Source organism: Hyperolius riggenbachi, chromosome 6, assembly GCF_040937935.1.
Source record: "Hyperolius riggenbachi isolate aHypRig1 chromosome 6, aHypRig1.pri, whole genome shotgun sequence".
Taxonomy (NCBI): Eukaryota; Metazoa; Chordata; class Amphibia; order Anura; family Hyperoliidae; genus Hyperolius; species Hyperolius riggenbachi.
In genome coordinates this window covers 213,273,809-213,417,987 of record NC_090651.1, presented here as the reverse complement: position 1 = coordinate 213,417,987, position 144,179 = coordinate 213,273,809, and the positions used below count along the sequence as shown (strand labels likewise).

Below are 144,179 nucleotides of genomic sequence, written 5' to 3'. Positions count from 1 at the left end.
TAAGCGAGAGAAAATCTAGGTACTTACCTTGGGAAGCCTCTGGATCCTTTAAAGGCTTACCCCATCCTTCTCTACCTAGGCGTTCGAGAGCAGGGACCCCCGAAGCGTGGCCACACTGTACCTGCACAGTAGCATGGAGCTGCTTGAGATTTGGCAGAGATAGCTTGCACGCAGCAACACATCTGATTGGAATCAACCTTTTCCGCCAAAGCCCAAGCAGGTCCTTGCTACCACGCATGTGTGGGCCATGGGCAAGCCCTTTCTCTGTAGTTTTGTGGCAAGGACAACGCTGGAACCACATGGCGGGGGAAGGACGGGGGAAGCCTCTGGAGGATCCAGGTTTTCTTTAAAAATTTTATTTACAGGAAAGTCTGCATTGTTTCTTACCAGAATGAACAACTAAAAATGATAAATAAAAGTATAAACGAAGTGGAACCACATAAATATGAAAGAGGTTGTATGAAATGAAGGTGTCATGTGAGGCCCAAACTTGGCCTTTGAAGTAAATCAGAGCGGGGTTCTATAGAGGATCATTACACATAAAGAAGATCGCCTAAGAATATTTTTTTTCTGGTACACCCTTGCAGCAAATGAAGCAAAAAAAACAGGTATTGGTGATGTTTTGGTGGAGTGATACATTTCTGATTAATAATAATGCCTACTATAAACATATACATATAAAAATTACATATAAAAAACTTGCTTTAAACTGTAGAAAAAAACAAAACAAAAAAAAACTGTTTTCTTTTTGTTTTTTAAATAGTGTTTTATGTTAAAGGTTTGCTTTATTTTTATTTATTTATTTATTTATTTATTTATTTATTTATTTACTTTACAGAAAAGGAGATTTAATTTAAAGCAAGCTAGAATTGTAGCTGTTGTAATAAATTCCAGAGCATTCAGAGCCTTTTTTGTGCCTTTAACCTGGGAAAGGGCAGATTATGTAGCTGTATGCTGTAAGTTTTGCCTGTGATGTGCAGAGCAGGTTCCCGCGACCTCCACCCTAGCAACATTTTATTTACAGAAATATACATGGTGTAATGTGTCCATCAGGGAGTCTCTCCTCCGGATTTACATTGTTTCCTTTTCTTGCTATAGTGGTGAAAGCCATGAAGGGAAATTTGTAAGGGGCTGACCTCCATCATGTTAGTTTAACTAGCAAAAAGCCTCCATGTGAGCACAGGTATAGCATGCAAAGCAAAAGAAGGTTTGTGATGTTTGTGCAAATGGAAGAGGTCGGGAGAGCTAAAGAAAGCAAAATAAACTGGAAGGAGGGGAGGGATACAAACATTAAGGGCCCATGGGCTCTGTTCACAAAGCATTACCGAATCACCTTCCCAAATTACAATTCACTAAACCTGTTACCACACAGAAAATTAATATCACCGACCAGTGAGGTAAATTATAATTGAGGCAATAATTGCCTCAAGAAATGTCAAGAAATTGCAATTCACAAAGATTTCCGCATTTGGTTTACCGGGCAAAAGTGTTCAGTGTTTCTCCAGCTCATAGCAGTAGATTTCACAGGCAGCCTTTGGGGAGAGCCAGGCAGCCAATAAGGATAGCCACACACCCCTGCTTCTCACTCTGATTTGATGCATGGGGTATTGGGTAGGTCTTTCACTGTATCAAAGCCGAGGAAGGTGCCTTTTTGAGGGCTTTTCTGCATCCCTTTAGATGTGAAAATCTGTATTCTGGCATGCAGACGAGCTCCCCCAGGTGGCTGCAGCTAGTGTTGGGCGAACAGTGTTCGCCACTGTTCGGGTTCTGCAGAACATCACCCTGTTCGGGTGATGTTCGGGTTCGGCCGAACACCTGATGGTGTTCGGCCAAACTGTTCGGCCATATGGCCGAACTAAGAGCGCATGGCCGAACGTTACCCGAACGTTCGGCTAGCGCTGTGATTGGCCGAACGGGTCACGTGTAGTGTTGGGCGAACATCTAGATGTTCGGGTTCGGGCCGAACATGGCCGAACTCCGAACATAATGGAAGTCAATGGGGACCCGAACTTTCGTGCTTTGTAAAGCCTCCTTACATGCTACATACCCCAAATTTACAGGGTATGTGCACCTTGGGAGTGGGTACAAGAGGAAAAAAAATTAGCAAAAAGAGCTTATAGTTTTTGAGAAAATCGATTTTAAAGTTTCAAAGGGAAAACTGTCTTTTAAATGCGGGAAATGTCTGTTTTCTTTGCACAGGTAACATGCTTTTTGTCGGCATGCAGTCATGAATGTAATACATATAAGAGGTTCCAGGAAAAGGGACCGGTAACGCTAACCCAGCAGCAGCACACGTGATGGAACAAGAGGAGGGTGGCGCAGGAGGAGAAGGCCACGCTTTGAGACACAACAACCCAGGCCTTGCATGAGGACAAGAAGCGTGCGGATAGCAATTTGCATTTTGTCGCCATGCAGTCATAAATGTAATACAGATGAGAGGTTCAATAAACAGGGACCGGAAACGCTAACCCATCACAGATGTTCATTGTTCATGTTACTTGGTTGGGGTCCGGGAGTGTTGCGTAGTCGTTTCCAATCCAGGATTGATTCATTTTAATTTGAGTCAGACGGTCTGCATTTTCTGTGGAGAGGCGGATACGCCGCCGATCTGTGACGATGCCTCCGGCAGCACTGAAACAGCGTTCCGACATAACGCTGGCTGCCGGGCAAGCCAGCACCTCTATTGCGTACATTGCCAGTTTGTGCCAGGTGTCTAGCTTCGATACCCAATAGTTGAAGGGTGCAGATGGATTGTTCAACACAGCTACGCCATCTGACATGTAGTCCTTGACCATCTTCTCCAGGCGATCGGTGTTGGAGGTGGATCTGCACGCTTGCTGTTCTGTGTGCTGCTGCATGGGTGTCAGAAAATTTTCCCACTCCAAGGACACTGCCGATACCATTCCCTTTTGGGCACTAGCTGCGGCTTGTGTTGTTTGCTGCCCTCCTGGTCGTCCTGGGTTTGCGGAAGTCAGTCTGTCGGCGTACAACTGGCTAGAGGAGGGGAAGGATGTCAATCTCCTCTCTAAAGTCTCCACAAGGGCCTGCTGGTATTCTTCCATTTTGACGTGTCTGGCTCTTTCTTCAAGCAGTTTTGGAACATTGTGTTTGTACCGTGGATCCAGAAGGGTATAAACCCAGTAATTGGTGTTGTCCAGAATGCGCACAATGCGTGGGTCGCGTTCAATGCAGTCCTAGGCCGAAGAGGTCATAGCCTAGGGTCACAAAACCTGTTTATTGGGCAATTTCAATGGTGGCGAGTCTGACGTACATAAATCGCAGCAATGGCCGTTAGCAACGTCTGAATCTCACGAAATGTCTCATGCAGGTAGAAGACATATTGTTAGACTTGGGCTCCAAAGATGGGTTCCCTACATCTCTGCAAACCAGAGTTACAGGGCTCCAAATTTGGTAAAATCCCCCATAGGCTTTCATTGGGCCTCCTATTTACAGTTCCAAAATCTCACATCTTTTCAAAGGGCAATTACTCAGCAGTGGCAAATTTTCTAGCATTGTAGGGACCCTTAGGGGGAACATGACTGGTGAGTTTCGGGCCCCTAGGCCAAAGAGGTCATAGCCTAGGGTCACAAAAACCTGTTTATTTGGGCTATTTCAATGGTAGTGATGGTGACGTACATAAATCGCAGCAATGGCCGTTAGCAAAGTCTGAATCTCACGAAATGTCTCGTGCAGGTAGAAGACATATTGTTAGACTTGGATTCCAAAGATGGGGTCCCTACATCTCTGCAAACCAGAGTTACAGGGGTCCAAAATTGGTAAAATCCCCCATAGGATTTCATTGGCTCCCTATTTCACTTTCCAAAATCTCACATCTTTTCAAAGGGCAATGGCTCAGCAGTACCAAATTTTCTAGCATTGTAGGGACCCTTAGGGGGATCATGACTGGTGAGTTTTGCCACTGCTGAGCCATTGCCCTTTGAAATGGTGTGAGATTTTGGAACGGTAAATAGGAGGCCCAATGAAAGCCTATGGGGGATTTTGCCAATTTTGGACCCCTGTAACTCTGGTTTGCAGAGATGTAGGGACCCCATCTTTGGAATCTAAGTCTAACAATATGTCTTCTACCTGCATGAGACATTTCGTGAGATTCAGACGTTGCTAACGGCCATGGCTGAGATTTATGTACGCCACCATCACTACCATTGAAATAGCCCAAATAAACAGGTTTTTGTGACCCTAGGCTATGACCTCTTCGGCCTAGGGGCCCGAAACTCACCAGTCATGTTCCCCCTAAGGGTCCCTACAATGCTAGAAAATTTGGTACTGCTGAGCCATTGCCCTTTGAAAAGATGTGAGATTTTGGAAAGTGAAATAGGGAGGCAATGAAATCCTATGGGGGATTTTACCAATTTTGGACCCCTGTAACTCTGGTTTGCAGAGATGTAGGGACCCCATCTTTGGAATCCAAGTCTAACAATATGTCTTCTACCTGCATGAGACATTTCGTGAGATTCAGACTTTGCTAACGGCCATTGCTGCGATTTATGTACGTCACCATCACTACCATTGAAATAGCCCCAATAAACAGGTTTTTGTGACCCTAGGCTATGACCTCTTCGGCCTAGGGGCCCGAAACTCACCAGTCATGTTCCCCCTAAGGGTCCCTACAATGCTAGAAAATTTGGTACTGCTAAGCCATTGCCCTTTGAAAAGATGTGAGATTTTGGAAAGTGAAATAGGGAGCCAATGAAAGCCTATGGGGGATTTTACCAATTTTGGACCCCTGTAACTCTGGTTTGCAGAGATGTAGGGACCCCATCTTTGGAATCCAAGTCTAACAATATGTCTTCTACCTGCATGAGACATTTCGTGAGATTCAGACTTTGCTAACGGCCATTGCTGCGATTTATGTACGTCACCATCACTACCATTGAAATAGCCCCAATAAACAGGTTTTTGTGACCCTAGGCTATGACCTCTTCGGCCTAGGGGCCCGAAACTCACCAGTCATGTTCCCCCTAAGGGTCCCTACAATGCTAGAAAATTTGGTACTGCTGAGCCATTGCCCTTTGAAAAGATGTGAGATTTTGGAAAGTGAAATAGGGAGCCAATGAAATCCTATGGGGGATTTTACCAATTTTGGACCCCTGTAACTCTGGTTTGCAGAAATGTAGGGACCCCATCTTTGGAATCCAAGTCTAACAATATGTCTTCTACCTGCATGAGACATTTCGTGAGATTCAGACTTTGCTAACGGCCATTGCTGCGATTTATGTACGTCACCATCACTACCATTGAAATAGCCCCAATAAACAGGTTTTTGTGACCCTAGGCTATGACCTCTTCGGCCTAGGGGCCCGAAACTCACCAGTCATGTTCCCCCTACGGGTCCCTACAATGCTAGAAAATTTGGTACTGCTGAGCCATTGCCCTTTGAAAAGATGTGAGATTTTTTTAAAGTGAAATAGGGAGCCAATGAAATCCTATGGGGGATTTTACCAATTTTGGACCCCTGTAACTCTGGTTTGCAGAGATGTAGGGACCCCATCTTTGGAATCCAAGTCTAACAATATGTCTTCTACCTGCATGAGACATTTCGTGAGATTCAGACTTTGCTAACGGCCATTGCTGCGATTTATGTACGTCACCATTACTACCATTGAAATAGCCCCAATAAACAGGTTTTTGTGACCCTAGGCTATGACCTCTTCGGCCTAGGGGCCCGAAACTCACCAGTCATGTTCCCCCTAAGGGTCCCTACAATGCTAGAAAATTTGGTACTGCTGAGCCATTGCCCTTTGAAAAGATGTGAGATTTTGGAAAGTGAAATAGGGAGCCAATGAAATCCTATGGGGGATTTTACCAATTTTGGACCCCTGTAACTCTGGTTTGCAGAGATGTAGGGACCCCATCTTTGGAATCCAAGTCTAACAATATGTCTTCTACCTGCATGAGACATTTCGTGAGATTCAGACTTTGCTAACGGCCATTGCTGCGATTTATGTACGTCACCATCACTACCATTGAAATAGCCCCAATAAACAGGTTTTTGTGACCCTAGGCTATGACCTCTTCGGCCTAGGGGCCCGAAACTCACCAGTCATGTTCCCCCTAAGGGTCCCTACAATGCTAGAAAATTTGGTACTGCTGAGCCATTGCCCTTTGAAAAGATGTGAGATTTTGGAAAGTGAAATAGGGAGCCAATGAAATCCTATGGGGGATTTTACCAATTTTGGACCCCTGTAACTCTGGTTTGCAGAGATGTAGGGACCCCATCTTTGGAATCCAAGTCTAACAATATGTCTTCTACCTGCATGAGACATTTCGTGAGATTCAGACTTTGCTAACGGCCATTGCTGCGATTTATGTACGTCACCATCACTACCATTGAAATAGCCCCAATAAACAGGTTTTTGTGACCCTAGGCTATGACCTCTTCGGCCTAGGGGCCCGAAACTCACCAGTCATGTTCCCCCTAAGGGTCCCTACAATGCTAGAAAATTTGGTACTGCTGAGCCATTGCCCTTTGAAAAGATGTGAGATTTTGGAAAGTGAAATAAGGAGCCAATGAAATCCTATGGGGGATTTTACCAATTTTGGACCCCTGTAACTCTGGTTTGCAGAGATGTAGGGACCCCATCTTTGGAATCCAAGTCTAACAATATGTCTTCTACCTGCATGAGACATTTCGTGAGATTCAGACTTTGCTAACGGCCATTGCTGCGATTTATGTACGTCACCATCACTACCATTGAAATAGCCCAAATAAACAGGTTTTTGTGACCCTAGGCTATGACCTCTTTGGCCTAGGGGCCCGAAACTCACCAGTCATGTTCCCCCTAAGGGTCCCTACAATGCTAGAAAATTTGCCACTGCTGAGTAATTGCCCTTTGAAAAGATGTGAGATTTTGGAACTGTAAATAGGAGGCCCAATGAAAGCCTATGGGGGATTTTACCAAATTTGGAGCCCTGTAACTCTGGTTTGCAGAGATGTAGGGAACCCATCTTTGGAGCCCAAGTCTAACAATATGTCTTCTACCTGCATGAGACATTTCGTGAGATTCAGACGTTGCTAACGGCCATTGCTGCGATTTATGTACGTCAGACTCGCCACCATTGAAATTGCCCAATAAACAGGTTTTGTGACCCTAGGCTATGACCTCTTCGGCCTAGGACTGCATTGAACGCGACCCACGCATTGTGCGCATTCTGGACAACACCAATTACTGGGTTTATACCCTTCTGGATCCACGGTACAAACACAATGTTCCAAAACGGCTTGAAGAAAGAGCCAGACAGGTCAAAATGGAAGAATACCAGCAGGCCCTTGTGGAGACTTTAGAGAGGAGATTGACATCCTCCCCCTCCTCTAGCCAGTTGTACGCCGACAGACTGACTTCCGCAAACCCAGGACGACCAGGAGGGCAGCAAACAACACAAGCCGCAGCTAGTGCCCAAAAGGGAATGGTATCGGCAGTGTCCTTGGAGTGGGAAAATTTTCTGACACCCATGCAGCAGCACACAGAACAGCAAGCGTGCAGATCCACCTCCAACACCGATCGCCTGGAGAAGATGGTCAAGGACTACATGTCAGATGGCGTAGCTGTGTTGAACAATCCATCTGCACCCTTCAACTATTGGGTATCGAAGCTAGACACCTGGCACAAACTGGCAATGTACGCAATAGAGGTGCTGGCTTGCCCGGCAGCCAGCGTTATGTCGGAACGCTGTTTCAGTGCTGCCGGAGGCATCGTCACAGATCGGCGGCGTATCCGCCTCTCCACAGAAAATGCAGACCGTCTGACTCAAATTAAAATGAATCAATCCTGGATTGGAAACGACTACGCAACACTCCCGGACCCCAACCAAGTAACATGAACAATGAACATCTGTGATGGGTTAGCGTTTCCGGTCCCTGTTTATTGAACCTCTCATCTGTATTACATTTATGACTGCATGGCGACAAAATGCAAATTGCTATCCGCACGCTTCTTGTCCTCATGCAAGGCCTGGGTTGTTGTGTCTCAAAGCGTGGCCTTCTCCTCCTGCGCCACCCTCCTCTTGTTCCATCACGTGTGCTGCTGCTGGGTTAGCGTTACCGGTCCCTTTTCCTGGAACCTCTTATATGTATTACATTTATGACTGCATGCCGACAAAAAGCATGTTACCTGTGCAAAGAAAACAGACATTTCCCGCATTTAAAAGACAGTTTTCCCTTTGAAACTTTAAAATCGATTTTCTCAAAAACTATAAGCTCTTTTTGCTAAAAAATTTTTTCCTCTTGTACCCACTCCCAAGGTGCACATACCCTGTAAATTTGGGGTATGTAGCATGTAAGGAGGCTTTACAAAGCACAAAAGTTCGGGTCCCCATTGACTTCCATTATGTTCGGAGTTCGGGTCGAACACCCGAACATCGCGGCCATGTTCGGCCTGTTCGGCCCGAACCCGAACATCTAGATGTTCGCCCAACACTAGCTGCAGCACATCTAAAGGGATGACAGATGCACTGCAAAGAAAACCTCAGACTCATACAAACAGCTCCCTGCCTGCCTGCTGACCTGCTCCACGCTGGTAAGTGACACTTACACTGGTCACACCTAAAACCGCATGGTCACACCTAAAACCCGCAAAATGCTGGCGATTACCGCTGGCATTTTGCGGCAGTGATTTTTCCGCGATTAACGCAGAAAAATCACTAGACACTGTAGCGGTTAGGGAGCGATCGCAATTAGTAGGTTCTATACATGCTAATCGTAATCACTCCGAAATTGCCGGCAAACCGCTGCATGTAACATGTTTGCGGTTAACGCTAACCGCAAAAGTGGCAGTGAAAACACTGCCATAGTGTTACATGTGCTAGCGGTTTGCCTTGAGCGGGAATAGCGCGATTCCCGCTCAAGTGTGAATGGACCCTTACCAAGCAGGGCTTAGTGAATTGAGGCATGTTTGTTCTGTAAATTACCGAACTGCTGCCTCATGAAAAACTTTAGTGAATTTGGAAAAAAAAGTATAAAATACTGAATCAGGTATTTTACTGCACAAAATAATTTTATCGAACTGCCCTTTGTCAATAGAGACCCTTTTTCTACTAAAAGCAATTTGATTGAAATTGCAAAACGCATGTGATTTACATGCAGGTCAATGGGGATCTGAATGGTCGCTTGTTCACTGATCCAACATGACAGCCGTGACGCCCCACATTGTTAAAAATTGTTTAAATTTTTGGGGGGCAAACAATTTTACATGATATCATAAAAAATGACTCTTCATCGTGAAAAATAGTCACACATCACAAAAAGTTAGCTAAAAAATGGCATTGTGGGTATAAACCTTAATAGACATTTGTGTTAATTATAGGTAATTGGGCGCCCAATCGGTGAGTTGGGCACCTGATGCGGATAGTAGCTGATTGGCTACTACATAGAAAATTATGGTTGGTCTTTTGGGGGCTAATATTAGGAATAAGGAGAAGGAGGTTAGTTTTAGGCACAAGGAGGCGAGGGTTGAAGTGAGAATGGGTGACGGGCAAGTGCATAGTAAAATATTGGCAATGAAAATTACTGATATTTTTAGCTAGGCAATGCAACACATATCCCCCCAGGTCTCCCCATATAATATATACTCCCCAGACCCATGATAAGTGTAGTTTTGGCTTGCCTGGCTAGGATGCCACCTACTCTACATCTTTCTCCATTGCCACCGTGGAAGGGGGCTGTACCCTGTGACTTCGTCGCATGTACATGAAGGCAGAGTTCTGGGGATATAAGTGCCCATGGCAGCATTGAAGAGAAGACATGGAACATAAGTGTGTAAGGAATGTGCATGCCGCCCCGCCGGCCCTGCCGCTGACTCACATAATACTGCCAGCCCTGCCGTTGACTCACGCTGCGCTGGCCGGCAGGCGGAGGACGCATTCTCAGTAAGCGCTCCGCCGATGTAAATAGTAGCCACGCTGAGCTTTTATTGGTTGTTTTCCATTGTGTTTGTTTCTGGTTGGTTAGTCCTTGTATTTAAGCATGGTGAGCGCCCCCAGACATCGCCCGTTATAGCATTTAGCTTTGGCTTGTTGCTGGATGTGCGCTCACAAACATTTGATTACTGTTGCCGACTCTGCCTTGTATCTTTGACCACATTTAACTCTAGCTTGATTCCCTGTTGCCGACTCTGCTTTGTATCCTGACCATGCTTATTGGATTATCCGTTGCCGACTCTGCTGTGTACCTGGACCTTTCCTGTCTGCTGCCTGGATCAACTTCCGCTTGGATAAGGACTTGTTTGAACGCTGCCTGGATCGACACTGGCTACACTGACCGCGCTACCGCTCCTAATCAAAAAAGAAGACTAACGGGTGGTCTCCACAATGGAGAAGTTAAATCAACAGATACTGCTCCTCACAGGAACTGTGAATCAGCTCATGGAACAAGTATCTGCTCAACAGATACAACTGACTCAATTGGCCGATGCCTTTTTTCGTGCTGGACTTCATTCTGCTGAATGTCCTGTACTTCCTCTAACTCCTCGAACACCTATGGATCCCAAAATGCCTGTTCCAGAGAAAAGAGTAGTTGTGCCAGTGGACAGGTGAGCCAAAACTACACTGCACACTCACCACAGGTCTGGGGGTTCCATGCAGTATTGCATTGGGGGGAGACTGGCCAGCCAGCATTCTGTTAAGTCCATCAGTCATCAGGAAATTGAAGGACTGAGCTCTTTTGAGTGAGATCTTTCCCCTATGTTGAATTGATCAATTCCAGAGGGAAATCAATTGAAACGACAATTGGGCAACGATGCAGCACCTCTCTCTGCTAGATTTGATAATTATGATCAATTCTGCAGGATATTGATGCGCAAATTGAGTAATATATGGGCACCTTACCTTTTCCATCAGCTGTGAACCCTACAGGAGCTTTATGTTACTGATCCCATTGGGAATTCAGAATCTAACCTCGGTGCTCCATATAATCCGATTTCCATTGTGTTTTCTTGTTAGATAATTTAACGCTGGCTGGTAGATGGAGTTTGGGATTGTATTACCTTCTTTATGTCTGAATGTTATGTGTGCAGGGATGTAACTAGAAATCACCACACCTCACTGCAAAACATTGCATGGGTCTCCTTCCCCCCAGCCCAAGTATAAGAAATCAGGGGCCATTTGACCCACAGCATGGTCTTCAGTTGGCAGCCATTTACCTCTGAGCACATGGGCTTGAACGATAGCCTAATCCCGGTCCTACTTTCTGCTTACCAGGCTTTAGAGGAAAGAGTGAAGCAGAACCTGCTGAAAAGAGATTTTTTAATCAATCATAGAAAAAATAGAGCGGTGATGTGTGCAGATGGGTGGAATGGAAACAATACTCTGCGTACAAGGGGGGAAAGTTCTCTAGGTATTTTGTTTCTGATTATGTCTATGTAAGTAAGCAGAATGTAAGTAAATCATAACAATAAAAAAAAAAAATGCAGCAAAAAAAAAAGACAATATCATCTGGACCTTGATTGAAGATCCCCACCCCTTTCTACAATGCAGAGTAGGCATAAGCTTCACAAAGTTCATCCATTCGGAATCAGAATCCTGACTACAACTTGCTGGCCATGGCAGGGGAAAGGGTTTGTGGTAGCTTACCCTTGTAGCCGCCTACAACTGTGGCACTCCACCTTGCATTCTATCGCGGTCCATATCACCCCAACAATTCCTCCTTCCAAGTCCTGGGGGGGGGGGGTACTGTAAGGAATGTGCATGCCGCTTCCGGCCCTGACGCTGACTCACATAATGCTGCCAACCCTGCCGCTGACTCACGCACTGCGCAGGCCGGCAGGCGGAGGACACGTTCTCAGTATGCGCTCCGCCGATGTAAACAGTAGCCACGTGTCTGCCTGCGTGTCAACTGACAAGCTGACACGCTGAGCTTCTATTGGTTGTTTTCCATTGTGTTTTTTTCTGATTGGTTAGTACTTGCATTTAAGCATGGTGGGAAAGGGTGTGTGTTAGCTTACCCTTGTAGCCGCCTACAACTGATGCACTGTCAGGAACTGGCCCCGCGGCACGCCTGCAGAAACAGTTCCCGACTAGGGGTTAGATTAGATTGCGAGGGGAGCAGCCTTATTCAAGCTAACACAAGGCTGTCACCCCTCAAAAACATTTCTCACTGCCTCCACTAGCTGCTGCTAGACACTCCAACAATTCCCACTCTGCTGTCGAGTGGCCTGAACGTTTCCGTATTTGGGTCAGTTTTGCGCTTTAGGCCAACTACGGGAACGCCACATCCACAATACAATCACACAGTAGCAAGGCACAATCAGGCACTGAACTTGTAACGCAAATCACACTGCAGTCTCTTCCCAGACTTTGAGTTTTGGCTAGTACAGCAGAAGTCATACTTATTAAATAAATATTTAATATTCCAGGAAAAGTGGAACAGTGCAGAAAGTAATATATACAAAAAAAAATCTCCATAGACCAGTATTGCATTGTTTGGATGCGGGCGTACATTTCAGTCCAGGGGGGGCGGTGTGCACCACAGAGATTAACCATTCAGTTGTACAGTATTGGGTCAGGGACGCGCAGCCTTCTATTTTTACTTTGTTAATATATACAAAAGGTTTACAAAAACAAGGTCAAAATTACAAAGACACACAAGACAGTTTGCAAAAATAAAAACGGGAATCAAACGTTACCAGTACGAGGTCTAACTTGGTCGTGGGAGGACACGAATTTCTGATTCGATCAGAGTAATCTCTAGCTATGCGCCACCTCCAAGAGAAGAGGCCGGCTTATATAGTCCGATTTGTAGCCCCGGGGGGGGGGGGGGGGGGGGTACAAGTACAGATATAATATAATTTCACAGATTGTTCGCTCAGAATGCTTGTCATATCCTTGCTGGCTGTGATATGCAAACTTCAAAGGTTCCTGTCCCACTTTTGAACTTTGCAGACTTCAGTCAGCCCGATTGTATATTGACTGTTTACATATACACAAATTTCAAAGCAATGCAACACCTTTCAGCAGATTCAGAACAGAATAGATGGTCGTTACCTAATTACCTGTTTCCTTGCTGGAGGCCGCAGTGTTCAGAGGACACTGAATGCTAATGAACTTTACATGGCCATGCAGACAGTCCAATTAGCAGCTTTTTTTCAGCCTGGTGCCCAATTATACCCCAAAGCCAGCTGCCAGACTGGTCTCTTAACATACATACACATCTGAAATAGTACACAGCAGAGAGAAACACATCTGAAATAGTACACAGCAGAGAAAAAATGAACAAAATGGCTTCTGTATTATATGCCATATCACAAACAGCTGCTATATCATGACACACTCCACCTTGCATTCTATCGTGTTCCATGTCACCCCAACACTTCCTCCTTCCAAGGTTGAAGGAGGAAGTAGTGGGATGACATGAACGCGATGGAACGCGGATTGGAGTGCATCAGTTATAGACGGCTTCAAGGGTAAGTTAAGCTCTCCAGGCTCCACCAATGATCTATCAACTCCAGTTGTTCCCGTCTCCATGACTGTAGCACCCTCTGTCATCACATGACTTGCTACATGATGAGAGAGGGCACTCTAGTTATAGAGACAAGGAAGCCTGGAGAAGATAGATCATCAGTGGATCAGTGGATCCTGGAGAGGTGTGTTACGTCTGTCCTATGCTCTGCTCACACTACTTTGCATAGGAGAAAGGGGGGTCCTTCTGGCCACCTAGGCCCTCTTAGCTTCCTAAACAGGGTGGACCATTTGGCTGAAAATACTGAGGGTTATATCTGGTTACCTAAACTGAAGGGGGAGGGGGGGGCTACTTCTGGCTACCTATACTGTGATGCTCCTCTTATTACTTACACTGAAAGGTCTTCCAATACTGGGGGGCTACCACTGGCTACCTAAACTGGGGCATGCTACCTAATACTTGAGGGCCCCACTGGCTTTTGTATAATGGGGGCTACTACTAGCTATCTATATTGGGGCCCCTTTGGCTACCTAAAGTGGGGGTCACATCTGCATACCTATACTGGGGGCAGACAACGTCTGGCTACCTGTACACTTGGGAGATACTTGAGGCTATCTAATACTGGGGGTACATCTGGCTACCAATATTGGAGGACTACTTTATTACTGTGGACACCTCCGGTTACCTATAAACTGATGTGTTGGGTGAGAGGGGGTACAAAGGTATCATATTTTTTCCTGGGTAAATTGTGCTATGGGGCTCCCCTGATTTTTGGCAATGTCCCCAGATTCACACTGCACTTCTGCACACAGACGGCACATGTCGCTCCCCACCGGCACTCACTATACTAATGTATGGGAAGCACTAGCAAAAGCATTTTTTAATGTGCCACTGGTGCTCCCAGTTGGTACCAATGGGAATCCTCCTTAGATAAGATTTTTATTGGTCCAATAAGCAGACCAATAAGGGAGCATTTATAGCTCAGAGTTCAGAGCCCGACATGGTGTGGGCTCCGAATTCAGGCTCTATCAACCTGCATGGGGGAAAAGGGGTTAGAGAGGCTTATGAGGGGGAATCCCACACTGTCCATTTTCTTAAAATGTATATAAAACATTTTTTCTTTGAACGTTTTATAATTGATTTTCTCAAAAACTACAAGGCTTTTGAAAAAAACTATTTTTCACTTGTTGACTTGTTTCCACTATTTTCCCTAAAAATAATAAAAATGAAAACATTTGGTGATGATAGCATGCATGGAGGCTTTAGAATGAACCACTAAAGTCAGTGCTATTGACTTTAAAGGAAACAACTGTTGCAATGATACTTACCTGTGGCTTCTTCCAGCCCCATCCTCCCTTGTCATCCTCCTAGGCTGCTGTGTTGTCCTCCGGTAAGCTCCGGTAAATTGGCCACTTCTGCGCAGGCGCAGAACGCTCCCAGCCAGGATGGGGCGACTGGCCAGTCTATGTAAGCTTACCATAGGAAAATGGAGGAGACCAGGAGGATGGCGGGGAAGCCCACGCCGTGCATGGGCTTCTGAATTCTAATTCCGATGCGAAAATCAAAATTTGGAATTCTGTGTACACATTGTATAAGCTTTGGTCCCCCAGATATCAGTACTAGGTAGCTTTTGTGCTGCCACCTCACAGATATAAATATTAAGTAGCCTCTCTGCCAATCACCCAGATATTAGTATTAGGTAGCCTCTTGGTGTCACATTTACGGCAGCAATGCTGGTTGCATTGGTGGTGCAGGAAAAATGATGGATTTGACAGTTACATGACCCAGCATGAGCGGTTCAAGAGAAGACTTTTAATGAGTGACCGGTGAACAGAGTCTAATATGAAGTGACCTGACAGCAGATTTGTCTCTCATCACACACCATTCTGGAATGTGTAACTTCAGCATGGGGTGGCTCAACCAACCCATCAGGTTCACCCACACTAATATGCCATTTTTAATGAGCTGAATGTGACCAAAGGCTTTTGAAGTAGCATTGAGCAGACAGAGTGGATGGAATACAATGTGACACTGTTTGGTTCTACTTTGTGATGGGTTTAAAGAAGTGCAGAGGTTTAAACGCATGAGCAATGAGCAGAAAAAGAAAATCCTGTTCAATGTCAATGCTACAGAAGAAAGGATCTTCAGCAACATGGCCATATAACATAGCTGTGTTATCATCTCTAAAGAAGAAAAAGTCTACTGTAAAACTTGTGTGCATGCTTATCAGCAGGGAATACTATACAGTATGGCTGTCCTTCTAAAAATGGCATCCAGAATGATCCATAAACATAATTTCAGGCAACAAAGGTTGTGTTTACAGAGCTTAACGCTTTTGCTGATAAATCGTTAAATTGCCCGGAACATGTGTATTTTACATTGTATACTTAGGACTGGATGCACTAAACTTTTTAGTGCACATAACTCAACTTGAATCTAATTTTGTAAGAATTTTGATGGCATAACTGTACTTCATCATTCACTGAAATAAAAAGGCATGAGCAAAATTTTGAGATAATTAGCTAACTAGGTGCATAATTAAGTGCACAAGCGAACTTTGAACATAATTTAACGTAATATGAATTTAACAAGTGATTCATGAAACCGTTCTCCCTGCATGGCTGGCTTTTGTTTCGAAAACAAGCATTCTCTCAGTTTGGAAGTAAGAAAGTAAAAAAAATGAAAAGCATCCTATGCTTGCCAGCAAAGGAGCATTGTCTCTCTGAAAAAGGGGGGCAACAAATTCCCTCCTTCCAGAACTACATTCCTACAGCAGAGGGGATGTGGGCTCTGAAATGAAGGAGTAACATAGTGGCGCCTCCTTCTGCTACTGCTCCTCCATTGGTGGCCCCACGGGCTCTGTGCCTAGTGGGTACCGGACTGTAACCAGGGTTTATGGTTATATCTGATCACTGTGAATTTGGAACAATAAGATAGGCACTACTTCTCCAGCTGTTGTTATATTTTATTCTGAAATCTTTGGGGTTCTCCAGGGCCTTACCTTCATCAGCAGCTTTGATTACATCATGGCTCCTGTCTTCTTGATAGAAGTCTTCTCTCCATGTTGCTTAGAGTCTTTTGTCTTAATCAAAGAAGATTGGGAGGAGGTCCAGCTTCTTTAAATTCTTCTGCTAAACTAAAGCCTTGTACACATGTATGTATGAGGCATGTAGCCTGGCAGGGTTCCGGACTTGTCGCTAGCCTGAAGATCTGTTGCTATGCAAGCAGGGGGGACAGACTGACGTGGGAGTGATGTCACATTGTGGGTGGGGTGAAAGGGGAGGACAATGCTTTTGCCTGACACTCATCCAAATTAATCCGTCAGGCTATTTGCTGGCCCTGGCATCAAAGATTGCTGTACACATGCTAGATTCTTGGGAGATGTGGTTGTTTCCTATAAGTGTATGAGGCTTAAAAGTTGACCTCACAGCAGTCAAATGATCTATTGCACAATTATGGGTCTGGTCTCAGAGTCCCCCAACAAAATATGTTGTTAGATAAGATCTCAGATATAAGGCACATGGTGGAGCAAACAGCATGAGTTAATAATTCTCTTGATAAACACAGAGACTTACGGTCAGTGGTGCTCAGCAGAGCTCGAATATTCGAGTAGCTCGAATATTCTAGCTCTTTTCCAGCTATTCGAGCTCGGTATTCGAGCTCCGAATAGCTGTAGCTATTCGAATGGGCTATTCGCGTACACTCGAATAGCCCATTCACTATTCGAGCAAACGGCGCTATTCGAGCTCGGTACCGAGCTCGAATAGCGTCATAGCCCAGATTGATGTCCTTAGAGCCAATCAGAGGGCTCCCAGGCCCTCTGACGGCAGCCAATCACAGAGGGGGACCCTGGCCAGCCCCTACCCTATAAATAGCGGCCGCCATGTTACGTTTCTCCGTCCTTGCCTAAAACTTGCATAGAGAGAGAGTTGCTCCTTTGTGCTTTGGCTTAGCAAGAGCTTTATTGTGGTCATTTACCTAGCGTTTTTGCTCACATACACCTCCTATACACACCTATATTGTTGTTAGTTAGTTAGACATTGTATTTTAGTTAGTAGCTTTTGTGTTACATAGAGACAGGCCAGCTGCTGCAGGCTTACAGCTTTAGGCCTCAGGGCCTGCCTGTGTGGGCACTGGGCAGCTGTCCTCCTGTCCTCTGTTTATTTCTCTCTATTCTATACCAGTATTTCTGCTGTCCTTTACTACTGATTGTATTAGTATTGTAGTTATATACTGTAACTGTACTAGGACACTCACTGTCACTGTTCATAGGCTACTAGCTGCTCCTGCGTGTGTGCACTCACTGTCTGTGTACACACTACACACACTCTATTTCCAAGTTCTGATAACTGATTGATTATTGTAATTGAATATTGTAATTAGTTAGTTGTACTCACTGTTACTACTTACTGTACTAGGAGTCTAGGACACTCAGTCACTGTTCATAGGCTACTAGCTCCTGCGTGTGTGCACTCACTGTCTGTGTACACACTACACACACTCTATTTCCTTCTGATAACTGATTGATTATTGTAATTAGTTGGTTGTACTTACTGTTACTACTTACTGTACTAGGAGTCTAGGACACTCAGTCACTGTTCATAGGCTACTAGCTCCTGCGTGTGTGCACTCACTGTCTGTGTACACACTACACACACTCTATTTCCTTCTGATAACTGATTGATTATTGTAATTAGTTAGTTGTACTTACTGTTACTACTTATTCTTACTGTACTAGGAGTCTAGGACACTCAGTCACTGTTCATAGGCTACTAGCTCCTGCGTGTGTGCACTCACTGTCTGTGTACACACTACACACACTCTATTTCCTTCTGATAACTGATTGCTTATTGTAATTAGTTAGTTGTACTTACTGTTACTACTTACTCTTACTGTACTAGGAGTCTAGGACACTCAGTCACTGTTCATAGGCTACTAGCTCCTGCGTGTGTGCACTCACTGTCTGTGTACACACACTACACACACTCTATTTCCTTCTGATAACTGATTGCTTATTGTAATTAGTTAGTTGTACTTACTGTTACTACTTACTCTTACTGTACTAGGAGTCTAGGACACTCAGTCACTGTTCATAGGCTACTAGCTCCTGCGTGTGTGCACTCACTGTCTGTGTACACACACTACACACACTCTATTTCCTTCTGATAACTGATTGATTATTGTAATTAGTTAGTTGTACTTACTGTTACTACTTACTCTTACTGTACTAGGAGTCTAGGACACTCAGTCACTGTTCATAGGCTACTAGCTCCTGCGTGTGTGCACTCACTGTCTGTGTACACACTACACACACTCTATTTCCTTCTAATAACTGATTGATTATTGTAATTAGTTAGTTGTACTTACTGACTGTTACTACTTACTTACTTACTGTACTAGGGACACTCACTCAGTCACTGTTCATAGGCTAGCTCCTGCGCGTGTTTGCGCGTGCGTGCACTCACTGTCTGTAGTGTACACACACTAAATTTACTTGTGATTACTACTGATTATTGTAACTGCTAGTTGTACTTCCTGACTGTTACTACTTACTTACTGTACTAGAGACACTCACTCAGTCACCTCACCCACCAACCCACTCCATTAAAGTACCCCACTTTTCACCCGCCCTTTTAAAAAACTTTTGTCTATACGCCCAAAACATCGAAGATGTCTGGAAGTGGCAGCCAGCGCGGTTTGGGCAAGGGGAAGGGCAGCAAGGGAATCAGGAGGAGAGGGAGCAGCATTGTGGCAAGCCGCGGGCGCGGGCGCGCCACCATGCACAGTTCCGCAGCAGCAGCAGCTGCTAACAGCTAACATTCCTCCCATAGCCACTGGCCGTGGACGCCTTGGGCGCCGCCCAGCAGGAGCATCTGCAACTCACGCTGCAGAGACACAGCAGCAGCAGCGTGTAGCACCTGCTCCGATTTTCCTCCAGCCGGGTCGGAAACGTCCCATTGAGGAAAAGCATGCAGACACTGTGGTGCAACTCATGACGGAGGATGAGCAGCCCGCCATCAGCTCTGCATCTGAGGCCTCCACCCTCACCACCACCACCACCACCCCTGTTCGCAGCAGCCGCCCAGCAGGGTCTGGGGAGGAGGCCAGTTCACCGTCACTCGCCGACCTGTCATTCAGCAGTCTTTTGACCCCAGGCATCATGAGTAAATTGTCTGCTGTTGTTGGCGATCTTGAGGAGGAGATGCTGATGGGCACTTTGGGGGATGAGGGATTGGACAGCAAGACTGTGGCGACAGTCAAGCAGACCATCCATGCATCAGGAGAGGAGTTTGGGGGGTCCTCATCCCAGCAGGACATGTTTCAGGAGGGGGAGGATGTTGATGACCCGGTGACAGACAGAGACTGGGTGCCACCACCTCCAGGGGATGTCGTCCTCAGCAGCTCAGAGGAGGAGGAGGAGGATGCTCTTGTGGGCCTTGCAAGGAGGCGCATCATTGCAAGCATTGGCAGCAGCAGTAGGCAGGTCCCACAGCCTGCTGGTGTCTCAGGCTCAGCAGCAGCAGCAGCAGCATCTGCCAGTACCACCACCAGCCGCACCCAAGCCCCCCAAGCCCCCCCCCCCAACCACCACAGGGAGACAGGCAGCAGCGCTTCCATGCCGTAGGGGGATGTTTCTGTCACCAATCTGGCGCTTTTTCACCATGCCCACAGTGTACAGCAAGTACGCCACTTGCAACCACTGTCAGCGGAAGTTGAGCAGAGGTGCAGGCCTCTTAAAGTTCTGCACCAGCTCGCTCATCAACCACCTTGCTGCGAAACATTTCCACCAGCATCAGGAGTTCCAGAGGCTGAAGGCATCTGGTGCTGGCAGTGGCACCACACCCATCACTGCACAGCCTTCAGCAGCAGCAGCAACAGCAGCCACCCGCCCTCCTGCTCCTCCAGCAGCACCAGCAGGAGTGCGGAAACGCACTGCTCCTCCCCCCTCTGCAACTCCTGCCGCCGACACTGAGGCCTGTTCTGGCAGCCAGTCCTCAGTGGCCTCCTCCGCTGTGTCTGCTGATTCCCGTGCCAGCAAAAGGCCACGCCAGAGCCTTTTGAGCGAGTCCTTCCAGGGGGTGGTTAGGGCTCTGCCTCCCAGCAGCCGTCGCGTGCGGCAGCTGAACGGCTTGCTGGCACGGGCCATGTGCTCCCAACTCCTGCCGTACACGCTCGTGCAGGAGGGGAGCGACATTCGTGCGCTGCTTGCTTGCGCAGCCCCAGACTGGCAGCTCCCCAGCAGACACTTTTTCTCCCGCAAGGCCATTCCTGCACTGCACCGCTTTGTGATGGCCAATGTGGAGCGAGGGCTGGAGCACGCGGTTGGTGAAAGGGTCCACGTCACCATGGACTCCTGGAGCAGCCGCTTCGGGACAGGCCGCTACCTGTCCTTCACTGTCCACTGGGTCAGCTTGGTGGAAGGGGGTGAGGATGGGAGAGCAGCAGCGGGCACAGCAGAAGCAGCAACACAGTGGGTGGTGCCACCCCGCAGGGTCAGGGGAACTGCAGCAGGTTCCTCCGATCCTCTGCCATCCTCCGGCACACCTGGCCAAACCCCCCGCCTCAGCAGCAGCGTGAAGGCCCGCCACTGCCAAGCGCTGCTGCACTTGGTCAGCCTTGGGAAGACCAAGCTGACGGCAACCCATGTGTTGGCCAAACTCCAGGAGCAGGAGAGGATTTGGCTGACCCCCAGAGGCCTCAGAGTCGGAGAGGTGGTGGCCGACAATGGGGACAATCTGGTTGCCGCAATAGACAGGGGAAACCTGACCCACATCCCCTGTCTTGCCCACGTGCTGAACCTGGTAGTGCAGAAGTTCTTGCGCACCTACCAGGGGATGGGCGAACTGCTGGAAACGGCAAGGAACGTTGTGCGTCACTTCCGGCGCTCAGCTGCAGCCTGTGCGAGCCTGGAAGACGTGCAAAAGGAGCTGGATCTGCCACGCCATCGGCTGATCCTTGACGTTCCGACTCGCTGGAACTCCACCCTGGCGATGTTGGAGCGTCTGGTTGAACAGAAGCACGCTGTCAACCAGTACCTTGCCCTGGCCACTGTTTCCGCCGCTCAGAGAAGGGACAAGACCAGCAACATCCCGTCCATCGTCCCCGATGATGACTGGAGGCACATGCAGCAGGTGTGCTTAGTGCTGGCTCCCTTTCTGCAGGCCACTAACATGGTGAGCAGGGACCATGCTATGGTCTGCGAGTGGGTGCCCCTGGTTTGTCTGCTGAACAGGGCCCTCGATGCTTTGCTGGAACAGGGAGCGGCAGCCTTGGACGAGCAGGAGCGGCAAGCAGCTGCACAGTCCACCTCTGAGGGGGAGGAGGAGGAGGACTTGGTGGAGGTCCCTGACCTTGCTGCTGATGAGGGGGAGCAGCACAGTGCAGCTGAGTTGGTGCGGGGGTGGAGAGAGGATGAGGCGGCAGAGGAGGAGGATGAGGAGGACAGCACTGCCGTCGATGTGCCAGCACACGTGGCCCGCCTCTTCCCAATGGCAGCGCACATGCTGGCGTGCCTGCGCAAGGACCCCAGGGTGATCCAGATGAAGCAGAGGGAGGACATCTGGATCAGCATGATGTTGGACCCACGCCTCAAGGGGAAGTTGAGCCAGTTCCTGCCGCCTGCAGGAGGAGACCCAGCGCAACAAATAAGGAGCTTGCAGCAGGCCCTTGTTGAGCGCTTGGAGGAAGCCTTCCCCCAGCCTTCCACCCCCACTGTCCAGCAGCCAGCACAGAGGCAGCAGCAGGTGCCTGCATCCAGCAGCAAGCGCCCCACAGACCTGCTGTCTCTCAGCCACGAGCTCTACAGGACTGTAGAGGCTCCGGCAGCAGTGACTAGAGAGGAGGTGCATGCAGCAGCATCCTCCACCGGTCACAGCCAGCGCCTGACCCGCATGGTGGCTGACTACATGGGGTCCTACAGCGGGCTTGACAGCGATGCCCCTGTTGATCCCATGGAGTATTGGGTCAAGCGCCTGGAGATCTGGAGCGAGCTGGCACAGTACGCCCTGGAAGTGCTGTCCTGCCCCCCTTCCAGCGTGCTGTCCGAGCGCTGCTTCAGTGCAGCTGGTGGTGTGGTCACCGAGAAACGCTCACGTCTGTCTCACAAGTCTGTGGACAGACTGACGTTTCTCAAGATGAACCAGGCGTGGGTGGAAGGCGAGTTCCTGGCCCCTGTTGTCGGCGAGAGGGGGACATGAACTGGCTAAGAACCATCGTTAATGTGCCTTACCACCCTTTACCACCTCCTGGCTCCTGCTCACTAAGCCAGCCTGGTTCACTTTGACTATTACGTCGCCTGCAGCCACACATTTTACACCTACAGTGGGCTGCTGTGTACTGCCCTTCTGCTGTCTGTCTGTGTTTCCCACTGCCAGGGTACACAGATTTACCTTCTGCTGCCACTCTGCCACCAGCTATTACGTCAAACAATAGCTATATATCTGTGTAATTTGTTTTACAAACAAAACCAAAAAACCATAAAAAAAAAAAAAGGTTTAATTTTTCTGAGGTGCCCGGGTTGAAAACTGTGTTGTCCCAGTTGTGTATTGGACACGATGTGGGCTGCACGACCGCTGTCTGGGACCTCCTGTTGTGTTCATTTACGGCCTGGTATCACCGCTAGGTACCAGGGCTATTATGTCACGCTGCCTGCCTGCTGCCACACTCACACTACTCCTCCATTCCTCCTGCTGATGCTGCTGTCTGTCTGTGTTTCCCAACGCCAGGGTACACAGATTTACCTTCTGCTGCCACTCTGCCACCAGCTATTACGTCAAACAATAGCTGCTCACATTACTCCTCCATTCCTCCTGCTGCTGCTGTCTGTCTGTCTGTGTTTCCCAACGCCAGGGTACACAGATTTACCTTCTGCTGCCACTCTGCCACCAGCTATTACGTCAAAAAATAGCTATATCTGTGTAATTGGTTGTAAAACCAAAACTACAAAACCATAAAAAAAAAAAAAGGTTTAATTTTTCTGAGGTGCCCGGGTTGAAAACTGTGTTGTCCCAGTTGTGTATTGGACACAATGTGGGCTACACGACCGCTGTCTGGGACCTCCTGCCTGCTGTGTTTATTTACAGCCCTGGTATCACCGCTAGGTACCAGGGCTATTATGTCACGCTGCCTGCCTGCTGCCACACTCACACTACTCCTCCATTCCTCCTGCTGATGCTGCTGTCTGTCTGTGTTTCCCAACGCCAGGGTACACAGATTTACCTTCTGCTGCCACTCTGCCACCAGCTATTACGTCAAACAATAGCTGCTCACATTACTCCTCCATTCCTCCTGCTGCTGCTGCTGCTGTCTGTCTGTCTGTGTTTCCCAACGCCAGGGTACACAGATTTACCTTCTGCTGCCACTCTGCCACCAGCTATTACATCAAAAAATAGCTATATCTGTCTGTGTAATTTGTTGTAAAAACAAAACTACAAAACCATAAAAAAAAAAAAAAGGTTTAATTTTTCTGAGGTGCCCGGGTTGAAAACTGTGTTGTCCCAGTTGTGTATTGGACACAATGTGGGCTACACGACCGCTGTCTGGGACCTCCTGCCTGCTGTGTTTATTTACAGCCCTGGTATCACCGCTAGGTACCAGGGCTATTATGTCACGCTGCCTGCCTCATTGACTGCCTGCTGCCACACACTCATCCTCCTCCTCCTGCTGCTGAATTTACCTCCTGCTGTCTGTGTGTTTCCACTGCCAGGGAGCACATACAATGGCGCTTCCAACATGCGTGCGCCACCAGCTATTTGTTACGCTCAAAAATAGCTGCATTTCTTTAAAAAAAAAAATTTGAAAAGAGAAATAAGTGAAGAAGAAGACGATATAGAAGAAGATGAAGAAGATGAAGAAGAAGAAGATGAAGAAGAAGAAGAAGAAGATGAAGAAGAAGAAGAAGAAGAAGAAGAAGGAGAAGAAGATGAAGAAGAAGAAGAAGAAGATGAAGAAGATGAAGAAGATGAAGATGAAGAAGATGAAGAAGATGAAGATGAAGAAGAAGAAGATGAAGAAGAAGAAGATGAAGATGATGAAGAAGAAGAAGATGAAGAAGAAGATGAAGATGATGAAGAAGAAGAAGATGAAGAAGATGAAGAAGATGAAGATGAAGAAGATGAAGAAGATGAAGAAGATGAAGAAGAAGAAGATGATGAAGAAGAAGAAGAAGATGAAGAAGAAGAAGAAGAAGATGAAGAAGATGAAGAAGATGAAGATGAAGAAGATGAAGAAGAAGAAGATGATGAAGAAGAAGAAGAAGATGAAGAAGAAGATGAAGAAGATGAAGAAGATGAAGAAGAAGAAGAAGATGAAGAAGTTGAAGATGAAGAAGATGAAGAAGAAGAAGAAGAAGAAGAAGATGAAGAAGATGAAGAAGAAGAAGATGAAGAAGTTGAAGATGAAGAAGATGAAGAAGAAGAAGAAGAAGAAGATGAAGAAGATGAAGAAGATGAAGAAGAAGATGAAGAAGAAGATGAAGAAGAAGATGAAGAAGATGAAGAAAAAGAAGATGAAGAAGAAGAAGATGATGATGAAGAAGATGAAGAAGAAGAAGAAGAAGAAGAAGACGACAATATAAAAGAAGAAGAAGATATAGAAGAATATATAGAAGAAGAAGATATAGAAGAAGAAGATATAGAAGAAGAAGAAGAAGATATAGAAGATAAAGAAGAAGAAGAAGAAGTATATACAGTACTGAACAAATTTCTGGACACAACTTCTCTTTTCAACTTTTTTTTTTTAAAGGAACATCCCCACATAATCACTTGCTGTTGTTACTTGGAAAAAAAGAGGTTTCTTGCATCATTCACCCTCAAAACAAGTGTTGGAAGCTATTTAAGGCCATTTCGAATAGTCAGCTCGAATAATGAGCTCGAATACCGACTCGAATAGTGAGCTAGAATTCCGAGGTCGAATCGAATAGTAAAAATTATTCGACTCGAATATTCGACTGATCTTGAATAATTTACTATTCGAATTCGACCTAACTCGAATTTTGAAAAGGGGTATTTGAGCAACACTACTTACGGTATCCATGTGCATTGGATCCTAATGGGATGTCCAATCCACTACTACATCAACTTCATCTGGTATAGAAGTGCAAATAATCTCTTTGTGGCAACAGACTAATCTTTATGTTCTAAATATTTTAATATGGCTTTGTTTATCCTTGATTATAGTTTGTCTTAAGGCTCGTACACACATGCAATATTTCCACCCAACTATCGTCCAAACGTGGTCTGCTGGACAATAGCGTGTGAACATGTGACAACCGACTAGACGAGCAATTGATAACAGGCAGTTTGCCCAATCCAGCAGGCAGTTCAACTCACACGACTGCTGATCTGATATTGTGCAATTGACCACGTGTTTACAAGTCGTCTGAATGCCTTGTGCCTGTTTTGAATGGGCCATATTGTGCAGTCTGTCGTTCACATGCATGTGCGCAATGTGCAAATGAGTTGGTTGTTCAGTTGGTTGTTGTGCAGAAAATACAAGTTGTGCAATTGCTTGGTCTTATGGTTTGTCATGTCGTCCGGTTGGTCGCGCAGAAAAGTTCCACGTGTGTATGAGCCTTTAGGGCCCGTTTCCACTAGCACGAATCCGCACGCAGACAACGCATGCGGATTCGCATAAGCAATACAAGTGGATGGGACTGTTTCCACTTGTCAGTTTTCATTTGCGTTTTTCTGTGCGGGATTTTTCTGCACGGTAGTCCCTGCAGAATTTGCCTGTGTGTGGAATGCAGGCGATTCGCAGGCAATGTATTTAATAGGGAAATCGCATGCGTTTTTGCATGCGTTTTTTCCCGCGATTTCGTGTGCGATTTCACATTGAAAATAATGTAAATTGACACAGGCAGTGACATGGTTAAAATCGCATATACCCTGCCTATGCGAAATCGCATGCGAAATCGCGGCAAAAAACGCATGCAGAATCGCATCCGCATGCGATTTTGTCACCGGTGATATGCGGCGATTCCGCACCGCAATCTTGGAAACGGGCCCTTAGGGTAGTGGAGCCTGCACGCACATCTGAATCCCTTTAAAATTACTTTGTATTGTTTGTTGCAAATAATTCTGTTTTTGGTTGCTTTGATATCCAACTTCATAATGTGAAGATGAAGATTCTGCAGTGGTTTGATATGATGGTTTTGTATGTTTATTGTAAAACTAAGTAAACAGGTAATATTTAAAAGAGGACCACCAGCCCCTCCTCTGTATTGAGACTTAGCTGTATTTAGGCAAATTTTGCACCATATGCACATCTTTGGGTTATATTTTAATATACCGTATTCAGAGTTTAGCTATTAAACAAAACATTATAGAAAGGTTTATGTTGGGTGTTTTCTTTGAATTAGTCAAATCACATTAGTGAAAACCAAAAGCTGTTGTGTGCAGTGTAGAGTTCTTACTAGATGTTTTTTACTGAAAGCTGCAGATCTCTGGACTAAAAGCAATTTTAGAAGGTCAGAACAGCTGTGAGAGTTATAAAAAAGGAAGGGGGGCTTCACACCTTTCATGGCACAGAATTTAGCGCTGGCTACTTTTCAGCTGGTTTATTATGAAAAATTGGAATGCTGCCCAGACAACAACCTGTACCAAAAACTTCTAGGCCACAACAAATGCATTTTTTATAGTTATACATTAACTATTGCAGGTTATGGCTAGGGCCACGTGAAAACTGTTCACAAGTGTGATGATATCATGCTTGCTTTCAGGAACCAGCTGCCCTTCCAAACCATTCCCAGGCATATACCACTGAGCCACTGTCCCCATCCTCTAGTATTGCCATTGCTCCTTACTGTCAGTATGTGTGCAAAAACATTTCTTGGTCATATAATACCAAAAAGGAAATACTCCAGAGTGCTAGCCACATCATGAAGAAGTAAGTATCTGCTTTACCCATTGCACAGGGACTGAACTTGAACTACCAATTCTTCCTGTTCATTTATGGTTCTACAAGACAGAACAATAGTCAGGAATATCCTCGATAATAATTTGCCTGTGTCGCTGCATCCCCTCCTGTCCATGCTTTTGCGGTACTGCGCATCTGCAGCATGGGCGGCCGTGGGGACAGGAGGAGGGTGGGGCCAGGGGGCCGGTGTGTGTGGGGGTGCGGTGCGAGTGCGGGCATGCACAGTCGGAGTATGGGCTGCGGTGTACACGGGCGGGAGGGGAGACAGGATGTGAGGGTGGCCCAGAGCCCGCTTTAAAACGGGCTTAGGTCTGCTAGTTGTACAATAAAAAAAACATATTTTTGCTCTTTATTGCCCATGTAGCTATCCCACTTGCCTTTGTCCAATAGTAGTGCCGTCTGTGGAAAATGACAGCCCCTCCCCAACTTCACAGCTGCCATTAAGCATTGCTACTTCATGGCCAGTTCTGTCAGAGAAAGCTGCACATGAGAGAAAAAACATACAGTTGCTTACACTATCAGATGTTAATAGATTAAACATTCAATTTTACAAGCAAAAACTTATTTAAAAATTGGGTGCTCCTTATTGAATTTCAGTCAATATACCAATCAACCATTGGATGGTAATCCAAGTAAATGATCAATATTTGGAAGAGCTTGTTCTTTACCAGATTGAGCATACATCATTGCAGTGCTGGGCTTGCCTACGGCTCTTCTTTAGATTTTACTTCCTTTTTGCCTGATGCAGGAACCTAGTCCTGAGAAATGTATGAGAGTTGGTTTTTGGACTATTAAAGATACAGTCTCATCTTTGAGTGTTTTTCCCGGAGAGGCGGTAAGACCACATTCACCTCCTCTTTGTGAACTAAAGTATTTTAGTTTATATTAGCGCCTCTAAAACATAAGTGTTAGTTCCACGCCACCTTGTGTGGAGGGATTTTCCCTGTATTTTGCCCTGTCCTGTAGAGAGCAACTTTTTAACTTTTTTATGCAGGTAATCAGCCCTAAATTCAGTCTATAAAATTAAAGTGTAAGGTTACGGTCAAACTGTGCCACTGTACCACTATCACGAAAATCATACCTTTTAAAATACATGTCAACACAGACAAATAATAAGTAAGTTTCTTCCAGAGTAAAATGAGCCGTAAATTACAGTTCTCCTATGTTGCTGTCACTTACAGTAGGTAGTAGAAATCTGACAGAACCAACAGGTTTTGGACTAGCACACTTTCTCATGGGGATTCTCAGGGTTTTGCTTATTTTCAACAGCACTTAGTGAATGGCAGTTGCCCTGTCCAACTTCTAAAAAGGTGTGCATTGAGAAGGGAAGCTGTCCAGCATCTTTGTATAAATCCTTTTCAGGGAATGTCTTTATAAAGGATAAAAGCCTTGCTGAGAATCCCCCATGAAGAGATGGACTAGTCCAAAACCTGTCAATTCTGTACGATTTCTACTGCCTATTGTAAGTGACAGCAACATAGGAGAAAAGTAATGTATGGCTCATTTTACTCAGCTGGAAACATACTTCTTATTTGTATATATTTACATGTATTTTAAATTTTACAATTTTTCGCGATAGCAATCTACTTTTCCAAGACCTTACATTACCTTACATTACTTGTATTTACTTGTACTAAAAGTGCTGGCATATCTCTTGGTGATGTCACATTCCAACCTCTGCACCATGGCAGAGCACAAAATCTGGTCGTGTAAGGCTGGGGTCTGTGATTCAGTATATGTGCCTGTCACGGTTTGGGAAGGATTTTTTTTTTCAATAAAAGCTTGCTAATCAAGGTTTCCCAGAGGGAAGGCATTCACTTAGTTATATGTCTATGGTCTTGGGTGATCTCCCAATCTGCTGATCATAGAGAACGGACACGTTTTTTGGTCTGAATAGATGGCAACAAATAACACAAACTGATCTCTCTTGCGAAACCTGGCAATAAGCCTGGCTGGATTTTTGATATTAAAGTTTTTTCTTCAGCCAATTGCTTTTGCTTTCCCCAGACATGTATGGGTGGACAGATGTGCAGAAATCATCCAGCTGCTATTGGGAGATACCATCTGCTGAGCACTCTTGTTTCTATCATGGGAATTGGAGGGGGAGCTTAGCAGAGAAATGCTAACCTGTCAATGTGTGTGAACAATACCAATGAGACAGGGTTTTCTGGCCTTGCCTAATGGCTTTGCTACTGGCCACAAATACCCACTAGAGCTTGCAGGGGAATTTACGGATATGACATTTTCAACCAATTTTTAGATAGTACAGTTCTTCTATCATAATAGGCAGCCAAAGGTGCTCCCCAAAAAATAGATAGCAGCCTCCTGGTATAGGTAGCAAAAGGTATCCCCCCAGTATAGGTAGCCACCCCAAGTTTAAATAGCCAAGGTATCCCCCCAGTATAGGTAGCCACCCCAAGTTTAAATAGCCATAGGCATCCACCAATATAGGTAGCCACCCCCAGTATAGGTAGCCAAAGGTGTGTCCCCAGTATAGATAGCCACCCTCTGCCCGAATAGATAGCCAAGATGTCCCTTCAGTATAGGCAGCCACCCCCCCATTTGTAGCCAAGGTGTCCCCCCCCCCCATTATAAGTAGCCAGAAGAGAGGCAACCTAAGGAGAGGAGAGTAGCACACAGTAATCATGCTGCACACTTTAAATTCAGGAAGTGAGCAATGACGTCACTTCCACATCTGACATGTACTCTATAATTACTGCACCGGTCTCCCCTCTATTCACATTGCCACTGATCTGAGGTCTGTGTGTGAGTGACAGGGAGTCAGGGGCAGCCATATAGACAGGGCTGTCCTGGCAGCATGAGAGGCTTTTGCTGTGGGTGAGGCCCCAAGTGGCCACTTGGTTCATCTGGGCCAAGCAGCAACCCTGCTGATGCTATCTACTGCTCTGATGGCCCATACTCACGAGTGACATTTGTCGCCGCAACACGCGGCGCGCGCGTGTTGCGGCGACAGGTCGCCCGTGAGTATGGGCCGCCGCACGCGCGCGCACCCCGAATTGTCGCCCGCCGCTCTTGTCACCATGCGATTGAAAGTTTCAATCACATGGCAACAGTCGCCGCCGCACCTCCGCCGCAACTGTCGCTAGTCCGCGTGAGTACGCGGACTAGCGACAGCAACCTCCATAGAGGTGAATGAAGCTTCCGGTGGGGGGAGGAGGAACGTCGGCGACAGCTTCCGTCTCGCCGCTGGTCCCTCTTCCGCGTGTGTACGCGGAGGGACCTGGAGAGAAGCTGTCGCCGGCCTGTCGCTAGCACGCTCACGTGTGCTGGCGACAGGCCACTTCTGCAGCCCGTGAGTACGGGCCATTACATGCATAAAAACCTTCATCCATCACAGCATGCATCTACATAGTACAAGTTTTGGCAATCTTCCTATGGTCAGATCTAACCTCTGTAAAATGTATTTCGTAGGAACGTGTCACACAGGAGGTTAATGCCTGGTACACACCATGCAATTTTCCATCAGATCGACAGGTCAAATCAACATTTTCTGATAGGCCCAATCAGGTTTCCAATCTATTTTGTGCAAAAGTAATTAGAAAATCGATCAGACTTGTCGGAAATTATTAATTAGACCTGTTGATCGGATGGAAAATTGAATGGTGTGTACCAGGCATTTTTAGCAGCTGTAACAACTCTGTAACTACACAATTGCATCTTATCTTATCCAATGTGCCAACAAATACAGAGCATTTACATGACTTGTTGCTACAGCTCTAGTGTGCCATAGTTGTTAGCAGATACATTTCACCACATTAGCAATGACTGCGTATCAACCCGTTACAGCTACAAAGCTTTTTGACATGGCTCTGCAATCAGTCAAATGAGATTAGAGAGAAATAACTCAGAAACAGCAAGCTTGTATAGTACATATACCAAGGGTTGTCCTTGATCTGTACATGTTTATTTCACTTTGTACATGCCTATAGAGAGTATACACAGTATACATACATACATATATACATACAGCCTGTACTTTGGCTTGTCTGTATAAAAAAATAACAAAAAGTACAAACACACATAATACAAAAAAAAAAAAAAAACATACAATCAACCCTCTGCCAGAAATAACATCCAATAGGTGGATCTGATCTTATCTCCGCATATAAACAGTGTTTATTGGCATGTTTTATTTTGTAATGTCTTCAGAGTAGGGCAATCTGACATAACAGTACATATTATTTAATCAGACAGAGTGCTGTACAGCCAAGGGCTCTACAACAAACACAACTCTCCTTCATAACTGATCATTAAAGTGAACCTGTCACTAATGAAACATGACCAGACTAACAATACTGCTACAGTACAGCAACTTGTGATGTCAGGAAATATTTAGGATACTCCTGTACTCCATTTCTATGACCTGAAGTGTCTCTCTGTAAAATCAACTGCAGTCGTGATAAGAGAGCTTTGCCTCTCATGACTTGGATTCCACCCATTAACTGTTATCCCAGAGATTGTACTGGCTACATAAAATCTGAAACTAGACTGGTAAGCGAGTGTGACTAATGGTGGCCATACAGGGTACAATAAAAATGTTCGACTATCCTGTTTTTTCGATCTAAATGATCGAATCGAATGAAAGTTGAAAATATTTTTTTTTTCAATCAAAAAAATTCAAACAATTATCCCGTTTTTTTCGAGAAAAATTAGATCAGACATGCTGGAAAAATCTTTATATTCGATCTAACGGAATAATCAAACTAAATTATCTAATCGAAAAAAATGAAAAATTGTACCATCTATGGCCACCATTAGCTTCACATGGGATACAGTTTGTCTCTAAACTGGGAAACATTGTTTGTCTCTAAACTGGGAAACATTAAGTACTTTTGTTCAAATGCACCAGGAGGAGCTCCTCAAGTACACAGAAAATGATTTGAGCACTATGCAGTTGCTTGCAGGCACCATGGAACGTGTTTTAGGCATGTCCCTTTTTTTTAAATGAATTATTGCAATGTAAAATGTAATCATTTACACAGTCCAGACCAATGAATTACTTAATGTATTATGAAGTGTATGAGGCACTTGGTGTGCATCCCAAACTCACTCGGTATTTTTCACTGCCATTTTTCTGAATAACAAAACAGCATTGAATTCTGGGTGCACAAAATTCTTGGTGCAACATTATGTGTTCGAATTGCCTGTTTAAGATTTAGGGCTCTGAGAGTTGTGATAAATGACAAAAGTTAATTTTGAGGCCTGAGAATTGAGCAGTGCTGAAGTAAGATGACCATTAGAAATCAGGTTCAGAAGTAGGATAAACTTTATGATTAGGTAATGCGTTAAAATGAAGATCCAGGTTAAATACTTGACATTAGTGTTTGGGTTGCTACATAGCTTACATGAGGGTCAGTATCCGACACATATGAATAACAAAAACTCTGTGTTTCTAGTGCAGTACATTTTAGATAAAACACCTGTTGTTAAAATGTATTGCACCATTTGCAGAAGCCACAAATCCACTCTATCACAAACAGGTTACTGCCTGACTTGCATTTATGTAATGAATAGAAAATTGTGCGTCATGTGGTCCTGGTTACTGTACAGTTTGTGCCAAGGACCCTGGAAGAACAGCTCTGCTTTAGCACCTATTTAACTATGTACATCAATGAAAAGACAAAATAATATGACAGACAGAGGGCGCTCGTTTCAGCAGTCACACTCTTGCAGTCACGTTTTAAGCCCCTCCCCTCTCCATCACCCCTTCATGGAGATACACAGAGGTAGATTCACCAGGAGGTTTGTTGAGCCCCATAGTCAGCATAGGGCTCTGCTAGGAAAATATACACATCTCATACATGGACAGGAAATGGCAGACACATGTTACTGGAATCTCAGAGAACATCATGGGACCTTCACCTTCTTGTTTTTTCTTTGGCCTGAATTGTGCAATGTTAAAATTTATGATCTAATAGTCTCACAGTGATTAAAAAGGTATGTTGACTCTTTACAAGCGTCATACATTTCATTAAGACCTGCTGTCAGACTGACAGGCATTTTCTGTGCTGCATCTCACTTAGAGATCTACCTATCAAATATTAACATTTCTATTTCACAATTTCCCTCCCATGGTAGATATTGATTCTGACAATTGTACCTGTTGATAACGTCACTCTGGATATTTTGCCCCTTGCTTCCAAATTATTATTCTAAAGATAAAAATAAGGTTTTGAAAATGATTAACTAAAGAAAAAAGTGTAATCTGGATTTAAATCACCATTTTAGCTAAAGGAACGTAGAGGGGTACCTTCCTGAAAGCTGTGGAAAGGTTTCCCGGATATATTGCGTGATTTTTATATTTATGACATACAAAACTGTCATGTCAATACTGTGTGAACTGTGAAAACGTAAAATTTTAAATCAGTAAGCAAAATGTGGCAAAACAATATCTAGTTATTTTCTGATGCATATGTATAAATCCCAATATATCTGTTCATGTTGCTGTGTCTTCTCTGAACTGTCACAGCCTTGAGCCAGCGTTTGACCATCTTGGCTGCATGTTAGGTGACTCTAGAGATGTTGGTGGTATTAATACCTGCATTGACTTGGCAATGTCCTTCTTTCTAGCTCTATTCCTCTTTGCATCCAACAAAACTGACAGTTGTTGAATCTGAGACCTCCGAAATCCCTGTAGCTCTAATACTGTTTTATAAATGGGATAGCAGAGTGCTCTGAATTACAGACATCTTACTTACTGACTTATAGGCTGACAGGACTGGGATATCTGAAGATAGCGGATTAGAGATTTCCTAAAATTCAACCAACAGAACACAAGGAGGAACTATAACTTCACCAATTCATCTGTGGACTTTACTACAGAGCTGGAGTTTGTAAACCTTGTAGTAGTAGAACATCTGGCGCATCAGTAATGCTACTTACTGGCTATTGCAGTTCACTGAAATAAAAGCGGTTTCCTAATCAGGTAACCCAATATGTTTAGAAAGCTGTATTTCAGAGATCCAATCAATAGTAGCACCCAATCTCCAATACTATTACTCGCAGGTGGCAGACATGGTAGCACACCCTGATAAATGCCTTCAGAAATGCACTTTTTAGCATGCAATCTGCATCTATACTTTATATATATATAGACTTCCAGCTTCAACACACAGAAATTACATTACACGAATAACACATACATTACACACTAAGAGAAAGTGCAAAGCATTAGACTTCAATTGTCCCTTATTTAGTATCGCTGTCATTTGCCTTTGGCTGGAGAATGTGACAGTAGGTTCTTTGGTCAATGGACGTGGCACTCCCTTTAAGGGGATGCTGGATTTTGGCATTTCTTCTTTGTTCCGTGCTGAATGCAGGCCTGGGAGTGGAACACTCTATTGGTCACTAGTAAGTCATTTTCCCTTCCCCTGCATTAACATGGCTGAAGGATACAAAAGTCCAGCTCCTGAGGCTTCCTTTTTAACTTACAGTGCTCTCTAGGTAATGTTACTCCTCCACCTGCACTGCACCTCAGCTGTCTCCTCTTAAAGCCTCTGCCACAGGTCTTTGAACAGCTTGCCCACTCTCCAGCCTCCCACATGGGGCATGGGTCTCCACAGGTCCTTATTTCTGGTGGGCGTAGAGCGGTGCGGCAGTCTGATGCCATCTGTTCCCAGGGGTCACGACATTCCACTGTTCGAGTCTGCTGTCCATCACCACAGGAGACTGAACAATCTCCCCAGTTACCGGTAGTCCACTGAGATTGTGGTTTGGGCCGTGGAGGTGGTGGTGGCAGAGCAGCCAGGCTGTTACTTATAATTAGTCCAGTGTCTCTCTTTTCTTTGGGGATGTAAAAATGATACCTTAGTCGAGGTGGGGTCATTTTACCAACACATAGCACCTCTATGGTCAAGGGCTCTTGTATGGAATTGACTGCCTGCAGTGCCTCCACTGCAGTCCCTGTCCCACTGTATTTCAACATACTGCCACGTACAGGAATGTCACGCTCCACAGTAGACACAATGTAATTGCCATTCAGCAGGTACCGACCCTGGGCATTCTTCACTGCTAAGTAGTTGTCATCACTGATTAAACCTTTATACCCACGTTGTCTCACATCCAGATTACTGGCACCAGCAGGAACGGTCACCACAAAGTTGTAGCCATGTCTGTGTTAAGTGGAAAACACAAGAGAATACTTAATACGTCTCATTTCAAACAGGAAGAAATATTGTTTTGTATTGCCAGCAATCAGCTGCTCTTTTCTGTATTGCTAAGTATGGTGAGAAAAAGATGTATAAAATATAATTGTTATATGAGCCAAGAATTGTTGCATCAGAGAGCACTATTTAACATAGCCATATTACAGATAGCAGACTACAGGCTACATCTGTGCTATATAACAATGGTTTTGGATGTACCGTTGGACAGCACAGTGGTGCAATGAATACCGCTCTTGCAGTGCTGGGTCCCCAGTTTGAAAATCAGCCAGGGCACTATTTGCATGGAGTTTGTCTGTTCTCCCTTTGTATGCGTGGGGTTCCTCTGGGCACTCCGGTTTCCTCTGACATCCCTACAACGGATAAGTTAATTGGCTTCCCCCTAAATTAGCCCTAGACTATGATGTATACAGTATGTGACTATGGTAGGGATTAGATTGTGAGGCCTCTGAAGGACTGTAAGGCAATGTTCACAGTGGGATGTTGCATTGCATTCCGTGTATAACAGGAATGCAATGCAATGGAACAAAAAAGTACTACCACACGTTACAGCCTCGTTGCGTTGTATACAGTGAAACATACAGTCAATTAAAATTATGCTTCACTTCTACTGTTAATGCACATGTTTACCGGTAACACACTGCATGCAGTGCCTTACCGTACTGCAACTCTTCCTCTCAGAAGCTCACCATTTTCTTCTTACAGTGATCCCTTCCAGTTCTGACAATATTTTGTCAGAATTGAAATATACCAGTTGCTGTCAGTTATATATAAGCTGCTGTCAGTTACAACTGAATGTGCAAGGTAATGTCCATGTTTCCCTATGGCTCAAGTGGGCAATATTTCAGTTTAACAGTATGCTGACCAGGAAGCTGTTTTCCGGTAATGGCCATTTTCAAAATGGAGGACAGAGAATTCTATTAATGACAGTGGACAAACAAGGTGCAGGAGAGGAGAAAGTGATTGATGAGTACACTACACAAGAGGTAAGTATGACGTGTGTATGTTTATTTTGACTTTTAATTTTCAGTCCAGGTTCTCTTTAAAGTAAATATAGCTCTTTATTTCATGCAATAATTGACAGCAATGACATGCTGCTGTTTCGGCCTTCCTAGCCCTTTATCAAACTGCGTTAGCCAGTCTGGTGTGTGTGTGTGTGTGTGTGTGTGTGTGCAGGGCCGGTTTAAGCAACAATGGGGCCCCAGGGCAAAATAAACCTGGGGGGCCCCCCCAACATATACCCCGGAACAAAAATCGGCATTAAGGGACCTTTTTTGCAGCTGGTATAGTCAGGGTGTGAAGCCCCAATCAGTCGGAGCTCCACATTCTGGCTATCCCAGCCTGCATGGGGGACAAGGGGTTAAAAAGTTTCAGGAGGGGGGACCCTATAATTTTTTTTTAAATTCCCACACTCTAAACATAAAAAAAAAAAATTGGGAAGATAGGAAAAAATGCCAGGGATCTTCATACAGCCATATTGCGGCTGTATAGCGATCCCTGGCCAAAGCGCTGCGGCTGCGTATAGACCCCCTGGAAACCCCGTCAGGAAATTTATTGCGCTTTCATTTGATGCATGTAAAATTACACTACTGTTAGGTTTGCTACTAAAAGTGACATTTACCGCATTTAAAAGTATACTTTTTATCCTTCGAAACTTTAAAATCGATTTTCTCAAAAACTATAAGGTCTTTTTGAAAAATTGTTTTTTCCTCTTATTCCTAATGATCTCCTTAACATACTCTGCAAATTTAGGGTTTCTAGCATTTAAGGTGGATTTGCTATTAACCATTAAAGTCGGCAGGTTTTAAATGTGTTTTTTTTTCCTTTGAAACTTTAAAATCGATTTTCTCAAAAACTATAAGGCCGATTTTGAAAATTTTTTTTCCTCTTGTAGCCACTGGGGGCCCCTACAAGCTCTGGGGCCCTGGGGCAGCTGCCTACTTTGCCTTAATGGTAGCGCCGGCCCTGTGTGTGTGTGTGTGTGTGTGTGTGTGTGTGTGTGTGTGTGTGTGTGTGTGTGTGTGTGTGTATACACACTGTATATTTGGGCTATATTTAAGAAGTTCAAGATGTACAGCTGAATTATTGGATCTATTTTCAGACTATTGGCCTCTATAGCACCTCTGGTCTTTATAAGTGATGTATTGCAAAACTGTTTTCTTATAAGTGGCAAAGGCTTGCAACTGTTATCTGGATCACATTAGTCCATAGTGGAGGTTCTAGAAAAGTTAATGAATTAGTCATGCAATTGCAATGGTGTGGATGCTCTTCAAGAGCGAACGTTTTCAAATAAATCCAAGCTGTTCTGAATTTATTTAAGAAAAAAAAGGTCCTCATTGTGTTACCACCATAACTGCGAAAGTCTGAATCGGATATAATGCAAACAAGGGCTTGGTAACTTGGAGCTGGGAAAAAAGGGCGCATGCCGCTAGTGGACAAAAAGGGCGCCGCCATTCACTCCCATAATAAATAGCGTTTAATGGGCGCCGAGTAGGAAAAAAGGGCGCCGGAGCTAAATAAAGTTTATAAACGGCGCCAGGAGCTAAATAAAGTTTACAAACGGCGCCCGGCGATGTTTAATGATTTATAACTGAACTTGTGGTGATTTACGTTTATAAAATGCACCCGTGCCGAATAACGTTTATGAAAATAATAAACATATTTATCTTATTTAAATAATTAAAACATTATTTAAAGTTTTATCTCTTACTGTTTGTAAAACATTATTATTCACAAAATAAAGCGATCAGTACGTAACGTAAATTGCAAAATTTTTTTTGAATCCACAATTAGTAAAACATTATTATCCACATAATAAAGGGGGGTCTTAGGTTTAGGCACCAACAGGGGGGTCTTAGGTTTAGGCACCAATAGGGGGGTCTAGGGGTTAGGGGTAGGTACAGGGAGGGGTACTTAGGCAACAACAGGGGGGGGTCTTAGGTTTAGGCACTAACAGGGGGGTCTTAGGTTTAGGCACCAACAGGGGGGTTTTAGGTTTAGGCATTAACAGGGGGGTCTTAGGTTTAGGCACCAACAGGGGGGTCCTAGGTTTAGGCACCAAGAGGGGGGTCTAGGGGTTAGGGGTAGGTACAGGGAGGGTTACTTAGGCACCAACAGGGGGGGTCTTAGGTTTAGGCACCAACAGGGGGGTCTTAGGTTTAGGCACCAACAGGGGGGTCTTAGGTTTAGGCACCAACAGGGGGGTCTTAGGTTTAGGCACCAACAGGGGGGTCTTAGGTTTAGGCACCAACAGGGGGGTCTTAGGTTTAGGCACCAACAGGGGGGTCTTAGGTTTAGGCACCAACAGGGGGGTCTTAGGTTTAGGCACCAACAGGGGAGTCTAGGGGTTAGGGACAGGTACAGGTAGGGTTCTGTGTAAGAGTAGGCTTAGGTATAGTTTTAGTAAAATTTTAGTAATAATTACTAATGTATTACAACATTTATTACGAACGTAGTTATATTTATATCATCTTTATAAACAATATTTTCAAATTTTATTATAACAACAAACCATAAATGACGGTTATTCACAATAATATACAATTATAACAATTAAACATATATTATTGGTTTTTTTATAAACGTAATTATAAGTTTAACTTTTGAAACAGGGAAGATTAACGTTTTCACAATTTCCGATTTCATAAACATTATTTAATGATTTATAATTTTGTTAAACATTATTTGTAAACGAAATATAGCACACTATATTTATAAACCCTATTAATGATTAATTATTATTTAGAGTTTACACCCCGCGCCCTTTTTGTCCAGGCGCCCTTTTTGTACGTACGCTGGTAACTTTGTCATCTAAAAAGCAGACAATTAGAATATATCCAGATCCAGGCCAGTTTCATTGAATGAAAGCATAGTAGGATAATTGGCTCTATATTTAGACAACATCTAGTGTAGATGACTTTCTGAAAGCTCTATAGCAGACAACCCAGTCACAACAATACACACAGGAGGTGTATGAGTATGTGTCACCAGACTTCATATACTGTGTGTGCATGCTCCCTCTGCAGGTATTCCACTCAGTCCCCTTTGTGCCCTTTCTCCCCTGCTGAGCAATGTGCAGAGATGGTAGTCCTGAAACGCCATCTTGCTGTGTAGCAAACCCATAGCCTCACCCCATCTTCAACCCACATCTACCTGCTTGTTTTGTAAGGCTCTACCCAGTATGTGTAGCTGTCCAACCTCCCTCCTTGTGACCTTATTGTACAGAGTATGCAGTCTGTTATAACGGACCACCTGTATCGCAATCCTATAAACAAAGCAGAAAGGATCAGCAACAGCCACCATGTGGTAGATCCACATTGGACGTCTATATCAAAAGCACAATAAATAAAATGTCTGGTACTCAAGTTTGATGCTTAGAAAACATTCCTTACCTTATATAGTGCATTAACAAAAGCAAATTTGCACTTGATAAATGGAAGATGTAGCCCAAAACGTTGTGCAGTTTTGCCATGATTCTCCACAGATTAGTAAGGAATATTTTCCAAGCACCACAGTTGAGTCCCAGACAGTTGTTTTTTTTCTAATGAACTTTAGAGTTATTTCAGAAACTAGCTTGTAGTTGTACAGCAGTGAGGAGGGAGCCAGGAGCAAGGAAGACAAGGGAGGTGGCATTACCAAAGAGGATGGATCCCTACAAAGCAGGCAGGTAGAAGTAGGCTGGAAACAGATTAGGGCTACAGGCTGGACACAGGCAGGACAACTTTTTATTTCTACCAACTCTGCACATTGTTCAGCAGGATCCTAATGCACAAAGTGTGTGTGTGTGTGTGTGGGGGGGGGGGGGGGGGGGGGGAGTCACTGTTAAGTGGTAATGACTCCATAAAGAAGCATTTTCATGTGTGTATGAATTCATAAGTTAAACAGTGCAATAAGAAATATCTGTGGGTCAGAAGCCCTTATTATCAATACAGAGATACATTTTATATGGGGGTATGGAGGTGAAGTACAGTAAAACCTTGGATTAAGAGTAACTTTGTTTAAGAGCACTTTGCAATGCAAGCAAACATTTTTGTGAAATTTTGACGCGATATACAAGCAGAAAAAAAGGGCGCCGGTTAAGGGTGGACGAAAAGATAGATTTTAATGCAATTATCGTTTAAATACGACAAAGAAAGCAGAAAAAAGGGTGCCCGATAAATATCGTTAACAACATTAGAACATTAAAAGTTTTGAAATATGTTATTGTTTTAGAAGCTTGCAACGCGTAGAGTGGAGCGTGGAGAGGCATGAGGAGTGTGATTTGCTTGTGGCAGCGCAGCCAGGCTTACTTGGAATAACGGAGGTGGATACATTGGGAGCGGTGTCCCGGGAACACTACCTGTGATATGCTTGCCTAGCTCCGATGTTTGTAAGTGTAATACCGCTTGCCTTTATGAATGTATTCAACTGTACTTCACTATATGCAACTTGTTTGAGCCTTAGTGTTTTGGATCTGATTGAGGTCTGTAACGGATCCCTTCCAAAGACAAGGCTGCTTGCAGAACCAGGTGTTTACCCCCTTGAGCGCTTATACACCTCTTGTTTGAGAGGTTAACTGGGTGAGTGCGGGCTAAGTGGGGGAGGTGCCTATCACTCACTGGGTACCTGTAAGCGGGGAGTGGAATCTGGTGTATAATTGGTGAAGGGGATTTCCGAGTATCTACAATACTACCCTATGGAATTCTTTTTGTCTTTTTAAGTGTCTGACACAGTGGTCGTGGATGGACTATTCTGGTGATCATCTGGAAGTTTCTACATCCAATGGGGCTATGAGCTTGTAGCACGATTATACTAATAATATTGTTTATTAACGTTATCGTTTTGTTATATTATTTAGTTTGTATTTACAGATTTTACATTATCAAAGATAATATCGTTTCTATGTGTAAAAGGGTTTCTCCAGAGGGAGTGGTTAGGGTTAGGCACCATCAGGGGGAGTGGTTAGGGTTAGCCACCACCCAGGCAGTGTTTAGTTTTAGGCAACACGGGGGGGGGGGGTTAGGGTTAGGCACCACCAGGGGTTGGTTAGAATTAGGCACCATGGGAGGGGGGGGGGTGTTAAGGTTAGACACCAGCCGGGGGGGGGGGGTAGGGTTAGGAGTCACTAGGGGAGTGGTTAGTTTTAGGCACCACCAGGGGAGGGTTCTGTGTGAGAGTAGGTTTGGGTTAAGCTGTATTATTAAATTACGTAACGATTTTTAACATCAATATCTTATTGTTATTATCTCCTGTCTGTTTTTAAGACAGTATTTATCGTTAACCAAGTTCGACAACGATGTTTATTGTTATTAAGATTTCGTTATCCACCGATGCCATTTTATTATACAGCTGGGCCCTTTTTTCCTGGTGCCCTTTTTTTATGCACGCAACGCAACATATGTATATATATATATATATATATATATATATATATATATATATATATATATATGCAAAAAAAAAGTATACAAGCGTCACGTCATCACACCTGAGCCGATAGTTCTTCTCCCTTTGGTGCTGCAGGATTGTACTTAATTGTACTTAATCTGAGTGTAGAGATTATGCAAAGTCACAATTCCATATCATCCTCAAAAGTAGGCAAAAGCAACTGTCAATGGATAAGTTCCTTGTTAAAGCCACACTAAAAAAAAAGGTTGGGTGAGCCAACAGATAGCAATTCTGTCAGTACGGTGTTTAGTTTGATTTGCATTCTAATGCAGAAGGTACTTGCATCTTTGTTTACATTTTTATTTTATACTATTTTACCATAACTGTTTTTGGATTGTGGAACAAAACAACCGGGTTTCCATTAATTCTTATGGGGAAATTTGCTTTGATATAAGAATGCTTTGGATTACAAGCATGGTTCCTGAATGAATTATGCTTGCAAACCAAGGTTCCACTTATACATTCACTATACTGTGTGCCAGTTTAAAAGCTACTTGAAAACTCTACCCACCACCTCTCTGAAAGTTCCCGAATCCCCAATGTTATATCCACCTGCTTGGAACTCCAAGAACAGAACGGGGTCATTGGAAAGACTAGAAGGATCTGCATGTGAGGGAGGTGATGCCTGGGGACAGAAACATTTGAGAAAGGATGATGCATGAAGGACTGCTCTCAGTGAGCACCCTAGACCCAAGAGACATCTCCCAGTAGGAGTCAGGTGCACACAGAGAGGCCTTACACAGAGCATTGCACTGCAATTACCAGTCAAATCTTGTCCATCTAACCTTTGCTGTGTCCAGTGGACACAAGTTTGGTAGACTCCAAATCCCGTAGTCCTGGATATACTAAATAAATAGGTCTGTCAGTTCTATAAGCCAGTAGTTTCTCTATAAAAGTCTGTATATTTAGGTTGTATCTATGAGCAATAAAGCAGTTATTCTACAGGATCTTCTAAAAAAATTAGCATATTGTGATAAAGTTCATTATTTTCTGTAATGTACTGATACACATTAGACTTTCATATATTTTAGATTCATTACACACAACTGAAGTAGTTCAAGCCTTTTATTGTTTTAATATTGATGATTTTGGCATACAGCTCATAAAAACCCAAATTTTCTATCTCAAAAAATTAGCATATTTCATCCGACCAATAAAAGAAAAGTGTTTTTAAAACAAAAAAAAAAGTCAACCTTCAAATAATTATGTTCAGTTATGCACTCAATACTTGGTCGGGAATCCTTTTGCAGAAATGACTGCTTCAATGCGGCGTGGCATGGAGGCAATCAGCCTGTGGCACTGCTCAGGTGTTATGGAGGCCCAGGATGCTTCGATAGCGGCCTTAAGCTCTTCCAGAGTGTTGGGTCTTGCGTCTCAACTTTCTCTTCACAATATCTCACAGATTCTCTATGGGGTTCAGGTCAGGAGAGTTGGCAGGCCAATTGAGCAGAGTAATACCATGGTCAGTAAACCATTTACCAGTGGTTTTGGCACTGTGAGCAGGTGCCAGGTCGTGCTGAAAAATGAAATCTTCATCTCCATAAAGCTTTTCAGCAGATGGAAGCATGAACCCACTTTTGAACCAGAAACAGCGGCAGAAGCGCCTGACCTGGGCTACAGAGAAGCAGCACTGGACTGTTGCTCAGTGGTCCAAAGTACTTTTTTTTCGAATGAAAGCAATTTTTGCATGTCATTCGTAAATCAAGGTGCCAGAGTCTGGAGGAAGACTGGGGAGACGGAAATGCTAAAATGCCTGAAGTCCAGTGTCAAGTACCCACAGTCAGTGATGGTCTGGGGTGCCATGTCAGCTGCTGGTGTTGGTCCACTGTGTTTTATCAAGGGAAGGGTCAATGCAGCTAGCTATCAGGAGATTTTGGAGCACTTCATGCTTTCATCTGCTGAAAAGCTTTATGGAGATGAAGATTTCATTTTTCAGCACGACTTGGCACCTGCTCACAGTGCCAAAACCACTGGTAAATGGTTTACTGACCATGGTATTACTCTGCTCAATTGGCCTGCCAACTCTCCTGACCTGAACCCCATAGAGAATCTGTGGGATATTGTGAAGAGAAAGTTGAGAGACGCAAGACCCAACACTCTGGATGAGCTTAAGGCCACTATCGAAGCATCCTGGGCCTCCATAACACCTGAGCAGTGCCACAGGCTGATTGCCTCCATGCCACGCCGCATTGAAGCAGTAATTTCTGCAAAAGGATTCCCGACCAAGTATTGAGTGCATAACTGAACATAATTATTTGAAGGTTGACTTTTTTTGTTTTAAAAACATTTTTCTTTTATTGGTCGGATGAAATATGCTAATTTTTTTAAATAGGAAATTTGGGTTTTCATGAGCTGTATGCCAAAATCATCAATATTAAAACATTAAAAGGCTTGAACTACTTAAGTTGTGTGTATTTGAATCTAAAATATATGAAAGTCTAATGTTTAACAGTACATTACAGAAAATAATGAACTTTATCACAATATGCTAATTTTTTGAGAAGATCCTGTAGATAGACTGTTGAGTAAATGTCCACAAAATTAGTAGAGATGATCAATGGACTGCTAATGATTCTGGTTTGCATGCACATTTAATGCAAATTGTATGAAGTTTAGAATTAGGCTAATCGAAATCACCAGGAACGGACACATTTCCAGGCTGCATACAATGTACAATAAATATACAAATACAAGCCAGGAAAATATTTGCATCTCGTTAATGACCAACCATCTCTACTAATTAAGCTTTGGCTTTGTTTAAAGGGACCCTGAGTGCTGAATAAACTGAAATTTGGCCTTACCAGGGGCTTCCTCCAGCCCCCCGTAGCCCACAAGGCTACAGGCCCGGGGCGCACACAGGCGACTTTAGCTGAATGTGCTGGATTACTGGAGCTGGGATCAGGACTGCGGTTAGGACCGGGAGGATGCTGGGGACCTACAGGGGGGGCTAGAGGAAGCCCCAGGTGAGTCCAAATTTCATTTTTATTCAGAGCTCAGGGTCCCTTTAAATCCACTGTATCTTGAAGAGCAGTTGGTATCACAGTGAAGTGAACTTGGGCACTATAAACTGAGCATATGATGATAATGCACATAAAGAAAGATGGCCTTTTTTTGGAAACTGTATGACAATTCTGGATCTAGAGTTATACCCAGCACAATTGTTGTTGTGAAGTATCAGGAGAAAGTAATCCAGTGTCAGGGGGAAGTGCTTTTTCTTTACCCTGTTGGTCCTTTAATGTGATGGATAATTTAACTGACCAATAGGAAAGCTCAAGAGCTCAGTTCACCTGACCTTACTCTCTGTTCCACATCTGCTGCAATCTAGGGAAACTGCTGAAAATGTAAACATGCAGCTCTCTCTAAAAATAAACTCTGGTTATGTAATTTATCATCATATGCAGTGTTTACAGTAAGTATACTTTAGGGTCACTTGAAGGGCCATCGGTGTTTCTCAGAAAACAAGCATGTGCCTTGTAGCGCAGTGGTTCCTGTGGTAATGGTAAACTGCCATAAGCACTCACATGGGTTTAGTGAAGAGCCCAGACACCTTCTTGCATCCTTTATTGTCTCCACCACAAACCCGGCATTTGTCAAACTTCTTCTTGGACCCAAGCTGCCCATCACAGCCGGCTCTAATACACTTTCCCTGCACGCAAAGTGATGTAGAGTCTGGAGCACATGGGGTCCCATCTAGTACCTGCATAGACAGAGTGACAGGGTTACAATGTATCACATCCAGAGACACATACAGTTTAGTGTCAGAAATATGTTATGTCTTTTAAATATAAAAAGGCGTGATATAGGTTCCACCTAAAAAATTATAATAATATTAATAATAATAATACATTTAGTAATGGGATCAGGGAATCTCACATTTCTCTTGCTTTTTAACACATGTTTTTGTGGCAAAATCTTCACATTTTATTTAAAATAAAAACAAAAAACAAGTAAATGCCGCAACACAATACAAGTTAGCCTTAAAGAAACATGGCCAGTGCAATGACATACTACTTAAAGGTCCACTATCTCAAATAAATTGTAAAATGTAACATATACAGTGGTGTGAAAAACTATTTGCCCCCTTCCTGATTTCTTATTCTTTTGCATGTTTGTCACACTTAAATGTTTCTGCTCATCAAAACCCGTTAACTATTAGTCAAAGATAACATAATTGAACTTAAAATGCAGTTTTAAATGATGGTTTTTATTATTTAGTGAGGAAAAAAAACTCAAAACCTACATGGCCCTGTGTGAAAAAGTGATTGCCCCCCTTGTTAAAAAATAACTTAACTGTGGTTTATCACACCTGAGTTCAATTTCTGTAGTCACCCCCAGGCCTGATTACTGCCACACCTGTTTCAATCAAGAAATCACTTAAATAGGAGCTATCTGACACAGAGAAGTAGACCAAAAGCACCTCAAAAGCTAGACATCATGCCAAGATTTAAAGAGACTCTGTAACATTAAAAACATCCCCTGGGGGGTACTCACCTCGGGTGGGGGAAGCCTCCGGATCCTAATGAGGCTTCCCACGCCGTCCTCTGTCCCACGGGGGTCTCTCCGCAGCCCTCCGAACAGCCGGCGACTGTGCCGACTGTCATTTCAATATTTACCTTTGCTGGCTCCAGCGGGGGCGCTGTGGCGGCTTTCCATTCCGAACTACACGGAAATACCCGATCTCATTCGGGTCCGCTCTACTGCGCAGGCGCAGGAGACTTGCGCCTGCGCAGTAGAGCGGACCCGACGGCGATCGGGTATTTCCGTGTAGTTCGGAATGGAAAGCCGTCAGAGCGCCTGCGCAGGAGCCAGGAAGGTAAATAATGACGTCACCGCTGCCCGGACTCCACGGAGGGCTGCAGCGAGACCCCTGACGGATGGAGGACGGCGTGGGAAGCCTCATTAGGATCCGGAGGCTTCCCCCACCCGAGGTGAGTACCCCCCAGGGGATATTTTTATGTTACAGTTCCTCTTTAAAGAGATTCAGGAACAAATGAGAACAAAAGTACTGTAATTGAGATCTATCAGCCTGGTAAAGGTTATAACGCCATTTCTAAAGCTTTGGGACTCCAGCGAACCACAGTGAGAGCCATTATCCACAAATGGCAAAAACATGGAACAGTGATGAACCTTCCCAGGAGTGGCTGGCCGACCAAAATTACCCCAAGAGCGCAGAGAAAACTCATCTGAGAGGCCACAAAAGACCCCAGGACAACATCTAAAGAAATGCAGGCCTCACTTGCCTCAATTAAGGTCAGTGTTCACAACTCCACCATAAGAAAGAGACTGGGCAAAAACGGCCTGCATGGCAGATATCCAAGGCGCAAACCACTTTTAAGCAAAAAGAACATTAACCCTCCTGGCGGTTTGCAAAAAAATCGCCAGGGGGCAGCAAATCTTTTTTTTTTTTTTTTTTTTTTTTTTTCATGTAGCGAGACAAAGTCTCGCTACATGATAGCCGCTGCTCAGCGGCATCCCCCCAGCCCCTCCGATCGCCGCCGGCGATCGGAGATCCGGAGATCCCGTTCAAAGAACGGGATCTCCCGGAGGGCTTCCCCCGTCGCCATGGCGACGGGGCGGGGGGATTCCGATCCACCCCATAGAGCTGCCTGGCACTGATTGGCCAGGCAGCGCACGGGGTCTGGGGGGGGGGCGGCTGCGGCGCGACGGATAGCGGCGGATCGGCGGGTAGCGGCGGCGATCGGGCACTGCACGCAGCTAGCAAAGTGCTAGCTGCGTGCAGCAAAAAAAAAATTATGCAAATCGGCCCACCAGGGCCTGAGCGGTGCCTTCCGGCGGCATAGCCCGAACTCAGTTCGGGCTTACCGCCAGGAAGGTTAAGGCTCGTCTCAATTTTGCTAAAAAAACATCTCAATGATTGGCAAGACTTGTGGGAAAATACCTTGTGGACCGCCGAGACAAAAGTTGAACTTTTTGGAAGGTGCGTGTCCTGTTAAATCTGTTGTAGAAGTAACACAGCATTTCAGCAAAAGAACATCATACCAACAGTAAAATATGGTGGTGGTAGTGTGATGGTCTGGCTTTGTTTTGCTGCTTCAGGACCTGGAAGGCTTGCTGTGATAGATGGAACCATGAATTCTACTGTCTACCAAAATATCCTGAAGGAGAATGTTCGGCCATCTGTTCGTCAACTCAAGCTGAAGCGATCTTCGGTGCTGCAGCAGGACAATGACCCAAAAGACACCAGCAAATCCACCTCTGAATGGCTGAAGAAAAACAAAATGAAGACTTTGGAGTGGCCTAGTCAAAGCCCTGACCTGAATCCTATTGGGATGTTGTGGCATGACCTTAAAAAGGCAGTTCATGCTAGAAAACCCTCAAATAAAGCTGAATTACAACAATTCTGCAAAGATGAGTGGGCCAAAATTCCTCCAGAGCGCTGTAAAAGACTTGTTGCAAGTTATCGCAAACGCTTGATTGCAGTTATTGCTGCTAAGGGTGGCCCAACCAGTTATTAGGTTCAGGGGGCAATTTCTTTTTCACACAGGGCCATGTAGGTTTTGAATTTTTTTTCTCACTAAATAATAAAAACCATCATTTAAAACTGCATTTTGTGTTCGATTATGTTATCTTTAACTAATGGTTAATGGTTTTTGATGAGTAGAAACATTTAAGTGTGACAAACATGCAAAAGAATAAGAAATCAGGAAGGGGGCAAATAGTTTTTCACACCACTGTATGTGTATGCATACGCATAAAATGTACATTTGTTCCAGAATAACATGGATTATGAATTTATTTTTTTCCTAAAACTCTGTTGGTTGCAAAAAATCTGACAGATCTGACAGGTTTTGGGCGATTATATCTCCTCATGGGGGATTCTTAGGGTTTTATTTCTTCGCAAATGCACTTACGAGACAGCAGTTGCTCTGTCCAGCTGCCAAAATAAAGTACCAGTTTTATAAAGAATACAGGAGGTACTGAGAATCCCCATGAATAGATTGACTAGTCCAAACCCTGTGAGATGTGTCAGATCTGCCTACTGTAAGTGACAGCAACATAGGACAAAAATAATTTATAGTACATTTTAGAACACTTTAAAAACATTTTTTCTCAATGTGGGAAAAATCATGCTGGATATCAATAAAGATATAAATTGGGTAATGTGTTGCGAACAAAAAGATGCCACATTTTCTGATGGAACTAATAATTATCAATCTACAGATGGCTGAATTCAAAGACACTCAAAAATCAAAGTAAAAAAATGATGTCCATTTTGCCCAGGCATCATTGTAGCAAATCAAAATCATAGCAGATTGTGTGGTTCCCAAGTGCTTGTATGCATATCTGCCGGGAGCCCTGCTCTTTCTTATGATTTCCAAAGCCTGGCCTAACTAAGTGATTAGCACCAGGATTTTTTCTTCTGACAGCTTTGCAATAGCTGTTTTGTATAAAAAAAAACAAAAAAAAACAAGTAAGCAGAAATTGCATTGTATAGAGCTAAACTGAAAGGACTATTTCTGCCTCAACACAATAGCAACCTGCCATGCAGAGACTTGCCGATTAGCCTCATAATTAAAGGGATCAAATGTGTCTTTAAAGGACTTACAAGCTGAAGCAAAAAAAAAAAGTTCATTACCTTAGCTGAATGTCAGACCTCAGGGCAGACGATCAGTGCCTCCCTTGCTATTTTTAGACCCTCTGTTATGTTAATCCAGCTATCATTAGTGGCCCGGACCCGGGCCAGGGTCGCCTTAGCTCATGACGATTAGAATCGCCGCATTAAAACTCCTCTACCTGCGCAGTACTGTGGCTGCGCAGGATTACAGCCCTGGGAGCGCACATCGTCGCTCGGTATACTGTTATACATAATGTGGGCGTCACCACATGACAGCCCACATGACTGACTGCACTTCAAGCCAGCCGCGCCCCCTTAGCACAGAATACCAGCGCTGAGCGAGGGAGGACGTTACCTAGCTACAGGATTTGTTTACTGCAAATTTTAATAAAATAACATACTCTGCAAATCTGCAGTAAACAAATCCTGTAGCTAGGTAACGTCTTCCCTCGCTCAGCGCTGGTATTCTGTGCTGAGGGGACGCGGCCGTCTCGAAGTGCAGTCAGTCATGTGGGCTGCCATGTGGTGACGCCCACATGACGTATAACAGTATACCGAGCGACGATGTGCGCTCCCAGGGCTGTAATCCTGCGCAGCCACAGTACTGCGCAGGCAGAGGAGTTTTAATGCGGCGATTCTAATCGTCATGAGCTAAGGCAATCCTGGCCCGGGTCGGGGCCACTAATGATAGCTGGATTAACATAACAGAGGGTCTAAAAATAGCAAGGGAGGCACTGATCGTCTGCCCTGAGGTCTGACATTCAGCTAAGGTAATTAACTTTTTTTTTTTTTTGCTTCAGCTCGTAAGTCCTTTAAGATGACAAGTTCAAAAAATAAAAAAAACAGCCAGATACTTACCTAAGAAGAGGAAAGGCTCTGGGTCCTATAAAGCCTTCCTTTTCCCCTCTCGGTCCGTTCCAGCGCAGGTCCACAATAGCAGTATTTGACCAATTTGGTAAAATACTGCTGTAATCCCCCACCACGGGGGACTTTGGAAGTCTTCGGGAGCCCGAGTGCTCCCGAAGACAAGTCGTCCACACTGCGCACAGGCAAGCACCCTCTCTCATGTGTGCGCAGTATGGAACCGCCTGTCTTCGGGAGGACTCGGCTCTTGAAGACTTCCAAACTCTCCTGTTTTGGAGGATTCAAGCACGGAAGCCAGTGTTTAACGGAGGGGACCGGGAGAGGAGCGGGAAGGCTCTATAGAACCCAGAGCTTTCCCTCTCCTTAAAGGACTTACGAGCCCAAATAAAAAAAAAAGTTGGTACCTGAAAAGGAGACAGCCTGTAGCGTGGATCGGGGAGGGAGGCCCTAGAGCCTTTCAGCCGCTCTCACGTCTGTGCGGACTGCACTGCCGCGGCAACCTCCGGCACCCATTTTTGAGGAGGCAGAAGAGCCCGACCCGGGCTGTGGGATCGGGATCCAGCCCGGGGGGAGGGGGGGCAGTGGGGACCCGGCGGAACTGCACGGAGGGCGCAGATGGCGTCCTCCGTGCCTTCAAAAATTCAAAAATCATTCAGGTACAAAACTTTTTTTTTTTTTATTTGGGCTCGTAAGTACTTTAAGTAAGTATCGGACTGTTTTTTGTTGTTTTTTTTTTACTTCCCAATGACTTTAAAAAGCAGTTGTCACACCTTCTCGGTCTTCATAAGATGAAGCCGACCAACTGAAGCTGACCAACTCTAGTTCTTAAGGTACGAGGTTCTTACACAATTTGGCACAGCTAAAATAAATTGATAGGATGGAATCAGGAGGAAAGGTGTGGTTCATTGAGTACAACACATTTCTCCATTTCTTAGTCTATACTAAACACTGGCATGAATATGGCACTTGAGGACTGGAGTTAGACAGCCCTGCACTAAAATAAAAGCTATGGACTTTGAATAAGTATGATGTAACTGATGGATCTGGTTCTCACTGGTTCGGTATTAGTTAAGGGTCAAGGAATCACAACAAATATAATGATGACAGCCCCATGGTTTTTATCTTTAAAACAAAGTTAGCAGTTGAAGATCACATATTCTGTCCTGACATGTGTTGTCATCAGTCCCTTCTACGCATGGCTTCTAAAGAGATGTTTCTTTGAAATGGAGATACTCATTCATCCATATATTGTCTATCAGAATGCCAACCTTTGGTGCTAAGACATAGAAGTAGCCGGTACCATTGGCTCTGCAAATCAGCTTGCATTTGTCTCTCGGAGACACACCCGAGTATTTTGGGACCCAGCCCACAGTGGAGGTCAGCCGATTTGTATTCTGGTTGTATCCATTGAAAGATTCACATTGCTCCTCCCGGAAAGTTTTACCTGGAAGACAGAATACCGTGTGAAATGACTGTAAATCAAATAAGGTGTGAACTTTAGCAAGGAATGGCTTTAGAAACTTACTTTTGTCAAGATAATTAAATGTCCTGTTCTGAAAACTTTTCTGTGCCAACAGGGAGGTAGTGGATGGTATTTTATACTCTTTATTGATGCCTTTCCTTACAGGTTCCTGCCTAACCTTCCGATAAAAAGTTAAGCTAAAGACTAGCCCATATGCAAATAACTTTTTATCCTGAGTTTTCTCCTAGAAGATAATTTTTCCTCTTCAACTTAGAGTAAGTTTTCAGCTATTTGTAATGGAAAAAGTAACAAAAAGCAGGACAAAGAGCACCATCAAAATTATTGTGACTATTTTTTGCTTGCTGGTGGTTTAAAGGGCATTTTATTGACAAGTTTGAAAATATCATTTAGGAGAAAACTCAGAAGAAAAAGGTAATAGCATATGGGCCAAGGAATGAAAACTAATGCAGAATAAAGTCTCAGCTTGCCAAAAATACTACCTACTTCAGAACTGTGATGAGCCCTTGCCAAAAATACATGCTACTATCAGAAGCAGATACTGTATGCCGAGATAATAGAGTAATCACTTACCCTAGAGAGATGGATCAGTATGTTATAAGAACTGAAGTTATGTCTGTATGTAATATACACAGCGCTGTTTAAGAATCACTCATCTACAATTGGTTAGAAATGCAGGCGTACGTGTACATACACAGTTCTGTATATTAGCCACTCACCTGTATCAGGGCAGGGGTTTAAGGAACACGATCTGTATTTGACACGAAGGCCCTCACAAAAGCTTCCTCCATGGGACGGTGGTGGATTATTACATTCCCGCTTTGCTAGTTGAACACCCCCACCACACGTCCTGGAACACTGTCCATATGGACTCCACTTCCCCCAGGAGCCATCCACCTACACACAGTATATAGTACACAATTAACTGATGGTCATGATAGTTAAGAAGGCAACATGTCTCCGATTCCAAGCCACAATAAAAATGTCCAGCATACAGCCCTAGAGGGCATGCTGCTGTTTTTGCTCTGTGTACTATGCTACAATACATGATGCTGTGCCACAATACATGCTGCTGTAGTAATAATGCGTAACGTGTAGCTGCATGCATTGTTGTGATAGTATAGACATACATACAGTATGATAAATGTATTCTAACAGAATATATTTTTAAATGAATCCTGTTTGTGACTACATGTGTTAGCAAGTCAATGGGAGGAATAGGAAAGACCACAGGTATTTATTACTAGTGTAATGGCTGGCATCCTTGGCATACACCTAGGCACATATCCTACTATTTGGAGAATCCCATATGCCTTTCATGGCTATAACTAGATGTAAAGACATAACTAAACATTTCTGTCTGCACAACAGAAGAAAAAGCTTGAGGCACTGTAACTTGCAAATAGGGTACCTTTACTCAACGGTGTACAGACAACAGGTGTGCGGTGGAGGTGACAGAGGCCTGACAGCCGTTTCGCTTAACAATAAGCTTGAAAAAATGTTTTTCCCTCTTGTTGTAGTATATACTACTGGCCTCTGAGGAAGCTTATTGTTAAGCGAAACGGCTGCCAGGCCTCTGTCACCCCCACCGCACACCCGTTGTCTGTACACCGTTGAGTAAAGGTACCCTATTTGCAAGTTACAGTGCCTCAAGCTTTTTCTTCTGTTGTGTATAAAAGATGCCTATATAGAAGTGCACGTATCTGTTGGGTAAAACTTCGGTAGCTGAGCCAGTCCACCTCTAATTGACACCTAGTGCCAGTTTCTTTTCTCCTTTTTGCACATTTCTGTCTGCACACAGACTTGCTGAGCCCAGCCTTACATTGTATACCTTTGTCTGAGCACATCTGGAATGCTAATCTGCCATGTAGAGGGGTGAAGACAGTTTCAGGATTAAAGTTGAAAAGTAGACAGAGAGTGCCTTAAAGGACCACTATCCTGAAAAAAGTAGACAGTTAAAATCTGACAGAACTGACAGGTTTTTGGGCCAGTCCTTCTCCTCATGGGGTATTCTCAAGGTTTTCTTTATTTTCAACAGTATTTCCAGTTTAACTGCCAACATTGTAAGATGCCAGCCAGCCTCCCTACTCACTTGCACACTATTTTGTCAGTTAGACTTTACAACTGCTGTTCAGGAAATGCTGTTGAAAACAAAGAAAACCCTGAGAATCCCCCATGAGGAGATGGACTGTCCCAAAACCTGTCGGTTCTGTCTGATTTTAACTGCCTACTTTTTTCGCAGTAGTGGTCCTTTAAATACTAATCATTGTAACCCACCCTGGAAAATTAAAAGCCAGATCTGATTTCTTGCTATGAACAACATACAGTAGATACTGTCAGATTTCACATAAGATGGTTCAATCAAACACATAAAGAACCATAGTAGTCAAAAATTGTTCTGTTATGAATATGGTAATAAAATAATGAACGTTTAAAATACAGTATGTATAATATGTCCCGGGCCTTGGGTGGCTGCAGCACCAGGGAGGGCACCAGGGCATGAAAGAGGGTTGCTACATATGAAAGAGGAGGATGAAAATGTGGAGCAACACATGAAAAAAGGGAAACTGATGCTAAAGGGAGCTGTTCATGAAAGAGAGGAGCTGCTATCCCCATATACCCATATTGCTCATGGAAGAGGGGGCTACACATGAAAGAGAGGAGCTGCTATCCCCATATACCCATATTGCTCATGGAAGAGGGGGCTACACATGAAAGAGAGGAGCTGCTATCCCCATATACCCATGGATAATGCACATGGAAGAGGGGGCTACACATGAAAGAGAGGAGCTGCTATCCCCATATACCCATGGATATTGCACATGGAAGAGGGGGCTACACATGAAAGAGAGGAGCTGCTATCCCCATATACCCATGGATATTGCTCATGGAAGAGGGGGCTATACATGAAAGAGAGGAGCTGCTATCCCCATATACCCATGGATATTGCATATGGAAGAGGGGGCTACACATGAAAGAGAGGAGCTGCTATCCCCATATACCCATGGATATTGCTCATGGAAGAGGGGGCTACACATAAAAGAGAGGAGCTGCTATCCCCATATTGCTCATGGAAGAGGGGGCTATACATGAAAGAGAGGAGCTGCTATCCCCATATACCCATGGATATTGCACATGGAAGAGGGGGCTACACATGAAAGAGAGGAGCTGCTATCCCCATATACCCATGGATATTGCATATGGAAGAGGGGGCTACACATGAAAGAGAGGAGCTGCTATCCCCATATACCCATGGATATTGCTCATGGAAGATGAGGCTACACATGAAAGAGAGGAGCTGCTATCCCCATATACCCATGGATATTGCTCATGGAAGATGAGGCTACACATGAAAGAGAGGAGCTGCTATCCCCATATACCCATGGATATTGCACATTGAAGAGGGGGCTACACATGAAAGAGAGGAGCTGCCATCCCCATATACCCATGGATATTGCACATGGAAGAGGGGGCTACTCATGAAAGAGAGGAGCTGCTATCCCCATATACCCATGGATATTGCACATGGAAGAGGGGGCTACACATGAAAGAGAGGAGCTGCTATCCCCATATACCCATGGATATTGCTCATGGAAGATGAGGCTACACATGAAAGAGAGGAGCTGCTATCCCCATATACCCATGGATATTGCACATGGAAGAGGGGGCTACACATGAAAGAGAGGAGCTGCTATCCCCATATACCCATGGATATTGCACATGGAAGATGAGGCTACACATGAAAGAGAGGAGCTGCTATCCCCATATTGCTCATGGAAGAGGGGGCTGCAACAACATACTTGGCCTAGGGGCACAACAAGTATAAATCTGGCCTTGACTATGTGTGTCTTTTTAAAAGCTTGTTGTATGAATCTTGTAGGCATTTTATTTTGTGACTCTCATTGTATTGATAATGAAATTGATTTCTGGACCAGTATTATACATTATTACAAACAAAAAGAATGCTTATTTCCTACTTCATAACTGTATGGTATATTCTGTTGTCATGTTGGCCTCCTTGCCACCTTAACAATATTCTGAGACTGCTGCTTAAGTGCAGGTACCACAATGCTCTGCAGGTACCTTCCTTGATTATACCTCCCCAGCACATTTTGTTTGTGCTGGGGCGTACCACAACCTCAGGGCCACAAGAAACAGAGGTCTTGATCATTCTTAATACTCAAAGCATGACCAGTTTCTTACTGCTTGCTACAAGTCAAGGTATTAACTATTATTAGCCACTGAAATGCTTTGTATTTTGGTAAATGAGGGAAGGAGATGGGACAAAATGCAGGAAGTCAAGGCCTCTGTTCACTTCCGGGAAGGGGAGGAAAGTAGTATTTGTAATAAAACATAATGAAGAACAGTCACTCTCAGAGGGGCTCTTCTTCTCTTTGGACTCCATAACATTACAGCATGCTAGAAATGAGCTACAGATATACATGGTACTAAAGCATGCTGTGGTCACATATCTGGTGACAGGATTTGTGTGTGCGTGACATGGGGCAAGAATGCTGCAGCAGGTTATTGGCATGTGCAGCAATTTAAATGTCATTTTGATTTAGGTTGCTCCTCTGTCCATAATGATAATTCCAGAAGTGCTATCACAGTATAGCTGCAAGCAAGTCTGTCACTGTGTGGACAAGGGTGAGGACAACAAAGATGGAAGTGAATGCTATTAATAGCCATGCTGTTAACAATGTATCTAGAAGATTCACCCAGATGCTGCTATACATCTCATGTTCCGTGACCTCATCTTCTTATAGCACTATTGGTAGGGAAAGGTAAGAAGCAAGGTGATAAGTGCAGAGAATGTGAGATCAGGAAAGAGTGAGAGGATCAGTGTTCCGGAATTACAACTGACACTTCAGTGGGAAATTGAAGGGGAAGAGGGGCTTGTAATAACCGTGGGCAATGAGTTCCTGAACACTGAATTAGAGCGTGTCTTTCTCCATCACACATGGCCTTTACATGATGGCAGCTGTCTTGGCAAACACACCACTCTGAGGTGCTGCTCATTCTGTTCACTGCCCTATTTAGGGTAAGGGACAGCTTCTTATAATGGGCTTCCAGTCATACCCTCTATCACCTTTGGAATCATTCAGGCTTATTTACCATTTTATCTTTGTATTCCTATTCCATTAGCATCCAGTGTTTATGTCCTCCCACAACAGCCCACCATTATTTAATAATTGACTTAAATAAGGCACTTGTGGTATATTTTCATTTACTTTCTTCAACCCACTGCCAGTGTAGCTACAGAGCCAATTGCCTCAGCACAAATTTCTTCTCTATCCCCCTATCTCCCCCATCTTGGGTCTAAGCAGAGCTGAAACTCAGCCTTTTTAAGCTACCGGTATATAATCAGAAAGAGGAAAAAAAATCACTGCGGTCGGTAGGCTGACTGAGAGTGTGACACTTCTGTTAAGATTTGTTAAAAAGGGAAAGCAGGTAGGTGATTAATACCTAAGCGTGCCATTGCCAAAAGAAATGTAGACACATGACTAGTGTGGATTTGAGGTGTCGGGTACGGGAGAAATCTCAACTGTGCTACATGAATAGATAGCAGTCAAACCTGGACTGTAAGGACAACAGTCTGCAATATGCATAATTAAGTCATTCTTTAAAATGTCACCAACATAATTTCAGGTACTTAGCTAGCATATGAATACACTTTTATCCTTGCTTGTAACATAATTTAAAAGGTTGCCCATGACCCTGCATTGTACCAAACGTTTAACTGCTTCCAGGCATCAATGATTGAAATCTACGACCAGTTTGTGAGCTGTTATTCCTGCCAGGGCATAGATTTCAATCATCCCTGCCGCATCATGCACTCCCTCTCATCGTCCCCGACACTGTCCACGTCACTGCTCTGCTTTCACGCTGACAGAAGAGCTTCCGTGTCTCAGTCAGGAGTCAATTTTGATTGGCTTCTGGCCCCGTGATTGCTGTGAGCCAGTCACAGCAATTACATCACTTAAAAGCATCCAGAGTTTTCTTGTCGGCAAAAAGTTAAACGATAAACAAACTTTTCCAGTATGAACCTACTCATTCAGTCATCACTGGACCTGTATTTCAAAAAGGTATACATATAAGTCTGTTTCCAATGGAAGAAGTCACAGACTATAACGACAACTTAAGGAAAATCTCTTCCCAATGATGCCACGTTTACAGCATTGGATCATGTATTGTGGGAGGCTAAACCATTCTCAGTGCCTTCAGGCTTAATGTATCTAAGTGAACACGCGTGTAAAGCAGTAAATGTGTTTGATGTTACAGTTGGGAAGGATGATGGGTAGAATATGTCCTTCTCCTCTCTCATAACTCATTGTAATGGGGACTGTCCAGACAAACAGGACCAGATGTGTGGATGATCTCTGCATGTTATGGATATGCTGAAGGCAAATCTCCTCTCTGTAGTGTCACGTAGGACTACAGTGTATAAAACAAAGTGACCATTTATAATCCATGAAAATGTTCTTCATGACAATCCATCTACATCACCCAGATCTGATTGTAATGGAGATAAAGGATTTCCATGATTTATTCGCTGGGCTTCTGTTGCAGAACTAATATATTTTGCCCTGCCAGGAACATTTTTCCACTTTGATTCAGTGGGTATTACATGATAATGCTGTGGTCATGTCTTTTCCATGCTATTCTGTGGAATTACAGTATGAGACTTTCCCACAACATACAACATGAATTAGTGAGAGCTGGCATGGCATGTCCACTGCTATCCCAGGAGTATCGGTAGGGGACAGCAAACTCCTGCTAGTAATTGGACACAGTGTTCTGCAGAGGAAACAAATGTTTCCATTAGTCAAAGATATGATGGGAGCTATGCAGCTGGGTGTGAGCTGAACCCCATACATCCATCTACAAATGCTAGTTTTTCCCTTATATCCCTCATCCATCATGTACAAACATCAGTGATGTATTTGCACAATGCACAAATATCAAATCTTCAATATAGCCCCTTTCCATCAGCAAAAAAATCATATCTTTCTCATAGCTCCGCTAGAAAGAGTTCAAATCAAAACCATACTTCCTCTTCCACAACAATCACACAATGGTAACATCAAATGGTGACATTTGCAAATAGGTGAAATCATTCAAACATTTAAAATATACTCTATAAAATATATCTATATGGATCAGTACAAATTTGTATTCACTGTACTTTGACTATTTTGTAGCTAGAGTTTAGTAGTTTTTTCAGTTTAAAAAGACTCATAAAGTTGATGTATAGTTATATTCATGATGTTATGCAAAGCAAAAATGTACTGATGAATGTGTGGTCACTTCTCACCTTGTAGCGGCTGCTGTTGTGCTTTTCCACACAGTCTCCATTTAGGCAGAACTTCCCCTCGCCGCAGCTGGTGCCATCAGCCCAGGGAAAGTGACGGGTCTGGCATACCAGCTGCCCCCGGGCTCTGCCTGTACACCATAATTTGGTACAATACTGCATGTAAGGGCAAGGCTTAGAGCCCAGGCCAAACGCCAGCTCACACTGTCGGCTGAGGCTGTATCGTGCCCCAGGAAGCTCTTCAGGAAGGGCAATGGGCTTGGCTGGCTCATCCAGTAGACATTCACCTAAACACAACATGAGATGCCATTAGAAAGAGAACAGTCAGTAGGCATGCATATATTTTTTTCCTCCTCTGTATTCTACAGGCAGCATAGTCTAACAGTGCAAATAGCCAGATTAATTCAGTTTACAAACACTGCTGGATGCCAACAAACTGTTTAAAAAGGCATCAGATGCAAGCCAGAAAGTGGATGCAACCCTGCAGAAAATGTGAGTGAAGACATCTGTCATCATGCGCTAAACATATTAGCAGTGGACAGTGTCTACACAGCTGTCAGTGTAATGCTTTTTCTATACTCAACAGTTCCCAGTGCTTAGTAATAACATACCCCCTTAAAAACCATTAAAAATTTTGTTTACAGGGTCTAAAGTATTTGTACTATACAATATTGAGTGAAACCTCTGGACATTCTCTTCCTGATAACAGGATAATAGTGCGAACTCTGAGCTAAACTCTTCTGGTACCATCCAGTCACCAGATTTTAGGCTATGTGTATTTGTCAGGTCCTTAATGCTGGATACACACGGTTCATTCCCGCACTCGATTCCCGTCGATGCGCCTCTCGATTCCCATCAATTAGTTTATTTCCGACATGTCCGATTCGCGTATCGATGGATAGTTAGGTCGATTTGCCATACTTTGCATGGCATTCGACCTAAAAATCATCGAAATGCGCTCGGAAATGTTCGGAAATAATCGAATCGTCGGGAATCGAGCGGCGCATTCGATGCAGGAACGAACCGTGTGTATTCACCATAAGGCAGACTTTATCTGCAACAGAGGAGACAACCTTTAAACAGTGTATTAAATGTTTAAATCAATTTCTGTTTTTGCCTCAAAGCAGAAAATGGATTAAGATGAAATAAGGCCCTAGGCAAGATAGCAGTTTAGGCCCACCGCTGATGGTCACCTGGCTTATTTTAGTAAGATGTGGTGACGGCTAGCATCCACTAGGCCCCTAGACTTTCTCCAGGCCCTAGGCAACTGCCTAGGTTTGCCTTGTGGATGATCCAGCTCTGCCTCAAAGTAACAATATATTTGTGTTCTATCATTTTCCTTAAGACACTTCTATTTTTTTTTTCTTTTATGGGGGTTCTCCAATCTTAAAAGATGTGGCAGCTGGAGTTATTTTGATATTTGTTACAGTCAGTGGTAAGGTTTATATCTAGGAACCAATTATCCGTGAGGCAAATATTTTGGTGAGAGTTTTTTTAAGTGTGGACAGTTTAAGCTTTAAGCGTGTAACCGTTGTGTGTTTCTGGTACACAGAAACTACAATTTTGTATTTACTCTGTAAATTACAGTTAGGCTTGGTTCACACATACAAAGGTGTCCTGTCCTGTCAGTTTTTGTCAGTTGGCATCAGTTTTGCATGTGTTTCTATAGCTGTGTTCACACATAATAAAGTAGTACATTTCCAGTCCAGTCCAGTCCTGTCAGTTCAGTATCAGTTTTGCATGTGTTTCTATGGGTGTGTTTACACATAAAAGGTGTACATTTCCAGTCCAGTCAGGTAAAATTGTTAGAAAATGGATGCAAAACTGTTGCAAAACTGACAGAACAGGCTAGGACTGGACTGGAAATGTGCAGCTTTATGTGTGAACCAGGCCTTAGAGTATAGATACAGGTATTTATTTAATTGAATTTGAAAATAGTATTTTCTGCATCAAATTTAGTTGTAGATTTATTGTTTTTTGATAGTTTCTGTTATAAAGAAATGTATTAAAAAATTTTTTAATTTATTATACTAGCCGACCCGTAGTGTAGCATACGCCGCATAAGGGGGTAGCAAGCAGGAAGGGGGTATTGGGCACAGCGGCAGGGAGGGGGGTCAGACCCCCCCCCCCCTCCCTCACTTAGGTCCCCCATGTGCGCTCCCCCTCCAGCTTTAGTTCGCGGCAGGAAGGGGAGTCGGACCCCCCTCCCTAACCTGGGTCCCCTGGTGCACTCCCCCTCCAGCTTAAATTTGCGGTGGGGAGGGGGGTCGGACCCCCCTCCCTCACCTGGGTCCCCCATGTGCGCTCCCCCTCCAGCTTAAGTTTGCGGCGGGGAGGGGGGTTGGACCCCCCCTCCCTCATCTGGGTCCTCCATCTGCGCTCCTCCTGTAGCTGAAGTTGAGCAGCAGCCGCCGCCCGCTATTAGTAAGCGGGCGGGGATGACTCACCTCTTCCGCGTTCCAGCGTGCATTCCACTGTTGTCACTTCCTGCCCAATACCCCCTTCCTGCCCGCTACCCCCTCCAGCTCGGCGGCAAGTCTAGGACCGCCCCTGGGGGCAGGGCGCTACTTCTTCTTCTTGCTTGGACCGGCCCCTTCTTCTGCTTGGACCGGCCCTGGGGGCAGGGCGATACTTCTTCTTATTGCTCGAAGGTTGAGGCACGTAGCCTATTATATATATATAAATACTTCCACCATGGTAGACTAAGGCTAGGTCCACACTGGTTTGTTCAGGATCAGATCCGTTTGAAACGGATCCGTTTTTCTAACTCCCCCCCCCCCCCCCCCCCCCCGTTTTTCCAGAAATGCATTTTTTTAGCATACGTTTCTAGTCTGTGAAAACGTATGCCCAGCCGTGGGGGAAGAGGCAGCCACCATGCTGGAGGGGTATAGCTGGCAGGACAGGGGTGGCATCGGTCAGCAGGGAGGAAGGATGTCCCCCCCTCTCACCTGGGCCCCCCTGTCCCCGCTACCCCTCCAGCTACATGCCACAAAACTTGTTACGATGTATAGCGGTGGCTAACGGGGAGCTTACCTTCTCTCCACTTCCTCCGCTCGCCGCGTCACTGACTGCAATGCCGCCTTCTATACTTCGGAGGGCAGCATTGCAGGCAGTGACACGGCGAGCGGAGGAAGTAGGAGGAGAAGGTAAGCTCACCGCTGCTATACATTTTAACAAGTTTTGCGGCATGTAGCTGGAGGGGTAGCAGGGACGGGGGACCCAGGTGACGTCCCTCCTCCCTGCTGACCGCTGCCACCCCCGTCCTGCCTGCTATACCCCTCCAGCATGGCGGCCTCCTTTCCCCCCACAGATTAATTTCTGTGTCCAAATCTGCCTGTGTAGAGGGGGATCAGTTTAGTCGGGTCAGTGAAAAATGGCGCCCAGCACCGTTAGATAAAAATGGCGCCCCATTCACTTACATTATCAAACTATATTTATCGTTTTAAAAGGTTAAAAAATGGCGCCGACCTTTTGAACTAAATTTATCGTTTTAAAACTTTTTTTTTTGTCCTGCCTGAACAATATTTATCGTTTTAACCCCTGCTTTACTGCCGTTTGGAAAATATCTGCCCGCCGGCTTTAATGTTTAATAGCAAAGCCCCCTTAAACGCTAAAAACACTAAATTTGCAGGGAATGTTAACAAAAAAATTGTGAACAAGAGAAAACATTTTTTTTCAAAAAGACCTTATAGTTTTTGAGAAAATCGATTTTGAATATTCTCCTTCTGATCGTGGGAAAATTAAACGCCCGCCGACAGGGCCGGTCCTGGACTTTCTGCTGCCTGAGGCAAAGATCGTAAAGGCGCCCCCCCCCCCCCCCCATATTTCTACATTACATGACATCCCCCACACAACCGACCGTGTCCGTGAAGGAAAGCCTGAGTGACGCAGCAAAGTGAGCGACTGAGTCACCGGGGATTGGGTCTCCCTCCGGGTCTGGCGGCGGCGAAGGGTGGGCGTCCGCATCCAGCATGCATCCTGCACTGGCAGGGGACAGACGGCTGCGGTCTGCGGCGGGCATGCTACATCTCGGATCTGAGGGATCTCGCGCTGGGCCAGTGAGCGGCGGCCGGCGGCAGCCAGCCAGCCTCATCATCATCATTGTCGCGGTCACATCGGCGGCGCTCGCTGCTCAGTGACTGACTGTGACAATCAGCCGCAGCCAGGGCAGCAGAGCGGGCGGCAGCCGCCGCCATCAAATCAGCAGGCTTAGGCACTAGGCAGCGTCACCAGCGTGCAGCCTTGGAGGAGACAGGAGAGGCCGCAGAGCTCGGAGTCGTCGGACTCGGAGGCCGGCGGCAACAGTGCAGTTTCTAGGCTGAAATGCACCCAGGGCGAGGGTGTAAAAATTGCGCCCCCCCCCCCCCCCGGTATAGGTAGACAGCTATAGGTCCCCCCCGAGTATAGGTGGCCAGGCATGGGTAAGCCAGTAAAGTTGCCCCCAGTATAGGTTAGCCAGGTAGTTGCCTCCAGTATAGGTAGCCAGTATAGTTGCCCCCAGCATAGGTTAGATAGGTAGGTACCCCCAGTATAGGTTAGTTAGGTAGGTGCCCCCAGTATAGGCAGCCAGTACATTTGCCACCTGTATAGGCTAGCTAGGTAGGTAGGTGACCCCAATACAGGTTAGATAAGTGCCCCCAGTATAGGTTAGATAGGTAGCTTTCCCCCAGTATAGGTTAGATTAGGTCGCTGCCCTTCAGTATAGGTTAGAATAGGTAGGTGCCCCCAGTACAGGTTAGATTAGGTAGGTGCCCCCAGTATAGATTAGATAGGTAGCTGCCCCCAGCATAGGTTAGACAGGTAGCTGCCCCCCAGCATAGGTTAGATAGGTAGCTGCCCCCCAGTATAGGTTAGATAGGTAGCTGCCCCCCAGTATAGGTTAGATAGGTAGCTGCCCCCAGTACAGGTTAGATAGTTAGCTGCCCCCCCAGTACAGGTTATATTAGGTAGGTGCCCCCCAGTATAGGATAGATAGGTAGCTGCCCCCAGTACAGGTTAGATTAGGTAGGTGCCCCCCAGTATAGGATAGGTAGCTGCCCCCAGTACAGGTTAGATTAGGTAGGTGCCCCCCAGTATAGGATAGATAGGTAGCTGCCCCCAGTATAGGTTAGATAGGTAGCTGCCCCCCAGTGTAGGTTAGATAGGTAGCTGCCCCCCAGTATAGGATAGATAGGTAGCTGCCCCCAGTACAGGTTAGATTAGGTAGGTGCCCCCCAGTATAGGATAGATAGGTAGCTGCCCCCAAAACAGGTTAGATTAGGTAGGTGCCCCCCAGTATAGGATAGATAGGTAGCTTGCCCAGTATAGGTTAAGTAGGTAGGTGCCCCCTCATAATGGCGGAGGGGGGAGCCGGAGCCGCGGGGAGGGCAGCCCGACCTCTCCCTCCCTCTCCCCGGGCCGCTCTCCATGCTCCCCCCTCGGACTGCAGGCAGCAGAATTAGCGCGCAGGGAAGCGCTGCTGTACACAGCTGTTACTCACCTCCCTGGATCCGATCGCCGCTCCCGCCCTGCTGGTCTCCTCTCTGCAATGTAGCTGCTGATACATTACACGCGGCTGCTTCCTGTGTAAACAGGACGCAGCGTGTGTAATGTATCAGCGGCTACATTGCAGAGAGGAGACCAGCAGGGCGGGAGCGGCGATCGGATCCAGGGAGGTGAGTAGCAGCTGTGTACAGCAGCGCTTCCCTGCGCGCTAACTCTGCTGCCTGCAGTCCGAGGGGGGAGCATGGAGGGCGGCCCGGGGAGAGGGAGGGAGAGGGAGGGCTGCCCTCACCGCGGCTCTGGCTCCCCCCGCTATCACAGCCACTTCATCTGGTGCCGCCCCTCCACTTCCTGCCGCCTGAGGAACCCGCCTCACCGGCCCTGCCTGCCGACTTTAGCGGTTAATAGCAAAGCCCCTTTAAATGCCAGAAAAACCAAATGTGTAGGGAAATGTTAAGAAGAACAGTGGGAACAAGAAGAAAACATTTTTTTTCAAAAAGACCTTATAGTTTTTGAGAAAACTGATTTTAAATCTTCAAAGAGAAGAATTATCTATTTAAATTGCGTAATGACATTTCTGCGGAAACAATTCCCGCTGACTTTAGCAGTTAATAGCAAAGTCCCCTTAAATCCTAGCAACACCAAATTTGCAGGATATGTTAAAAAGATACTGGGAAACAATATTTAAACCATTTTTTGAAAAATTGTATTTATTTATTTTTTAAATTTAAAATTTTGAGTTATGTTCTGAGTGTGGGAAATTTTTTGAAAAAAATGATGTGGGGTCCCCCCTCCCGAGCCTCTGTAACGCTTTGTCTCCCATGCAGGCTGGGATAGCCAGAATGCGGACGACTGGGGCTTCGCACCCTGAGCTATACCAGCCCGCATGGTCTATGGTATGGGGGGGCTCTGCTCCGGGGGGGGGGGGGGGAGGGGCGGCCAAGCCTTCCCCTCCCCCCCGGAGCCCTTGTCCAATCCATGGACAAGGGGCTCTTCCCCACCTCCGGTGCCCCAGGAGGAGGTGGGGGCGACGACTCCCTGGGGGGGGGGTTTATGGTGGCATCTGGGAGTCCCCTTTAAGAAGCGGATGCCCACCCCCCTCCCAGGAGAAATGAGTATAGGGGTACAAATTACCCCTTACCCATTTCCACAAAGGGTTAAATGACATAAAAACGCAACCACGAGAAAAGTCCTTTAATGCTCTAAATTAACCACAAATACTTACCTGTACCTTTAAGAAAAAAATCCCACGTCAATTAGGTCCCACGGACAGTATCCTCTATGTTGCTTCTGATACATGTTGATTGAAGATCTCCGACGCCCCGACGCCACACACGCTGCCCCCACCGAACTGCTCTCAGCTATACTTAGTGTAGCTAAGAGCAAAAAGAATCTTTAAATTTTAGCTCCAATGGTCCCCATTGGTTCCTTAACAGACCAATGGGGATCAGGAGGATCCCCATTGGTCGATAAAGAACCAATGGGAAGCCTTGGAGCCAAAGTTTAAAGATGCTTTTTGTTCTCAGCTATACTAAGTATAGCTGAGAGTGCGTCTATACAGACGCATTACCGCTAACTCCCACTGCCCTCCCTGCCTCTCTCACACCTGTCACCCTCACCCATGCTGGCACCCATGGGTGCATTGGGTGCCAGCATGGGTGAGGGTGACAGGTGGGGGGAGGCAGGGAGGGCAGCGGGAGTTAGCGGTAATGCGTCTGTATAGACGCACTCTCAGCTATACTTAGTATAGCTGAGAGCAGTGCGGCGGGGGCGGCGTGTGTGGCGTTGGGGCGGCGGAGATCTTCAATCAAGATGTATCAGAAGGTCGCAAGATGGAGGATACTGTCGTGGGACCTAATTGGCATGGGATTTTTTTCTTAAAGGTACAGGTAAGTATCTGTGGTTCATTTGGAACATTAAAGGACTTTTCTCATTGTTGCGTTTTTATTTCATTTAACCCTTTGTGGAAATGGGTAAGGGGACTCCCAGATGCCACCATGAACCCCCCCCCCCCCCCAGGGAGTCGACGCCCCCGCCTCCACCTGGGGCAAGGGGGATGGGGAAGAGCCCCTTGTTCATGGATTGGACAAGGGGCTCCGGCTTGGCCGCCCCTCCCCCCAAAGCCCCCCCCCCCCCCCCCCATACCATGGACCATGTGGGCTAGTAAAGCTCAGGGTGCGAAGCCCCAGTCGGCCGGGGCTCCGCATTCTGGCTATCCCAGCCTGCATTGGAGACAAGGGGTTACAGAGGCTCGGGAGGGGGGGACCCCACGTCATTTTTTTCAAAAAATTTCCCACACTCAGAACATAACCCAAAATTTAAAATTTAAAAAAAAAAATCAATTTTTTTTAAATATTGTTTCCCAGTATCTTTTTAACATATACTGCAAATTTGGTGTTGCTAGGATTTAAGGGGACTTTGCTATTAACTGCTAAAGTCGGCGGGAATTGTTTCCGCAGAAATGTCATTGCGCGATTTAAATAGATAATTTTTCTCTTTGAAGATTTAAAATCGGTTTTCTCAAAAACTATAAGGTCTTTTTGAAAAAAAAAAAATTCGTCTTGTTCCCACTGTTCTTCTTAACATTTCCCTACACATTTGGTGTTTCTGGAATTTAAAGGGGCTTTGCTATTAACCGCTAAAGTCGGCGGGCGTTTAATTTTCCCATGGTCTGAAGGAGAATATTCAAAATTGATTTTCTCAAAAACTATAAGGTCTTTTTGAAAAAAAAAATTTCTCTTGTTCACAATTTTTCTCTTAACATTCCCTGCAAATTTGGTGTTTTTAGCGTTTAAGGGGGCTTTGCTATTAAACATTAAAGCCAGCGGGCATATATTTTCCAAACGGCAGCAAAGCAGGGGTTAAAACGATAAATATCGTTCAGGCAGGATAAAAAAAAACGTTTTAAAACGATAAGTTTCGTTCAAAAGATCTGCACTATTTTAACCTTTAAAACGATAAATATCGTTTTAAACAAATATCGGGCAGAAGGGGGCGCCATTATTTAGCCGGCGCCATTTTTCACTGGACGCCAGTTTTTCTATTGCCTGCCACTACCACTGTAGCAGGATCCAAATCCATTGCATGGAAATGCAGCAGATCCGGACCTTCCATTCAGGTTTTGAAAAAGGGTCCCTGCAAAAGCAGACGGACCCAGTTTTTTTATGGGTGAAGACAGCTGCTATCTAAAACACTGGTATCCGTGGCTCCAGTTTTGATCCGGCCTGAAAACCGGAGCCATGGATACGTTAGCAAACCTAGTGTGGACCTAGCCTAAAGAGGTAAAGTGCATGTGCTCAACGTCATATCTGGAGGTTGTCTTTTGCAAATAGACATATAAGTGCTGGTAGCATTGCTACAGAGGATAAAGGGGTGTACTCAGACAATACGCTGCATTTAGTTGGTCTGCATGGTTGTCATTTCTGAAAGAAGCCTCTCTTTAAGATAATGCACAAGAAAGCCCACAGTTTGCTGAAGACAAGCAGACTAAGGACTTTTGGAAAAAAAATACTCTGGTTTGCAGGCTCTTGTGCATCATCTTCAGAAGACGCTTCCTTTTGGGACTACAGCCAAGCAGACCAATTTGATGTGCGGAGTATGGTATGAGCACACCCCTTTGACCTTTGCAGCAAAGCTACCAGCACTCATATGTCTATTTGCAAAAGACAACATATGACGCTGCCTATGTGCACTTAAACTCTTTTGTCTACCGTGGTGGAACCTATCCTGTTAAATCGCTATATAGTCTTGGCCACTGTGCTCCAGCTCAGTTTCAGGGTGTTGGCAATCTTCTTAAAGCCTAGGCTATCTTTATGTAAAGCAACAATTCGTTTTTAAAGTAAACCAGAGACCTGCAAATGTAAAGATTTTTTACTTACCCGCTCCATAAGCATGGATGCGTCCCTTGCTGTCTTCCCGCGGTGTGCCGTTCAACCGCGATCAACCCCGGTAACTGGCTCAGTCCTTTCAGTTCGGGTCAACTGTGCAAGCGCGGGAGGTCCATGCATGCACAGAAGACCCAGACTGCACCCGACTGAGCCAGTTACCGGGGATGATTGCGAGCGAATGAAGGACCGCGGGAGGATGGCAAGGGTTGCATCCGTGCTTATGGGGCTGGAGAAAGCCCCAGGTAAGTAAAAAAATCTTTACATTTGCAGATTTCTGCTACACTTTAAAGATCCTCAGGACCATGTGTAATTAGCTTTTTCTCCTGAGTTTTCTCCTGATATTTTCACACCTTGACAATAAAAGGCCTTTTAAGCGACAGCAAGCAAGAAAATACTCTAAAAAATTTTGATGGTACTTTATCAACTAATTGTTGTTACTTTTCCAATTGCAAATGGCTGGAAAGTTATTTTAAAGTGAAGATGAAAAATGATCTCTTAGGAGAAAACTCAGGATAAAACGTTAATTGAATAACATTTTTATACTTAGTTGTATATCAGTCACAATGTCCCTGCTGACCCCTGCCCATCACTGAAAACTGGCACAAGCCCATCAGAACTAACAATGGAGCAATAGAATAAGGTGATCCAATCTGTTGAATGACATTTTCTTTGGCCTCCAAATTCCCTAGATCTAAATCCCATTAAGCATCAGTTTAATGGGCTGTAAACACAAATCAGATCCATAGAGGTCAAATCTTGCATCTTACAGGACCTACATTATCTGCTGCTAACAACTAGTCCATGTCAGTAAAACAGAGCTGTGCTCACCGGCGTACCTACCAGGGATGCGACCCCATCAGCCGCAGGGGGGCCCGGAGCCGCTCTGGGGCCCAATCACTGTGCGGGGGGGGGAGCACTGCCGCCCGCCCGATTCTGGACCTCAACTGGCCGCAGTGTCTAATAGATGCTGCGCCAGTTCACTCCCCGCAGCCCCACTCCAGCAGCCTGCATATTCCTCCGGCAGGCAGAGCAGGGCTACGGCAAGATGGCTGCCGAAGCCCTGCACTGTAGACTATTTGTGTCTCCAGTACAGGGCTTCGGGAGCCATCTTGCCGTAGCCCTGCACTCTGCCTGTCAGCGCGGGAGATGTGCTGCAGTGCACAGGAGGATCGTCGCTGGAGGAGCTGCGCACCAGAGGCCGGGAGAGACTCCTGACAGGTAAGTGAATTGTTGTTTGTTTTTTTTACAGGGGCATTTTTTTTTCTGGTGACTGCTGCCCACATTAGGATTTTCTGGTGTCTGCTGCCCACATTAGGATTTTCTGGTGACTGCTGCCCACATTAGGATTTTCTGGTGACTGTCTGCTGTCCACATTAGCATTTTCTGGTGACTGCTGCCCACATTAGGATTTTCTGGTGACTGCTGCCCACATTAGCATTTTCTGGTGACCGCTGCCCACATTGCGATTTTCTGGTGACTGCTGCCCACATTGCGATTTTCTGGTGAACTCTGCCCACATTACGTTTTTCTGGCCCACATTACGAAACTCTGGTGAACACTACCCACGTTACGATTGTCTGGTGAATGCTGTCCACGTTACGATTTTCTGGTGAATGCTGTCCACGTTACGATTTTCTGGTGAACGCTGTCCACATTACGATTTTCTGGTGAACGCTGCCCACATTACGATTTTCTGGTCAACTCTACCCACATTGCGATTTTCTGGTGACTGCTGCCCCATTGCGATTTTCTGGCCCACATTACAATATTCTGGTGAACGCTGCCCACATTACGATTGTCTGGTGACTGCTGCCCACATTACAATTTTCTGGTGACTGCTGCCCACGTTACAATTTTCTGGTAACTGCTGTCCACATTACAATTTTCTGGTGAACTCTGCCCACATTACAATTTTCTGGCCCACATTACGATTGTCTGGTGAAATGCTGCCCACTTTACAATTAATTTACAGTGAAACGCTGCCCCATTACGATTATTTGGCACCTATGGGGGGGCCCATCTAAATATTCGCAGGGGGGCCCAGTGATTTCTAGTTACGCCCCTGGTGTGCTGGTTGAAAATGGGGGATCGGCTCAATATTAGGCGGGTGATTATTATGACACTACCTACAAGTGCTTTGTGCGTAATTTGTATTCTGTTTGTTACCTTTTTGCTCATTGAAATTGCTTATAACAGAATGGAATATTACATTCAAAGGTGGTATCTGTTGGGGCCTTACCATTGTTTTTACTGTAGCGTTTGATCATATGTCGTTTAACCCTAATGTTAGGACAAGTGTCAGTAAAGGGACACCACTCACCATGTCCACCGTCCAAGAAGTCTGTGATAATGGCAGCGCTGCAGCCAGACCAAGGATTGACCCTGTCTATCTGGATCAGTGTGGGAGACATCATGTGGTTCTCCTTGAGTTTTCCAAATACCTCTTCGCATGCCTTTACATTGTCATGCGGCATATTGAAAACATGACCTAAAGGGAAAGGAAAATGAGTGAGGACAATAAGGAAGAATTACAGGCGAAGACTGTGAATCAAGGTGAGGACAAAGAAGAGGATGAGCTGAGAGAACAAAAAGTAAAGGATGGAGTGAAAGTGCTGGGAGTTGATGGTGTAATGATGATGGCATGAAGAAAGTCCTCAAAGCCCAGGCTTTGGGTACAGGTTCTCATATGTATCCAACACAATAATATTTTTTAAAAGAATAGCTTGTCATTTGCCACTGTACATCATAAAAAGCACTGAATTGGCGCTGAACATGCATAAGAATCCTCCCATCATCTGTCACACATCAGCTGTCCTAACTCAGCTTCCACTCAGAGGAGATGTACCACCAATATGGCTGTTTCAAAATAGCCACAAACCATTTTCCCAGTCTTTTTCTTATTATCTGCTGGGTTTATGAGCAGCTGAAGACATAAGCGAAATTACAATGCTTCTGAGATTTACAGCCACCACAATTTAAATAACACTAAGTGCACATAAACTGTCCCAGTCCTCTAAGAACATGACTGTAGCTAGGCCCTAATTACAACAATCAGCCAAATAACTGGTCTTCATTTCAGCACTAATTTCACTGAATTGGAAAAGGCAGACAGGCTGACAGGACAAAAAGTAAAGGAAAAAGAAAACATGAAACCATGAAAGAAACAGTGAAAGTGCAGCAAAAAGAAACATAAATTGCTTTATCAAATAATCAATGTGCCTGTAAAAAATAATAAAAGTACTTTTTACCAGGGATAGAGTACGTCCCCAGTTAATGCATTCACGAATGTGCGTTTGCATTGGTATTTGCGCATTCATTTACCAGTACTTCCGACAGTAATATAGCACAAGTAGTACAATTAGCGCGACCCCCATTACCTTGGTAACGTTTTCGCACTAAATGCACAGTAGCAAGTGTCAGTAAAATTGCTGTGCGCTCTCTGCTTTGTGAATACACCCAGAGCAACTTGACTTGTATAACGAATTAAACCTGCATGGGAGTTTCTGGACAGTTTTGTAACAACTGTACTCCTAACAGGACACACAGTATGATTACTAAGGCTGCAAAGAAAAGTAATTTAAAGTCTACCCAAGATTCGTCTAAATACAGAAATACTTACCCAAGATAGCCTCTGGATCCTATAGAGGCTTCTCATATTGTCCTCCGATCCTCCATAGCCAAGCACAGACCCCCTGAAGATTACCAACAAGGGCTTGTCGGTAGGAAGTAGGAACCTCGGGGCCACGCTGCTCTTTAGGCACAAGTGCAGCTATACTGCCCCTGCATTAGTGCAGCCGTGCCTATGCAGTAAGCTGAAGCTGCTCATGCATCCTCTTCTTATGTAAAAATTTATTTTCTTACCCCCTTTCACATTGGGTTCTCTTTAAACTCACTGTTAGTTTTGGAAATTCTTAGCTACATGCAGATTATGTAAAATGGAAAGATAAATCTTAATAAAAATAAATTAGTTGCTGGACATTTTTGTTACCTGCCAAGCAATTGTCACTTTAACTTATAATATCGTCTGCATTTCTGTATGATAATAATAATAATATTGTTTCTGTATAATGTATCAATACCTGTACGTTTATGTACAGGGTTTTTTTTTATTCTGTACAGTACCATGGAAGGTGAATGAATGTGCTGTATAAATCAATATAATGATTGCTGTATAAATATAATATATACAATACAATATAATGATTTGCTGTATAAATCAATAATAATAGATTGCTGCACTGATATACAGTATGTTTATGACATTTTATTAAGAGGGAAATTTCCATGTAATGGACAGTGCCTCCGAAGATTAGTAGGGCAGCCGGACGTTCTATTGCCATGCTTGTATAGGCAGCAGGGATCTGTGTCATCTCAGGACTTATGTGCCACCATTCCAAGGTACAGTATTTTTGGATCCTGTTCCGTAGCCAAATCCTGATCCTGACACTGCCAGCTCAGCCTGGAAATAAATACTGTGTGAATTCCTACCATCCTCTCATCTCTCTGTGCAGTTGCCCAATTTATCCACAGTGGATTTCCGGGGGAGAAAAATGTTTATTACAGTTCTGTATTTCCTGTTTTTTTCTGACATGTAACAGTCTGCTCTATTATCACTCCTACCAACCGCATGTAGAAAAAAGAGAAAGAGAGAATGTCGAAGTTCCGGCTATTCCTCTGGTGAGAGATGTGACATGGATAAAGTACTGCCACTAAAGGTTTATATTGACACAATGGGTCCGATTTACTGCAGTTATGCTGAGATAGAAAACATCCTGACATCTGGATTTATTAAACACTATCAAGTATTCAGTCTACTGAATTAATATTTGTGCTGCTAAAGTCTTGTGCATTCACCCACAACAATAAATTCTGTTGTCTTATAATAAATTCAGGTTAGCCTTTTTAAACAGAAAAACAAAGTTGCAAAAAAGGTGCTTTATCATGGCTAGCAATTACTGGGATCCCATTACACTGTTCTCTCATTTTTCTGCCCCCAGTAAACTATTCCCCACTACACTGATGCACCATAATAGTGCCTAAATTAAAATGGCACCCTTTATAGGTTGTCTTTATTATAGTATCTCCCTTTTAAATTCCCCCATTACAGGAGCTCTCTTTATAGAGTACCCTTCATAGCTAGTGCATATTATATTGTTGACTCTTATAAGTTTCCTCCAATTATACTGTTCCCGTTCCGTGATATACTGTTCCCCTTATATAGTGCCACATCATAGTGGTTCCATTTTATTGTTCTATTATGTTGGCGCTTTATAAATACAATAAATAATAATAATAATATTGGAAAATGGATATGTTTTCTGAACAAACTACTCTTTCAGTGAGAGAAGGTACAAGGCTGGATTAGGCAACTTCAGCATGAAAGTGCAATAAAGCCAGCACATAAGAAAGTCATTCCAAATTCATTTAAATCCATCACAGATAATAGTTACCATTTTGGAAACACCAGGACCCCTGGCACTAAATTGATATATGTAATACATTGTTCACCCATAGTAGCCAGACCTATAGTTTTGCAGCATCTCCCAGAAGAAAATAGCAGATGGTCCTGTCTACCAATCCATTTTTTCCAATGATGCTGTGTTCTTGAGCCCCCCTGCAGGGTGCATGAAAAAAAGGCTCCAGGAAAAAAGGGCGTGGCTGGATAAAAAATTGGCGGGGCTTGAAAACGAAATCTCATTAACAAAAAAGTTTGTTTTCAATTGGGCCCGGAGTGAAACTGAAAACATATTAACGATAAGTTTTGTTTTAAAACAAATGGGTAATCAAAATGAAAAGATATTTACTTTAAAAACAACTGTTATATAATTCAAGAATCCATCTTAACCTAACCCTACTCTCACACATAGCTCTTCCCTAGTGATGCCCAATCCTAACCACCACCCCTGGTGGTGCCTAACCCTAACCACCTCCTTGGTGGTGCCTAATCCTAATACCCCCCCCCCCCCCCCCTGCACAAATTCCCTTACAAACATAGAAACGATAGTATATTTGATTAAGCTAAAATCTGTACATAAAAACGAAATTATATGATGAAAAAAGTTTCAAAAACGATAACATATTTAAAAAACGTAAATGTTCTAATGTTGAAAATGATATTTATCCCATGCCCTTTTCTCTGCTTTGGGCACCGTATTACCTATAAATGCATTAGAGTCTATGGTGGTGCCCAAATTGTACATTAGCCACCGGCACCCTTTTTTTCTGCTACCCTCCTGCAGCTCCAATCCATTCCTTAGCACAGTGATCATGTGACTGTCCAGGAATGGATAGGGCACAGAATACAAACACCAGGCCAGGCATAAGTCATTATGAGACACAGTTACAGGGAGAATATGTTTTGAGGTGAATATAATAACACACTCCATCAACCAATCTCTGCAGGAAGAAGGAAGACTGGACATCAGGGAGGGCATACATCGTTGTGCATATTTAAAACAACAAACTCATATTCAAGGAGCCTATGTGAATATACTACGTTATAGGCACAAGTGAGCCTATAATATAGTAAGAGCGAGCTATCTGGCCTCGTCCATATTCCTCTCATTATGTTTTCCAGTCAGCAAAGGTCCCAGTTTATAGTACCCTCTGCCATGAGTGATCAAATGCCAGATATCCAGACGTATATTGTCATGTCTGTTAACCGCAGTCTTATCTGTGTTGTCCTTTCCACAATTTTAACTTACTGGGCTACTCACAGTTCAGTGTAGCTTACTAATAGGGATGGCCCTGCCTAGGTATACTCATGGGGAAACGTGATCAGTTTGATCAGCTGATTTGTAAGGTTCTGATTTGCTGTGATGACACTGAACACATGATCATGACCAGCAAATCAGAACCTTTTGTATATATCAACTGATCACATGCTTCTCTGTGAGTTCTTCGAGGCAGGGCCATCCCTACTTACCAGTACCACATTTAAAGGACACCAGGGCCTTGATTCACTAAAGGGTGCTAAGTGTTAGCACGCTAGTGAAAAAGCACTTAGGACACGAAAACGGCTGCTTTACGTGCTAATATGTGCGCAACCGTTTGCGAGCGCAAAGTTTAGCACTGCGTGGTGCGCGCAAGACGTTGCACCGTTCGCATGCTAAGCGTACTTAGCACACGAACGGTGCAATGTTTCGCGCGCACCGGTGCGATGTTTTCGGCACACCAACTTAACACATGATCAGTAACAGCTTTAGACGTGCAAACTACTTAGCACCCTAGTTTGCACGTCCAAAGCTTTTAGGCGTGCTAACTATGTTAGCACCCTTTTGTGAATCAGGCCCCAGAAGTGAGAGGGATATGGTGGTTATCATATTTATTTCCTTTTAAACGATACCGGTTGCCTGGCATCCTGCTGATCTTTCATATATCAGTAGTAACTGAATCCCACATCTGAAACAAACAGACGGCAAATCCATTCAAACTTCAGTCAAACATACGGTCTGCATGCTTGTTCAGGGTCTATGGCCAAACATTTTTAGAGGCAGAGAATCAGCAAGGCAGCCAGGCAATTAGCACAGTTTAACAGGAAATCCCCCATCCTCCATAATTCTCTCACGTTAGGTATCATTTAAGGGCCAAGTAAACTTTTCCATTGCTGAGCAAAATTCAGCAATCCATATCAATGTGCAATACACCAGCACATTGGACAATTCATAGATAGCACTGTCTGGTCTGAGGAGCACACTGATGCATTGTGCTGCAGTACATTCTGATAACGTACTGTTGCATACATTTGTGTGTGCAACACAGTACTATCCCATTTAATCTAGTTGAAAGCGGTTAGCATTGTAGACAGGGAGCAACACAGATGCCATGCGTTTCAGGTAAGCACATAATCGGTCACCTGCATTGCTGAGCAAAGAAACAGTGAGTCCAGGCCCTAATCAATTCTGTTGCCATAACCTTGTTTTTTGGAAATGCTCTGAGCACCACCTTGGATACAAGGAGATGTCAATGCTGGTAAACCAAAGAAAAAAAGAGACATTGAAAGTGTAATTCAAAGATAATCCTGCACTGAATACTTTACCGGGAACAGAGATTACTAGTGACATGAACTTGAAACAATATGGACATCTGAGGGATGGTGGATAAAAGGTGTTAAAAAAGTTTGACAGGTCTAAAAACATATGTAAACACTGTCTTGAAGTGGCACTTTGTTTCCAGATAACGCTTCAGTGAGAGTGAATAAAGACTCTGCCTACCTAAAGAAAGGGACGCCATGACTAAAATAAAGTGTCCTGGCTATGACATTAGCAGCCTTCAGTTACATTTTTAGTGGTTAAAATTGATTCTTATCAGAAACATTAACAAGCACCAATTTGAGCGATCAGGGGCTCGGAATTGGAATCCGTGATCAGCCGCGATCACGGATTCCGATTCCAAATACATATGTAATTTCATCCGCATTCCGGACGTAATCTCAGTTTATGGCCGTGATCACTAGTCGGAATCTGTTATTAACTTTAACAGTTAGTTTACGTTTCCACTAGTGCACACCGAGCGGGTGGGCGGGATCGCAGGCGAATCCCATGAGCTGTGCCATGCATGGCTATGGGAATCTCAGCCTCCACCGCGAATTCTGTAGGGGGTTCCGGCCGAATTGCTACTGCAAGCGATTCGGCCGGTGGCGCCGTTATCCCCTATGGCAGAGTTTCCTTGCGCGATTTGCCTGCGGGGAAACTCTGCGGATTCGCCTCAGTGAAAGAAGACTGAGAGGGGTGGGGAGAAGCGGAGATCGGTGGAGATTGACTGGAGCAGAAGCAGAGCTACTGCGCACAGCTCTGCCTCTTCCAGGAAGCAAAATTCTGCGATTGCAGAATTTTGCCCTGGGATTTCAGGGGGATCAAGACATCATTCTGCCGTGGGGATGCGGCGAATCAGAGGAGCTGGGGGCTGATGACATGGATTGTACAAGGGTGCCAGGGGAAAGGGGAAGGCTTATGCAGGCTGGTATAGCTCAGGGTGCGAAGCCCCACTTGGCCGGGGCTCCGCATTCTGGCTATCCCAGCCTGCATGGGGGATAAGGGGTTGAAGAGGCTCGGGAGGGGGGACCCCATGTCATTTTTTTTATTTTCCACACTCTGAACATTAAAAAAAAAAGTTTCAAAAATATAGGTAAAGTTGCCAGGGATCTTTATACAGCCATATTGCAGCTGTATAGCGATCCCTGGCCAAAGCGTTGCCACTTCCGTCATGAAATTCATTGCTCTTTCATTTGATATATGTAAATTTACACTAGTTACATCGCCTGTCATTTACCGCATTTAAATGTATACTTTTTTTCAAAAACTATAAGGTCTTTTTGAAAAAAAAAAATCTTGTTTCCACTGTACTACTTAACATACCCTGCAAATTTGGTGTTTCTAGCACCTATAGAGCTTTGCAATTAACCATTAAAGTTAATCACAGATTCCGACTAGTGATCACAGATGTAAATCGTAATTCTGACTTGAAACCGTATTCAAATCAGAATTCCGATCACAGGTCCCAATCACAGGTTCTAAATAAATCACTGTCATGTTCCTAGTACAGATTTAACAACTTAGTTAAAGAGAATCTGTATTGTTAAAATCGCACAAAAGTAAACATACCAGTGCGTTAGGGGACATCTCCTATTACCCTCTGTCACAATTTCGCCGCTCCTCGCCGCATTAAAAGTGGTTAAAAACAGTTTTAAAAAGTTTGTTTATAAACAAACAAAATGGCCACCAAAACAGGAAGTAGGTTGATGTACTGTATGTCCACACATAGAAAATACAACCATACACAAGCAGGCTGTATACAACCTTCCTTTTGAATCTCAAGAGATCATTTGTGTGTTTCTTTCTCACTGCAGTTCTCATGCACTGAAGTTTCAGGCTGCTCTTTTTTCTCCTGCAAACAGCTTTGCCCTTGTCTGTAATTCTTCAGTATGTGAAAGCCCAGCCAGCTCAGAGGACGATTTATCCAGCTTGTAAAAGATAAGAGAGAAGAGAGAAGCTGCTCTAATCTAAATAATACACAGGCATTGTGCATAGAGGGGCCTGGAAGGGGGAGTTCATATCAGAACCACAACACTGAAGAACTTGGCAGCCTTCCAGACACAGGCTGACAAGTCTGACAAGGAAAAGATACATTGAATTATTACAGAGACTGTGATAGCAGAAAGTGCTGCAGTAAGCCAGAACACATTAGAATAGCTTTTGGAACTTGTAGGATGACAAAAACAGGATGCAATTTTTGTTACAGAGTCTCTTTAAATTAAGTTTGATTTGAATGATTGGTTGAATTTTTACCTTACCTTTTTGTAATTATTTCTGTGCTAAGCACATTTCACTGATTTATTTAGTACCTGTACTTAACATTCCTGAGGCCAGAAACCCACTAGAAGCGATTTTCAGAGCGATTTGCGATTTGAAAACTCTTGCTAATGCAAAGCTATGGGTGTGATCCCACTTGAGCGATGTGATTTTATAAAAATCTCCTATAGCATTGCATTGACAAGAGCATTTTCAAATCACTAGCGATTAGAAATCACTCCTAGTGGGTTTCTGGCCTTACAGGTGTTGATTAACAGTCTTTAAAGGTGTTGATTAAGATTTGAGTTGGGCAGTGGAAGCTTTCAAAGGGTTATTTCTCTATTAAATATGTATAATAAACATTTTAATGGTTTCAAATGCATAAAATCAGCCTTTCTATCCTGCCTCACCAAGCTAAACTTAAAATATAGGTTTTCTTTAAGAATCTCCAACAGCACAAGATGTCCTAGGTAAAGACTATGGTGCCAGCTCGGTACAACATGCACTTTCCTTACATTCTGGAGACAGGATACATTCTGTGCCTGAGGTGAAGAGAAATTTCCTGGCATAATGACTGCCAGACTCACCAAGTTCATGTGCTGTGGTAAAGGCTGACGGCAGTCCATCATCCTCTATGACCGAGCAGCTGCGTTTTGGATCACACATTGTGCCAACATCTGCCATGCCCAGGGTGTCACAGGTGGAGGCTCCGCATAAGTCCTGCATGGAAGACACATTAGATATGGTGAATAGTGTACAAGGCATACATAGTGCTGGCAAGGAAAAGTTTATTTAAACAATAGGAAGCTAGAGGGCTCCCTGTCTCCAGAGAAAGAAAATCAGTAATGCATTGTTGATTAGAGAACAATGTGCATTTGACTGAATAGATGGATGTTATAAGTACAGTTGTCTTTTATCAACAAACAAAACATATTAAAAAACAGTTGATACAAAGTGTGGAAAAGAAGAACTCTCTAATCTGACCGATCATATTATCAAATTATCTGTACAGGTGTTACCCTAGACCTGGAATGTCGGTCTGGCATGAAGGCACAGTTAGAGATGAGCGTAATGACCTAATTACGATTTCGCGAAATTTCGCGTAATTAGTGTAATTACGATTATGGCCGTAAGTACATAATAGTAATGAAGAAGGATTTCGCGAAATTTCACGTAATTTTCGCATTACAGTCGTATCATGCCGTAATTTCGCATTAAACGCTACCATAATTTCGCGTTAAACCGTAACGCTCCGTATAATATAAAAAAGCCGCCGACTTTAAGGGTTAATAGCAAAGCCCCCTTAAATGCTAAGAGCCTCAAATTTGGAGAATATATTAAGGAGATCAGGAGGAATAAGAGGAAAATTTTTTTTTTCAAAAAGACTATATAGTTTTTGAGAAAATCGATGTTAAAGTTTCAAAGGAAAAATGTAAACATTTAAAAACCCGCCGACTTTAACGGTTAATAGCAAAGCCTGCTTAAAGTTTAGGAACACCAAATTCCCAGGGTATATTAAGGGGATCAGTGGGAATAAGAGGAAAAAAATTTTTTTCAAAAAGACCTTATAGTTTTTGAGAAAATCGATTTTTAAGTTTCAAGGGCGAAAATGTCTTTTAAATGCGGAAAATGTCAGTTTTTTTTGCACAGGTAACAATAGTGTATTATTTTCATAGATTCCCCCAAGTGGGAAGAGTTTTACTTACTTCGTTCTGAGTGTGGGAAATATAAAAAAAAACGACGTGGGGTCCCCCCTCCCAGACCTCTTTAACCCCTTGTCCCCCATGCAGGCTGGGATAGCCAGAATGCGGAGCACCGGCCGCGTGGGGCTCTGCACCCTGACTATACCAGCCCGCATGGTCCATGGATTGGGGGGTCTCGGAAGGGGAGGGGCAGCCAAGCTTTCCCCTCCCCCTCCGAGCCCTTGTCCAATCCAAGGACAAGGGGCTCTTCTCCACCTCCGATGGGCGGTGGAGGTGGAGGCCGCGATTTCCTGGGGGGGAGGTTCATGGTGGAATCTGGGAGTCCCCTTTAAAAAGGGGTCCCCCAGATGCCCACCCCCCCTCCCAGGAGAAATGAGTATAGAGGTACTTGTACCCCTTACCCATTTCCTTTAAGAGTTAAAGTAAATAAACACACAGACACTTAGAAAAAGTATTTTAATTGAACAAAAAACATAACCACGAAAAAAGTCCTTTAATATTCTTAATTAACCATTAATACTTACCTGTCCCTTTAAATAAATGATCCCTCGCAATATCCTCGGAAATATTCTATCAGTTACAATGTAACAAAGTTATTACAATGTAACAACTTTGTTACATTGTAACTACGCCGCACCCGACGTCACTCACCGCCGCCGCCGCCGCCACCCGCGTCTGTGCTGCAGGACCCGACAGAGCTCTGAGCTATAGCTCAGAGCTCTCTAAGCATCTTTGTATTTGGGCTCCAAGGAGCCCCATTGGTCCTTAGCAGACCAATGGGGTTCCTTCTGATTTAAAGGAACCCCATTGGTCTGCTAAGGACCAATGGGGCTCCTTGGAGCCCAAATACAAAGATGCTTAGAGAGCTCTGAGCTATAGCTCAGAGCTCTGTCGGGTCCTGCAGCACAGACGCGGCGGCGGCGGTGAGTGACGTCAGGTGCGGCGTAGTTACAATGTAACAAAGTTGTTACATTGTAATAACTTTGTTACATTATAACTGATAGAACATTTCCGAGGATATTGCGAGGGATCATTTATTTAAAGGGACAGGTAAGTATTAATGGTTAATTAAGAATATTAAAGGACTTTTTTCGTGGTTATGTTTTTTGTTCAATTAAAATACTTTTTCTAAGTGTCTGTGTGTTTATTTACTTTAACTCTTAAAGGAAATGGTTAAGGGGTACAAGTACCTCTATACTCATTTCTCCTGGGAGGGGGGGTGGGCATCTGGGGGACCCCTTTTTAAAGGGGACTCCCAGATTCCACCATGAACCTCCCCCCCAGGAAATCGCGGCCTCCACCTCCACCGCCCATCGGAGGTGGAGAAGAGCCCCTTGTCCTTGGATTGGACAAGGGCTCGGAGGGGGAGGGGAAAGCTTGGCTGCCCCTCCCCTTCCGAGACCCCCCAATCCATGGACCATGCAGGCTGGTATAGTCAGGGTGCGGAGCCCCACGCGGCCGGTGCTCCGCATTCTGGCTATCCCAGCCTGCATGGGGGACAAGGGGTTAAAGGGGTCTGGGAGGGGGGACCCCACGTCGTTTTTTTTTTATATTTCCCACACTCAGAACGAAGTAAGTAAAACTCTTCCCACTTGGGGGAATCTATGAAAATAATACACTATTGTTACCTGTGCAAAAAAAACTGACATTTTCCGCATTTAAAAGACATTATTGCCCTTGAAACTTAAAAATCGATTTTCTCAAAAACTATAAGGTCTTTTTGAAAAAAAATTTTTTCCTCTTATTCCCACTGATCCCCTTAATATACCCTGGGAATTTGGTGTTCCTAAACTTTAAGCAGGCTTTGCTATTAACCGTTAAAGTCGGCGGGTTTTTAAATGTTTACATTTTTCCTTTGAAACTTTAACATCGATTTTCTCAAAAACTATAAGGTCTTTTTGAAAAAAAATTTTTTTCCTCTTATTCCTCCTGATCTCCTTAATATATGCTCCAAATTTGAGGCTCTTAGCATTTAAGGGGGCTTTGCTATTAACCCTTAAAGTCGGCGGCTTTTTTATATTATACGGAGCGTTACGGTTTAACGCGAAATTACGGTAGCGTTTAATGCGAAATTACGGCATGAACGAAACGCGAAATTACGCGTTGAAAATTACGCTTACGGTATTTTCAATTACGATTTTAATGGCAATTACGCTACCGTAATTTCGCATCGTAATCGCAAATTTCGCATGCGTAATTTTAGTAATGCGAAATTACGGAAATTTCGGCTCAACTCTAGGCACAGTCCAGTTACCTCATTCCCAAGCTTGGCAAAGAGCTCCTACATGTGCTTTGTACTAAGGTAGGGCAGACACCAAAATTCCAAGGTAAACAGTTGCAATCGCACAATGTTTTACAGTCTGTCCATTTGCTTTGAAAGACATGAAATAATTGCAAAACACTAAGCTTTTTTCTGTTGGTACCTTAAGGTAATGCCTCAAAGACAAGCTAATTACTCGTAATCACCAGCCTACCAGTATCAAGAACTCCCTCCTCTCACTCTATATTTTACTGCAGTGATCTATGGGTAGTTGGATTAACCATGTTTTACATTCTGCACGACTTGAAGTTTAATCTAATGTAGATAAACCACCTACCACAGTAACCAATCAGCATCAATCTTTTTTTGCAGTTACACTATTAAGTTAAACTGTGATTGCCATTATAGGTAACAAGCAGACCTAAGCCCATTTAAAAATGGGCTCTAGGCGACAACCCCCCTCCCTTCCCACCCGTGACTGCAGCTGCTGCCGGCCGAATAACAGCGCGCATGCACACGCCCGTCCCTCATCCTGTCCCTGCTACACATGTGCAGAACGTTGTAGCACGGACACAGGGACAGGAGTACGCAGGGACACTTGCAGATTATTGTATAGGATACTCTTGTTCCAACTGATATACATTTAGCTCTTTCATAAACTGGCTAACTAAAAAGCTATTTTATCACCCGTTTTTCTCCTACATTCGTTGACTTTTCTGTTGAATACCTGGCACTGTTTAGCATTCTACAGACACCCAGAGCTGTTTAATGAGAAGGCTGTGTGAAATGATTGTTTTAAGTAATAGTTCATAAGTGCCTATAAAAATGTTTGTCTGGCAGGCAAGTGGAATTACTCATTGTCATTTGTGCCAGCCTGCAAACAATTTTGATTGTTTGGATTTGTCAGCTGTTTGGCAGAAGCTCTGCAATTAGTGGCCTGCGGCCAGCTTTGTCAGTTCCAGGTCCTTGTCTTGGGGCGCGCAGTAAATTCCAAGGTGAATTATCTCTAGGGATTTATACTTCTAGAAAACAAATAACAGAAAGACAATGCAGCTTTATTTAGGGGTATAATTTAAAAATCTTCAGCAAGGTCTCAAGATTGTCAGGCCAGGCAATGCTGGCACTGTTACTTTGTGTTACAAATCTCTGGGCTCGCTTGTCTTCTCTTTCCAAATCTCAGATATTCTTCACCTCCACATCTACCTAGTTTCTTCATTACTATACATTTTCCTCACTCGCTTCCTCTATGGATGGCCCAGGGGGTGTTATAATATTCCTCTCCCACCTATAGCATTAAATGTGTCCTTCAGGTGACCTCCCAACCTGTTCTTTCACACTTTGGCATTCCTGTGAATCTCAATGCTCCCTCCATAAACAGGATGAGGCACAGCTATTTCACGTATGGACTGGAGGACCTTGTTTCTTAAAGGGACAATTATTCTGGAGGCTGAAGACACAACACCAGAGGCTGTTCTCTGCTAACTGACACATTATTATCACACTTCATTCATACCTGTAATAAGCTCATACTGTGGGGATTATCCCTGCATCCTGTGTTCTCCATGGTGCACATCTTGTGCTAGTATATAATATACAAAATAAACTAATCACATTACAGGTGTGTTATGAGCCTACAACAGTCATTGTGTGTATTTTCTCAAAATGGCGCTGTAATCATGACCCAGAGCATGATGTCAGCCTTGGAGCGCCACTTGATGGCTTTCTCTCTCACCACCCGGTGGCTCTGTAACGCTGACACCATCCTCTGGGTTAAGAACACATGTCATATCATGTGATAGGAAGCCAGAAGAGGATATCGGGTGTGCAGCGCCACTGCAGTGGAGGACAAGGAGAAGACGATCTGGCCGTCCACAGCTCAATTTAATTGATGGGGCTGAATCAGGAAAGATGTGGTTAATCAAGTAGAACACATGTCTTCCTTTCTCAATCCATCCTAAACACCGGCATGGATATGGTCCTGGTGGAGGATTGCCGACCGCCCCCAGCCGATGGGCGGTGGCAAAGACTGGGACTAAACGACCGCAATACGCCCATCGGCGGAGGCGGGCGTGGTTATGCGGCGATCGCGTCATTCGTGACGTGATCAGCCGCCGGCGACTGGCTCCGCCCCCTCACGCTGTAACCCGCCGGCCGTTCGGAAGCGCCAGCGGGTTACTAGCACCCGGATCGCCGCATGAAATAGGTATAATAGGCTTTGTAATGTATACAAAGCCTATTATACAGGCTGCCTCCTGCCCTGGTGGTCCCAGTGTCCGAGGGACCACCAGGGCAGGCTGCAGCCACCCTATGTCGCACCCAAGCACACTGATTTCCCCCCCCTGCCCCCTGATCGCCCACAGCACCCCTTAGACCCCCCCCCCTGCCCACCCCCCAGACCACTGTTTGCACCCAGTCACCCCCCTAATCACCCATCAATCACTCCCTGTCAGTATCTGTCAACGCTATTTTTTTAATCCTAAACTGCCCCCTGCTCTCTCCTGATCACCCCCCCCACCCCTCAGATTCTCCCCAGACCCCCCCCCCCCCCTGTGTACTGTATGCCTCTATCCCCCCTGTAATAACCCACTGATCACCTGTCAATCACCTATCAATCACCCCCTGTCACTGCCACCCATCAATCAGCCCCTAACCTGCCCCTTGCGGGCAATCTGATCACCCACCCACACCAATAGATCGCCCGCAGATCCGACATCAGATCACCTCCCAAGTGCAGTGTTTACATCAGTTCTCTACCCTAAACACCCACTAATTACCCATCAATCACCCCTATCACCACCTGTCACTGTTACCCATCAGATTAGACCCTAATCTGCCCCTTCACTGTACCCATCAGATTAGACCCTAATCTGCTCCTTGCGGGCACCCAATCACCCGCCCACACGCTCAGATTGCCCTCCTATTCACAGGTCATTTTGAGGCATTTGTTTTCTAGACTACTCCTCACGGTTTAGGGCCCCTAAAATGCCAGGGCAGTATAGGAACCCCACAAGTGACCCCATTTTAGAAAGAAGACACCCCAAGGTATTCTGTTAGGTGTATGATGAGTTCATAGAAGATTTTATTTTTTGTCACAAGTTAGCGGAAATTAATGCATATGCACGCTAGATGGAACTCAGTCGAGGCAGCTGTTTGTGGCTGTCTCAACTGAAAATCCAGCATGCATACAGGTGTTACTCCTGCAAGAAGCCAATCTATTCTGCACCGCGCCGTCATCCCTCCAACCCTCTCCATAGCAACAGTTCTTTTCACTTTGGTGTACCAGATTGAAATGCCAGTACAGTGCTTGCTTCCTACAATGCCACCTGCAGAATGAGATCAGTCCTAATGGGTGACACTAATGCTAGTGTACACACTTTTTAGACTGTGGAAATGCTAGGGATCAGCTTATGAGTGAGCTCCTCTCAGGTAGTACATATAGTCATGCCACTGAGTGAGTTGGATGCAGGGAGGTACAGATAGTCCAAATATCAGTAATAAAGTACTACTGATATGTAATTATCAATTTACTTGGTGCTGTATTCTCACACTAACCCCCCATGCCTAACACTAACCCCCCTTCCTAATGTCTAACACTACCTCCCCAATGCATGAAAATAACCTCCCTCCTAATCAGGGTCGGACTGGGCCACAGTAGTACAGTTTTTTCCCTCGGAGGGCCCCACCTCCAGGTCTCTGGTGCCCCCCCCCCCCCATCCTTCCTTGTCTGACAGAGCTCCAATTGCTGCTGTCAGACAAGTGCTGTAATCACTCATGCTGAGAGCAGTGGCGTAGCTAAGGAGCTGTGGGCCTCGATGCAAATTTTACAGTGGGGCCCCCCAAGCACTCTATACATAACAATTGATACGACGCACCAAAACCTGCCAATGGCAACTACAGTGTCAGAGGTGCAAGAAGGGGATGGTATAAAGCTTGTTAATGATTACCACTATTCAAAGTATCTATAGAAGTGATTATTATGAGCACAGGACCAATAGAGAGGTAATACTATATTTGAGGGAGGGCCCTTCGGGCCCCTTTGGCCCAAGGGCCCGATGCGGTCGCAACCTCTGCAAAGTAGGACATTACTTTATATTGAAGGAGGGGACTCTATGCAAAGTTTTGCTGGGCAGCAGTGTCTCTGAATTACAATGCTGCTAAGATCATGTACATTTGGCCCTGTCCATAATACATCATGACCACGCCCATCTTCCAGTGCATGGTCACGCCCTTTTTTCACTGCAATCATGGGATGTGTGGGCCCCAGGTTAAAATGTCTTTGGTGGGCCCCCAGTGTCCCAGTCCGACCCTGCTCCTAATGCTTAACAATAATCCTCCTAATAAAGCTTAACACTAACCCTCCCTCCTAATGCTTAACAATATCCCCCCATCCTTAATGCTTAACAAGCATAACTCCTCCCCCCCATTTCTAATACCTAACAATAATCCCCCCTCCAAACACTATCCGTAGCTGTTATGCTAGTGATAGCTACTAATAAGTAGAAATAGTAATAGCCAATCAGCTAATTATAACTGATTGACTATTATCGAGCACCCAACTTACCTCCTCTGTAACCGCAATTTATATTGCAGTCAATTACATGGCCGCACAGCACCAAATTCAACTGATCAGCCTCGGAGGGACCATTACTGATGTTAATTACGGTAGTCAGTGTACACCATGAAGTACTGTGGAAGATGTCAGCACTACATAAATGCATCCTATGTAATAATTCCCATGTGTCTCTGCGTCCCCTGTCCCTGTGTCCGTGCGTTTGCGCTACTGCGCATGTGCCACACAGACAGCCTTTGGGACAGGGGGAGGACGAGGCCAGGGGCCGGGCGGGCGTGTGGCGGCGGTGTGAGAGACCTAGAGCACGTTTTTAAATGGGCTTAGGTCAACAAGTAATAATAATAATAATGAAAAAAAGAAGTAAACCTCAAACTCATGTATGAAACAGAACAGATACAAGTATTTAGTAAGCAAAGGAAAATCAAACCTAAACTGTAATGTGTCATGGTGAGAAAAACTAGGGTACATATAGTACTAGTCCTACTAATAACTTGACCTAGGTCTCTTTTCATTTTTTTTACATTGCAGGGGTTAAAAAAAAAATCAGTGTTTTTATCTTTCAAAATGAGGTACTTGAACATGGGTCAAATTTAGCCCTGGATCTCCTAAAAAGTAAACAAAATCCAATACACTTCTATTTGGCCAAAAAAAAAAAAGATTAGGCTGTAAAGTTTAAACAGCTATTATTTCTTTTGTTTTATAGCTTAATAAAGATTTTACACACACACTATCATGGCTGCTGTTTAGAATTCAGCCTTAGAAATGGAGCCCTCAGATCTTTCCTGGCGTCTCATATTTTTTATTTTCAGTTTGGCGTCTCATATTTTCTATTTTCAGTTTATTTAGTAGTAGTAGTATTACACATATAATTAATTATCTCATAAGTTTATTTTCAGTTCAGTTTTGCTTTGAGACAATTTAAGGATAAAGAATGGATTAGTATTTTAATCTTCAACGGTAAAACTGTAATCCCATGTCTCCAACCTACTCCTCGCTGTGCTTGTATGTCATGTTGTTTGCATTGGTATGACAGTGTATAATGTGATCTGCTAGTGTGATTGTGAAGTGTTATTAAGCTGTCAGCATAGTGTAAGAAAACATCCTGGAAGAAGGCAGTTTGTCCTCTTTTTGTCTCTGTGAGGATCTTTGTTAGCAGCTCTACAATGCTGTGAAGGCCCCAGTTGCATAGAGAGATGGAATAATCACTCAGTGCTATAGTCACTTGTATACCAGACAATCACATATGGATGATTTCAGCTCTCTGTTACTCTCACAGGTTTTGCCATATATATTCACAATACACAAGGTGTATGTGCTGGAGTATGTCTGAGTAAAGCCATGGCCTCCTTAAAATGAATTGCCATTTAAGGTTGTGTGACTACCTTTCATGCTGAGGAACCATATCAGGCAGACCTAACTAGCAGGAAAGTGTGGGACAGAAAACACTGTTGGATCAGCTTGATCAGTGGCGTAGCAATAGGGGTTGCAGAGGTAGCGACCGCATCGGGGCCCTGGGGCCCTTCCTCAACCAATGTATAGGCCAGGAGCGTTGCTAGGGTCCTACAAGACCCGGGGCACTTTTGGGCACTCCAGTGCTGCACCAAAAATGGGTGTGACTACGTACTCTACTGCATGACCATGGTTGCAACCAAATTTACATGAGGCCTGCCTAGTGTTGTTGGTTGCAGGCCCCCTTTCCATTAACAATAATAAAAAGAAAAAAACAAATAGGCAGCATATCACATAAATACTGTGTCCCTTCTACAGTAATAACACAGCATTACTTTGCTTTCCTGAAGTGCTAGCTGGCCTGGCCTGGCTTGCGTGCCATGCTTGCTGCTCTTGCATGCTGCTAGGGGAATTGGCTGTCCTGATTCTGGGCTGGCTAGCTTGATGCATCCACTCAATAGTCCACTAGGATTTTGTTGCATTAAATTTGATTTCTCTTGCTATAAATAATGGTATTGAGTGGACTTACTGGGGACTTTGTTTCCAAATTCCACGTCCACTACAGACCTCAAGATCCACACGGCCACCTGACATTAGGATAGGGTGCAGAAGACACAAGTGTGTTGCCGATCCCCACAGCACAGTCACCTTCAAGACTTCAGTGAAAAACTCAGCTCCTGCCAGAAAACGCAAGTGTATTGCCACCAATCCCCACAGCATAGTCATCAGTTCCAGGCATAACCAACTTCCTACCGCTCCCGGAATGCTGCGGCAGTTCCCCCAACAGAGGCAGATCCTCTGATCCCAGCAGCCAACCGGGCCCCGGCACCAGTGAGCATAGGAGGAGAAGTGCGCGGCTCCATCACACACATCAAGTCACTTCCTGAACCGCATGAGGCAAGAGCTGCTCGCTAGTGCCGATGCCCGGGTGACTGCTGCCATTGGAGGGTTTGCCTGCCAGGGGAAGGCAAACCCGCATTCAAAGAGTGGTAGGAAAAGTTGGTTATGCGTGGAAATAAGTTTCCGCTTATGACTGTGCTGTAGGGATTGACAATACACCTAGAGATGAGCGTAATGACGTAATTACGATTTCGCGAAATTTCGCGTAATTAGTGTAATTACGATTATGGCCATAAGTACATAGTCGTAATGAAGAAGGATTTCGCGAAATTTCGCGTAAGCGTAATTTTTCGCGTAATTTTCGCATTACAGTGGGTATTACGAAATTAATGCGTATGGCCATGCTCCCAAGCGGAAAAGTTGACGCATGGATCAATGTTAGGTAGCCGCCGACTTTAAGGGTTAATAGCAAAGCCCCCTTAAATGCTAAGAGCCTCAAATTTGGAGAATATATTAAGGAGATCAGGAGGAATAAGAGGAAAAAATTTTTTTTCAAAAAGACCTTATAGTTTTTGAGAAAATCGATGTTAAAGTTTCAAAGTAAAAATGTATACAGTTAAAAACCCGCCGACTTTAGCGGTTAATAGCAAAGCCTGCTTAAAGTTTAGGAACACCAAATTCCTAGGGTATATTAAGGGGATCAGTGGGAATAAGAGGAACATTTTTTTTTTCAAAAAGACCTTATAGTTTTTGAGAAAATCGATTTTTAAGTTTCAAGGGCAATAATGTCTTTTAAATGCGGAAAATGTCAGTTTTTTTTGCACAGGTAACAATAGTGTATTATTTTCATAGATTCCCCCAAGTGGGAAGAGTTTTACTTACTTCGTTCTGAGTGTGGGAAATATAAAAAAAAACGACGTGGGGTCCCCCCTCCCAGACCTCTTTAACCCCTTGTCCCCCATGCAGGCTGGGATAGCCAGAATGCGGAGCACCGGCCGCATGGGGCTCCGCACCCTGACTATACCAGCCCGCATGGTCCATGGATTGGGGGGTCTCGGAAGGGCAGGGGCAGCCAAGCTTTCCCCTCCCCCTCCGAGCCCTTGTCCAATCCAAGGACAAGGGGCTCTTCTCCACCTCCGATGGGCGGTGGAGGTGGAGGCCGCGATTTCCTGGGGGGGGGGGGGGTTCATGGTGGAATCTGGGAGTCCCCTTTAAAAAGGGGTCCCCCAGATGCCCACACCCCCTCCCAGGAGAAATGAGTATAGAGGTACTTGTACCCCTTACCCATTTCCTTTAAGAGTTAAAAGTAAATAAACACACAAACACTTAGAAAAAGTATTTTAATTGAACAAAAAACATAACCACGAAAAAAGTCCTTTAATATTCTTAATTAACCATTAAAACTTACCTGTCCTTTTAAATAAATGATCCCTCGCAATATCCTCGGAAATGTTCTATCAGTTACAATGCAACAAAGTTATTATAATGTAACAACTTTGTTACATTGTAACTACGCAGCACCCGACGTCACTCGCCGCTCAGCCGCTGCATACGCGTCCGTGCAGGACGCTAAGTCCCCGCTGGCCCCCGCTGTCCACCCCGCCCACATCTGTCACCCACATGTCACCCACATGTGGGTGACATGTGGGAGAAGCAGAGAGGGCAGCGGAGCCGGCGGGACTTAGCGTCCTGCACGGAGTCCGGACCCGACAGAGCTCTGAGCTATATAGCTCAGAGCTCTCTAAGCATCTTTGTATTTGGGCTCCAAAGAGCCCCATTGGTCCTTAGCAGACCAATGGGGTTCCTTCAAATCAGAAGGAACCCCATTGGTCTGCTAAGGACCAATGGGGCTCCTTGGAGCCCAAATACAAAGATGCTTAGAGAGCTCTGAGCTATATAGCTCAGAGCTCTGTCGGGTCCGTGCAGCACGGACGCGTATGCGGCGGCTGAGCGGCGAGTGGTGTCGGGTGCGGCGTAGTTACAATGTAACAAAGTTGTTACATTGTAATAACTTTGTTACATTGTAACTGATAGAACATTTACAGGCTATTGCGAGGGATCATTTATTTAAAGGGACAGGTAAGTATTAATGGTTCATTAAGAATATTAAAGGACTTTTTTCGTGGTTATGTTTTTTGTTTAATTAAAATACTTTTTCTAAGTGTTTGTGTGTTTATTTACTTTTAACTCTTAAAGGAAATGGGTAAGGGGTACAAGTACCTCTATACTCATTTCTCCTGGGAGGGGGGATGGGCATCTGGGGGACCCCTTTTTAAAGGGGACTCCCAGATTCCACCATGAACCCCCCCCCCCCCCAGGAAATCGCGGCCTCCACCTCCACCGCCCATCGGAGGTGGAGAAGAGCCCCTTGTCCTTGGATTGGACAAGGGCTCGGAGGGGGAGGGGAAAGCTTGGCTGCCCCTCCCCTTCCGAGACCCCCCAATCCATGGACCATGCGGGCTGGTATAGTCAGGGTGCGGAGCCCCACGCGGCCGGTGCTCCGCATTCTGGCTATCCCAGCCTGCATGGGGGACAAGGTGTTAAAGGGGTCTGGGAGGGGGGACCCCACATCGTTTTTTTTTTAATATTTACCACACTCAGAACGAAGTAAGTAAAACTCTTCCCACTTGGGGAATCTATGAAAATAATACACTAATGTTATCTGTGCAAAAAAAACTGACATTTTCCGCATTTAAAAGACATTTTTGCCCTTGAAACTTAAAAATCGATTTTCTCAAAAACTATAAGGTCTTTGTGAAAAAATGTTCCTCTTATTCCCACTGATCCCCTTAATATACCCTAGGAATTTGGTGTTCCTAAACTTTAAGCAGGCTTTGCTATTAACCGTTAAAGTCGGCGGGTTTTTAAATGTATACATTTTTACTTTGAAACTTTAACATCGATTTTCTCAAAAACTATAAGGTCTTTTTGAAAAAAAATTTTTTTCCTCTTATTCCTCCTGATCTCCTTAATATATTCTCCAAATTTGAGGCTCTTAGCATTTAAGGGGGCTTTGCTATTAACCCTTAAATTCGGCGGCTTTTTTATATTATACGGAGCGTTACGGTTTAACGCGAAATTACGGTAGCGTTTAATGTGAAATTACGGCATGAACGAAATGCAAAATTACGCGTTGAAAATTACGCTTACGGTATTTTCAATTACGATTTTAATGGCAATTACGCTACCGTAATTTCGCATCGTAATCGCAAATTTTGCATGCGTAATTATAGTAATGCGAAATTACGAAAATTTCGGCTCAACTCTAAATACACCTACATTTTCTGCACTAATGCTGATGTCAAGTGGTGCCTGGTGAACGTCGAGGTCTATCGGCAGCACACCTGGATGGGAGCAAGTGCATAATATGGGCCCCTGTAACAAATCCTATTGGTCAGCTGCGGGACTCCTGTACACTCTAAAGTCCTGCCTGAATCACCATCAGAACCAATCAACGGCCCCTGCTGACTGAACAATATACCATTGGTTGGAGTATAACTGTCAAAAATAGAGACAGCTTATGAGTAAGCCGCATTCAGAAAAGATATGTGATAGGTGTGGAAGTGTAGTTTTGAGCCTGATATGGCCAGAGTTTATTGGATAATACTCCGTGGGTTAATGTGTTGATGGGGCAGGATGAGGACTGATGTGGCGGATGGTGATAGGCTGAAAAAACCCAGAGTATTAGATCTAACCAGCGCCGGTAATTTAATATTGACAAGTGGGAATATGAGCCCTAAATCATTCCGCATCTGCTGCCCACTGCTTGACTCTAGAGGATATCCGGGGCACCCCAAAATAGGTCAGTGGCACGTGCTATGGATCTATGGGGCTAGCAACGCCACTGGTATAGGCTGTTTATTGGTCCCGTGGTGGTAATAATCACTTATATAGATGCTTTGAATAGTAGTAATCATTAAACTGTTCCCCATCCCCTTCTTGCACCTCTAGTACTGTGGATGACCTTGGCAGGTTTTGTTGCGCCGTACCAAGTGTCATGTATAAAGTGCTTGGTGGGGCCCAAAGTAAAACTCTGGGCCCATAGCTACGCCACTGTGCTTGATAATCAGGGAGGGACCACTATTCAATCCTCCAGAAAGAGATGAAAGTGAGAAAACATTGGAGAAGATAATCCAGTGTTTTTAAGACCCATTCCCACAGCCGCACCCGACCCACTTTAAAGGGCTTCTGATACCCCACCTGAACTGACCCACGAGCGTCTGGACCTACAACTCAACCGCAACATGCTTTTCAGCTGCCTAATGCAGCCATGCAGAGCGGCAGCAGGGAGTAGTGTTGGGCGAACAGTGTTCGCCACTGTTCGGGTTCTGCAGAACATCACCCTGTTCGGGTGATGTTCGAGTTCGGCCGAACACCTGATGGTGTTCGGCCTTTTAAGTTCGGGTTCGCCCCGAACTTCTGTATGCCCCCGAACAGGGCCCCTGTTCGGGCGAACAGGGCCCTGTTCGGCCGAACAGGCCGCAATACGGCCCCCCTATGGGGTCGCAGGCATAAGGGGGGAGCATGCCCCGATCGCGGGGGGGGTCGGAAATTCCCCCCACCCCCTCCGCTAGCGCTCCCCCCTCTGCCCGCTTCCCCATAAAAAAAGTTTAAATCAAGTTTAATAGTAGTGTACCTGGGCTGGTGGCATTGGCTGGCAGTGGAGTGAGGAGGAGGAGGAGTCCGAGTAGCAGAGTGACGTTGAGGCCGGGCAGCGGGCGGTTCAGCGCTAGTACCCTTGTGGTACTTCCGCCCTTTCTCTGACCTCACGTCCTCTGCATACGAGGGTACGCATCACGCGTACCCTCGTATGCGTCATCACGCAGAGGACGTGAGGTCAGAGAAAGGGCGGAAGTACCACAAGGGTACTAGCGCTGAACCGCCCGCTGCCCGGCCTCAACGTCACTCTGCTATTCGGACTCCTCCTCCTCCTCACTCCACTGCCAGCCAATGCCACCAGCCCAGGTACTATTGAACTTGATTTAAACTTTTTGTATGGGGAAGCGGGCAGAGGGGGGAGCGCTAGCGGAGGGGGTGGGGGGAATTTCCGACCCCCCCCGCGACCGGGGCATGCTCCCCCCTTATGCCTGCGACCCCATAGGGCCCCCAAAATGGGCATGTTCGGGGGTCCCATTGACTCCCATTGAGTTCGGCGTTCGGGCCGAACATGCCGAACATCTGGCCCATGTTCGGCCTGTTCGGCCCGAACCCGAACATCCAGGTGTTCGCCCAACACTAGCAGGGAGCTGTTATGGTTACTTGTGTGGACGGTAAGATTGGCTTTTCTTCTCCCCTTCTCCACCCGCAGCGGCACTGTATTCCCGACATCCTCTTCTGGCTTCCAATCACATTATATGACATGTGATCATGACCCAGAGCATGATGTCAGCATTGCAGCGCCCTACGATGGTAGGAGAGGGGTGATGGAAGAGACTCTTTCTCTCTCTCTCACTACCAGGTAGCTCTGTAATACTGACATCATCCTCAGGGTTTAGATCACATGTCATATCATGTGATTGGAAGCCAGAATAGGATGTTGGGAGTGCAGCAGCGCTGCAGTAAAGGACGAAGAGAAGCCGATTCAACCGTCCAAACAGGTAAATATAACAGCTCCCTGCCACCTGCTCTACCTGCAGTGCACTATCTATGATCCAAAACAAAAACAGGTACCCAAATACAACTCACATTTCAGATAATCTGTGGCTATCTGCGGGTACCCGACCCAATGCAGGCCTCTTTTCTGTGCTACTGCAGCTACATGCATGCCTCCACAGCAAAACATCTTGTAATTACTTTAACACAGTTCTTAATGTCAGTGCTGGGCCAAGGCAGAGGTAAGACAGATACCAGCATAGCTCCCAACTGTCCCTCTTTCGGAGGGACCGTCCCTCTTTGGGAGCCCTGTCCCTCTGTCCCTCTTTCCTCCTCATTTGTCCCTCTTTCAAGACTTTGTCCCTCTTTCTATGTAAATATATATATATCTATTAAATAATGGGTTTGATTGACTGTAAACTTTATTCCCATCCTTTAAATTGATGTATTACTAATTGTAAAATGTTAGTATGAAGGAAAATGAACCAGGATAGAAAGGACCAGTGTGGTCTGAATTATAAAACAACATATTTTTCTTATGAAATCTTTATGGTATGCGTGACCAGGGGTGTGATGGGGCGTGATCAGGGGTGTGGCAGGGCATGGCATAAGTGTCCTTCTTTCTCATCTCAAAAAGTTGGGAGGTATGGATACCAGCCTAGGGCAGAGAGATGAGGAGGGATTGAGGGGTACATCTTCCGTGGCCAGGAACAATTACACAGCAGACATGCACACCTAACACAACTCAACCATGCTCTGCTCTCCTGCTGACAGTATGCTAATCAAAATGAGTGGCTGGGTCTGACATGAATCATCAATCTGTCACTATATTTTGTCATATATGTAGCACCCTCAGAAGGGCTGGTGAATGAATGGACATGTAATCCTATACATGGATGATCAGGGCAGAGTTTCAGTGGAGAGAAAGACTCTTGCTCAGTTCACTTTTTCTCCTAAGTTTTCTCTTAGATCATTTGTCTAAAATAACATCTGCTTAAAATTAAGTTTCCAGCAACCTACAGTTGAAAAAGAACCAAAAAGGGAATTGAAAGTACTGTTAAAATTATTATATTTTCTTGCTTGAAGGTGACGTAAAAGAGATTTGATTGATAAGGTGTGAAAATATCACCTAGGAGAAAACTTGGGAGAAAAAGGTGACTTGACATAAGGGCCAACCTCTTTCAGTCACCCTTACTGAGTAAGTGAACATGTTGCAAGCAGGGTCAGATTTAAAAGAAGAAGGGAGTTTCAGAAAGCACCTAAAGGTCTGATGTGGAGTGTAATGGTTAAGGGCTAGGTTTCTCTGACACAGGAGACCAGGTTTCATAGTTTGGCTCTTCCTGTTCAGCAGCTGTTAAATAAAGAGATCATGGGCAAGACTCCCTAACACTGCTACTGCCTACTGAGCGTGCTCTAGGTGCTTTGAGTCCTCCAGAAGAAAAGCACGATATGTACGGTATGTTCTGTGTCTTGTCTTGATAGTTGAGCTGGAATGTACTTTTGGTATCTCTTCCTTGAGTACTGGATGACTTTGTCTCTTCTCCGTTAACTGCAGATGCTGCACAAGACTGTACTTCACCTTTTGCCAACCTTCCCTTTGTTCTGACAGGAAACACTTTCACCTCTTAATAGAAGACTATTAAAACAAATGAAGTTTAGGTTTGCTGGTCAATTATGCTCCCCAGCATCCTCCAACCCAGTGGTTTAGCAATAGGAGATGCAGAGGTTGCAACTGCACTGACTCCCTTGGACCAGCGGGGCCAATTAGGGGCCCTCCCTCAACTGCAGTGTTGGCTCTTCAATGGTACTGTCCTGGTAATGATCACTTTTATACATGCTTTGACTGCTTAGACCTCTCATACTGTGATTATTCTTGTTTTGTTGCACCATATGATATAGAGTTCTTGGGGGGCCCAATGTATAACTTGCACTTGGGCCCATAGCTCCTTAGCTACACCACTGCTACAACCTTGTAAGTCAACCCCATGGAGTACACAGTCAGGTAAAGAAAAGCCTAGAATATTTTAAACTCCTTAGCAGTAATCCTGAGTCAGGCTCCGGGTGAAAATCCGTAGCTCAGAGTGGTAATCCTGTGCCTGAGTGAGTTACATGCAGGGGCTGCTGCAAATCTCTCTTTGGTATGCTTTTTTCTTGTTTTTAGGGTCTAAAAGCTAGTGAAAAAATTGCATGGCTTTTAGACCCTAACTCTGGAAATAATCAATCATTCATAACGCCAGGGAGGTTAAATTGATGCTGGTACAGAAGTGCCCATTACCAACCATCCTGGGTCACTGCCTCATCCATCCTCCACCCCCTCACCTACTGTGTCCCCTACTACCCTTTAGATTTTAAGCTCGCAAGGGCAGGGTCCTCCTCCTAATGTTTACTGTTTTTGTCGCAATATTTGTGCTGCTTGAGACTCTGCTGTACATTTTTTGGTTGTATCTATGTTCCCCTTGTCGTCTTATTGTGCTTTGTAAAGCACTGCGGAATATGTTGGCGCTATATAAATAATAATAATAATAATCCTGTACATATCAAGTGTTATCAGCTATACTAAAGTCATTTTCTTACAAGTCAAAATGAAATGGAGCCCCAAAAACAACAATTTAGAGTTGTCCAGGTGAGCAAGATGTTTTACGTCTCATGATGGAGGAGACAAAGAAAGACTGGAAACACCATTAAGTACAACAAAGTCTACTGATTTTTTCCTGTACTCAGTGGAAAATGACAATGAGCTCCGCTAACTTAATGTGATCCTGTTTAATTGTTGTGTTCCACTCCTGGATTCCAGGAATACTGAAACTGGAAAGACGCATACATCTGTCAGAGCAGTGATCTCATACAAGTTCATATGAATATTAAGCTGCTGGCTGCTGCCACATGCACACATTGGCCCTCTTATATCAGTTCTGTTTCAGATGCCAGCTGTCCATCCAGGCTTGAATGTGATTGGTCATTGCAAGGCAGGCACTAATCAAAGTTCTAACCATTTAAATTTTGGTAACTGAGACTTCTAAGGTGGCAATACATTATCAGACGGTTTAGTAGATTATACATTAGATCATAAATATCTAAACCAACTAAAGTCTATAGAAATAAAATTCCTGTCAATCAATTACATTTTTTGTCATTTTATCGATCAGATAGTCATATAGAGTATACGCACATTGGGGCATGTGCTGGTAGCACGGGGGGCTGTGAGGGGGTATTGGAATAGGTGACAACAGCAGCATTACACCATCAAAGTTCTTGTGGCTTTGTACTGCATAACACAGTACAAAGCTAGCAACAGTGGCACTGCATTCAATATTAGACAAGGTTTCTGCTGAACTCTTTTCTAATGTTGCAAAGGTATAGACCAGCTTAACAATGAATATCCCAAAGATATTGATTACTTATATTCAAAATTTGGTTTTAACCTCTTTCCCACCTATTTAAAACGAAAATACGTTTATTTTCTTAGAGTTGGCTTTCCTCTCCCAGGATCAGAGAAGGATTAACATGAAATAGGACATGGGCAAGATAGCATATTTGTCTCCCCTTGCTGGTCACCTGGCTTCTTCAGTAAGGTAAGATGAGGAAAGAACATCAGAAAAGGTGGCAGGCAGGCCCCTGGACACCTACCCGGCCCTAGGCCCCTATATCAGCTACAAATGGAACCATTTACTATGGTAGTAAGTAATACTATGGATAGATGAACTGGGGATTTTATCAGGGCTGATTAGAAGCAAGCTGTGCAGTGCAGAATGAAACAGAAAGCAAGGTAGGTGTTTTCTCTAATGTTCCCACTGACATATATGGTAAAATACATGAGGATACTTCGTCTCTGGTTCCCTTTAAGAAAAGAAAACTCCTTTTCATTACCACATGGCAAGTATGTCCAATGCTGTACAGTAACAAAAATATAAGAATAAAAAAGCTGACTATAATACTTTTAACAAACTGCCAGCTAGTAGAACTACGTGTGCCCCTTATTTGGCTGTCCTCAGAGAAAGCTGTGTTGCCTGTAACAATTGTAGGTGGTGTATGGTAAAGGGAGGTAATCTTCCATAATGATGTTTACACAACTAGAATAACATGTACTTATTTCCCTCTATTTGTTGTATGAATCATAGTGAACTGTGTCATCTCACACAGGTGGTCCGCTGCACTGGAAGGCTGAATGCTGTGCTATGCCCTATGAAGGCCACAGGTGCCTGCTGGAGATTTATAAAAACATAATGATAATTACTGGGCCTATATTTATCATGTGAGAAACAGATGTATTTCAGAAGTGCTGTTTAACCAATTGCTACAGTAGAGAAGAGAAATATTGCAGATTGTGTTCAGTGTGGTGTTCCCACTGCTGAAGGTGAGTGTTCCTTTCCTTCCATACTAATTCTACTACAAGCATCTAGGAAGGACAAGGAGCCTCCTCTGCATAGATGAATGTGTTCACTGTCCACCCAAGGGTGATACAGGAGCTTATTGAAAGGATACCTGAAGTGAAGTATTTAAATAAACTATAGGGCTCCTATAGGTTTTCCAAAGCTCTGACCGCTGCTCCTTGCCTTCATGGGTCCCTTCCTATCCCCCAAAAAACACTTTTAATATTCGACTGCCCAAGCATTCAACATGAGGCTTCAACGCCTCATGGTCAAAAGCACCCATGGCTGTGCATGTGTGATTTGAAAACTGAAACTGCATGCAGTTTTAAGCCAACCGGGGGATTTATTTTGTCAAATTTCAAATTGTTTCTCACAGAAAAAAAAAACGTACAACCTAAAAGTGCATAGTACAGTATACACACTACAATACTAAGCTCAGCTGAGGTTACAGCTCACGACCCCACCCCAAAAACCCTCCCCACCTCCGCCCCCCCCCCCACACACACACACCTTCCCCACTGCAGATCAAGCTTGGACGAAGGAAAGATAAATAACACTGCTGTCGCCAGTTTATTTTACAGCCTAATCTACATGATACAATTTCACATGCGATTGATCGAATTTGGTTAGTTTTTAATGCAAAATCGATCACATGATCGATCGAATCACGATCGGACATGTTGGATTTAATCAATCTATATTGAATTTGATCCAATCGAATTCGATCGATCACACGTGAAATTGCATGGTGTAGAGGGGGCTTAACATCAACCACATGCATCTGTCCACTTTAATAAAAGACTCACAGTGTGCATACTCAGTTTGTTATCCACTTCCATAAACTAATATACAGTAAGGTAAAAGCCTCCCCCTCCCCCCCCTCCCCCCCCCCCAATTGCATACAAATTGACATAATTCAAAATGTAAAATAATGGAGTTGAGTAATAGCCACTTTCACTCATCATTTGCTTCCCAGGCTCAAGCATGGCAGCCAAAACTCCACCTGACCACAAAGCATGATGAAAGCCTTCGTAGTCAAAACATGAGATGCCTGTTAAGAGAAGTTCCCACCAACATAATGGTGGACTGGACTCTTATTTTCAGCCCAATGGAGGGCCTCTAAATGTGCCACACCCTTCACACATTTCTAATGCTGAGGACAGTTATCTCAGTGTGAAATTGCCATTGGTATTTATTTAAAAACTGTTACTGCTGCCTGCTTTTATGAATAAAGAGCTTTAATACATTTTGGTGGTGCCGACCCATCTTCACTTTTGGATTCTATTGATCCCAAAAGGCACTGGAGTTGGGGTCTGGGCACACCGCTATTTTACATCGGTGCTCCCTTCCTGCTTTTACATCAGGATTTATTTATAATAGCTGCATTCTGCTAGCTCTGATGGTTCAGTGCAGAGGATGGGTTGTTTGACCTGGGGGAGTTAGTCTCAGCCCCAGGTGGCTCTGGGTCACCACGAGCAGTCTGGGTATTCCTTTGTATCAGTTTGAAATGAAAGCTCTGTTTCGGTGATAGTACTGACTCTGCTGGCAGCCTGCACACACACAAATACGCTCTGTGTCCCTAAAATGCTTTTTATAAAAAGATCTGCAAGACTGCTTACTAATGAATTATGTATATCATACGGTATACAGTATATACTATACTTGTCCATCTATTTCCCATCTGTTTTTCCCTTCTCTTTTGTAACCAGTGTTATGCTTCCTTGGAGATGAGTACTGAGGGTTCAGCACATGGATCTGTTTAGACATGTGACATAGCAGAGAAAAAAAATGGACCACCCCTTTCACTCTTTGCTATCTAGACTAAAGTGCAGAGGTTCTGCAGTAATACTGATGATCCTACACTTCTTGAAAAGCTGTCTTTTTCACAGAATTTTAGAGTAGAGCAACTTTTCCAATGCAGCTCTTGTAAATAATTTCTCAATCATTGTGTGGTGTATGTGCACTATCAGTTTTCCAATAGTCCGTGCAGCCCTTGGTTATGTGGCACGTCCAACTGCACCTCCACTATATCCTGTGGCCACTCAATGGGCAAAGGAACATCCTTTTCCAGCTGACTTCCAAATTTGACTGAGTGGACCTTGGTATTCAATACCTTATCTATATGTTTAAGGGCTCGTTTCCACTTGAGCGGTTTTCGCTCCGAATCCGCAGAGTTTCCCCACAGGCAAATCGCACGGGGGAAACTCTGCCATAGAGAACAATGGCACTGCCAGCCGAATCGTTTGCATTAGCGATTCGGCCGGCATTTCCATCCGTATTTGTGCGAATCCCATAGCCATGCATGGCACTGCTAATGGGATTCGTCAGCGTATCCGCAGACCCGGAAGTGCCGCAGACGCGTGCGGCTCAAGTGGAAACGGTCCCTAATGTTTCTGTAAATTCTAGTGTGTAATCTGTAATCTCACAATTTATGGACAGATTTATGTTAGCCATACATCTATGGTTAAGAATCTAGTTAAGAATCGATATCCCCCTTTATTATATTAACCATTTTACCTGGTTTACCTCCTTGTACCATTATACAATCAGATTTCAGCAGAAATGTGATTGAATATTATTCCGAATACTGTCTATGCCAGCTTTGTACTGCTTGATATGTACAGTACATAGCCCCCCTGCTCCTGCCATGTTGGATTTACATAAAAATGGCCTCAGCCCATCAGTGCTCAAATGATAAAACAGTTGCTGTACTAAACAAGATATTGCATGGCATATGATATGCTTTACTTGCCCATAGTTTCTGCTTCTCTGCATGTCATGCACTCCATAGATAACCTCATCCAACCATTAGCATAGGAAATGCAGGGTGGGGGGTGGGGGTTACAGGGGGGGGGGGGGTTACAGCTGCCCAGAATCCCCCCTGAGACCAGGGACAGTACAGTATCTGGGGACAGGCACAAGATGAGACACCAGAATATCTGCAGGTATCCTGCAGCTCACAGGACCCCCCCCCCCTTTCTTTCCCTGCTACAGTTGACTTTGGATGTAGCAGCAGCGTGTGTACAGAGCATGGAGCAGCAGTGTGTGTACAAAGCATGGAGCAGCAGTGTGTGTACAGACCATGGAGCAACTCTGGGGAACTTAACAGAATCAGGTATGAGCACAGCCCTGTGCCCCTGCTGTGTGAAAGCTTCACTTGCCCCTTCATTACCAATGTCGACTGTCCTCATTATTATCTGTTCAAACTGCTCCTGATCCTGTTGTCGATCGGAAGCAGATGGGACATTTAGGAAATAATTGTCAGATCCTGTCAGCTGCACTGGAAATTGCTTTATGTGTACCCAGCATGATGCCCTACCATATTATTATACTGTATAGTGCGTGTCTGCGGGAGACATTTCAGAAATTCCCCCCCCCCCCCCCCCCCACTAAAAAACCATGAGTTTTCCCCTGATTAGCTATATTCTTTGCCTACCCATCTGTCTTCCAATCCCTAATGTCTGCTTGCTCCACACTTTCCCACTCTCTGACCTGTGCTGTGCTCAAGAGGTCGGATTGCAATCTTATATGTAGTATTAATGTTAGTCCCATCTGAAACCTAATAAGCTCAAGAGCACCACCCAGGATGCAAAGTTTGGAATTAGCAAATCAAACTTTCTAGCAGCTTAAACAGTTAACCAGAGGTTTAGATAATTTAATTTGATGGCCTCCTGCTAGGTGAAGCTAACGGACATATTAGGACTCAGGAGAAATGTACACGTATTACTACTAACCAGGAAAGATTTACCAGTAATTAAAAAATAAAAATCTGACAAAGAAAAACAGACATAAAATTAGTAGTACAGTTTTTTTGCTGCTTCCTGGAAATATGATTTATGTGCATGCATGTGTTCCCTATAATGGTAGAACCTGACAGTGCCTCAACCTGAATCTCAAGTTAAGGAACATGAAATGCCTGCTTGCTGATTGGAACAAACATTGTAAGGAACAGCAGAACAACACGGAGAGGGGGCAAGGCAGCAGCACGTACTAGCAGCTCTGCGTGAATAAAGCAGGAGCAGCGGAGAGAGAGAGAAAGATCAGCAGTACCACTGCACAGTTCTACTTGCTGCCCCCTACAGTTTGCCATCTGAATTGTGTGATTCAGTCTACTTCATGGTAGAGCCGGCCATGTAGGGGCTATTTCTCCAGACGGAACCTCAATGATAGTGAAATATTCTAGTACAGAAGTTGTTACGTGAAATCCATTTTGGAAGCTAATATCCTCCATTATTGCAACCAAATACAATTTTGCAACTTAGGTGTTTTTATTGCTATTAGTTGATATGGGTTCAATCTTGCCGTTAGTGTGTTTTGAATGCAGAGGGTTAATGATTGTTTGCACATCATAATATTACATAAACACATAAACTGTAGGTATGGTACAATGGTTTAAAAGGATTCTGCTTGACTAGTGCCATAATGACCGTAAATTAAACCAGCCTAGGCATCCTTTAAGGCAGGAGTCACACATGCTGAAATCATCGCCGCATGCTTTTCTTTGTGGCTGCTATGTTTTCACGAGCCATCTGCAATCAGAGTTCCCCAACCCTGTCCTCAAGGCCCACCAACAGTGCACGTTTTGTAGGAAACCACAAACATGCACAGGTGAGGTAATTAGTGTCTCAGCAGAGCTGATTAACTACCTGTGTGGATTTCCACAAAACATGCACTGTTGGTCGGGCCTTGAGGACAGGGTTGGGGAACACTGCTATAGCATTGTAGCACTACTTCTCTGCACAACGCAAGTGATTCCTACTGGCTGCTGTAAAAAAATAAAACGCCTGCATTCAATCGCAGGAAAAATGCTTGCAGGGATTCGTCTACGCTTCCTGCAGACACAAGTGTGATCCCTCCATCAAGCTCAGCCACTGCTTGGCCAGATTCTCATCATTTCACTACAACAGGCTAATGTTCCAAATCACTTGTGTATTAGAGTCAAAATGACAGAGGGATCATACTGGTACCAAACATAAAAGTTTACAACAAACAGATGGCTTGGAGGGACTCAGGAAATTATTTGTATAATGCGGCTCACAGAGCTGTTTCAGGCAAGGCTGAACTTCATCAGTCCAGGGCAGGGGTTGATATGATTCTACAGTACACGAAGGATTTAGGGAAAAGGTGGTCCACAGAGTACCCAGTTACATCATGGTAACGGGAATAGCGCTAATAGAGTAACTGTTGACGTTCCCCTGTTGTTAGGACTGGCAAAATTGCAGTCTGCTGCCTGCGCACAATACATACAATAAATAATCAGAACCTTTTCTTATTTTCTTTCTTTGTGCAAACACTGCATTATGTGGTTATTCAGCTTAATTGTTTTCCAGTGAAAAACATAACTAAGTTGAATAAACTGTAGCATAATTTCTATGTGCTGATTGATATTTGAAGTTGAGACACATGGTGCTCCTGATCAAAAACTTTCAACAGTGTCATTAACACACCACAAAACTAAATATTCTTATTCTAGGAAATATACTAGCACATATCTTACAGGTATAATTACACTGATGTGCACAGTGACTAACTCCAGTCCATGCAGGTTCTTACAAGTATGGTATGATGATACATTTACTGCGCATATATGGGATGCACAATGGCTTAATAGACAGCACTCTCACCTTTGCAACGCTAGGGTTCATGGTTCAAATCCTGGCCAGGATACTATCTGCAAGGTGTCTGCATGGGTTTCTTCTGGGCACTGACTTTGGTTTCCTCCCACAACTCAGTCACAAACCTACTGACAAGTTAATTGGCATCCCCCAAAAATGTATCTCAGACTATAACAGGGACTATGGCAAGGATTTCATTGTAAGTTTCTCTGTGGGACAGTTATTAACATGAGCACAGATGTTGTGGAATATGCCAGTGCTATATAAATGCAATATATTATTATTATTATTATTTTGAGTATAATGCAAACACATACGTTGTACATGTGTGCCAGAGTATGCGGTTGTCACTTACAGTAGGTAGTAAAAATTGATTAACTCTGACAGGTTTTGAAGGTACAGTACATAAGACGCAACAAAAGATAACCTTTGCAGTTGCATGCAATGTAATACACGCAAAGAAACAACTGACCATTGTGCACCTTCATTGACTTACATTGTGGGCGTCACCATGTGCAATTCTGGCTCTACATGTTCTACATCGTAACAATGGAATCTGTTGCATCGCACATTGCAAATGATGAGATGTGAACTGTATATAGATTTTGAATCACACCCCATTACAGTGCACCAAACAGTGTTCAACGCAACACAGCACGTGACAGTGTGAAAGTAGCCTAACTATAGCAACAGACATTTCTTGGGCATATTTCTGTTCAATATATTATACAAGATTATCCCACAAGATGTAGGGCATGTTGGGGTCAGCTGCACATTAGGCCCACTGCATGTGGTGATCTGACAGCCACTGGTCTGTATAGTTGTTGATATACTCGTTGATGTAATTCCTATTTCTTCACTTGTTACGAATATGTGAATGAATCACTTAGGCTTCCGACTTGTCAGTGATCAGACAGGATTGTGTGCCGTACAGTTTTCAGGTTTCCAGGGTTGAACTTTTGATGAAGATGTGATGGGGCTGCCTTGAACCCCTTAATGATGTTTGCATTTGCAGGGAGGGGTCCTGATTCTTGTGGGGATAAAAGAGGAGACAGATGTGAAATGGGCAGGTTCTGACAGATTAGTCTGTCTGTCAGCTGTGTGCTTGTCCAGGTCTGCACCCCTCAGACATTTTGAAGAGCTTCTCCTCACTATAGATGTCTCGAACCTGCGTTTTTTGGTTCACAAACGCGAACTTCCGCAAAAGTTTGCGAACCGGCGAATCAATGCGAACTGCAATAGACTTCAATGGGCAGGCGAATTTTCAAAACTACAAACACTAATTCTGGCCACAAAAGTGATGGAAAAGATGTTTCAAGGTGTCTAACACCACCTGGAGGGGGCATGGCAGAGTGGGATACACACCAAAAGTCCCAGGGAAAAACACAGATTTGAAGCAGAGCAGAGTTGTAAATCCCTAAAAGGCAGGAATCATATTGCATTCCTAAATTGAAGGCATAAAGTGCTTTAAAACATCTTGCGTGTGTAACGCACCACAAACAGCTGTTTGTGTAGTGATGGGCGTGCTAGACTGGTGCGCACCATGGCGAGATTGCTCTTCCTCAGTGATGTCAGGTTAATGTCTGACTGCCTTATCAACTTTCGATGGTTCTTTCTCTACCATTGTTAAAGCTTACATCTATTTTTTTAAATTAATTTTTCTGCTGTCTGTTCAGTTCCTTCAACGAGAATCTGTAATGGAGGGCAAGTCTGCCATTCATTCAACTGTGTGATAAACTTTCCATATTACTTTCTCAGTACCACGGTTACCACGAGTAACGGCCCGGGGAGTGAGGGTTTTATTTCCGGTCCTGAGTGGGAGCCTGAGAACCGGCTATCATCACACATCCAAGGAAGGACCCAATCTGCTGTATAAGTAATGTACCTGCCCTGACCATGCTTTGCAGACCAGGCATCTGTGGTCAGATGGACCCTTGACCCATTGCTGAGTGCCAGATGACACCACTTGCCTTTAAACATCATGGTACAGTTTGGGTATCGCCTTTTTAGAAAAATAATTACGGCCTGGTATCTTCCACCTCCACCGCGTCCCAATGGCCGCAAATTTTCACAAGGCCTCAGAGTCCACCAGCTGATATGGTAACAGCTGGCGAGCTAACAGTTCCGCCAAGCCAGCTGTCAGACGCCGGGCAAGGGGGTGACTGGCAGACATTGGCTTCTTCCGCTCAAAGATTTCCTTAACGGACACCTGGCTGCTGTGGGCAGAGGAGCAGGAATGGCTACCACCACACATCCAAGGAAGGCAGCAGGCACGGGAAGTAAGCCCCGACTCAGGGAGGTAGTGACAAAAATAACAATACAGGAGGATTCTTTCGAGGCTCTGCTGTATAATGATGAGACGAATACACTTGAAATCCTTTAACGAGAATCTGTTATGGAGGGCAAGTCTGCCATGCATTCAAGTGAAAGGTATGCACTGACTGCAAGGTATAATTCAATGTGCAGTCACAGATGCTGAGAAAAGTATTCAGTGACTGCTGGTATAACAATGTGCAGTCACACAGGTGCAGTGAAAAGGTTGCAGTGACTGCTGGTATAACAATGTGCAGTCACACAAGTGCATTGAAAATGGATGCACTGACTGCTGATATAACAATGTGCAGTCACAAAGGTGCAGAGAAAAGGTTGCAGTGACTGCTGGTATAACAATGTGCAGTCACACAGGTGCAATGAAAATGGATGCACTGACTGCTGGTATAACAATGTGCAGTCACAAAGGTGCAGAGAAAAGGTTGCAGTGACTGCTGGTATAACAATGTGCAGTCACACAGGTGCAGTGAAAATGGATGCACTGACTGCTGGTTTATAAAACAGCGTGCGGTCACACAGATGCAGTGAAAGGTATGCAGTGACTGCTGGTATATAAAACAGAGTGCGGTCACACAGATGCAGTGAAAGGTATGCACTGACTGCTGGTATATAAAACAGCATGCGGTCACACAGGTGCAGAGAAAGGTATGCAGTGACTGCTGGTATATAAAACAGCATGCAGTCACACAGGTACAGTGAAAATGGATGCACTGACTGCTGGTTTATAAAACAGCGTGCGGTCACACAGATGCAGTGAAAGGTATGCACTGACTGCTGGTATATAAAACAGCATGCGGTCACACAGGTGCAGTGAAAGGTATGCACTGACTGCTGGTATATAAAACAGCATGCGGTCACACAGATGCAGTGAAATGTATAAAAATAACAATAACAATAATATTTATATAGCGCTTTTCTCCCTGGGGACTCAAAGCGCTGTGATCCTGCATTATGCAGTCTCAAAGGCTAGGGAAAAAAGGTGAGTTTTTAGCCTTTTTTTAAAGCTGTCCAGAGAGGGAGCCTCTCGTACTGATTGTGGAAGTGAGTTCCATAGAGTAGGGGCTGCGTAGGAAAAGGCCCGAGCACCAAATGTTAAGTGTATCCTGGGAATAACCAGCTTCATCTTGTTGGCAGAGCGGAGGGTGCGTGGAGGGGCATAAAGTTCCAATAGATCCGCTATGTATTTGGGTCCCATGTGGTGTAGAGCCTTGAATGTCAGCAGGCAGATCTTAAAATTGATTCTCCATTTTACTGGCAACCAGTGAAGAGTTTGCAGTACTGGGGTGATGTGTGAGCTGCGGGGGGCATTGGCTAGGAGTCTGGCTGCAGCATTCTGCACTAGCTGTAAGGGGCGCAGAACCTTTTCTGTAGATCCGATGAACAGGGCGTTGCAGTAGTCTAGGCGGGAGGATACACATGCATGAACCAGGGCAGGTAGGTCTTCAGCTGGGATAAGGTGTTTGATTTTCGCTATATTTCTTAGATGGAAGAAGGAAGACTTGACGACAGCTGATATCTGCTGTTTGAGTTTTAGATTTCCATCCAGGATCACCCCAAGGTTTCGCACAGAGTCTTTATACTGTACAGTATCTCCCCCAATTGCTAGTTTGAGGTGGTGAGCGTTTTGAACTTTATCCATCATGTGTGGACCACCTACCACCAACACCTCTGTTTTGTCAGAGTTCAGCCTCAGCCAGCTGGTGTTCATCCAATTTTGTAAATCCACTAGACACGCATTTATGGATGCTGATGGGTCTTGGGTGCCAGGCTTGAAGGACAGATACAGTTGTGTGTCATCTGCATAACAATGGTATCCTAGGCCATAGTTCTGGATTATTTTGCCCAGTGGGAGCATGTAGACTGCAAAGAGTAATGGTGATAGTACAGAACCCTGTGGAACTCCATAGGGAAGTGGCACTGGATTAGAGTAGTGTGTGCCCAGACATACTTGCTGTGTCCTGCCAGATAGGAAGGTCTGAAACCAGCTAAGAACAGTACCCCTTAGGCCACAGTAATTCTTCAGTCGCTGGATTAGTATTTCATGATCCACAGTATCAAATGCTGCTGACAAGTCAAGAAGAATCAAAATTGAGCAATCACCCTTGTCCCTTGCAGTAAGTAGATCATTCATTACTCGGACTAATGCTGTTTCAGTGCTGTGCCTTTTCCTGAATCCTGACTGAAAAGTATCAAAGATGTTGTTATCTGTAAGCCTGGCTTCCAGCTGGTTGGCGACTACTTTCTCGATAACTTTTGATAGGAATGGTAAGTTGGCAACAGGTCTGTAGTTGGTTACAGAATCAGGATCTAGTGATGGTTTCTTCAAGAGGGGTTTTATGATTGCTTTCTTTAGTTCTTCGCAGTGACTGCTATATAAAACAGTGTGCAATCACACAGGTGCAGTGAAAGGTATGAAGTGACTGGTATTATAATACAATGGGCAGCAGGCACACTAGGCACTGAATGTGCTGGGCCTGGCACAGTTTAGCAAGGGCCAGCTGCGACAGACAGGGCTGTATATGCAGTGTCAGTGGGCCACACACACAAAAAAAAAAACACATCACAAGAACATTAGCTCTCAAAAGAGCTGTTTTGGTGGTGCTTTTCAGCAACAAATATCAGCAAGGAGCAAGCTAACAGACCTCCTAACTATCGCTTTCCCTATCTCTCCAATGTCTTTCCCTTCTCTCACTAATAAAGCATCACACAGAGTGAGAACATGGCTGACGCTGCTGCTCCAGGGGGGAGTGCAGCCTGATTGGCTGCCATGTGTCTGCTGACTGTGATGTAGAGGGTCAAAGTTTAGCCCAATGATGTACTATAGGGGGCGGGTCGAACCCTCATAAAGTTCGCGATCGGATGCGAACGCGCAAATAAGTTTGCATGCGAACCATTCGGGACATCTCTACTCCTCACTGGTTCGTTATCTGTCTACAACTATTACAGGCATTGTAGAACTCTGGAGAATTATGGCATGTCGTTATACTAACTCCTTGAAGTCCAACACCAGTGCTCTGCTGTCCTGCATATAACAGTAATCAGTATACTATATGTGTAGACAATATCCACGATTAAAAAATATCTCTTGTAATCTCATAGGTGGCTATAGGTTCCTTGTATTTGGAGTACCAGTTCAGCGCCCATTTTTTTCTGCACTTCAAAGTGAATTTGCATTAATTAGCAAAGCATTAGGTTTTGTGCATTGCAAGTTTCAACGTTTTGCAAAAAAAAATTAAAATTATCTGGCTGGCTGCTATTTCCATTTTCTGTTGAGACAACAGTGCAGCTTTACTGGACAGAAAGATGTTCAGACCCTCATATCCCATCAACACCCATATAAGGCAGTCAGGACTAGGGACCAGCCAGCATTTTCCTTCAAGCACATATTATCAGACCTCTCCAACCATTCCCCCTCCGCTGGTAGGAAAACTCTGTGTAGTGAGTATTGCAGCTCATCAGAGTCTCATGATGATAAGAATCTGCTGTAGCTGCAGTGGTGGCAATAAAGAGTTAATCTTGCACCAGCAGAGGGATGAACAGCTAAACAGTGAGAGTCGCTTTCTAGCTGGGGAAAAGTCACTGTGCTGCCACTGCATTCTTGCCGGGGTATGAGGGGATCTGTGGTTCTCATGATTGACTTTTCCAGAGGACATTTTTCAGAAATATATGCATACAATATGAAGATTGCAGTGGCGAAGCAAGGCTGCAGAGGTTGCGACCGCAGTGGGGCCCTCTCTCAGTGGCAGTATTAGCTCTTTATTGGTTCTGTGCTGCTAATGATCACTTCTATAGACACTTTGAATAGTGTTAGTTATTAACAAACTCTTCCCCATCCCCTTCTTGCACATCTAAGGATATGGATGTACTTGAATGGTTTTGGTTCGCCATATGAATTGTTATGCATAGAGTGCTTGGGGGGGCCCACTGTAAAACTTGACATGAGAGGACCAAAGCTCCTTAGCTATGCCACTGGAAGATTGTGTGAGAAATGGTGAAAGGAAAAGCACTTCTTGTATTGGGGTGGCACGGTGACATAATGTATAGCACTCTAGCCTTGCAGAACTGGGTTCCTGGTTCGAATCACAGCAGGGCAACTATCTGCATTGAATTTGTATGCTCTACCAGTGTCTGTATGGGTTTGAGTTTCCTCAGGGCATCCCAGTTTCCTCCCACATCCCTAAAACATACACATAAGCTAATTGGTCTCCCCCTAAATTGGTCCTAGACTCTGATGGACAAATGACTATGTAGGGATTAGTTTGTGAGCTCCTCTGAGGGAAAAAAAAGTGACAAGGCAATATAAACTTAGTAAAGCGTTGCAGAAGATGTTATATAAATAATAATAGTTCTTGTGTGTAGGTGCAGCTGAATGCAACTGCACAAAGTCTAATTCCAGCAATTCTTGCTATATTGTGATCTGATCCAGGTAAACTTATGCCACCTATTAGATGATGATTTTTGTTTTAAATATAGTCAGTTTTTTTGGCTAATGTATGATAGTGCTCTCCAACCTTAGTAAATCAACCCCACTGACACTAGAATAGAGACTCACACTTACCTACAGGATTGTACAAAGCAATCTAGTACTACATTATATGTTGGCTCTATCCCAACGTCTCCATGGTGCTGTACGAGGAGACATTCTTGTAAGAACCCAATACTTGGCAACATCATATTTTCCCTGACATTGTCCAAACATCCCACCCATGACATAATATGGAGGAAACTCATGACAGGGTGTGTGCATTGCTAATTATAAACACCAGCTGACACTACATAATGACATCATATACTGCACCAGCAACTGGCAGCACAGAACACTACATCTGTGCCTAGGCCACCCTGTCACCTTTTCACATGGCAAATACACATATAAGCACATCCCAAGTAAGACTCCTGTCACAAAATGACACATGTAAGTTACACAGCAGGCTTTGGATAGATTTAGTTTGGGCACTGACTGCATGCAATTACCCACAGAACCTGCATAATGTACACATGTTAGCAATTAAAGGGATGCGTTGGCAACACTGTACAGAGAAACGAGTGATATACTCTTTTGTTATAATACGCACTGCTAGGATCATATTAAATGATATAATAAGTATGTGGGATACCCCAATCTAGGATCATATTAACTAACTATCGCAGGCGTACGTTAAATAAAGGCATGTGGAAATAAGGACGCACAGTAACGTAGTAGTAAAATATTGTTTGTTGACATAAAACAATATTTAACAATTTATGTCCAAAGTGGACAGAAGAAAACATAAGATAATATTACCATACAATCGCTAGATCTTTCATCAAAACAGGGAGGGCAGAAGACGAGGGCAGGAGATGATAATTAACATAAACATTGCAAAACACTAAAACTAAATTGATTTGAAATCAAACTGGTAATCAAAAAATGGTAATCAACGTTTTGAAGTAGCAGAAAATTATATATATATATATATATATATATATATATATATATATATATATATATATGCCCAAATTTCCGCTCCGGCACCCAAAGAACAATAAATTGTATTGGTGGCACCCACTTTGTACACTTGCTGCATGCGCCCTTTTTTCCTGCTCCGATCTGGACTCCCTTCTTTATAACTCATTATCATTGATTTCAAATAAGTATGTTAGATGTTATGAAACAAACATTTAGTATTAAAAGACCCCATAGTTAGTTTTTAAAGTGTCCCTGAGAGGATATGTGACATGATGAGATAAACATGTGTATGTACCATACAAAACATATTATTAACCAGGCTGTTTTACTTGCTTTATTTTGCTGCCTGAAAGAGTTAATTTTTAGTGCCCGTACCCACCTTCGATTCTTCCGATGATTTTCCTGACGATTGGCAATTGTTACGCGATCTCATAACGTGGGTACAAAAGCACAATCATGCGACCGTCACATAGCGTCGCATGGCAATAACGACCATCATGGTGGATTGTATCTTTAAGATCCCTGGCGACTCCCGTGCAAAGTACCGCGATCGCATGAAGTCTCGTCCCACCCGTCGTATAACATCATGCATACCCGCCGGCTGGAAGATGAAGGAAGATGGATCGGGGGAGGGCTCATCATCAGCGAGACGTCGCTGCATCCTCTGATAAGCTAACTACAGCCATAACAGTTTTCTTGGCCGGATACAAATGAGGACGGGGAGAGGTAGGACAAGGTCAATAGTCCATGTATTTTTACCCTGGGACATTTAATAGACTGCTACTGATTAGAGACAGTAAAACATTCAACCTATTTTGTGAATGTTTAAATATAAAGGAAAACCATGGGATACTTCAAAATGTTATTTTTAGGAGTAGGCGGATAAATATAATTGTTTATATCATCAGTTTATTTTCACCTTGAGTGCCCTTTAAATAAGGGGTGTATTTAGTTATGTAAAATTACAATAAGAAGCATTCTACATTGGATGAGTTTTCCTTCAGTCATTTTACAACAGATTATGTTTGAAGATTGATTACACAACATCATGAATTAACTTCTTTTTGCAATCAACAGAATGTTTTTTTCCCCAAAATGTCTAGAGACTAAAAGGGAATCTCACTGAGCCTAGGTTGATGCTCCACAGGTTGCTCTGAAATCACAAACACGCTGATAACATAGTGACGTGTGAGAGAACAGCAGGGGGACAGCGAGTGGGACAGATAGACATGTGCCAGAGAAGCTGAGAAGCAGAAGGTCTGGAATTATCTGACACCCAAGTTTCTGGGCCACTGGGAGTATAACCAGGTTTGCTGTTAATTGAAGGAATGTGATGCGACACCCAATATGGATTATTTTGTAACTAGCAGTTCCAGAACAACTATCCAGTTATCTGCAAGCTTCCAGTCTCCGAATTCTAATTGGCTGCCTTGGGCAACCTAGTCATGTTTTATAGTATGGAACTCTAGCCTCATGAAGATATGAAATTCCAGCTTTCCATTTGCAGACTAAACCAATGCTTGCCCCAGAAGAGAAACTCCAACAATTTATAATATCCATCAATTTTGGTTCCAATCCTTTCTGTCTCTTGAGCTTTGTGATTAGTTACTGAGGCTTTCCATCGCCTTAATGGACCATTACCAAGACTCAGGAGGCAGAAAGGCATGGCAGCAGGAGTGGAAAAACAATACTGCCCCCCTGAGACAGCTTTCACAAAATTTCAGGTTTCAGGTTCATGATCTTTTAAGTGATACTTAAAAGATCATCAACTTGAAACATGAAGATCTACGGGAAATCTCCAGTCATTCGATAATTTCCAGCATCCAATTTGCTTACAACCGAGAAGGGGGATCAATGTTGTGTAGTACTGATCTCAAAATCGATCCCTTTCTTGATTGGAAGCAGATGGGACATATTGAAAATAATCAAAAGATGGGAAAATTGCATTGTGTGTACCAGGTATTACTTAACTACCTGGTTTTTAACTGTAAGCTATGAGCAGGAGAGATCCCACCCATGTAACTGGTTTGAAAGGACATTGGTGCCTGAGAAGTTTATCCTAAAAGTCTCAGAAGCCTCCAGGTCCCCATGGTCTATAGCTCCATCTCCCTCACCTGTATCCTCAGTTGGGTTTGGGGGAGACAGCATTATTTTTTATAAATTTGTATCTATGTAATGCTGACATCTTCCTCAATGGTTTACAGAGTCTATAGTCATGTAACTAAGTGTCCCTCAGAAAAACTTGCAACCTAAACCTACCATAGTCATAGTCTAGTATTCCTGTTATACTCTAAGGCCAATTTCTGGATGGACCCAGTTATCTCTTGATTATGTTTTTGGGATGTGGAAGAAACATGCAGTGGCCAGAGGGAACACACAGAAACATGGGAAGGATATACAAGCTGCTTACAGAGAGATGCACTCCTAAAGGTGTTTTAGGGAGGAAGGTGCATCCCTGCGAGTGTTCTACGAAGAAGGTTGGTGAAGGATACAATACCTGGATGACTGTACACATCAGAGGCGGATCATCAGCAAGGCAAACCTAGGCAGTCGCCTAGGGTGTGGAGAGAGACCAGGGGCCTGGTGGATGCTAGCCCCCATCAAACCAGGTGACCATCAGCGGTGGACAAAAACTTGATCTTGCCTAGGGCCCCATTTCATTTTAATCCATTTCTGGTCCACATTATCTAGTAACCTTCCTCAGTTCCCCAACACTTCTACGGCAGGATGCTAGGAAATACGAAAAGTCTGCTATACTGTATATATGTAAGACTGTATTTACATCCAATTGACAGAATAGAGGGACAGCTTACATCATATGCATAGGCAAACGCAGGGGGGGGGGGGGGATTACAGCTGCCCAGAATCCCCCCTCAGACCAGGGCTGGTGCAGTGTCTGGGGACAGGCACAAGTTGAGACACCAGAATATCTGCAGGCATCCCACAGCTCACAGCACTGCCCCCTTTCTTTCCCTACTACAGATGACTTTGGATGGAGCAGCAGCATGTGTACAGAGCATGGAGCAGCTCTAAGGGAACTTAACAGAGACAGGTATGAGCACAGCCCTGTACCCTGCTGTGTGAATGCTTCACTTTCCCCTTCATTCGCAATGTGAGCAGTCCTCATTATTATCTGTATCCAAACTGCTTCTGATCAATCCCGTTGTCGATCGAGAGCAGGCCGGACATTTTGGAAATAATTGTCAGTCGGACGGGAAATTGCATTATGTGTACCCAGCATGATTCCCTACCATATCATTATACTATAAAGTGTGTGGCTGAGGGAGACCTTTCAGGAATTAGTACACAGTGTAGTAGTGAACTGTGATTGGTCACATTGGTTTTGCTGTCCAGACCTGCACCAGCCTTTTCCTGGCAATGTTATGAACAGCCTCTTCTGCTGGGGATTCTTCACATTCCTTATTCTGGTGAGCGTAGTGCCCGCAGCTATTTGGAGAATATGATCATTTGTTATCTTTCATTGTTGAATTCCCAGAAGCCTGACTCAAACTCTGACACTGTACAGAAAGATAAGCAGAAGCTTCTGAATTATGATTTAATGCTGCTCTTCTACTTAAAGGAATGCGGCTGTCAGAGCCTAATACAGTACATCATAATCCCTGCACGGTCTGCTCTCAGGGCCGTTTACTAACCAAACACCACTGCAAGTGGAACTGTGCTGGCCTGTCTTCCTGTAAGCTAAGTGGCAGGGACACTTGGGGACTTTGAAGCCCCGGCTAGGCAAGACAACCTTTGACAACCCTGTTACTCTACATACCCAGAAACAGTGTAATAGCAAGCATCATCAGGCAGGGGTTACAAGAGAGACTCTGGAAAGCTGCAAAACATCACAGGCCAAATGCAAGAGCTGAAACATAATGTGTGTTGTGCTGCAAAGGGAATTTTACTAATACAGAGGTTGCAGTATCATGTACATTAACTAGAGAATACCCCCCCCCCCCCTTTGCCTTTGCCTTTGCCTTGATGTCATATGCCCATAAACATCGCTGCATGATACTATTTACATGGAGTTTCTCTGTTCTCCCCATGTTTTTATAGGTTTCCTCTCATATTGTGAAAACATTCAAGTAGGTTTAAGTCAATGGGAACTGTTTAAAAAAAAAGAAAAAAAGCCAGACACTAAGGCCCCGTTCACATCACAAACGCGGATGGCTATGCGTGCGGAACGCAACGCGTACGAACGCACACCATCCGCATTTGTGTGCGTTGCGTGGCTGATCCCATCACTGAAAGGTGAATGGGACAGCCACGCGTTTTTACAAAAAATGCGTGCAGCATGCGTTCCCGGACCGCACAGGTCCGGAACGCATGCAGTGTGAACATCAGACATTGCACTCTATGCAATGTCTGATGTCGTGCATGTCGGCCACCTGCACGCGTTTCCAAAACGCGGCTGGAAACGCGTGCAGTGTGAACGGGGCCTAAGGAGAGGGAAGGCTCTGGTTCCTATAGAGCCTTCCCTCTCCTCCTCCGGTCCCCGTTCCAGCGCAGGATTCCAAATTTGGTAAAATATTGCTGTATCCGCCATCGAAGGGAGGCTTCAAAAGTCTTTGGGAGCCCGAGTGCTCCCAAAGACGCGCCGCTCCATACTGCACACACGCCAGCGCCCTCTCTCGTGCACTCACGCATGCACAGTATGGAGCCGCCGGTCTTCAGGAGGACTCGGCTCCCGAAGACTTCCTAAGTCCCCTGTGGTGGGGATTTAAACAGAGGAGCTGCCGCTGCAACATGGGCACCAGCAGAGGAGAGGGAAGGCTTCATAGGACCCAGAGCCTTCCCTCTCCTAAGTTAATTATCTGTCTTTTTTTAAGGGAAAAAAAACGATTCCCATTTGCTTTAATTGCCTTTACCCAAAGTGTGCTTAGATGGACATTAGACTATGACTACCTGTATATAGTAGTAGACACCTGAGGAAGTGACAGTTGTTGCAAAAGGAAGTGACAGTTGTTGCTTAAAGTGGACCCAAACTAAAAATACAAGATTTCAGAAATAAAATCTATTTTCTAAATTATAATAATAAATAGCAGCCCTTTTTCAGCTGCATGATGACAAATATAAAATATTTTACATTTATTGGAGAAACCCCTCCCTTCCTTTCATATTGCCGGCAAATAATCTGGCAAACTGGTGGAGTAGAAGGTGTCCAGCAATGGAGGAATTGCTAATGGCTGCCACCTGTATAACCCTAGTTATGCAAAGAGGAGACTGAAAAGCATGCACTGAAATGCTCATAGGCTTGAAGGAGTGTTTATTTATGTTTGTATGTGTCAGAGTGGTGCAACTAAATATTTTGAATTAAAAAAATGTTTGGTTTAGGTCCGCTTTAATGAGGAACTGTAACGACAAAACGGCCCCTGGGGGGTACTCACCTCGGGTGGGGGAAGCCTCAGGATCCTAATGAGGCTTCCCACGCCGTCCTGCGTCCCTCGGGGGTCTCGCTGTAGCCCTCCGTACAGCCGTGACGCAATATTTACCTTCCTGGCTCCTGCGCAGGCGCTCTGATGCCTCTCGGCACCGAAGTAGGCGGAAATACCCGATCGCCGTCGGGTCTGCTCTACTGCGCAGGCCCAAGTTTCCGGCGCCTGCGCAGTAGAGCGGACCCGACGGAGAACGGGTATTTCCGTCTATTTCCGTGCCGAAAGTCGCCACAGCGCCCCCGCTGGAGCCAGCAAAGGTAAATATTGAACTGACAGTCGGCACAGTCGCCGGCTGTTCGGAGGGCTGCGGCGAGACCCCCGTGGGACAGAGGACGGCGTGGGAAGCCTCATTAGGATCCGGAGGCTTCCCCCACCCGAGGTGAGTACCCCCCAGGGGAGGTTTTTGTTGTTACAAAGTCTCTTTAAGGCAAACAATTAATTATAACATTTGTTCCTCATCAAAATTGGAAAGTCAATTAAAATCTAGTTGACTGCTGAGAAAAAGAACAGACAAGATATATTTAAAGAACTGCTGGCATGTGGAAAAACTATAATACTGTACTTCAAGATGGTATGTCCTAGTGCAGTGGTTTTTAACATTTTATTGGTATGTACCCCTTCTGAAAGCCTGTGCTCTCCTGGGTCCATCAAACGTACCCCCTGGGGTAGGCATACCACCAGTGGCGTAGCTAAGGAGCTATGGGCGCCGGTGAAAGTTTTGCATTGGAGCCCCCTAAGCATGCTATACATAACAATTGATATGGTCCACCAAAGCCAATAAAGGGCAACCACAGCGTCAGGGTGCAAGAAGGGGATAGGGAAGAGTTTGTTAATGATTACTACTATTCAAAGTCTCTATAAAAGTGAATATTATCAGCGCAGGACCAATAAAGACGTTGTTGAGGGTGGGCCCCGCGGGGCCCCTCTAGCCCAAGGGCCCCGATGTGGTCGGTGGTCGCTACCTCTGCACCCCCTATTGCTACACCACTGCATACCACACGTTGCGAACCTAGGTTCTAGTGTATCCATTGTGTTTCCACTGTTCACGGGCCAGGGCATTTGAATGACAAAGAGTTACCACCAGTCACAAAACAGCATGCACTCTCTAGTCTGTAGATTGATTTGTGATTGGTTAGGCATCAATCATAAAAAAAAGCCTAAGGGTCCGTTTCCACTGCAGCATTTTCCCACACCTGAATTCGGATCCGGAATTGCAGCCTATTAAAATCAATAGGCTGATTCTGCTTCTGAATTGCATGCGGGGGAAATAATGCTGCCCGCTAAACAACATATCCAAATCCCCATAGCCCCAATTAGGATGCTAATTTATATCAGTGTGAGTGCCACGTCAATTCCAGAAAAAGATGCGGCACCCCAGTGGAAACCCAGCCTAAGGGGATAGCACTGACATACCAGAGGCTATCCCTGTGGTAGCCCTGTGAAAGTATGGTCAAGAACAGAGAGCAGCATTTCACTTGAATTGGTGAGTTTTTCTTCACCTGGAACAAATGGAAAACAGCCTGGATGTTCCCAGTTGCAGACCAGACCTGCTGGTTATTTACAGATCTCCATTAAGTGCCTGTTTCCACTACAAGCAGATTGGATGCAGAAAAACTGACTCCAATGAATGCCTATGGGAAAATCTGCATCAGAAAAATCGTGTTTAGTGGAAACAGGCCAATAGGCATTCATTGGAGTCAGTTTTTCTGCATCCAATCTGCGTGTAGTGGAAACAGGCTTCTTTTTCAGAGAAATCTGGATGGAAACAGTGGGCCAAACACTCCAGTCCTCTCTCAGGTCAGGAACTGGAGTAAAGTGCACCTGCCTGGCTCAATAAAAGGGATGAATTTCCTATGCAAGAAGAGAATAATGAGACTGGGAGCTCCTATGCTAGTCTCAGGTGGTTGCTGAAGGCCGCAGAAGAGAGAGGCTTTGGAAGGCTGTGGGAGGAGCTTGCATCTGCTGGATGAATGAGTAGCTATGCAGGAACTCAAGGTCAGGACAAGGGGATTCGAAAGTGATGTTAAAGCCTATGGAGAAAAAAACGGATCCGATCCCTTGGCTGAAATAATCATTCACAGGCGGCTATCTTGGGCAAAAGAATACTTGAGTGTGTATAGATGTCCCCCTGATGTTATTGTTTTATTTTTGCACTACTAACCAACCTCTATTTTTCTTGTGGGAACTTCTATTGAAACCCTGCAGCAAGTGGTCTCCTGATTATCCTTCCTCCTCCCTCTACACACAACAGGATAGGCTGCAGCATATCTGTACAGTGATCATTCCTAAGCTTCCACCCAAAATGATCACAAACAGTTGTTTCAGGTGACAGAAATTGAAAGTGTGCATAGCTAAATGAGGTATGTTGATGCCCTAACTATACAGATAGATGTAAGTGAAGTCACCAGAAGGTGGGTATTGCTCGGTGTAATTGACTAGATTTATGCATTGTTTATGAATATTATGGGGATAGGAAAGGAATAGGTTATTTTTAGTTTTTAGGGTAAGGAGGTCAGGGATAGACACCAGGAAGGGGTTAATGTCAGGAAGGGGTTCATGTCAAGGGTAGGTTAGGGTTGGCAGTCAGGAAGGGGTTAATGCCAGGTGGGCAGGTTAGGGTTAGTCATGAAAAAGAAGGTTTCGTTACCAGTTATCGCTAGCCAAATGGCATGAGCAACAATGAAAGAAAAGTACTGTCTCATACCTGATATGAAAACTGCATAGCTAAACTCCATGCCAACGCCGAGCCTCCATATCCTCACATAATATATACATACCTAGTATGCAAACACTACTCTAACCTGTATGGGGAACATTAAATCTGTAAAGGGATTTGCTCCATTTTCCTCTAGCTCCAGATGAGCTGACAGATGAATTGGAGAGCTCTGCATATGAGATTCATCCGGCTTGGAGCCGGCACAAAGCATCTGTGAGGGAAATGTATAGGAAGAGGATAAATTCTCATGTCACAGTGAAGCATGTTCTGTTACACAGATTCAGGAGCAAATGAGGACACCAGGAACTGAGGGCTGTGGTGTTTGGTGCAGGATGAACTTGCATGACCACTGGGATTCCCTGGCCCTGGGAAGTGGCTCATGAAACAGCAAGCAGCACACGGTCAGGAAGAAACAGATAGAAACTAGGCCTCGGCTTTACGAATCAAACTAGCTTCAAAATAGCATGTGCTGTGCGATCATACAAGATGAGAAAAGTGAAAGCTGCACAGTTTATGGGTGCATGGCATTAACTATTTGACTGCGAAATGTAACTGCTGTCTCATTCCTCAACATAAGTCATTATAGGCAGCAAATGTACCTCCAGTTTAAGCCAACCCTCAAATATCAGGATACCAGTCTGCCATCAATCCCCTCATGTCCCGGCACAAGTCATTTATTCTGTTCCTGCATCTGTCTATGCTGAGATTTACCCCTGCGACTAGGGTCGAAGGGAAGTGGTTCCAAAGGGGACAAAAAAAGCAGCAAAAGCACTTTAGTTGTAAGATTTAGAACTTCTATGAGGTGTTTATTGGTCTCTGTGTCCCTATAAAGAGATTTCTCATTTCCTGTCCAGATGTTTAGGGGTGCCATGACAGGAAGAGAGAAAAAAGCTGTGTAACCTAGCCAGAAAAAAAAAAAGCAAATAGAAATTAAAAGCCTTTTCTCTCTCTAGAAAAAAAGTATTTGGCTTCCAATTTTCAAGTGTTTTGATAAATGAACTATAGCTAGGCGTGACTAGAAACTAGAAATGCCCCCAGTATAGGTAGCCAAGTATTGGTGCCCCTGGTATAGTTTAGCCTGCTACAGTATAGGTGCCCCAGTAAAAGTTAGCTTTCTATAGGTGCCCAAGTAAAGGTAAGCCAGCTATAGGTGCCCCAGTACAGGTTAGCCACTAAAGGTGTCACAGTACAGGTTAGCCAGTATATGTGCCGCAGTACAGGTTGGCCAGTATAGGTGTCGCAGTACAGGTTGGCCAGTATAGGTGTCGCAGTACAGGTTAGCCATTATAGGTGTTGCAGTACAGGTTAGCCATTATAGGTGTCGCAGTACAGGTTAGCCATTATAGGTGTTGCAGTACAGGTTAGCCAGTATAGGTGTCTCAGTACAGGTTAGCCAGTATAGGTGCCACAGTACAGTATGCCCCCCTCGAAGCGGTGTCCCCCCTCTCTCTCCCTCCGCAGCGATAGCGGGCTCCCTGTGCTGTTACCGTGCCTCTCGCCTGCACAGATTGCACCACCAGTTCCGGTCCTCACTGTCTACAGTACCGCAGCGCAGCTTGATGGCATCATCAAGCTGTGTGCCCTGGTACCATGGACAGTGGAGACCGGAGCTGGTGGTGCAATCTGAGCGGAGGAGAGCATGGTGAGTAACACCCCCCCCCCCCCCCAGCATCGCTGCAGAAGGAGGGAGAGAGAGGAGGGGGGGTCACCGCTGCAGGGGGAGGAGATTAAAAAATGCACTTTTCACAATCACCTGATCGTCAAAGCTGGAATTGCAAAATTTCGTTTTTTAAATCCCCTCACTCTAGTGTTAGTTGTGTTGCACCTCTTGATGGCAGCCCTAGTTACGCTACTGCTATTGCAGGGCTTTCTTCAGTTTCATCTCTGCTTATCATTACCATTTCACTCTATCTAGTTAAAGGCAATATGCTTTGGCAGGGGAAGTACAGTTATGGTGAGCAAAGAATGTCTTGTTTGACATATCTGGGTTAAGCTCATTATCCATTAGATATTGAGAGGTTTACTTAAAGTATATCAAGCACCAGAACAAAAGTTTTCATTACTGAATGCTTAGAACTCCAGGTTAACATTAATGAAGGTGGTATGTTAATGTACGGTATATAGCTAAACGTTTTTTATGGTGATGTGTTATTTACACTAGGACAGGTAGAACTGCCTCTTTTGAACAAACAACCAATTAAAAAGTGCTTCTTTTGGCCCTAACGTCTTTCAGAGTAAAGTAAAGGAGGGTAGCTGTAAAATAGAAAAAGCAACATGTGTCATGGTAAAACAAGACACTGCGGGTTATGGTAATACCAATCCTGTGCATTCTTATAGCTTATGAGGTGGCATTTGTAAAAGCCAAAACCAACAAAAACAAGGACAATTCTGGCAGTGGGGGATGAAGGCACTATGACAGTCACCTAGATAAAAATACAAAGGACCCTAAGTTTTTTAAGCTTCCAGAGCTATGAGCAGCCTACAAGGAGGCAGTTTGCAATGCCTGATGCAGAGTGATGTCTGGAGAACCTAACGGCGTGTAACTGCATCAGTATTAGATTTACATGGTGAAATCAGTGAGCAGGAAATCCATCTTATGGAAATGCATTGGCTTTCCATCTAGCTGGCACTTCTGTCCGACTTGCATGTTTGCTGCAATGTGTTATTCTTGGCTGGGAGAGGAGAGAGGTGGATTGGTAACAAAAGTGCTGCATACATAAAGTTTTAAAGGGAAGGTTCAAGCAAAAAAAAAAAAATGAGTTTCACTTACCTGGGGCTTCTACCAGCCCCATGCAGCCATCCTGTGCCCTCGTAGTCACTCACTGCTGCTCCAGTCCCCCGCTGGCAGCTTTCTGACCTCGGAGGTCAGGGCCGAATTGCGTACATTTTTACACATTCCCGCTAGTGCAGGAACATTAACGCATACATTTTTACGCGTTAGTGGTGCAACGCGTAAATTTTTGTTCCTGCACTAGCTGGAATGCGTAAAAATCTATGCAATGTGGCCCTGACCTCCGAGGTCAGAAAGCTGCCAGCGGGGGACTGGAGCAGCAGTGAGTGACTACAAGGGCACAGGATGGCTACATGGGGCTGGTAGAAGCCCCAGGTAAGTAAAACTCATTTTTTTTTTTTGCTTGAACCTTCCCTTTAAGCAGCTTTTGTTTGATGAACATTACACAAGTACCGAGATTTCAAGTCCGTGACAGAAATATATTGCTACAGGGCCAATCACACAGGACAGAGGCAGGTACATTCAGCCCTGCAGGTTATATGATCTTACAGACAATACATAATAACACAGTGACAGCACTGAAATGGTGTTTCTCAGTTATCACAGTAATATTTGCTCTAAATGTACAAAATTCATTTTTATGTAGGAAATGGGACAACATGAATGCATTTCTAAGTAGTCCCTTAGTGGGGATCTTTTCAGCTACTGCCTACACACATGATGCACGTACCCCAGGGTGTACTTGAACTTGTTTTAGTCCAGGGGTGTCCAAACTATTCAGGTCAAGGGCCGAATCACCATTCATAGGAGTGCCAGTGGGCCAAACTAGAGAAATTAAGCACAATTTTGCTGATTGCCAGTACACTAGGTACACTATACCGTGTGCTGTTAGCACAGTGTCAGCTGCTAATCGGAGGCTGTTACAGTTGCTGACACAGTGGCAGCTGCTAATCAGTGGCTCCCACTGCTACAGCGGTGGCTAATAACCTACAGGTGAACAAAGGGGGAGGCAGAACAGCAACACAAGGTGGCCCCTGCATGTGGCACCACAGCTACGGTCTGCAGACCGCATGGAATTAACAATTGTAGAGAGCTTTGGCCAGAAAAGGCTCAGCGGGCCACATTTGGCTCCAGGGACAGACGTTGGACATGCCTGTCTTAGTCAATATTGTAAATCTTTAGATAAAAAGAAACAAACAATAAATCATATATGAATGAACTTGAATAATTATTAACAGTCAGTAAAAGCTTCAACAAATGTTGGAATAGCATTTACACAATTATGGAGCACTCCTAACAAACATATAAGGGAAAAGTAGTACTTGAGATGATCTTACCCACAGTATAGGTGTTTGGTCAGTCATTAATAAAAGGGTAGGTGCCACAATAATGTTGAGAAACACAGAGCTAGAGTAGCTATGATATTGCATTTCTCCTTTTAAGGACAACTAAAATTAGAAGAATATGGAGGCTGCCATACATATTTCCTTTTAAACAATACCAGTTTCCTGGCAGCACAGCTGATTTAATTGGCTGCAGTAGTCTATGAATCACACCACAAACAAGCATCCAGCTAATCTTGTAAGATCTGACAATAATGTCAGACACATCTGATCTGCTGTATGCTTGTTTAGTGTCTATGGCAAAAAGTATTAGAGGGAGATGATCAGCAGGATAGCCAGGCAACTGGTATTGCATAAAAGGAAATAAATATGGCATCCTCCATATCCCTCTCACACTTAATGCGTTGCATCTCATTTTCCAGAATGGGACGCAACGCAATGCAAATCAACGCAACACATCAAGTGTAAATAGGGCCTAAAAGTAAATCTAATGTTCTTGTGCTGGGTGAGGGTAAATCTCTATAATGGGGACAGATACAATGCTAAAAATGGGATCGCAGGGTGAGTCTGCCTATCAATGGGCTTTAGATGAGGTAAATGACTGATAGATGTCAGAGCTATATAAATACTAAAGAATAATTATAGTAATAATAATCTCTAAGATTGAGATTCCTGTCTTTTGACATAGATGTAGAATATCCAGTGGTACATCATGAAATATAACTGATACAGGTCAGTAACCTGGGAGCCACCATATCAGTTATATTTCATGATGTACCATTCGATGTTGTGCTAGATGTCAACAAACAGGAATCTTGATCTTAGAGCTGCAGATGCTAGCTTTGTACTGCTTGATGGAGCACAAACTCATAGAAAACGTCATCTTCGTGCTGCATCTAGCCACTCCATACCCCAATCACACGCCCATACCAAAGTCAATCTGAAAAAGAACAGCTTTCTCAATCAATATTTGATCAATACTATGATTATAATATTGATTGGCTGTGCCCTGGTCATTTCGGTTTGGCCAATATAAAGTTTATGTCTACTTATCAAGCTGGTTAATGTAAAAATACTCACATTGGGGTGTATGGACTAATGTGTGTTTAGCAGAACTACATGCGTTAAAGTGGAACTGTAAGTAAGGATTGAATAAACAATTGTTCAAAACGGAGGCGCCAGATAAGGATAAAATAGTTAAAAACGGTTAAAAAAGGGGGAGGTAGTGGTGGACTTACCTCCCACAAGTAGAAACTCGATCAGTTATTTAGTGAAAAATATCTTTATTGAAATAGACTACAAAGTAATAGCAACACATTTCACTGGCAACATCCCGCTTCATCAGGCAGTATATGGCACTTGTAAAGATCCAGCCAGATATGAGCTGGTATTGACAAATTGGTTTGACATATTACAATATTGGGGCTCTCAAACTGCTTTGTTTTGTAAGTAAGGGTTGAACTTCATACCAATCAGTAGCAGATTTTCCACAATAAATCTTTACCTTTTCTGGAATAGATCATCAGGGACTACTGTATGGCTGATATTGTGGTGAAACCTCTCCCACAGTGTGCTGTCAGGACCATGGTCCTGACAGTATGCTGTCTGTGAACCTCATTGTATTGTAGGAAATAACGGCTGTTTTCAACTGCCAAGCAAGCTGTATCTCCCACTGTGCATAGAATTCTCAGTAACGAACATTCTGTACAGATCACCTGGAAGAACTAAAGATGTCACCACCTGTGATAAATTTCAGCATGTACATCAGGGAGAGGAAAGATTTTATAATGGGCAAAAACTAACTAAATAATCTATAAATGAATATTGTGAAATGTAAACAATAAGCAGTGTTATTCATTATGCTACTTTTACTCTCTCTTCCTCCCTCCTCCTCTCTGCCTCTGAAATCATTGGCTAGTAACCTCCTCCTCCTCCTGCCCAGACTGAGCTCCCATAAGCCCTTGCTACAGTGCCAAAGCACAAAATGAGCTGTGGGCGAGGCTTGTTTAGTTTATAGGGAATTATACTATTAAAACAAAACAAAAAAGTATTTGGCTTGAGGAATGCCCTGTAAACTATATGAAAGGAACACAATTATAAAATGAGTAAAAGTTTTTCTCGGATCCACTTTAAGGGCTCGTTTCCACTAGTGCGGCGTGCGTCTCGTAGACGCACGCCGGCACTGAGCGAGTGGGCGGGATCGCAGGCAAATCCCATGAGCCTCCGCCGCGAATTCTGTAGGGGGTTCCGGCCGAATCGCTACTGCAAGCGATTCGGCCGACGGCGCCGTTATCCCCTATGGCAGAGTTTCCCCGCGCGATTTGCCTGCGGGGAAACTCTGCGGATTCGCGTCCGTTTCCGCGATAGTGGAAACGGGCCCTAAGTCTTACACAGGATGTATAGAGCAAATTACACTGCATATAATGTGCTTTACTCATCATACGGTAAGACTTTATGCACACAATCCTTTATGCAGTTTAGTGCATACACCCCATAGTCTCTAAGGTCTCATAAGTCCTGTGTCTCATGGAGTAAAGCAGGTGAATAGCAAAACAGACTGTTCCTAAGCATCATAACACACAGCCACTGATTTTCAGTCTGGTGTGTTACATGTGCACCAAAGGGTCATGCTGACATTGTTACAGCGCTGGAGCAAGGGTAAAATCACAATGACTAAATTCCATTGTCATCCCCTACAGGAAACTCAGTTGTATTGATTTTTCTTGCAGCTCCTGCCAGAAAATACAAGGTAAATCAGACAAGGGGAGAAGCAGAATGTGTTATCACACCAATGCAGGAAGTGTGGCCATACTGATTTTTTTTCAGCAGCTTTTAAATTAAACAGACAAGACAACGGAAGGAGGATAATGTGTTAGCATCTAAAACAGGAAGTGCGGACATACTTTTCAGCAGCTCCTTTCGGAAAATACAACATAAAAAAGGAATAGAATCTGCTGGCATTCCAACACAGGAAGTGCAGCAATACTTTTCAGCAGATCTGGCCAGTAAATAATGAGTAAAACAGACAAACAAGAACACCATATTCGTTTAAAGCCTCTGTTCCACCAAAATGTTATCTTGCTGCCATCTCCAACCCTTCCCACTAAATAAAAGCTACCAAATACTTTAGCTAAAAATAGCAGTAGTCTTGCCTTCCCCATCATTGGCTTCAGCCACACCATGCAGCTATCTGAGATAGGAGGTGTGGCCAAGCAACCATTAGCTCCCCTCCCAAACAGGACACAGAAAGGGGATGTCACCAAGCTGCCATTCAACCCTCCTTCAAAATGAGTCAATGGGCGCTCCTCCACCCTACATTCGTTTCTCAAGGACTGCCAGACGGATCGCTATACAGAATGGAGGTACCAACTCCCTTAGAACAAAAAAGCAATTTAACTTAGGTATGTTTTAAGTTAAATATGTAGGTATGAAGATGTTTAATGTATGATTATTACGGATATGTAAGATGAAGAATCTTTCTTTAGATAGAAGTTTTTAGCGTAGGGCGATGGGTTTCTAGCTTGCTATTAGGTTGCTAGGCAACCGCTTACTATGTGTAACACCGCGAGAGACTATGAGCCGCTCCAGGAAGTAATTTGCATATGCTGCAACTCAAAGCGTCCCAGTCTGCCGCCGGCCGACGAGCCCCTGATGAGTCATTGTGATGAAACCGGTAGGGCGTGGCCTAAGGCGGCAGACAAACAGACGCTAGGAGAGCGGTGGTGAGGACGTCCTATGGGATTTTATTGATGCGCATTGTGTTCTTAAGGATTGTGAGTATAATTTTATGTTTTTACTATTGAATAAAATGTGGAATTATGCTATGGGAGCCCTGTGTCAGTCCCTGTAGGTATCCATCTGCCTGTTGAATGAAATTTTTTGGATACACTTAAGAGCAAACTGCTGGTCATGGTATGGTCAGCATATTCATTTGGTGAGCCTGTATTTATACTATTATTGTGGTGGAAATCATAATGTGGGGTGCAAAATACTGGGCACTGTGGAGGCAACGTCTGCTTTGCATGGTTGGCTGCATGACATGCACAAGGCTGGTTACGGGAGTGCACACATTTTTGCACATGTGTGAAAAAAGAGAAATTTAAGATCTATACAGGGTCACGCTATGTTCTACCATTATTCTTTTTCTGAGGAATAAGCGGAAGCAAAACCAATGGTCGGAGGAGTCTAAGGATTACATTTAAGCCTATTTTGCTGATTTTTAGTTCAATCAGCCATCCCATCTGGTGAGCCTGAAATTTACCTATCACTTAGCACTGTGCACACAGGATAACACCAGTGGGTGCTGGTAGAGGACAAACATCCCGAAATTTGATTACGCTATGTCTGTTCTCTTGTGTTTTCCCCGAGTGTCATCTTAGGAAGAAGGAAGATAACAGGAGTGAATATCATCGGAAAAGTGCATTCTGCTGATCTGTGAGTCAGCCATTGAATGCCGGTGAGAGTGTATAATATAATCGTTGACTCTATTTGATTGCTAGAGCTATTGGAGCTGATATCAAACTTTATTACTGTGACTGTGGGCTAGGGAGCACTGTACGGACAATTGCTTTTTTAAGTAATTACGGCTACAAAGTGGGTGTGAAGCCTATGGCAGTGCCCAAACTTCCTCAGCACCTGATGAAATAGCAGGCGCCAGGACGTACATGTAAGAGTGGTGAACAAGGCATGGATATCGGTGGGGTTGCAATGTGGAGAGGGCAGTTAGGATTAGGCATCAGTTGAAGGGTTGCTTAGGGTTAGGCATAGGTTGGGGGGTGGTTATAGTTAGGCATCAGGAAGCGTGCATGAAAAAGGGGCGCTAAGAAATTTGGGTGCCCAACTTCTAGTAGAATCTCTGTCTAATTTATAGATATTCTACGCTTTACCAGTGTAAATAATACCAATATTTTACTCCAACTTATCCTATTCCTAACACTATTCTCATACAGTAACCCCCCTTGCCGATGCCTACCCTTAACCACCTCCCCACACCTAACCCTTAAAATCCCCACGCCTGACCCTTAAAAACACCACCCCACGCCTGACCTTAAAGGCCCCCCTTATGATTAACCCTTAAAGAAAACACCCCACATGCCCAACTTTAACTGCCCCATGCCTAACCTTAACCGACACTTCCACCATCCAGCGCAAATACGTTAGGGTGTCCACTGTCAGGCTGTGTGGGCTCCCAAAGCCACAATTTTTAATGGCGCTTATGGGGGCAACCAAGTTTCTGCCATTAGGGGGCACCCAAAATTATTGCTTCGATCAATAAAGGAAGGGTTCAAGTGAGAATGGGCAAGAAAAATTCAATATTTTACTATCATAATTACAAAGAACCTGATAGTAGAATATTAGTAATTTTGCCAACATTCTTCTAGCGGTTTCCTCTGGCCCCCAAATTACCGTGGCGCTCTTTTTACATGTACGCAGGTAAGGGAGCCAGCAGTTTAACAAAACATAACTGGGTTGAGACTTTAAAGGACACCCGAAGCGAAAATAAACTAATGAAATAAACAATTGCATGAATGTGTCATTGAGCAAAAACAATAAAACAGTTAAAACATAAAAAGAAAATTTAAACATAAAATAAAAATGTGGAATATCCTAAAAAGTCATTTTTAGGAGAAGGAAGATGGCTTCCTTCTCCTAAAAATGACTTTTTAGGATATTCCACATTTTTATTTTATGTTTAAATTTTCTTTTTATGTTTTAACTGTTTTATTGTTTTTGCTCAATGACACATTTATTGAAGTATGCCAGAGCTAAAATCTATGAACTATTGACCCTTTTTATCTCTTTCCTGCTCTCAGAAGCCATTTTCTGCTAGGAAAGTGTTTTATAGTTGGAAATTCTTATCAGTGAGGGTCACACTGTAGTCACTTCCTGTCTGAGTCAGGACTGAGTCAGCCACTTACATACCTGATATTTAACTCTTTCAGGCAGAGAAAGAAAAAAAGGAACACAGCATCGTTATTTGTGTGCTAGGCACTGTACATACCCATGTCTATCTCAGCATGTCACATGTCACTTCGGGTATCCTTTAAAGAGAGTCTGAAGCGAGAATAAATCTCGCTTCAGACCTCATAGATAGCAGGGGCATGTGTGCCCCTGCTAAAACGCCGCTATCCTGCGGTTTAACGGGGGCCCCTTCACCCCCAAATCCCCTCGGTGCAGCGGGGGATCTCTTCCTGGTTGGGGCAGGGCTAACCGCCGCAGCCCTGCCCCACGCGCGTCTGTCAGCAGTATCGCCACCTCTCCCCCGCCACTCTCAGTCTTCCTTCACTGAGAGGGGCGGGGGAGAGGCGGCAATGCGCCGCTGATAGACGCGACTGGAGGCAGGGCTGCAGCCGTTAGCCCTGCCTCCAGGAAAAGAAAACTCAGGACCAAGTTTGCGACCAATGCTTGCGGGGGTGGGTTTGGGGGTGAAAGGACCCCCGTTTAGCCGCGCGATAGCGGGATTTTAGCAGGGGCACACATGCCCCTGCTAACTATGAGCTCTGAAGCGAGATTTATTCTTGCTTCAGAGTCTCTTTAAAGATAAAAATATATGTTACACTGTCTTTTTTAATATTTTGTTTAGAGTTCCTCTTTAATGTAAGTTGCATACATAAATGTGTGTAAAAAAATAAGTATACTTATATAGCGCAGTTATAGATTTTTTTCCTGATTTTGTCCCCTACAGAGACGTGAGAAACCCCTCACTGCATACTGTATACTAGTGTTCCCCAACTAATAATAATCTGTACAGCACAGTACAGCAACCCTGCTGAGTGTCTGCTTGTCTCACAGCTTCATCTGCTTTTTACCTCTAAACTGAATGACTGTGTGTAACAGAATTCCCCCATGTCTGTAATATGTTTTCTGTACATCTCATCAGTTAGTGATAACTGGAATCCATTCCCTTTCTGTCAGCGCACAGATCAGATCACTGAACATCTTACTTGATAACTTAAGTAGATAACAGTTGACAGGCATGAGTACTGCTGTCACACAGCCATAGGGGATTTAGTAAGTTTAAGAACGCAGGGCAAGTTGTCAGACAAGCAGTGATGGGGAACAGGGGATGATGGGAAGCAATGTAGCATATACAGTAAATGTCTAAAGTACACCTATGATTTAATGTTCTATACACCATGGTTATTATTGTTTGTATTACTTTATAAGTACAGAGGGAGCTATATTTGTTCATTACATAAGCAGGCTCTTTAACAATGTCATGGAGTTGCAGGGTTTGTGTTTTGCCATTCCTCTCTCTCAGTGCAAATTCATAATTCTTGCAGTAAATTACAGTCTTTTAGATGACAGGCCAAGTTCACTTGCCATCGCTTGCTGCTTCAGGGTATGCGGAAGTGCACGGAAGTGTATTGTAAAAATATGCTTCCACACATGCACGCCGCAACGTCACTTCAGTAACATTTTAAACATACCTGCATCGCCATAAACTAATGGATAATAATGCAAAAGTATCTTTGAATTTCCCTCCAAGGCTCCCCATTGGTTCCTTAACCGACCAATGGGGAGCCTTGGAGGGAAATTCAAAGATACTTTTGCTCTCAGCTATACTAAGTATAGCTGAGAGCGCGTCCTATGCAGACGCTTTGCCGCCAGCTCCCGCAGTCCTCTCCACCTGCCCACACTTATCACCCTCACCTATGTTGGCACCCAGCGCACCCATACTTAGTATAGCTGACAGCAGTGCGGCGGGGGCGGTGGGTTTGGCGGCAGTGCACGCTGATCTTCAATCAGCTTAAGAAGGCCGCATGTTTAAAGGATATTGAGGTGGGACCTTTCCGAGGATATTGGCGTGGGAACATTTTTTTTTAAGGGAACAGGTAAGTATTTCTGGTTAAGATTAATAAAGGACTTTTTTCATTGTTGTGTTTTTATTTCATTTAACCCTTTGTGGAAATGGTAAGGATTACCCCTATACTCATTTCTCAAGGGAGGGGGGCAGGCATCTGGGGTCTCCTAGATGCCACCATGAATCCCCCCAGGGAGTCGTCGCCCCCCTCCTCCTGAAGTCCCATTCGGCCGGGGCTCCGCATTCTGGCTATCCCAGCCTGCATGGGAGACAAGGGGTTAGATGCTCGGGATGGAGGACCCCACATCATTTTTTTTTAATTTCCCACCCTCTGAACATAAAAAAAAAAAAAGGTTAAAAAAAATAGGAAAATATCCCAGGGATCTTTATACAGCCATATTGTGGCTGTAAAGTGATCCCTGGCCAAAGCGTTGCGGCTCCGGAGGGGTTTCCAGGGGGTCCGTACGCACTGCCTATGGACCCCCTGGTAACCCAGTCATGAAATTCATTGCTCTTTCTTTTGATATATGTAAATTTACACTACCATTAGGTTTGCTACAATAACTGTCATTTACCGCATTTAAATGTATTCTTTTTCCTTTGAGACTTTAAAATCGATTTTCTCAAAAACTATAAGGTCTTTTTGAAAAATTTCCCCTGGTTCCCACTGTTCTTCTTAACATAACCTGCAAATTTGGTGTTTCTAGTATGTAAGGGGGCTTTGCTATTAACCGCTTAAGTCGGAGGGTTTTTAATCGCAAATACCGACTCGTGATTAGTGATTACATGTGGTTAGTCAATTCGAAACCACACTCGAGTCGGATATCCCTTTCTACTCATGATCGTGAGTCAATTCAGAAGTGGGCGGAGTAATGCTTGTGATCACTCGTATGTATGATCAGGGGTATCCGAGCAACTCTGCGCACAGGCGCAGTAGAGGGCGACATGGCGAGGTCGGCATCTACATCGGAGGGGACCGGGAGCCACCAAAGCTGCAGCAAGGACACAGGATACTTGCCAGGGGCTGGAGGAAACTCCGGGTAAGTAATTTTTTTTTTTTAACCTGATGATTCCTTTAAAGTGCCCTAAGGGTCTTTTTCCACTACACAGCTGAATCACAAATCGCTAGTGATTTTTAAATCGCTAGGGTTGTTACTTTATCATAGAAATCATGAGAAGTATTTTCCACTATAGTGATTCGATTTGGAAATCGCAAATCGCAATTGCTTTCTGGAGCAATTTTTAGAGTGATTAATGAAAAATTGCAATCGCTGGCGATTGCTAGTGAAAAAGGGCCCTAAGAGTTTGTGTCTGTCACTTGGCCCTGGCAGCTCCTCTCACAATAAAAAAAAGAGCTTCCTATAGAATCCATCATCATACTTCAGGGTTAGCTGCTCCTGGTCTCTATAGATTTTGTCTGCTGGCTATTACTGGTGTCCTCCTGGGAATCAGATGGAGAGCTGGGGTGATCATTTTCCTTGTGGTCAGCACATCACCTCCAGCCCTCTTGTCTCCTCACATGCAGCCTTGCCAGGTGCCAGTGACCAGACCTTTGTCCATTTCTTATCTGTGGGGAGGGAGCCCAGCACAACAAGTGAAAGCATGGTGCAGGCAGGGTCAGCAGTTCATGGAGAGACACAGACTCTCAGAATGCAAGCCAGCTGAACAGTCTGTGTCTTCTGCTGTGCAAGACAACATTACTATGCATTTTGCTATACCGTATGTCACATCCATGTGGGCTTCCTGCAGCAGCCCGGGCACCATGTGATAGCTGAACTATCACCAGCCTGCAGAGGAGGTCGGGTCTTTACCAGGGCTGGTAGGGAATACACTCTTGAATGACTCATTTTTCCCATAATGCAGCAAGGTTCACAGACAGGAAACTGCCAAGAGTACGTACTTTTCTTGTTTCTTGTGGGAGGGGTTTCCCCACAATATCATCCATACAGCGCCCCCTGATGGTCTGTTTGTGAAAAGGAATAGATTTCTCATGTAAAAGGGGGTATCAGCTACTGATTGGGATAAAGTTCAATTCTTGGTCGGAGTTTCTCTTTAAGGGTTAGGGAAGGGGGTCCTAATCGCTTGATGAGGAGGGGGCCCAGGGTAAAATCTTCTACCGTCCTCCCAGGCCAGTCCACGCCTCATTGGCGACCCATGTATTTTATCGGCATTTAGGCGCCGGGGCAGAAATTTATTAATTATTTATTTATAAAGTTGTTGGTACAGCACCTGCTAATTATTGGGCACTACAGGCACCCAAATGCTGATATTTCTATAGGCGCCTATGGCGGTCAGGGTTACCGGCAGGTAGTTTGTGTGTGTGTGTGTGTGTGTGTGGGAGGGGGGGGTTAGGTTAAGGCATTAGCAGGCAGGTAGTGGGTGCTGGGTAGGGTTAGGCATTAGGTAGGTAGTGTATGCGGAAGGGGGGGTTATTATTAGGCAGGTAGTGTGTGCAGGGGGTGTTAGGTATTAGGCAGGTAGTGTGTGTGGGGGGTGTTAGGCATTAGGCAGGTAGTGTGTGCGGAGAGGGGGGTTAGGCATTAGGCAGGTAGAGTGTTCAGAAGGGGGGGTTAGGCATTAGGCAGGTAGTGTGTGGAGAGTTGTTAGGCATTAGGCAGGTAGTGTGTGCAGTGGGGTGGGAGGGGGGGTTAGGGTTAGGTATCAGGCGGGTACTGTGTGTGGGGGGTGGATTTAGGGTTAGGAGTTAGGGGGGTGATTTTGTGTTAGAGTAGGGTTAGGTTTAGCCATCGTAAAATAATGGTATACAGATATTTTACATTTTGATAGTAAAATACTGGTATTAAATACTGATATTTTACTATCGGCATTACTGGGAGCCCAAATTTCCAGGCACCTTTTTTTTGTTTATACTAGTGGACCTAAGCCCGTTTAAAAACGGGCTCTAGGTCTAGGTCCGTTTTTCTGCTGCCGCCAGTCAGTGCGCATGCGCGCGCCTACAGCTGCAGCGCAATCCCGTCGCGCACACTCCCGCATCCATCGCGCGCTCGTGCACCCGCCGCGCGCACGCAACCGCCCGCCCACCTCGCTCCCTGGTCCCGTCCAGCTTTCCGTGTCCGTTACTGCGCACATGCGCAATAGCAAATAGCAGGGACACAGGGACAAATGCTGGACTCAGCGACACAGGGGTTTTATAGTATAGGATGCTTCTGTACAGCCCTCATATACAAACTGTTACTTGCTAAGTTCTAGGTGACTTCCTCAGGCTGCAGAAGTCAGATGGCAGCACCGGGCAGAAACAGGAAGTGAAGAGAGTGCCTGGCCAACCTATACTGGGGGCAACTGTACAAGGCTAACCTATCCTGGGGGCAACTGTACCTAGCTACCGACACTGGGGGTATCTATAACTGGCTACCTATACTGAGGGTGTTTTGGGGGGGGCTCACTCCAGCTATAACGTGTCGAGTGCTATGCGATCATTCCAATTTGGGAGGGGAGGGGGGCGCATCCTCACAAGTTTGCCTCAGGCAGCAAAAAGTCTAGAACCGGCCCTGCTAAGATCCCAAACAATGGTTATAAAGTATATACATAGCTTTGCAATCTTGATCCAGCTGTGTGTCATATGGGTTGTTTGAAACAAACCTTAATAAATAAGTCGCCCCTAGAGGGACTAGTTGTGAGTGTGCACATGATATCAAATTTCAAATATATTGAACATGTAAAATAGGAAGGTTGGATGTAAGGTTGGATGTAATGTTACTTTCTGGTATATATTAAAATAAGTTGGTGCTACAGGAAAGTTTTGCCTCGTAACAGGACAGGGTGATAGCAAATAGCAGCCGAATGACATATTGTGGCTTTAACCCCCTTTTTTTTTTTATCATGTAGCGAGCCGAGGGCTCGCTACATGATAGCCGCTGCTCAGCGGCATCCCCCCGCCCGCTTCGATCGCCTTCGGCGATCACCGATCAGGAAATCCCGTTCAAAGAACGGGATTTCCTGGAGGGCTTCCCCCGTCGCCATGGCGACGGGGCGGGATGACGTCACCGACGTCAGCGACGTCGGGACGTCATTGGGAGACCCGATCCACCCCTCGGCGCTGCCTGGCACTGATTGGCCAGGCAGCGCTCGGGGTCTGGGGGGGGGGGCCGCGCGCCGCACCGGATAGCGGCGATCGGGCGCGCGGCGGCGGCGATCGGGGTGCTGGCGCAGCTAGCAAAGTGCTAGCTGCGTCCAGCAAAAAAAAAAAATTAAGTAAATCGGCCCAGCAGGGCCTGAGCGGCACCCTCCGGCGGCTTACCCCGTGTCACACACGGGGTTACCGCCAAGGAGGTTAAATGAATTACGGCCCTTTTTACACTATATCAGTTGCTATCAGTTATAACTGAAATGACAACTGATGTGCAGTCCAGTGTCCATGTTTCCTTATGGCCTCTTTCACACTATACACTGAAAAACTGAAGCTTTTTCACAATGCACTGCTATGGAGACAAAAACGCATAGCAATAAGGCTACGTTCACGGTGGCCGTTGTGTTGCATTCCCTGTGACAGCAAGGGAGCAACATATTGGGAAAGTAGCACCACATGTTACCGGCGTGTTGCGTTGTATACATTAAAGCATACAGTCAATGAAAATTATGCTTCACTGTACCTGTTCACGCACAGCGCATGTAGTGCGTTACAATGCCACACGACTTTATACCGCACTGCACCAGCCACACTGTGAATGTCGCATAGGTGGTGCATTTTAGTGCAGCAAGCAGTGTTAAAAAGCGGCCAATATGCCACACCACAATGCACCACTGTGACTGTAGCCAAGTGTCTTGTGTGCTCTATGTGCAGTGCCTGACTCTGAACACGGGCCAGGATAAATATTCTGCATGCCTCCACCAGCCAAAGAAGCAATCTAAAGTTTCCTACCCTTTCTAGATAAGTGCGGATACTGGTTATATCCTCTATGTGAGTCTTCCTCTTTCTATTTGTCTTGCTTATGTAAACCCACCAAATTCCAGATCAGCAACAAACAGTGTGAGAAGATGAGAGGAGAGTGCCAGCGGCTGTTGCTATGTAGCCAACACCTCGCTATCTAATCTCCTAGCATCCATCATTGTCACCCTGCCCCTGTATCCTGATGATGCCCAGCAGCTGCACCAATCTAGGCACACTATTCAGCAACCTTATCCAATCCTGCATTTCCACTGTGTAGTTATGCTGCATGAACTCTAGAGACACTAGTATGACAAGAATGACCTTAAGCTAAGAACTCACATTAGAAGGAATGTAGGTTCATGAAAATCTAGCATAAGTACAGGTGTCTCCTGATGACATTTGTTCTTCTTTTGTATTCTCCATTGTAGAGCACCTCTCACTTGTCCAGGCTGCTGGGCAGTGTATCTGTACAATGATCATTCCCAAAATGTCCCAGAACATTCTTTCCAGGGAACAAAACAATTATTGAAAGTATGTATGTAGCTTTTGATTCACTAATATACAGAGCAGAAAAAGACATTGACCAATTTTCTTGCCATTTAAACAATGTAGTGTAGAATTGCAGTAACTCATAGCAAGCAGATCTGACTTTCCATCAAGTTAGTACAGTCAGAATATAACAATATATTGAGACTTATACTGTACCAGTTAAAAAACAATAATAATTAGACATTAGATTTGATTTACAAAAAACTGAATTTTATTGAAAGCTTATTTACAATCTTAGCATTCCTAATTAACATTGAGTCTACATTCACAGTGCTGCGTTGCAGTGAAAAGTAACAGCCACATTGTAACGCAGACCTCTGCACTGCAATGCACCACCTATGCGACTTCCACAGTGCGATATAACGGCGTGCGGCATCCCAATGCACTGCATATAGTGCGGTATCGCATAATGCACTCGTCAATGGCAGTGAAGCATACTTTTTATTGACTGTATGCATCACTTTATGTGACACAACTGTTGCCGAACGTGCAGTGAGACTTTTTTTATTCCTTTGTGTACTGTTTATAAAGGGAACGCAACCCAGATCCCACTGTGAACTTAGCCTTAATTAAAATATGGTTGGAGCACTGAACAAGCAACAGCTTCATAGCTTTGTATTAGAGTGGACAATACAAAATTAGTGACAGCATTATCAATATTAGACAGTTTCTGCTGAAATGTTGTCCTATACCTTCTTGTGCAATGGGAGACCAAGAACCAGGTTCCCCAACCCTGCCCTCAAAACCCACCAACAGTACTCATTTTGCAAGGAACTGCACATATTCACTGGTGGGGTAATCAGTGTCTCATTAGTGCTGATTAACTACCTCTGAGGATGTCCACAAAACATGTACTGTTGGTGGGCCTTCAGGAGTGAGTTGGGCAACATTGAGGTAAACAATTGATATTGGGAAAATGTATGTACCTACAACTGTACACTGTATTTATATCATGTGATATACAGAATAATACTTTGAACTAAACATGTATGTCACTCACTCAGTAATTTCTCAGCCATTCCTACATAGTGCCTAAGCATCAGTTTTGCACTTTATGAACACTCACCGTTTTGGTGAAGAGGATGGCAGTATCCCAGTATTCTGGATGTTTATCGTTTGCCTTGTTCCACTTCTTCTGCCAAGTGCAGAAGCTCCTCAGGGTCATGGCAGCATTGGTTGTGACCTTGGGTCCCTTTCCATCATCTGTCAGCACCATGAACTTTACTACAGCTATGTTGATTGGGTTTTGGATACTGTGGTGGCGATACAAGCGAGCAGCTGTGGCCATTAACGTGAGCAGATAGTGTTGAAGGTCATCACCATGGAACTTCAGCATTGTTTCATCTGCCACAACCAGTGTTTCCACGTATCTAGCGATAGATGCGAAGCGTCGGGACCGATGGCCTCCCTGTCTGGTACCATTGATGTGTTTTTTGCCATGCTTGGAGCTCTTGTATCTCTCAAGAGCTTCCATGATGCCATGGTTGAGTCCAGAGCTGACTCCACACCTGGACGTGGTGTCCTCTGGTTGTATCACAGCTTTTCTGCGCTGGAGGAGATGCAACCCTTGCTTGCTACCTCGCAATTGGTCCCATGTACCATTTTTTAATGGACTGATGAAATATTCCAATCCTCTGTATCCGAAGGCCCCCCGAAGTCCTCCACAAAGGCTGAGAGCTGCAAAAGAATCTCGGTCAGAATTGACATCTCCAGAGTAGAAGCAATGCCTTAGGCTTGGGGAAGGTTTGGGGACAGTGCCAGGATAGTGCATGGAAAATGCTGGTGCAATGAACTGAGAATCAGGACTTAAATTCAGATAGAAATCCTCCTGAAATGCTGAGATCTGAAATATAACTCCAATGTCCTTGGCCAATTCATGGCCTTGTCTGTAGTACTGTCTCCCATTGATATCAGGATCCAGTTTTTTAGGGGTTACCAAAACCTCATCCGACCAAGCATAGATAGAGGAGAAAAAAACTATATCCAAAGCTAGCAGAGAGGTGACAGCCAGATGTGCATGATGCATGGTGACTCAGCCACGAGTCGTTCCAGGAAATATTGTACTTTATGCACAAAGAGATGAAGGGCAGCTTAGGTGAATTTTGAAACTAGAGAAAACTGAAATGGATCGACCATGTGAACGTGGTAGAAATTTATTGAAACAAAGGGGAAAAGAATGTATTGGTAAAAAAGTGAAATAAAAGATGCCCATTAGGATGTAGCGCAGGCAACAGTCTCTTCTGTTCTGCATCCACTGATCCAGATGTTCAGGCTGTACCTTGTCCCAGTGCTGCAGTCCCTGTTGCTTCACTACCTGTTTGCAAACAGGCAACATCAGCTCTTGTTGGGCTTTATATACATCCTTGTCCTGTGCAAATACACTTTTTTTCTTCTCTGGGAGGTGCTGTGAAGGCTTATTGGACTCTCATTATCAGCCACACATACACATACAGCCTCCCTCTTCTTTCATTGCCGGCAGGGCTTAAAGAGCCAGCAAATCTCATCATCTGTTCGGAGCAGCTGTTTTCTCCCTCCCTCTTCCAGCTTTCCTCTGCACACAAACTTGGAGCCCTTCTCAGCAGCTAGTGACTCTTCTCCCTGAGGGTTTCTCTGTAAGCACTGAATGATCTGACAGGACTGTGCTGTGCACTGTAATGACTGGCACGAAGCAATTGGATGAGCTGTCCAAACAATTCCCTAACACTCAGTCCTCCTAGCCAGAAAAGAAAGCCCAACTAAAACATGTTTCTTAGATCTGTGGGCAGCACTGTGGCAAAGTGACTAGCACTCCTTGCAGTACCAGAGTCCAAGGTTCAAATCCTGACTAGGGCGCATTTTGCATGGAGTTTCTGTTTGTTCTACCCATATTTACAGTACTGTACTAGGATTTTCTGTATTTCATCTGGATTCCTCCTATACATGAAAAAACATACAATAATAAACTATAGCAACATTTTCATGGGGCCCTCATAACTAGGCACCCTTGAGCTATAATAATGATGTAGCAAACATCAAATTTTCAGTTCACGAATGCAAATGCAAATTTTCTGCAAAAGTTTGTGAACAGGTGAACCTAGTGAACCGCCATAGACTTCAATGGGCAGGCAAATTTTAACACTTACAGGGACTGTTTCTGGCCACAAAAGTGATGGAAAAGTTGTTTCCCACCAAAATTACGTAGTTGACGCAGAGTCATGTTTTAATCTCATTAGGGCAGAAATCACATTAGATTCCCAGATTTGTGGTATTAAGTGCTTTAAAACATCCGTCGTGCGTACACTGCGATAAGGTACTGTAAGGGTTAGGCCCAGTTCACACTGACAGACGAAATACCACGTTTAACGCACTGCAAACAACCGTCAAGATATTTAGTGATAACGTCAGGTGAGCAAATCATTGTTTTTGCTAGTTAACACCTCCAGGACACAAATGTTAGTCCTCTCGGTGGCAGTCTTTGTGTAGTGGTGTGTAGTGGCCACCATGCTTGTGCGCACGTTCTCGGGAGTGTAGGCGATCACGGTTTTCCATCCCCTATGGTCAGGCTGAGGTAGTTCAATGACAGTTAAGTGACCAATAAACATTGATTCTGCACTGAGGGCAGTAGTAGATACTAGATACCAGTAGCAGGGATGCTCTCATGAGTAATCACGAGTGATTACTCGTGATTTAAATGAGGTTTAATTGGTGCAGGTGTGTGGCGGGGATACAAGGTGTTATTTTCCCATAATTCTGCCGTCCACCCTGTGTTCCAAAGAGCTCACGCACGTCCTATTGGTCGCGTTGCAAGCCTCACACTGGCGCACATACTCCTTCTAGCTGGAAGGAGGAAGTGCACCGGTGTGAGGCTTGCAACGCGACCAATAGGACGCATGCAAGCCTTTTGGAACACAGGACGGACAGCGGAATTACTCGTGATTACTCGTGAGAGCATCCGGTGAGGGTGTTCCCCGTGAAACTATTCGCCAGTTCGGGCCATCTCTATTGAGCAATGCCACCTGCCACTACCTTATGGATATAAGTTGTTTGTGCAATTTACATTCCCGTGCTATGTACACTGTGTATAGTGCTTGGACTAAGAGACAAAGCCAGGGGGTGGAAAAAAATGGAAAGTTAATAGTGAACAAATCAAGTACAACCTGGGCACCCTCTGCTCCGGGGCCCCATAGCAGTTACTATGGCTGCTATGGCTATTGCTACTCCCCTGCTAGTACCAATAATAAACACTCCTGGTGCCCTAAGCAGTATAACCCACAATCATGAGGAACATTGATAAAAAAGACTGCACCATCTTAATTAACCACTTTGGTACCAGCATCTGCCCCCTTAAGGACCAGAGGCTGCTGATACACTAAAACGCAGCATATTGACGAATCACCGCAATAATCTGTCGCTTCCGCCATTCACGCCGCTCTGTCCCCGGAGCAGGCTGCTCTCTCTGCTGTCTCTATGACGGCAGAGCGCTGTGCGCCAGTAAGGAGCCGCTTTCATTGGCTCCAGACCCTGCCACTCAATGTAAGCCAATGGGATTGGCTTATAGTAATGACAGGGCCAGGAGCCAATGAAAACGGCTCCTGCCCGGCTCACAGCGCTCTGCCGTCATAGAGGCGGCAGGGCAGCACATTGTGGTGGGTAGAAAGCGGCGGGAACAGGCGGGGACGAGCGGTGAATGGGACGTAGAGCTTACGTCCGGTCAGAACCACAGCGCCACATGCCCGACGTAGATTTGTACTGCGTCGGTCTGAAATTGGTTAACAACCCTGGATGTGAGCTGTGAAGCACAGTTCAGACCTTTGCATGCAAGCACTGTGAGCATAATTGTGAACAGTCCATCAAGGGTTAAAAATATACTTTTTATGAATAGAGGATTTAAAAAAGAAGACACAATCTGTGGGCTTAATGAAATACAAAGTGCAAGATAAACTGCAATTAACCACTTAAGGACCACGGTGTTAAACCCCCCTAGTGACCAGGCCATTTTTTACCAATTAGGCCACTGCAGCTTTAAGGGCTCGCTGCAGGGCCGTACAACTCAGCACACAAGTGATCCCCAATTTTCTCCCCACCAACAGAACTCTCTGTTGGTGGGGTCTGATCCCTGCTCCTGTGTTTATTTTTGTTTTTATTTGTTTGTTTGTTTGTTTTTTTTATAAATTCTTCTATTTTTTTATTTCTTTTCTAACATCCCCTCCATCCCTGGGGCTGCCGCCGCGTTCACGCCAATTGGCGTGGATCGTTCGGCAAGAAGTTAAAAGCACACAATTGACTGTTAGGACTGACTTGCAATAATTAGTACGCCTCCATACAACAAAGGACGAATGGAATAACACATGCAAACTTGTAGCAGATTGTGTATCTGTGGATACAGGAGCTGGCTCATCAATGTCGGGCCCGGCACTAAACAGATCAAGATTTGCCCTGAAGCATTCACCTCTCTTTCAAAACAAAGAAAGCAGAGCCTGATAACAGGGGCATAACTAGAGGGGAGCAGCTCCTGCTATCGCAGGGGAGCCTAGAGCTGTGGGGGGCCGCAACTACTAACCTTCCCTTCCTCTGATACAGGGGACTATAGTTCAGATCAGGTGTTTTTGTGGTTACACTTGTTATGGATGTGAAGGGAGACTGCTAGTACATGAACAGTTTGGTCGCAGTATGGCGGAGACCTCACTCTCCCACTTGTCGCTCCTTCAGTCTTTTCTTCACAGCTGCTTGGA

The 144,179-nt window shown here is 44.6% G+C and overlaps 1 protein-coding gene across 1 annotated transcript; it reads right to left on the bottom strand.

Moving 5' to 3' along the window:
* Positions 1-31,198: 31,198 nt before the first annotated feature.
* Positions 31,199-141,093, bottom strand: ADAMTS15 (ADAM metallopeptidase with thrombospondin type 1 motif 15). Its single transcript, XM_068240392.1, has 8 exons — positions 139,535-141,093; positions 79,408-79,540; positions 70,852-71,019; positions 59,167-59,450; positions 52,571-52,748; positions 51,640-51,815; positions 45,453-45,628; positions 31,199-35,454 (listed from the first exon to the last, which is right to left on the bottom strand). The coding sequence occupies exons 1-8, from the start codon at positions 140,492-140,494 to the stop codon at positions 34,719-34,721; spliced, it is 2,811 nt and encodes a 936-aa protein (XP_068096493.1). The 5' UTR covers positions 140,495-141,093; the 3' UTR covers positions 31,199-34,718.
* Positions 141,094-144,179: the final 3,086 nt, after the last annotated feature.

What these genes read in the sequence shown, in the direction of transcription:
- ADAMTS15 (XM_068240392.1), bottom strand. Translation starts at nt 140,494, where the DNA reads ATGCATCATGCACATCTGGCTGTCACCTCTCTGCTAGCTTTGGATATA. An exon ending in CTTCTTGGACGGTGGACATG is followed by an intron (nt 59,451 to 70,851) that starts GTGAGTGGTGTC and finishes TGTTGTGTTTAG; the next exon opens with GTGAATGTCTACTGGATGAG. An exon ending in GGGCTCTTCACTAAACCCAT is followed by an intron (nt 35,455 to 45,452) that starts GTGAGTGCTTAT and finishes CACTTAACACAG; the next exon opens with ACATGGCTACAACTTTGTGG.